Source organism: Schistosoma mansoni, chromosome 7 (genome assembly GCF_000237925.1).
Source record: "Schistosoma mansoni strain Puerto Rico chromosome 7, complete genome".
Classification (NCBI taxonomy): Eukaryota; Metazoa; Platyhelminthes; class Trematoda; order Strigeidida; family Schistosomatidae; genus Schistosoma; species Schistosoma mansoni.
The window spans coordinates 5,367,703-5,511,881 of record NC_031501.1 but is presented as its reverse complement, the minus strand read 5'-3'; the positions used below and the strand labels follow the sequence as shown (position 1 = coordinate 5,511,881).

The window sequence follows — 144,179 nt, the reverse complement described above, 5'->3', positions numbered from 1 at the left end:
AGTGAATTGTTTTTTTTAAGAAAAAAAACCCCAAAAAATCAAACTATTTATTTCATAAAAATTTAATTCAAGTGGATACATTGTATCTGGGGGGGGGAGGCATTTATTATTCTATCGTATATTTAGAATGGGAAATCATGATTGTAGACAAGTTTTCTTTTTATATTTTTTATTCTGTGAATGGAATGATTTTGTTTATTAAGGGAAAAAAAGTTACTTGGAACAGAACAGCTTTTTTACTTTAATTGAAAATTTCCGTGTAAATTAGTTGAAACATTTAAAGTTTATGGTAAAAAGTCAAAAAAAAGAAAAGATGCAAGAATATGATAATAGTGCATAGTTTCTATTTTGTTTAGTTGCATTATCTTCACAGTTGGATTCGTAGGTCGATTTAAGCTAGACCATCATTGAAAACTTGGAAGAAATGGATGGCCGTTTCATCCTGGCATAGGACTCCTTAATAGTATAAATCCATGATCCTGTATGCGAGACTCGAACGCAAGACCTTAGGTCTCATGCATCAATACTTAACCTCTAAACCATTGAGCTTGCATCTAACTTCAATAGGTCCATGATCTTCACAAACCCCATTCAGATAATTGTATTATCGTACAAAAACTTTCAGTTTATTAAAACGTTTAAGATATTGATGTGAACAGAGAAACAAGAAGCCTTGACAAACTATGGAAGCTATATTGGGGGACGTTATTTCATTTAATTCAAAACTTGTAAAATAGTAACATTTCCTCTTATTCATAGTCTATTTTACAGATTATAAGCTTTCGTTTGATGTACGACTCACTGTCATGGCCTTTGCTGTTCCAAAGCTATTGTAATTTAAACGTAATTATTTGTACTCTGTTTTCTACTCAACTCCCCCCAGTTTTGGACATAACCGTATTTTCCTAATTGTTGTACGATGTGGTCTTGTTAGTCATCTATTTATTAATGTATCTTTTTACACTAATCTAAAGTTGGGAACCAGATAGGAATTGGGAATATATCGAGTGGTGTTCCAGTTGACTTATCTTCTCTCTCGTGAGCGTGCTTACCAGCCAATCAGGTGGTAGGATAGTTTTTATCTCCATAACCCCAAGCAGTTTTTCTTCACTTCGAACTGACGCATACTAGTCTCAAGATTAAGCCAGTCAGCATATCCCGTCAGGGTCTAAATCTACATTAGATGTCCTCTGAACGAAAGTAGGTAGACAGATCAAGGACGTAAAAGATATCCGATTTGAAGAGTTCTGTTTAGGTTTGTATTTATCCTTTTGAAAACATATGAATCACGTTGGAAAAATGACCCATAAACCAATCTTCTTTAGATTGGTTTAACTAGATTATATATAATCATATTTTATTTATTACATGCTTTCAACTGATCGATTGGTTATGATCATACGATTTACCGTTCTTGAGTTATTCCCAATCCATCACTTACAGTCTCTTACACTCACAGCCACTTTTGGCCTTATCTTGAATAATTTTTATTTTCTATTATATGGTATGATGCGGCCTGGTCTGCTTGTACATAAGCTACGTCTGTCTAAAATGTATTATTCATACAGTGAGGGCTGAAACTGTGTTCTGGACTCAACAAACAAGGATAGACGAGAAGTTGCTATTTTGGGGACCAGCAAAGTCTCAGAGTTGACGCAAAGTTGCTAGTGCTGGTTGAAGTGCTATTTGTTTAGCTCAGGGGCAAAGTCATATAAGTCGGTATTCTAATTGACCATTTTGTCACATGATAACTGATAGGAACAAGAGATATGACAGAACTTCCTCAAGTTACCAATTGAACAACTAATCAGGTCAGATAGACTTTTTAATGGCGAACTTCAATCTTCAGGTGTATTTTTTATTCACGTATTAGTACTATAGAAAACTACATTTCATCTTAGTAAAACCTGACCAAATTTTAATAAACAACTCATACTACTATTAAGTAGTCTGAAAATCTTCACAAAAGTGTGGTTGAATAAAAGCTAAGATGGATCTCTTCGTAAGTCAAAATCTAGCACTCAGGCTATGAAAACGCATCTACTATTATGAGCGATATAAAACACTGAAAATATCTCCTAAATACAAGTTCATTAAAGGAATCAACTGGAGATCTGAGAAAAGTGATATACTAGGTTGTCATGGAGCAAACATCTAGAAATTAGTCAAATGTGAGAAAATACTCACACTACTTCCAATAATTTAGTTTTCAGGGTGATAACATTAGTAGTTTAGGGGATTGAGCTGATCAAATGTCTTCGTTATGATTATTTAGATAAATTCAAAGATATTGGGGAAACAGTGCATACGCTGGTGACTTTGTCCAGAATGACAAAGAATTGTCTAGATCAGAAAACACTATACTGCTAAAATCAATATTAATGCCGAACAAAGACAGCACTTATGCCGAATTACCTTCCTTGTTACGTAAATTATAGGACATTCAGGAGTGTAAAAGTATGTTAAGGTATTTGTATTTATCATGTTTGCAGTATCACTGAAATTCAATGAGTATTGGACAGCTGTTTCATTCCAGAATGGGAATAGTACTAGAAAACACCATCAATAAAGTAAACAGATTTCCACAAACTCGTCAGTTAGCCAGCCACAACATAGGACTAATGAAATATATGCATCGGTCCAATTTACCTCACCTCATTAGCACAGCAAGGTGAACACCAAATTCAAAGTAGTTACTTTAATGGTAATAGTTTATAAAAGAAAGATTGTGTATAAGGATATAATACAGGAAGAAAGAATTAGTTCATAGAAAGGTATAAAGTAATCTTAGCCTCACAGTTTAAGGAAGGACAAAGAGTGTATACACTTATGCCACTGTGATCGATCCTGAGCCATGCCACCCAGAGTCTCTAACCACTCGTTACGATAGTCGCACGGACCCCAACCAAGTAGTCTGCGCCTATCAGCATGGTTCACACCAGAAATTAGTGACTTTGTGGAGTGATTACGCGCTTCGGTTTGACCGCCCCTAACTTTTTTCAGTCAGTGTCCAACACTAGTCAGCATTGCGCGTCGTGGTAATCGGTGTCCAAGCATCTCAAATCGATGAAAAATTTTCAACCTCATCAACTAATTTGCCGTTATACACTAACCTCACTATTACGTACCCAAGGATCCCAGAAGATGTGAGCAATATCTGCGATCAAATACTAATAACTTGCGAGTATCTTTTACCCTTAATAGCCACGTCTCGCAGCCGTAAAGAAGAACAGAACGAACTGCTGCGCAGTATACTTGTCCTCTTATTGATAGATGGATATCTAGCCTTCGCCATAGGTGACGTAAGTTGACAGAAGTCAAACGAGATTTTTGAATCCGTGTAGACATTTCATCAGACAAACTCATCAGTCAGAACTGTGCCAAGTTACTTAGCTTAATAAGACCAGATTGCAAAATAAGTAGAATCACAACACCAATACAAACTAAACAACATTAGCTGATCAGTGATCGAATAATGTTAGTTAATTTTGTTCTCTATATCCAACCACCTAATATCTTAAAAGATTATTAAACTGGATGATGCCGGTGAGTATCACTTCCCTCAACATTCTACAGGTATACTATGCTAATGAATATTTCTTCGCACTACATCATAATGCTTAGTTCCTTTTTTTTCTAACAGAAAATAAGTCATCTCTTCAACCGATATATTTTCATTCTATGAAGATACAAATTTAAAGGAAAATGATTAAATAAATAAGTTTTTATTATATCACGATATGTCTGTTCTAAACTGGCTCATTATGATTTTGTGTTAAAGGGAATGAGTGAGAAGTAAATAAACGTTTATTGTAATATGCACAGTGGGAAACAAAAACCATACACAACCACACTAATATGTATATATATAAATATTACGCATCCACGTGCATAAATAATAATAGTAATAATAATAATCGTGTTACGAATGATGATCAATGACGAATACGTAAGACGTTACGTAATAACGCGTAGGGTACTCTAAGAGAACAAGAGTAACCAGGTAAATTTCGCATATAATATGAACTGTGAAATAATGACAATAAATTTATCAGAAGGAAAAAAAACAAGAAAAAAAATGAATTGAAAGAATCAAGTGATTATATAACAATCATAGTTTGAGGAAAATATAAATATTCACGGAATGATTAAAGATTAAAATAAATAAACAAATTCAACAATAGAATATACATATATATCGTGGAATTGAGACTCTTCTTGTTTTGGCATACACAACCATTTTGATCATAAATATCTGTAGAGACGGCAGCAAACTGTCATAAATATTATTCATTTGTTCTTATTCATCGACAATGCCAACTTCTTCTAATTTAGCAAGAAATGCAGCAACACGATGATCTGGATCGTTCTAGGAAGAAAAGAAAGAAAACAAACAAACAATTCAAAATGCTTTATATATTGATGAAGTATACAAAGTCTTTTGTATTCTAGGCGTTTTAGAGTAATTAAATATTCTTCTTTTTTGAAGAATTTCTTTACATAATGGTTACATCTCATCGTTAGGAATCGTTTTTACTGTCTAATAGATAAATTGTTTCGCCTAAATGATTGATTTATTTGTTTTAGTAAAATGTTCACAGAGATAAGTTATGCATTCTGTCCAATAAAATGTAACGTTTGTTAAATTTTTTGGCCGAGACTAAAGTTTATGGACGAATCAATGAAATTAAAGATAGCACGTTTTTAATATTGGCGCGAAAACTCCTTCCTCCATGCAGTTATATAGCATTTAAACACTACAGGTGATGTCAGTTCGTGATGAAAACCCTAACTCCGATTGCTAACGTTAGTCACTAACTCTAAATTCTAATCTTAATCCCTCTTTTAACCTTGACAAGGTGGATATTTTCAAGCTCACTTCATCGTCGTTTAAAGGTCGTCCATAAATTATAAACTCACCATATTTTACTCTCAATAATGGAGTTAGATTACAGATTTATAAATGAATGTATTCCAACTAATTGTCCGCTTGACAGATATGAAGAAAAATGAGAAACATAAGTCATAATAACAACTGAATAATAATCATGATTGGCACTAGTATTGATCATAGGTCTATTTAAAAAATCGCACTGGCACCGTGGAACCAAGAGGTGAGTAATACCATGTTTAGATATAGGATTATTTGGCAAACACAGCAAATCGATATTGAGTTTTAGGCACAATATAATTGTCAATCGAATTCAGACGTTATAGTGGTGAATTATCAGATTTCTGATGAAGCTTATACACTACCAGTTCAATGAATATTCACAAAAAAATCCCTACAATAATTGTAGACCGTGATGTTTTGTTTCTTATGAAAAATCCTACTTTTATATTATATCTCGCCTTATACTGATTAAAAGTCAATAGAGAAATTTACACTTGAATAATTGTTTTAACCCTATTGACTGATGGATGCAAGTACATCCAAAATAAGACGAAACGCGCGTTCTAGATTTTTCTGCTAACCACCATCCAGCTCTGTTTATATTGCTTTGAAGGTTAATCATAATCTCGCTTAACTCACCACATGGATATATGAAGCGGAAAATGTGAATTATAAATATATCAATGAATTACATTTTTTCCAGTTTAAAGTTACGGAGTAAAATCAGATAACTGTACATAGAAAAGTATGAATCACAAGATCATTGCTTACTTTCGAAACGAGGTCAATCAAATCAAGCAAATGCTTGATTCCAATACATAAACTGAAATAGAAAACAAAACAAAATTGAGTTCAAATATTAAGGAATAACAAGTAATCGTATTTGCTAAATATTCAGAAATATAGGTTTAAGTTTAAATTAATTATGATGTGATATCAACCTGAAAATAGTTGTATCAACCTAATATCGGTGGTATATAGTATTCATGAATAATTGAAGTGGCAACAAATTGAATGCTATTATGTCAGTGTGTTGATGAACACATTCAACTTAAATTAAAAGATTTTAATGAAGTTCGATTTAACTTGTACCTTGTATTAGTCACAGACTGATCTTAATTGGAGCACGATTGAAAACCATAGAACACTGGACAATTGCTTTATCCTAGTATGGAAATTTTAAGCTACGGGATCATCTACAGACCCACAAGAGGACGAACTGAAGACATTCAGAACTTGTCATGAACACTTAACCTTTAAAATCACTTGGTTAGAGCTAACTATCATGGTTTAGTTGAATGGGTTTTGTGAAGAGCAGCTTACTTACTTCAGAACGTCGAAGAAAATATCATACTAATGAGATCTGGTTATAGACGTAGTTTCTCATTACTTGAAAAAAAATCAATTAGGACCTATAGACTTAAACCAAAGAAGAGAGTTCTAGTGATCTAAGAAGCTTCTAACATACATGTATATCATTTATTTTTAAAATAGAATATAGTACCGACTAATCAGTGAGACACAAATATGGGAATTAAAGCACTCTCATTTCGAAACTCCAATCATAGAAAAATTCATATTATTTTCTAATAACATTTCAAAAGTGGAATGATCCAGAACCAATTTGTTTGACAAAAAGAAATGACTGAAAACTACTTAGATCCAAGTTTGGATTAATGTTAATTTGGTTATTTATTCTCTGAAGAAGTGGCTTACACTGAGTCACGAAATGTTGGAAAGTCCCAACTTAGGTTGAGATAATTTCATGAAGGGAGAAGTAACTAATATGCAGAATTTGAGAACGAATAGAAATCGGATTTTGTTGAAAAACAGAAACTCAAGGTTTCCTAACAAAAAGTAACTGTCTCAAACTTTTAGTAAGTTTTAATAGTGTTACAAATGATGTCACATATAATGAATAGATACCGTTATAAAGCTGATAGAAAATACGAAATATAATGTAAGTAAACACTTAATTTATTTAGCAAATATACACCTGACTTTATATACTTGTCTTTGAGTCATTAAGTTTTGTATCAGGAGATTATTGATATTACCTGGCTTTCTGAACCGTTCACTATATGGAGTAGGGTGGAACGTTTATAGCCTTACTTATTTTAGGCATGCGGTGGAGATAGATTTTTTTGAGTTACTAGCCACACACATGAATTTTGAAACAGAGTCATTTAGGAATTCTTTATCGTTCGCAAAAAAATACAAAAAAACCCACTGCTATGGTTTTAGAGTCGTACATAAAAGTGTCATAATGCAGGATGAATGGTATATCACCATTTTGAGTTGCTTTGACGCGTTTATTGAAACAGAGAATTAAGTTTTGCACTTTTGAGCTAGTATTAAGTGTTAACAGCTCTTCATTAATGGCTTTTAACTTATGCCTCACTTTAATTTAGACAAAAATTTTGATATTTGTGCAACTACCTTGAAATGGTTAGACTTAAAATAACGCTTCTGTAGGCGGCGTCTTAGTTTATTACGATATTTGGCTGGGATAAACAATTCGTAAGGTTTACTAAACCTGCACAATTTAAGAAGTGCGTAGGAATCTAAACAAAGAATAAACAATCAGATAGAATGTGTCAATAGCATCCACAAGACAATTGTATGAGAGGAAGGTATCCCAATCTGAGAACTGATGTGATAGAGTTTACATAAATGTAAGTATATCTTGATATGAGTAAAAGAGAAAAGAATAAGGAACAGGACTATATTGCAAAAACAAAATAACACACAAAGTGTAGCACTTACCGACGACCCGATAAAGATTTTTCAATAATCTGTTGTTCTTTCGATGTAAAACGTCCATCCTCTTCTAACGCAGCAATTAAATGCTCGGGTCTTGAGAGCATAGCAACATGGACGTGCCATGAAAAAGCTTGAGTAAGATTTTGATCTGTTAACGCTTCACGACAACTGGTTGTAGCCAGTACTAACATACGACGACCCTGGAAAAAGCAATGCGAACGCACTTTTCAAGGGAATAAAAACGAAAATATGTAAAAAACATAAAACACAAAAACAAACAACTGATCTGTTGATTAAAAAGACCAACACCACCTTCTAAAAATGATACTACTTAAATGTAAGTATGGGCACATAGAAAAAAACTAGGTAAAAGTAACTAATTATTCAAATAACTAACCGCTTTCAATGGTTGCGAAACCAAATCACGTATTGCTTGAACAATGAAATTCGAAAATCTTGGTCCAACTGGATTGTATTCAATTAAACCTTCAATATTATCAACAATCACAACACTTAATGGTGATTTGGCACCATCATCAAAAATCTACATTTTGTAGTGGGGTAGGGAAAAAGAGAATAACAAAGTAAGCAAATATTAGAATACACTTGTTAATTGTTATCGCAATAATTTAATCTGAAAGGAAAGTAATTGTTTTTAAGTTCAATCCTCCTGGCACTTGAAGTTTGGTAAAATGATGCCTTTATGAACAAAACAGAATAATGAAAGTAATGATTGGTATTTTCACAATTTAATGGTATGAAAGACTGCAGACAACAGGACGAATAGTAATGACAGTATTATAATGGTATAATTATCAATAGCGGTTACAAAAAATAATAAGAATGGCATGATAAGAACAAAACAATTTGAAATATACGATTGGAATCATGAATCAACCAAAGTTAGACAACTTTCCTAAACTAGGAAGAACTGGACAGCTGTTTTGTAATACGAAGTAGCGAGCAATCATAACTCCGATACCCGTGATCCAACCCAGAACCTTCAAGGTTTTGATGCGCAAGCTTAACGTTCAAATTTTTAGGTTACCATTCGAAGGCTTAAATATGTACATGCGTGTCCAATCAATTTTCAATATTGTGCAACTATCTTCTATTGTCTTCAGTGGGTAACTGCCTTACACTCGTGACGGTTGATGTCCAGTTGTCACGGCTTCTGATTAGAACTTCGAAAATTTCCGCTCGAAGTTACTCACTAATAAGCGCATGATAAATATCCGAATTGAGGTTCGTGGAGGTTTAATTACTATAGATTGGAATCTCAGCTACAGTAAACTACCAACGCAATCTAACGACATACACTTTGATCCATTTGCTATTAATTGTAATAAGAATTTGACAATAGAGAGTTAAACGCACTGAAAGCATTGATCAGTATCAACATATCTGAAGTACTATAACAAATAAAAGTCATGTTTTTAAACAGAATATTGAACTTCACAGACAAAACACAAATCTTCATCAAAATTTCTGATATATTCGGCGATCTATTTTGTTTGACTAAAAATGATACCGATAAGCAGAACAGTAATCTCCACACTTATCGCTTAACTGTGTAATGGGTTTAATTTTCAGATGATCGTTCGGTGAGGCAGTGCACCGTGTCTGCTAGATGCCGACTTTTGTTCAAATACAAAACTTGACCTTGTGATAAACAACCAAACAAAAGCACTACTAATAATTATTACCGACACTGTTCACTTACCTTTTTCATTGCAGCGCATTTAGCCATTTCAGTGAATCCAATCATTTTATGTGACGTAACAATTTTGACGAACGGGAATCCAGATAATCGTGCAATCTCAACAGCTAACGCTGTTTTACCAGCTTTCGGTGGACCTTCTAATAACAAAGTTAAGGGTCTGTACGTTTCAACATCTGGTTCCTTTACTGCAGACACAGCTAGTCGACCCATATCTAAGGCATGTGATACCGACTCACCCCACATCATAATACCACGAGGAGCATAACAACTGAGTTCTTCTTCAGAAGCACCAAAAGCCTGAAATAACATTTTTCAAAAAAACTTCATGTAAGAAAATAGTCATAACGTCACGAAAGATTCATACAAAGTAAGCGTAAGAGTTGAATAATATAAACGCAAAAACCCCGAACAACATGTATCGAAGTAGGTAATATTATTTACCAACTTTGAAAGAAGTAGAAACTGTGCAATCGATTGAAAAAAGAATCACAAACAAAGTCATCAGAACGAAATAATATAACAATTGTGGAATAATTGAAAAGTCCACTTCTACATAAAGTAGACATTGAAGAAGTTGTCCTGGATAACAATGATAGCTTTGCAACCAAACCATCTATCTCATAGATTACAACATCGTCAAAGGCACTCTACCTGAGCTGCAAATTTTCATTATAATTTCAGTTGAGAAACTGAGAAAAATTTATACTGAAAGGAGTATACAAACTTACCGGTTTAACATCATGTTCCAATGCGTATAGAAAATCGGAACGTTTTACTAGCAATCGGTCAAATGCATCAGGATCCAACTGAGTTTTCCCAGATGGCTACACAAAAAAAGGGGAAAAAACAAAAAAACAAAACAAAAGTAGATATCATTGTGTTAAACATCACAGTAAATTCACTAAATATAACCAAACTACGATGATATTATGTGTAAAACTACAAACTACCGTTAAGTCACATTCTCAAATTTGACAAAGTTCACAAGAAAGCTATGAAATTGTTATAACATGTGGGTTTGTGGCCCGATTAATATATGACGTGACAATGCCACCAATTAGAGTACAGTAAATTATCGATCGGACCAATGGCGCATAAAATCCCGTACGAGCAGTCTAAAGTCCTTATCGGTCCTGCTTCCCGCCTAGCCAATTAAGTCAAGAACACCAATCTCAGCCTCTGCAGTGTGAATCATGCATTCCAAACATACTGGGTTTATATACCAAACAGACAGACCACATCATACCATAAAATAGGAAACAACATTTGTACAAGATGTAGCCAAATGTGGCTGTGAATAAGGGAAATAGTAATTGATAAACAGGGTATAACTCAAGAATGGTAAATCGTACAATAATAGTTCATAGGTCAAAATAAAGCTCATAATAAGAGTGACATGAATATGAAGTTTAGTTATTTAACAATTATACGATAAAAATATACACATAGTATTGGTCCATAAGTGGATTCCAAAAGTTACCATTCATTATTCTTATCGGGATATAACAGAAATTCAATAAATAGACAAATCGATCAAAGAGAAATATCTCTAATTCATCAACCGTTTACGATATATCCATTACTGGTTAAGGTCTGTTAATAAGATGTATAATTCAGAAGCAATAATCAAAATCTTTGAAAGTTTTATGAAACAACTATATTCAGAAAGAAAGGAATTTCCAAACACGTAAATGTTATAAAACAGTAAGTAGATAAACTATGAAATCATTCAAGATGACTAAAGACAACCAAATTTCATGAAGCCATGACCATGAAGTGTATGTTTTACAGGAATTTTAATCACTATTAATAGTGTATCACAAAACATTGTCGATTAATGTGTTAAGTTTGGCAATGAAACTTTAAAAAAAACTTTGACTTAAGAAAGAAAACTTTGTTTAGGTACCTGAACCTTATTTTTGACATATTTTTGTTATTATTCAATCTATATACACATATACTCATTATATTACATACAGTAACATATTTCTTCATTACCTAAAATAGAATCTACAGAAATTTATCATTTGTAGTGAGTCGTGGTTCTGTTTTATTTTACATATACAATCATGAGAGTCATGACTTAATCATTTAGTCTTACAAATGTAAGAATATCAGAGTTTCCAATGGCCTATCGATGGTATGACAAATACAGAGGCAGGGTCAGTCGATCGATTTGCTAATGACATTGACAAAAGCTTTGAAACTCTAAATCGAAACAGTTAAGAGAACATCAGAAAATCTCTAGAAGCATAGCATTTAGATAAGTCTGCAATAATTAGGTATATCGATATGGACACAATTTACTAATCAATAGGGAAATGATCAGTCAATAACGTGCCCAGAGGTCGATCGAACGAAACGGTCAACAAGAATAATGACAACTGGTGACAAAACCATTGACGGCAACGATTCTGATAAGTCTTGCTACCGACACACTTAAACTACTTTCCTAGCTGGTCGCCATATCTGCAACCACTACACGTCAACTGAAACATAAAAGAGAAGGCACCTATTGCAAGAGAAAACTTTTCTCCAAGGTTAGTTTATGTACAGAAAACCTTCGGTATTTACAAACGTACACAGGATCTTGAGCTTCTGGAAATATCTGGAACCATACTAGATGCAGCAGCAGTATAGTCAAATATTCAATCAAGACTGTGGCACGTGATATAGCATTTTCTAAGTGTTTCCGAGATAATCCAATTCAGTGTCGACTTGATAAAACGTTTTCTAGCGTCTCTGAGACTTCGACAAGGGACATTTTTGGAATCCTCCAACACATTCACAGGTCATCAGGACAGTCTAACTTAGAGCCTGTGGTGTATTTAAAAACACTCATATGTGAAATCAGCGCTGACAACCCTGTCCAGAACTAAAATGAAAGCTTCGTCATTATAAAATATTCGGCTCGGATAACAAAATGCAATTGGAGGCATCCATCACTCAGTCTACAAATCTCCTCTATTATTTTGTTAAAAAGAAATAATACATAATGCACTGAACTAGTTCGTAATAGAAAACTAGCAATAAACTTACACTTATTAATTGATACATTGAGGTGAATGCTGCAGCACGACATAAGCCTTCAATTTCAGCACCGCTGAAATTTTTTGTTTTAGCCGCTAATTCTTTCAAATCAACATCACGTGCCAATTTACCAGCCTGTTGCATTTTCGATGTATGTATATTTAAGATTTGCAATCGACCATCTTCATCTGGTAAAGAGATTTCCATTTGCATCTTAAATTGAAAACAATGTTATAGGTGAATAGTAAAAAGTAAATAATTAATGATAAAAACTTGCTTATAATAAAAGTAATTTATCGATCACGTGTATATTTTTTATGTACTCCACGTTGAACTAAATTAATAATTTAGATGATGAAATTTAAATATCATTGCAATCATAACCACCACCTGGAAACACCAGACATCTGTTTCATCCCGGTATGGAACTGCTCAACAGTTCGCATGGACGATCCCGCAAGAGGGATTCCAAACTAGAGTTTTCGGTCTCCCGCTCAAACCCTTAACTTCTAGATCACTGAGCGGAGATTTAACGGTTTCATCTTCCAACTTAGGGATTATAACGAGCTTGTAGATTGAGAATATCTTTTCTAATAAAAAAATGCAGGTTTTGAATACAACGATAAGTTTATGAAATTAAGTTATCCTTACATTAGTTTTGATTTTTTTAAAAAGACGACCACATTTATTTTGTACAAAGATGTATATCATTCACAAGAATAATAAGTTCTAATAGTTGTGTAGTTTAGCTGCTCAATGGTTGAAGAACACGATCATAAATTCAAACGTTGTTTCAGTCACGTCAGTTGTTAGTAACTGATGGGTATCATTGGCATTCATTTACATAAAAATAAGTCTTAAAATTCAAAGCTTTATTTACTGAATTGTATCATTATGAGTAGAGTTCAGTGGAGGAAACTGGTGAGTGGCCTATGCTCCTCTATGACGGGTAACAGGGATAAGTAAGCAATCATTTTGAGTGTGTTTTTGAATAAATTGAGCATTGGGTAGATTTTTATAAATAAATAATATATTTGTAATATCCCAATGAGTAGAAAAATTAGATTTTCTGAAGTTTCGTGACTCTTATATTTAGAACAATGAAGTAGGAAATTATGATCATATGCAATGTGTGTTTGGCAATTCTGTGTTTAAAAATAATTAAAAAGGATCACAAACAATATTCAATTTTGATTGAAATCATTAGTCGATCAATGTTAGACCTCCATTGAGAACTCAGAAGCACTAGACAGCCGTTTCGTCCTAGTACGGGACTCCGTAGCAGTCAGGGTCTCAATAAAAACTCAAACAATCTCCGCAACCCTATACGGATAATATTCAATTTGATTGATTTCAATGTGCACTTTTAAATTGTAGTTACGTCTGAGCAACTGAAGGCAAAAGATGCTGACAGTATAAATGACTTACTTCGATTTTACATACTCATCCCTTCTTCAAATAGAATTTATTGAAAACCTTATAAAAATGTAAGTTGTAATTTATGGCTAATTTATGTTGACAAGTCAATCAGTCTTTTCTAAGGTTAGAGATAATATTCAAACTTCGAAATTTTTTCACACAGAATACTGTTAGAAAATGAATACGTGAGTTCACTTAGAAAACCCTCAGGATAAGCAAAAGAGCTAAAATTCATTTAGTATTGTTAGTTTGAAAAGAGCTAAAAGGCTCGACTAACAAGAATATACAAAAACTTAAGTTTACTTCAGTGCATGATCTTTATGAATAAAACAGCTAGTATAGAAATGATCAATACATTACTCGTTGATGATCGCAGGTTACAGAAACTATCTCTTAAAAATGAAATCACAGAAAAGACTAAGCAACAGTTGATATAACTATTAAATGGATTGAAACAAACAAGTTCAATATTTCAAGACTTATACGTGACACTCCGATTCAATGATACTGTGACACCTAGACTCTATGGGGTCCCCTTATAGTAAATAAAACTAGTTTATCTTTTCACTCAACCCTAGACAAGGTTAATTCACCCTACTACTTGACTCCAGAATGGCCAACAGAACTTCTAAACACATTATGCAAAGAAGTCTTAAAGAACAGTGCAAGAGATAACTTTGGCTTTGTCGATAGAATAAGATATTTGGAAAGGGATAGTAAATTCATAACTTATGCGTCATCTTGATTCACGAACGTGCCTTTTAGGGAGACAGTAGATTTCATATATAATGAGGTACAAAATCGAGGAGTGGAAATCGGTATCTCCATTTCTCCATTAAAAAATGATCCCCACATTAATGATTAATCCTCAGAAGGGAGTTCGATACACAACATGACGGTATTTTAAGGGGTTACCACTAGGTTTAATCCCAGCAGATTTCCTTTTGGCAAAATTATAAAACGATCCATTAGACCTATACGATTATCGTTGCTATATGAATGATACCTTTACAGTTCTGGAAAACAAGACACAAGCTCAGAACCTATTAGAAGCGTTTAACAGAGTTCGCCAAGTAGTCACTTTCATAAAAGAAAAAACTGCGATACCATCCCCAGTCTCTAGAAGTCTCATTAACGAGAAGACTTAACAGGAAAGATGTTTGTCCTAAACCGATTACACAGCCAATAAACATATTTTTAAGTTATTTTCCGTATCCAAGTATATTCCAATTCAATAGGCTTGTGAAGTTCTCAGCCCTTTACTTCTATTGAGCACAGTAGAAGTTAGCAGTATATGAAGTGCTTTAACTAAACGTTTTTCTTTATAATTAGAGAAACTATTATGAATTATATGGTTATCGGGTTAATAGTTGAAGAATATAACATGTAATATTATTACTCATTAGATTCGTAGATTCTCCAGTCCTAAAGAACCATTTAGCATTTTGTATAGCTTGCATGATCTTTAGGAGACATCAACATATTTCAGTTAGTTGATCAGTAGTCCCGTTTTCTAAAATTTGTGTTTGGAACTCAAGGATCAGTCCCATGAGCGAACTAATAGTATGGTCACATCAAATCCTTTCAGTTGCCATAACAATAAATAAACAGGAAATATATACAAACGACAGTGTAGCTCTATTGATCATGCATTTCTTCTACTTATAAGGAGCAGTAGCAACGAAAATGTTTACACTTTTCGAAAAAAACATACTTCAAAACGTCCAGGTCTTAAAAGTGCTTCATCAATCATATCTCGTCGATTAGTCATTCCAATGACAAGAATATTATTTAACTGATTCACTCCATCCATGTTAGTTAGTAGTTGGTTGACTACTGTGTCATGTACACCAGCACCTCCACCCTGAAAGAGAGAAAAAGTACCATATAAATATATACTGTTGAAATACCCGTTCCAATGAGTTATGGAGTCTTTATAAATGCTGATGTCACAGTAAGAAATTCCCAGCATCGATAGCGTCTAACATTGACACTGTAATTATTCAAAAAAAAATTTATAAATGTTTTCTCAATACCCAATAACCTGTTGCTCATCTAAAATGAAGAATGGTTTCTGTTTATCCAGGCGCTACAAATATTCTTTCCATCCATCAAATGTTGAAATTATGAACCGAAATATATTCGTCTTTCTAGTTTTCATTTTCAAAGGGTGGACAAAGAAGATCATATACACCAAAAATGGTAGTGTTTTAGTTCAACATCGTGAAATGAAAATTACTATGAAAAACAGACAATTGAGTTAAGAGATATTTATCATTGCATCACATACAGAACGATGGCTAAGTAGTAGAAATACCAGAATTTCAACCACTAGTTTAAACTACTCTCTATTTCGCAGTTTAGACGCATATGTACCTGGTGCCCTTTTGTACCAATATATATGTGTTTAAATAAATAAATAAATATCACAGTTTAGACAGTTGTGAGCCGGATACTTCAATGGTAACTTATCTGACTGCGAAGCTGAGTGAAATGAGGTCGAATTCTTCAGGGAGTATTGCTTCCTTCAAGATTACAAGTACACCTTCCCAACAAGTGTCAAATAATGGCATGAAACCTAGGTCCGAAGTTTCTTGTCGACAACCTCCAACCACCACCTCACAACTTAACATAATGCACTTGATGTTAAATCACTTACACTAGTGGCCACATTGCAACTTGATCAACACTAAGAAGGACTTAACATACATGACATTGGTCACTGCTCAGTGACCAATCAATTGTAAGTGTAACTAGCTCTCATGAATAAAATGGTGTCTTGAACCCGACTGTACATAAGTCTGGATTTTGTTAAACAAGTTTTCAATCATTATTATGCTTCATAAATGATGAAAACGTAAGTAAAAAGTTTTAAAAGTGATTTATTGTATTATAAAGCAAAAATACAATAATGACAACTGCTTACTGTAGATCCACGTGATTTACAAATGGCATCAATTTCATCAAATATAATAATATGCAATGCAGATTTCGCACCCATGCGTTTTTCTTCCTCTTCAGCATCAGCGAATAATTTACGGATATTCGCTTCAGATTCACCAACATATTTATCTAATATACTTGGACCATTGACAATTTTAGGTTCACGTGCATTAAGCATTTTACCAATTTGTCGTGCCATTAGTGTTTTACCAGTACCAGGTGGACCGTATAACAGAATACCACGGACATGTTTTAAACCTGAACAGGAAAACGATTCAAAATCATCGGGTTTTTTTAAGAAAAGAAAACAAACAGCAGATGTACCTTACAGGTTAAAAATAAACAAGAAAACTTTGACTACCAAACAATCGATTTGATAAATTTATTGGAATGATCTGAAGTGACCGAATCGACAGTTTTGTTTATGAAATCGATTGTTAAATTTCAATCGAATGAACTTTTAAAGGAAAAACTGACTGTCAATTTTCTCTCCTTGAGTATCCGATGCTAGATGGTGAGGCATTGAGTATAAGTATATTCACTATTTAACATTTATTTTGGGTGCATATAGTCAATAGCCAAGTAGCATAACATTTCATATCTGTAGAAAAACCTATATCTTTATAAACTTGTTTTCAGTAAATCCGTTTTTTATGATTTTGTACTAATTATACATTTTTATAAATGTCATTTTGCGTATCCACCTAATTGTGTATATCTGCTTCAATGAAACAGCTTTGTCTGAAGTTCGTTAGTTCAGATGAACAACGAGACGATCACCTTGTCTTAGTTAGGTTTTTTCTCTACAGACAGCATATACACTATTAGAAGGGTCCAAAATATGACCATCAGATATCAGGACCAGAAAAACACCTTTTTACATGAAGGTGTAAAAAAAGTTTTTTTTTGTATACAGATAGATATTCTCAACGACTTATGTGCAAATAGATTTTCTCTGAGTAGAAGATACTTACTACTCAAAGAAATCCCAGCCCAATATATATGACTTGATGCAAGTGAGAATATTAACGAATAAATGTATATTTGTAAGACTAGGTAAAAAAAGATAGATAATACATGAAGAAGTATCATGCCTTCATAAATCTATTTTACAGGAATAGCTGACCAGATACAGTTAAATTTTGACTAAACGATACTCACTACTGATAACTTAGTTAAATTCTGGTATGAAGTCCCTTTCCATACAGTCAAATGTTATAACCAAAAACAATGATTGTTAAACTTGATAAGATAACTTTTTGACTTCAGTTAGTTTTCAATATAGTACAGTATAACTTATACCTTAATGTTAACAACCATAATAATCTCAATATAGTTTTACCTAATGGAACATGATTTACTGAACTGAAACTTCGTAAAAAAAATAGTCACTACTGGTCATACAATTAATTTTAAACTATATAAAAACACCATTTAAACCATTCTAATAGAAAAAATCCTTTGTATATGAAATGATTATCATTAATTGTAAGCAAAGATGGATAGTGGCTAGCAGTGGTTATCAGGACTCAGTGGTCGAATGGATAACGCGATGGCGTTTGAAGCGAAAGGTACTGGGTTCGAGTCCCAGAGTGAACATCAACTCTGAGATGTAGGTACATCCAGCTGACGAGTCCCGAATAGGACGAAACGCGTGTCCTGTCCTGGATTCCACTACTAGCCACTATCCATCTTTGCTTACAATGCTTGTGAATTAAGGCTATATCGAGGCAATACGCACAGTATGCACATATGTCAATTAGAGACTGACCAGTTGCAGTTCTAACACATCGATGGGAAGATTCAAACAAACAATACTAAATGGTTATCATTAATATTTTTTCAATAGACCTATTTTGATGTATAATTGAGAGAGATAATTAATAAATAAAAGTAGATTCAAATTTAATAAAATACAAGTTATTAAAGGATAAAGTAACCAGTAACCTGGAGAAAATCAGTGAACTGTAAAGATTAATAATTAAATATAGATTACAATGAATAACATATTTAAAGTATTTTTGTAATCAAGGACTGACTTTTGTATCAGTCTTTCAGAAAATAGGCTAGAAGAAAGTTAAAAGTGGTCAAACCAAGACATAACATCTCCTTATACAGTCAGTGATCGTTGGTCAAAAACCATGTTGGTAAACGCAGTCAGCAAGATAACGGTGACCAATAGTTGAGGAAATCGAATGAAATAGATCAGTATCGGTCACACTGAAGTGGATGTATTGACCCTTAATTCTTTTTGGCTCATTATTTCTAATATTCCCTTAGGTATACGTTTTTATTTCATCTTCTTAAACCATATCCTTAATGTTTAATCTTTTTCATTATTATTGTTACTATAATTCGTTTGATTCATTTGCTATTTAACTCTTCAATCTTATAAGATCCTACATTTATTATGACTGATTACAACTTTGAAGATTATGTCTTGAGTTTAAGAGGTAAGTGACGTTACTCGAATGTCCAAACAAAGCCCTGTAAAGTAGCATAAGTTAAATGCTTTAATCATTAATCTTCACAGCGACAGTGATTTGTTTTCGTAACACCCGGTAATAAAATGAACAAACTTAATTCTGCACAATTCATTTTTGTATTGTTTGTTTAAATCTTCCCATTGTTGTTTAGGACTGCAACTGATCAGTCTCTTATTGGGATATGTGCATCCTGTGTGGATTGCCTCGATATTACCTCACGTAGCAAGCATAATAAGCATAGATGGATGGTGGCTAGCAGTGGAATCCAGGGCACGCGCTACGTCCTACTTGGAACCCGTCAGCTGGATGTACCTGCTTTACCCTAATGCACAAGCTAGTGGCTATTTGGACTCAGTAGCTAAGTGGATAAGGCGATGACGTTTGGATTGAACGGTGTGGACATCAACTGAGGTACAGGTAGATTCAGCTGACGAATCCCAAATAAGATGACAGGCGCGTCCTGTAATTACATTTCATAAGGTTTGTATTTATTTGAACACAACCATTGGTACAGATGGGTACCAAAACATATATGCGCCACAAAACATTTGTGTGAAGGTTGGTGTTAAAAACAAAGCAGGTATTTTTCTTAGGGAACCAGTCCCCGAGCCTTTGACCTAGTCCACAAGGTAGCGGGGCAACGGTAAGATATGTAGTCTCATAGTAACCGGTGACCAAGGTTTGCACACCATTTGTTCCATCAAGATCCTGGATCCCATGTGCACGATTAGTTGGGAATCAGGGTTTTCCAACTCCTCTATGTTGATCCTTAGTACCCACCAACCCAGTCTAAGCGCCGGACATTTATCTTTCGTCCTCTCAATTTCATAAACAACGACTCTGTCGTGAGAAAGAAGAGAGCAGGACTTCTCTGGGAGTGGCTATATATGAGGACATTTTAAAGGGGAAGGCGGGCTCCTCCACCCTCAGCCGTGCTGGGGCATTTAAGGGCTACAATCAAAGTTAACCACCTTGGAGTTAGTTCTAAGGACACGTCGATATAAACATCAAAAAAATATCCGAAAACACGATTGGAGTTCAAGGGCATTTACTTATCCTATTTTTCCAAACAATAAACTTGAACACTTCAAATAAAAGACCAAGAGAAGTATAAAGAGCATTTTAGCTTGTAAATCAATGTCCCTTACTTTAGTGATACTGACATTCACAACTATAATCAACTTATGATAAAAACAGAAATTCATCATTTTAAAACGTATATGGTACTAAGGTCATGTGTCCTATATGAGAAAGAAAATATTTCATCAGTAGTTAGCGTAACAATTTTTAATATCAATAATTTGAGTACAAAGAATTATACAAACCTAATTGTTTTGCAACTGCTGGAGGAAACATTCGTGATGCAAATGTTCGTCGGAATATAGCTGAAAATTCTTTATCCAATCCACCGATACCCATTTGATTAAAATCCCAATTTGGATTGATGATGCTATGATAGCCACCACCACCTCCAATAGAACTAGCGCCATCGTCATCCAATGCAGCTTTACCAATCAACAATAATTTAGAATCTGGTTGAGGCATCCAACGAATTACTGTATTCCCAGTTAACATGCCAATCTGTTGATGGTAGTAGTAAGAATAATGCGGACAACAGTATAATCAATCCGTCCAAAAAATATCGATAAAAAGAGATCATAAGAAACATTAGAATACCCCTTATGAATTACACTTTTAATAAACATTAGACAGTGACTGAACCTTCTGTCAATCAAGAGTAGGGAGAGTACGCTCTCCCTCTCCAAATGCTCTCATGTGGCCACGCGTATATAGCCTCTGTCAGGGAAGTCCTACTCACTGCCTTCTCGTGACATTACTGTTGTTTACGAAAGTGAGAGGACGAAAAGCGAATGTCCGGCGCTTTAACCGGATTGGTGGATATAGAGGATCCACCTAGGGGAGTTGGAAAACCCTGATTCCAAAACAATGGTGCACATGGGCTCCAGAATCCTGATGGAACGAATGGCGTATGAGCCAATTGTTGGTCACCGGCTACCATGGGACTGCATCTCCTCACGATGCTCCACTGCCTTGTGGGTTAGACCTTTAGGTCAAAGGCTCAGGGTGTGGTCCCTAAGAAAACCACCTGCTTCGGTTTGGGCACCCGAGTAGTATCACAGCCCTCACACAAAGTGTGGCGCATATGCATCTGGTGCCCTTTGTACCAATATGTATGTGATTAAATAAATAAATAAAAACACCCCTAAAGACTCAAAAAGGTAAAGGCAACCCATCCTCCTAAATTATTTGCCAGGATCTTGTCAAACACCAACAAACCAGAGTTAATAAAGCTGCTAAGAAAAATGAGGTACCTTTCTCGCTTGGGAACAAACCATTCCATGTATTTAACAATAAGTAATTTATGAAGTTGATTTGGAAATAAAAGAGCATTTGTTGTTCGAATAACCTTAAAACTGGTTGACGAAATTCAATCCCTACCCTATTAAGTGTAACATCCTAAAATTATTTCTGAAAACAAGTAGTTCCATTACGATATTATACAAAAAACATTGTGCAAGTAGACTTACTTTACTATTGTCAACATCTCCGCCATCCATTGACAAAGCTTCAAAATAAACACAATAGCATTTAGTATAAATATAATTCAAATAAGAGTTATATAAGGAAGAAATTATCACTTCATAACAATTAATCTGATCTTGAGACAATTTTCATAGGCTGAATAAAAAGATAAAACAATTAGCGATTGATTTAATTTATTTCTGATTATTTTTCAACTAATCACAATCTGTGAAGATAATCGTGATCAATCAATGTAAATATCTCAACCCTACAGGGGACGATAACGTCTCGCATAGCTCAGTGGTAACGTGTCTCAGAGTGAGAAGCTAGATAACACAGGTTCACATTCCACAAAGACTAACAGTTTTCCTGGAAGTAAAAGTACGCCTAGCTGACGAGCCCTAATTAGGACGAAATTTAGGTTAAGCATGGTTTCCTACCACCGACTCTTTCCAACTAACTAACAAGAAGTAAACTACACAAAGATAGTTAACCACTTAACCTAAGTTTAGTGCATTATATAAACTGATCTTTGATAAACCAATCATCACTAATAAAGTAGTTAGAAAATATGATCTTGATTACCTCTATAGTGATTAATGAACTTTTATTGCTCCTTTATTTAATTTCATTATTTCTCTTACTTAGTTTTCTTTTCCTCATTTTACTACAGAACAAACTGTGTCAACCTAATCAACTATTGTATGAGATTTTATGTTATTCTGTTTATCCTAATGATAAGCGCTGGTTGGTTGACATTTTCTATCGTTAGTCAGCGCACATACAATGAAATAAAAAGTACGGACGCTCATACTAGAGGTTGCGCGGTTAGTCAGTCAGTCACAACGTAGAGCCTGGTAAGTATGTATATAGGTCCAAGTTGTCATACCTCGTTAGCATAGAGAGGTTGTCAGACCAAATCTCAGAATAGTAAAGATAGTAACAGTATCAATGGTGATTGAAAAGATTAGGCATCAAAGATACGATTCGAGAAAATAGTGAAATAAAAAATGAGGAATTTAGAGAAAGACAAGGAATGGATGTAACTGCGCCACAGATAACGATTTTGAGCCATTTCATTCAAAGTCGCTGATCATTGGTTACGGTAATCAGGAGGACCCGAATTAGGTAAGGCACTTTAAAAAGGATAAAAATTGGAAGATGGTTTGAAACCTTTTACGAAACAAACGTTCGCTCGTGACTGTACAAATCTTCAGCGAAAACTAGACGTTAGAACTACTCCAGCTTGTATGAAATAATCACTTACAAGGTAGTATTCACATATTACAAAATCTAAGAGATCGACCATAAAAACTTTACTTATAAACAAACATTGCAGGAGTTTTGTATGTTACTACTTACTTGACAATTTCTTAACCTCAACAAGGAGAGTCATTTTGTTAAACCGATAAAGAATATGCTGACCAACGGTCAATGGTGTATCTGCGAATTGCATGCTGAATTCTAGAGCCATTCGATCTGAATCCAATGGCTCATTGATCGACCTAGGAGATTGAAAACGAAAATTGTTGGAATGTCAAAAAATTGAGAGAGAGAGAGAGAGAAGTGACTATTACGTCACGAATAATGTATACAATATTGAAACAACGGAATAAGCTTCAACAGCCAACTTTCCTCCATTTATAAATGCAAGTAAACAGACAAAAATGATTTGTATGAAGAAAGTCGTATACTTCATGGTACGTTAGATAGATAATAGTATCGCTTGGCTACCAAAACAAAAGTGAGCAAGAACTAAGAATTTGTTGAACGAGATTTACGTAATGTATTTCCAAGGAAACGTACAGAAACGCAGTACCGTGTAAATTACAGTGAGTATCCCTTGTGTGTAGAGTGAATTGATAAGTTTTGAAAGCCTAACCAAAAACCTTCAAATCTAATGGGTCAAAATACAATACACTAGAGGCGATTCGACCACATACACATCACTTTTACTTAAGCTAATTATTTAGGATTGACAGGAATTAAAAGTGGTTTCATTATTAAGACCAACTCTACACTAATATACCCTACGAGATTTTTTCAAAAAGCATGTGGTCATATAATTGAGTGATACCATCGGTTTCCAACCAAGATATGAAAGTTATTAACTGTGAAGTGAAATTCTATAGTGATATTCACTTGTATCTTTATCACAGATACACTGCGACAACTCTCCAATAAAGTTGCAGTTTGTATTGATCCTTAAAAAGTGAGGTGGTTTGGTGGCTAAAGCATTCACTTTTGAATCAGTAAGATTATTACTGATTGTTATCGATTGCTTTCAGTAGAAAATGAAAGTGGATTTTATGTATTTAATAAGTCATCAGTCCACTTTTCGCCTTTCAGATTCTCTGACATACTAAACCTAACATTATTCCAGTACATAAGGTACCTTTAGGCTAGACAGAAAGCTGAAAGTTATGCATAGTTCAAAACTCGTAGAGGAGAAGATAACTCTTAATTTCATGTATTACATTTCTATGTATAAACAATGAAGTTGACAAATTCAAACGAAATTTACACCAGGATTTTAACAGAATACTTTTTTTTTAAAAAAAACTCTATTTTAGCAACACTCACATTTTTTTATTATTAAAATCCACAGCCAAAACTGCAGAAGCTAGACATTCACGAGCCAAATTAAATGTGTATGGTTGAACATCTAAAGGTTCATCTACTGAAATATTGCCCCATTTACGCTGTGAATAATTTGAGAATGATAATAACAAAATTACTTATACAGGATATACGACCAAATAGTTTTACAAAACAAATTACAAGCTATCAGTTGCAGTTCGATTATGTAATGATAAAGGCACCAGGTCTAATTACAAATAGTTAATACTTTTATGAGCATTGGTTCTTATGAGTTTCTGTTTTAAAAAAAAATTCATATATACATCAGCTGCTGTCCATCACTCTATCGTCCAAACCTATGGTATATGGTTAATTTCATACAACAAGCTAGATGACGTACCATTTCAAAAGGAAATAAATTAAGAAAGATATCTACTTAAGCTAACAGAAAAAAGATAGATAATGACTGCCATTAAATGATCAGGTTAATTATTTATTCAAGAGTCTTAAGAATAATAAAATTTCTCAACATAATTGTACAAGTCACTGTAAGAACACTTTTCACACAGACTAAAATGGCTAACTGATAAATAAATAGAGTATTCTGCCCACTTTTATTCCTTCATGGCTACAGAACAAGAGGAAGTATGTGTGAAATGCATGTAGTTGACTATAGATGTGTTATAAGTACTGCTCATTTATAAGAGACTGTAGTGTCTAGTATTATGTCAAGTCTACATGGGTTATTCTAGATTTATTTGAGGCATTCCGACCCTGTCAATTGTTCGCTCACTAACCTTGACTGTTTTTATATGCACGTGTTTGCGTGTATCGCTAACCCTATTCATCACATGCCTTTGGCTTATTTTTATCAGACTACAAATATTGAGTCATTCTTGATCAAATTGAGTTGGCGCACTTGCCATCGCTTCATTTTCCTGCTTTTTGTTCGTAATGTCCACCTAGGTTAACGAGTGCCTGAAATAAATTCATCAAACTTAATCTATATTTGCCTTCTTATTGCCGCTATCGCACAAACAGATTTGAATTAGGTGTAATATACGGAGTTCAATATAAGATTTGCATTCATGGCATATTCATTTGTTCTTTCAAATAGAAGTCATACCATGGGCCACAAAAATATCTTTAAGTGAGTGCTTATATTGAAATCAAAAAACCTCTAACTGAAGGTGTTAAACCAGTTGATGAAAACGTGAAAATTCAGTTGATCAAGTTGGTTGAAATACAAGTTACACACAACAAGCTCCTTCCTATCTTAGAGTATAATGGCGATTTGTAACCATTATAATAAACATATAAAATAGAGCACACCAATACATATTACTGAATTTTTTTCGAACACAAAACTTGATACATAAACTTCTTTAAGAGATATCTTGGTTTATATATGAGTGTACAGCTAACTCCCTAAATTGATATTCGATTTATTTTAGAAATGCTAAAGGGTGAATATATATACTACTTGATAAAGTAATCAGGATCACAGAAGCAAATGTAGATAGGATGATTTATAAGTTTGAATATTTACAAAGACTTTGAGAGTACGCGTAGAGGATGAGAAGAAAAATCATGTATTGATTTTTTCAGATAACTATTTTCTCGATAATTGGAAATATTATACAAGGGACAGAAGAATAGGATTAAGGACAGACATATCATTTTTGTATGTCTACGTTATATCAGGTAGTTTAGATAAGTACAGAGAAATAATAGAGTACAAGGTGAGATAATTTTGAATGAAATAAATTACAATCCAAGTAAGCAATGATCTCGGACCGAATAAAACAAGATCCAGTGAATTTGGACAATATCGAAAGTGAGACAATCCCACTTTACGATAAAAGATTACTGTCGTTTTATATCGCGAGCGGACTGAATACGAACCACTGAATTCTGACTTACTGGTATACGAGACCTAAAGGCTCTGTTGATAAACCTCATACTAAGACAGACAAATGACTAAAACTCCCTGTATTTGCAGAGGTTATTCAACTGGGGGTCAACTTATGATAAAAGTCACCACTGAATAAAACAAGTATTATTACAGTCAGTCAGTCACAACGTAGAACTTCGTACGTACGTACATCAGTTCGAGTTGCCATACCACATTAGCACATAGATGCAGTTGTCGATTCAAATCCCATAGTGGTAAGAGTTTAAGCAGTAATTCAAAAGATTAGGGTTTGAAGACGTTATTCAAGGAGTATAATCCAGTGAAATAAATTTGGAAAGAGAAAAAAGATAGAGACATGAAGAATTCAGAAGATTAGAATTCGGGAGAACACAAAGAGTGGATGAACCTTCGCCATTGCAAACGATTTTCAGCCATGTCATTCAAGGTCTCTAACCATCGGTTGTTATCATTTCGCGAATCACAACCAGGTAGTCTACACCTACCAACATGGCTCACTCCACTTGTCAATGACTTCATGGATTTGTGCTACGTTCTGGTCTGGCCGTCCCTAGCTTTCTTCCAACCTACTCCTACACCATAAAACATTATACGTCGGGGCAGTCGGCGGTTGGGCATACGTAACACGTATCCCAGCCATCTCAAATGATGAAGTTTCACTACTTCATCAATCGATTTGCCATCCTTACCTAGCACACGTTTCCTAACAACTGCATTACTTACTCGGTGGTCCCAGGATATACGAGCAATGTTTCGAAGACCCCTATGATCGAATACTAGTAGCCTATGAATATCCTCTACTCTTATCGGCCATGTTTCACTGCCAAAAAGTAGGACGGAACGAACTGCTGCACAGTAAACACGTCCTTTGGTTGCTAGATGGATATCTCGTCTACGCCATAAATGATGCAAGTTGGCGAAAGCTAGACGAGCCCTCTCTATCCGTGCTAAGATTTCGTCACACACCAGACTACAAGGGCTGACGAGACTACCAAGATAAGTGAAGCGGTCAACAAGCTCAACTACTTCACTCCCTATCATTAGTTCAGGTGTCGATGCAACCGAATCCTGAAGTACCACGCTTAATACTTGTAGTGTGTATAAGCCTGTAGTTAGAGTTAATTTTATAATGCACCTTTTTATTCACATGCCGTTCCATCAAATTTTCCTGTTCTCTTCTTTATGCTTTATTAACTTATTTCAGTGTAACTAAGTCTAAGTTTCTATAATCGACTTTTAACCACACAATTTTTCCATAAGGTCTAACAATACTCTTCAGTTATGCAAGCTGAAGTAGATGGTGAGTTTCTAACCTATTTGAAAGTCGTGCGCTTCAACCAACAGATCACAGTCTCAATGTCAGTTTATTACCACATTTACTGAACACTTAATTTATTGAGCCTTTTTTTTATTTGATACAGATCAGTCAATTTCTGATTCTCAAACATATAAAACACTTTAAAAGACTGACAAAAACCTATGAGTGTTGCTGAGTATTATTGAGATACTATAGTCGCTCAAAAGTGTTACTCTGGAATTTAATAAATTTGTAAAACAATCATAGTGAGCATATTAAAAGTGTACACACTATCACTTTAGGGTTCACCAGGCCATGTAGAGTTTAAAACAATTGATATAGACGTATAACAAGACCGATATTACCGCAGAAATAATACATCCTTTATACTGAAAACATATAAACGAGTCAAGTTCAATCCCTTATCTCTATGACTATGGCAGTCAATTAATCTAACATGACTACAAGAGGTGTTACGTTAAAATCCATCCACTTAATTAGAAATCTTGAATACTAAATAACTAAGGTTTAAATTACATGTTTTGTTTTCATAATGATATAATACTATAAAGCACTGCAATAAAGTGCAGATTTACCCAGACGACTTCCTTTATAACTAGAACCAATAAGTAGACCTGTAATTCTTTTGTTGTACCTTGCTTCTATACATGAGACTAATGCATTTTGAACGAACAAGTCGCATATGGATACTGTGCTCAGTAACGGCAATTTAGGTGAAATATATGCTAAAAGCATACTATACTGACGACCGTCAGTGAACAGATCAACATTAAGACAGTGGCTCATGAACTTATTTGTGCGAAATATGAGGAAAAAGAAAGATAGTATGTTACCAGGATCTAATTTCAAAATCGGCAGAATTTGGTTACTGAAATTGTAGTGTCGGTTGCTATGCTAAACACACACAGCTTATTCTAGCTTCCGTACAGGCTAATTTATTCATCCTTCTCAAGTCACATTTCGACCTTGTTAATTATTCGCTTATCAACCTTAACTGTTTTCATATAAGCGTACGCGTGTGCACTTCCTATTTTGTTCATCACATGTCTATAACGTATTCTTATCTGACTATAGATATTGATTAACGCTTGATTACACCGAATTGGCTCACTCGCCTTCCCTATTGCGCGTCATTTTGTTTTGCACCACTTTCCGATCAACGATTGTATGGAATACACGTATTTGAAATCCACTCTCGTATTTGACTTATTTAATTCCGTTATCCACTAACGCGATTTAAGTCGTTGATTATGTACGAGGATAGCCAGGATGTATATTTTGACAGCAATAATTCGATAACAATCAAAAACGATCAAGCTGGAGTCAGATTTATGGCCACTAAAAATATGTGAAAGCGGTAAAAAGAATACGTATTATCCAACCAGTGGACATGACGTAGTGTTGAAGCTAAATTGTAAGAAATGACCTCTAACGCAGACTGTATATTCTAGTATTTGATGTGACTCAAAATGTATTCAAGTGTTTATGTAGTTATATAGTACTCTTTCACGTTAATTCTTAACAACCCCAACATTAACTTTCTTAAGTTTATAAATAAGAGAGTGGTAAGGCATCATTGAAAAATAACTAGTGTCAGTTGGTGCTGTCAGCCTTAATCCTAATTTTTGATACCAACCCATAACTCTAGCTTAATTCCTAAAAACTAGCTTTGACCTTTCTTCATCAAAGTTGATGTTAATTGGTGGCAAAATCCCTATGGATACCCAACACTACCCAGACTGCTAATAAGCGAACTTACCCTTCTCACTTTACTCTAATGAATGTTTCAACACGAAACAGTCAGTTAGTCATGTCAAAACTATTATTTTACCACAATTTTTTTGCTTTTTCTTGTCAATTGTTTTGGAACTAAACACTACTGATTTATAATTGACTGGTTGCTGAGTAGCAACCACTCATGTTTGTCAAGTTCCACTTATAATAGGACCACATTCCTGATCAAATACTGCCGACTGATTTGCGACTTGCCATCAGATTAAGTGACTCGTAATCATCTGCTCCCAAATGCCCTGGTACGGCCAAGAGTGGGGAGAGTACGCTCTCCCTCTCCAAATGCTCTCATGTGGCCACACGTATATAGCCTCTGTCAGGGAAGTCCTACTCACTGCCTTCTCGTGTCAGGAGTGTTGTTTACGAAGCTGAGAGGACGAAAAGCGAATGTCCGACGCTTTAATCGAGTTGGTGGACACGGAAAGTTAACCTAGGGGAGTTGGAAAACCCTGATTCCAAATCAATGGTGCATATGGTCTCCAGTATCCTGAGGGAACAAATGACGTATGAATTAATCGTTGGTTACCGGCTACCATGGGACTGCATTTCCTCACGATGCTCCACTGCCTTGTGGATCAGACCTGTAGGTCAAAGGCTCCGGGTGTGGCCCCCTAAAAGAACCACCTGTTTCAGTTTGAGCACCTGGGCAGTATCACAGCCCTCACACAGATCAAACGAGATTTGTGCGGCGCATATATATCCCCTTGTGCCAACACTTATGTGTTTAAATAATAATAATAATAATAATAATAACGAGGTGCAAGCTTGATGGACTTACTTCAGAGAAAAAGGGTTTTATATAAATGACTCTGGCTGATACTCAGTGACTCATCAAAAGTATATCTAGGTTTTGCAGGGGTTTAGTCGCTGTCCGAATAGCTCAGTGGTGGCGTCTTAACATACAAACTTGGGTGAAACGCGATCGAATTCGGTTGCTGACAAGTACCAGATGATATAAAACCTAAGTTCAGGGTTTCCTAGTGACTACATTTAACCACTATCTTGCTTGTTTAGTTGAGTGATGGATTTTTCAAGGTCATCAGTATGATGAACTACCTATGATTTTACATCCGTTTAACGACCTGTCAACCTGAAAGTTCCGTTGCAAACATACGAAAAGACCCGTGTGAAAAAAACAAGAGCTAACCTGAGCCAAACCAAACGCAACCTTTCCTTGAGGGACATGATCGTGTGAACCCCCACGAAATACATATTTATCAGCCGCAGTGTGTATGGCTACACAACTAAGGAAAATGTTTGCAAATATCATATAAAACATACCTAAGCTTTTCATTAAAATCTTTCGGATTGAAAAACACCCTATTAGTCAGTGAAACCTCTTCATTTGGTGCTTTCGCAGCGAAGAACTTCATTTTGGAAACAATTGTATCACGACCTAGAAAAACGAACTATGCGCCTTAAATGTACAACCAAAAAACATTGCCTGCTTAAAAAACTGAAAGATTCTTCAAGAATAGAAGGCGAAGAGGTTGCGCTTGCTTTTTTCTTGCATGCATACGTGCTTGGTAAGTCTTTTACAGAACGGCCTGACGAATATAAGAGGTGCCTGATATAAGGTTTTAATGAACCTGATATTAGTTAGACATAGAAGTCAGTTGTATGGTACGAAAACTCTCTCTGTAGTAGACGTCTAAAGACTACGATGGAGCATGCTTTAGCACACTCTATATCTGAACCCACAAATTTTTGTTCAATTCATGGATCTTTTTTAAACCTAGTAATCACTCACGTGACTGAGGATATTGCCTAACCAAGTAATCTCCCACTTTCTGCAAATGGAGATCGTACTGTTTGGTCATTCACATTAAGGGCTCTTTGCATAGTATTTATTCAGATCAAGCCATGTCCAAATATCTGGGGAGCGAAAGTAACAACCATACAGGGCTGGTCAGGAAATACTAGCTAAGTTGTAGAAGCATGAGCTATGTTTAAAGGTATAGTTAATCTAGTTACATCCCCATGTACACCATGCTCAACATCACGTTAACCTCGCATTTGCCCTCTACAACTACCTATGAATGGAGACCAAAATGAACAAGGGTCACTCTTGACAATCTTATGATGGGTCCCCATTACTTTCGGTATAAGAAAACCGTTTGATATTAGCAAGAAATGACGTTAAGAAAGGTGGAACTCCATTGGAGCGCTTAAGTGTCTTCTATCGAACATGGTGTAGGATCAGCAATTAATTGTGATAAGTGAGGCTTGTTGATGGATTCTATGGTTATTGGGAAGAGAGCTGTCTTATGATTATATTTCAGGCGAGATAAGTCCAGTGGTTTCTACGATGTTCATCCTAAAATTATAAAGGCTATATAGGATGTAGTTTTCGGACCTTTGGCAAAAAAGTGTGGTGTGTCTTTGAGGCAGTAAAAACTGCCAAGAAACTGGAAAGATGTAATTATCTGTACAGCCTAAAAAGCGGGCGGGGACAGCTAACTAGTTAGTAACAATCGACCCATTAGTCTAACTAGTGTAGCCGTTAAACTGATGGGCAACACTGTTTGAATGGCCATTCTAAACTATGTGGAAGGAAATGATCTTTTAGGTATGGAACAACACTGTTTTATAAGGGCTTGTCATGCTCGACAAGTCAGCCTGTCGCAACAGAAGACTGGGCTTTAGCGAAAAATAATAATATTTAAGCGGTTGTATGTTCCGTAGATCTAAGTACAGCCCTTGACAACATCTCTTATCTGGGTCTTAAATTACAACCCGAAAGTTTTGAGATCCATTATGAAATCACAGGCTGGGTAAGTAACTTTCTCAATGATTGGTGGTTACAGATAAGTGAGGCTCCATCAGTGTGGAATTCCTCATGGTACAGTCCTCGGTTCCTTTTTGTTTACTTTACTTAAATGACTTACTAACCACAGCGAAGTCATCTGTTTTACTCTCTTCGGATAACACAAAGATTTGAAGACCCATACGTTGCAGGTTGGGTAGATAAATATTACAGGATGACCTGACTTCACTGGTTGGATGGATGAATAGGTGGTCATCAGAAGTCAATTCTGACAAGAGTGTGATGGTGCAAATAAATAACTTCTATTTTTTATATCATTACACGGAATAAGGAGTTGTGTTATCTGAAGTAATGAACTATGAAGATCTAAGAGTCATAATAGACCACGACCTCGAAACAAAGAGTACCTACAAAGTTATTGATGTCAAAGATTTCACGGTTTTTTGTTGTATTGTAAGTCACTTCAGTACTTAGACAAAAAAGCGTTTTCGATATCACACCCGACTTTGTGAGGTTCTATTTGAAATATGGGAGTCAAGAAGTGAGTCCTTGTTTCAAGTATGAGGTGTATATGCTAAGACGAGTTCGATGGATCGAGACCAAAATGGATAAGGATCGCTCTTGACAATCTTATGAAAATAAACTGTGACCTCTCAACTTATTTCTGCCATAGTACCACAGGTTAGAGGTGGATGATTTAACACTGGCTTATCGTATACTGAACGGTGATCTTGGTACTAATATGTCGTGTCTTTTCCTTTCATATAGGACTGACCAACTGAGGGGACATTCAAAGAAAGTTCAAAAGCTGAGATCAAACATTTACGTCTGGAGTTCCCTTTTTAGCACTGAGTAAATAAATCTTGGAATTCTGTTAAAGCACGTAATGTTAGCATATTCTGATGGTACATTCGAAGCGAAATGAAGTCTTCATAGTTTTGCAAATACACTGTATTCTTGTTCTGTGTTCATAAACACGCTTATTAAACTAATGACGTGTTTCGCGTTTCTTTTATTTCTATTTCCTTAGTTTCTTCCTTTCCTTCCTTAAAATCAATTTAATATCCTTCTCAATTACACAGAACCTGATTTGTCATCATTATTCTATCACTCATATTCTCTTTTCTTTTTTCTTCTTTCTTTTCTCTTTTTCAAATATGGCAAAACAATGCTAACATTATTGAAACTTGTGTATTATAGCATTTTTGAAGAATCCCGGAATAGTTTCTTCACAACACTTATGTACCCACAAGATGCCTGTGAATAATAATAATTAAATTCTAGTCACGCCAAATGTTTTGTGCGACCCAATGTACTTATTCTCTTGATTTACCTGGTTTATCTCAGAGTCATTTTTATGCAATCGTTTATTGTGTTTTTGGAGATGTGAGTTTGTTAGGTTGTAGAATTATAGTCTACTTTATTATCGGTACTATTTTTAATAATCATAGACCTAATCCTAAAATTATAGATATGTCATGATGTGACTGCCCACTGTATAAGCTTTTACGTGGAAGTCACATCATTGCCTACACTGACACATCGTATCGTTACAACTAACAATATGATGTCTGGAGTTTAAAAACACATTTGGGCTAAAGATAGAATAACATATTTAATGTGAGTAAAGACAAGTTATACAGAAGGACCACGCCTGCAAGGCTGGGTCATGCTATCCGATTTATTGAGTTGAATGTTTCTGCGTTCGCAATTGTTAACTTTCTCTTCGTGTCAATTTTCGGCTTCAAAGCTCGTGTGGTGACGATCAAATGTCATTACAAGATTTGAGTCTATATGCTCTCGTTCTATGGTGAAGTCGCCTGGAAACCTCTGGAAGTTCTGCTGTAACTTCTTTCACAAGAAGTGGGGCGCAAAATAATCTTGATCTGAACTTATAAGTGTTTCATCATTCAGTAAAGGAAAGTAATGAAGACTCATGGATAATTGTTGCTGTACATTTGACACTTGATACTAATGTATTTTTAATATCGAAGTATCTGATGTGGAGTACTTAGAGACAATCGACATCTACCACATACCTTTACAGCATGTCATCTCCTGTTACGTTTGCACGCATATTCTCACCACAATTATATCAAGTGACTTTTTGTACCTTTCCTCTATATGACAATGAGAGGCAGTAAGAAATTGAAGATAAACCAAGCAAGAATATCTAAGGAAGTATAGTTAGCCGACTACCTAACACCATAACAGGGAAGCACGCTTTTCACGTTCTTTATGAAGCTACTAGTTGTACACTCACCTATCTCTTAAACCATCAGGAAACAAAATAATATTGAAAATGTACTTCATAGAGGAAATGAATAATTACTTGAGGAAACCTGATGAGTTACCTCATTGATCTTACAGAGTAATCAGATGCGAAAGAATTTACAGTTGAATATGTCGAAAGGTCCGTTTTTAAACAGGTGTTTGATATCAGAAACATACTGGCGAGTTAGAAGGAAATCAACAGGGTGCAAATATTTTGAGAACAAAGATTTATCGTAGTAGTTTGTCATTTAACAAACAACATTATGATAAACACTTTAGAAGGTAGATTTTTCACTGAACTGTCAAGTGTTGTACAGCGAGTTCATATGGTGGCTACGTTTTTCAACCTGTTCCTAAACAACGGACGAAATTGTGTCCACTGACTAAGAACAAAATATAATATGTGTTAACTAATCTATGTAAAGGCTACCTAATGTCATGGCATATACATAAAAGAAACCAGCGCTCAAATTACTGCAAGTGATTGTTGCAACATGGTCTTCAGCCTTCAATAATAGAGGTAGTAGGTCGGTGGACCTGTATTTATCCCTAAAATTGTTTTCTAGTGAAGCCCCAGATTCACTGATGGAGCTGATATCAATTGTTTGAGTACATCATTGCAGTTATTGACCACTCGGTGAGGAAATCGGAACCCTACCGAAAGTTCATTAGATCGCAGTTTTTTAACCTTCCTGCTACGGTCTCGAAGAATATTAATGCTGGAATGAGCAAAAAGATAAGACATATTAACACACACGAAGTCCCAACATAGGGTCATCTCGCGTTCTGTATTATGACTAGTTCCTAAGCCCTAACATTGGTTCTATCCAACTAATTCTTCCAGTTCAGCTTGGAGGTCAAGATGACCAGTCTCGCTTCTTATCATTTTCCGAATTTCGACGTCATCTATAAACATTAATATCAATGACTTTATCAATCGCGGTTATTCACTGATAGGAAGTTTCTTATCTTTTCCTGTACAACACCTGTTATTCCGAAGTTTTAGGGCTTCTGAATAAGAATTAAGCGAAAAACTTTATCAAATGGCTTGCGAAAGTCCATGAATATCACGTTGACAGACAGATCATCATCTCGAACTAACCATGAATGCTGAATTCCATATCCGTATTGCTTGAGAGTTAACAGATCGTGTGATTCCATGTGACTTGTTTACTGATTTATTTTTTCAAGTAACTTATGCCGACAGGTTGATAGGTGAACACCATCTATCTCTGACCATTACTAAATATAGAACTAACTAAAGCATCTTGCCACTCAGGGAGTTGGGTGTAGGAAAGGGGCATGTTGAATGGCATCTGGAGTGGCGCTGAAATAATGTCCACGAGAGATGACAACAACCATGTATGCAGCCCATCAAGACCCGGTATCTTACTAGGTCCGAGGTCATGATCAGTTTAAGAACATTTACAGGTCCTATGGCTGATATCTCAGTGATGTGGTTGTGACAAATACTGTTAACAATGGCCGTGAAGTAGACTTAGGTGAAATATTTTGATGAAGTCTCAGCTATGGCCAGATTCGATTTAGCTAGTATATCCGAACTTCCGTTCAGCAGTAATGAAGAAATACCATCACTCCGTTTTGTTTTTCGTTTAATGTACAAAAACAATCGTTTTGAGCAGGTACGGTTATCATATGTCAACTGTCTTTCGCAAATGGTAGGGTATCTAGATATGATCCTTATACACATATTTCGGCATTCACACTTAAATGATTCATGACTCGTTGTCAAGAATAAGACCCAGTAGTTTCCTGAGCATCAATAGCTTTCTGGTTTCCTTGTTGACCGGTGGACAGCAGTGCTATAGCCTACCTGCTGACCATGGGATGTACGGTAGTTTTAAGAACTAGTGTATGGTTTTAAACTTATCCTGTTCGTCTGCGATCGATCCATCTGCATTGAGTGACCAGTCGTTTGAGATAGTACGTCTTCTGATTTCGGGAAAGTTGGTGTTAGTGGGACATAGATTGGATTAAAGCATGTTTTATGCATGATGGTGTTGCTGCGCGCTGATTGGTTAATTCTAAACCGATCAGCCCGGGCATATTATTGGAGAAAAATCTATAAGCTTCTTATGTACATACTATAAATATATGAAAGTTATTTAAACTAGTGATTGCTGTTCACATACCATTATTATTTTGAATACAATTTAATTCCTGTTCAATGTGTTCTGATTTTGGGGTCTTGTCGAGTGTCATTGTGTAAGAATACTAAGCAATAGGAATAGCTGGGTCGTTTATTAGTAAAATACAGTTATAACAGTTGGCTTGCCAAACAATGGGACAAAATGGAGCAGATAAATGCTGTACACTGTGTCCGAAACCCAACGTAAAGTACAACGCTATCACTATTTGCTGTTGGGGAAAGGTGCTGAATGTAATTCATATCATCACAGTGGTGTGTAAATACAAGGTCCAGCAATGGAACTCCATGTTCTGATTCAATATGTGTCAGCTTTGTGATGTATTGTACAAGTGAACACCGAATAATGGTTGACAAAAGTTGCTGTCAAAACATCCACCGGAAGCTGTTAGCTCTATCCAGCCGAGAGGCGGGGTTTTAGAGTGTCCAACAACGTGACAATATTAGACTTCACTCCAATAACATATGTGACTTAAAGCATAGTCATCAGCAAGACTACATGGACTAAGGTACGTTCCTGCTACAGTAACTAGCCAGTGTCTAGATTAAGTTGCACAACAAGCTACCTCACACGTACCACTGTTATGCATCTCTGATGTGTTCGAGTGCACACGAAAATGATCTGTAACATCTAGTATCATGCCTCCCTCCTTGTGATTTACGATTCTATCACTTGTAACATAGATGCAGTATCGGCTTTCAACACTTGACTACTCGAAAACCCTGAATCTTAAGGTTTGTTTCACTATTTCGCTCCGGAGTTTTTAACTCATCCAGGTCAGTCTTCTACCTCATTTTACTGGATTCCAATATTCCAGTTACTAGTTGTGTAAACGTTATATGGTATGACAGCTCATTGGACATAACTTCCGTGTACTAACTTTAAGATCCTTCATGGTGGGCCTGGCTAGAAAACAAAATTTTAAACGTGTATTAATTTGATTTCTGTTATTTATTTACTCTGAGGAAATGGATCACATTAAGTCACGGAACGTCAGAAACACAATTTTCCAAGTTATTGAGACATATCATAAGTATATTTATTGTGAACTTCCTACTCAATGCTCAATTTATTTGAAACTATTGATTCCAATCTTGTTATTGGTACATATAAAATAAAGGCAAAGTTGGTCAAGTATGCTTTCGACGCAATAAATAAACAATAGCAGAGTTAATTCACAACAAGTACGAAACCGCTGCTCTTAATAGAAATTCAGAGTGTATATAAACAGACTAGTTTACATACATATCATGTATCTGTACAAAAGCTAAGTGACATTAGACTCTACGAATTAAAATATACTCATCTGCTTCGCATTCTTAGGTTGGGCTGAAAGTAGATTAAGTATTGGGTGACAGGCCTTCCGGTAATTTATGAGCTTTTACTTAAACACTTTCATAATGGAAAAAAACTGGATTTACATCTACTTTCCGTTAACGTAACTTGTGATATGTAAAACTCACTCATGTGATCATCAGAAGTAAGGCAATTGGTAGTTGTCGTCATTTTGATAAAGTTTTTTTCTCTTATGAGAGTGACATTAGTTTCTACATACTTTTTCAGATGTCCGTACATACCTGCCCTCCCAGTAAGGCAACGTATTTAAGGAGATAGACGTAACTGAGTGTTTTCCAGCATGTAATTATGTCTTCAATCTTTTTATTCGACAACATTGTTTCATGCAACTCTCAAGACCGTTGAGAAAAGGCTGTCATGGGCTTTGATCCGTTCTAGGAGTAATACTTTTAAATTTGGCTAGAACTTTGATAGACACATAATAATTGATAAAGTTTAATCATCTTAGCAAGACGAAGTATGAGTGTTCTGAGACACTTTACATCAACATAGTCAAATTTACGTTGTGAATGTTAGGTTTTCCTCTGTGTTGAAAATATGATATGTTCAAAAACATTATACCTGGCAGGAAACGTTTAATACCAACGGCGAAGTTCAATTTTTTTAACATTGTTAGTAACAGTTCAAAGGTTTCCGACGTTGTAATATTAAGCGTATACACATTCACCATTTTAGTATGGTTTTGTTCGCTCGTTGATCTTTTGGTCTCTATTGAGTGGACAATGTAAGTTCTAAGTTTCAAGAATCTAAATCATTCCTTATCACATAAAAACCACCTAATCAAACTGAAAACATCAACATATTCATAGAATAAAAATCACCAGTGCATGAAATAAATTCGGCTTCACTGGTTTTATATTTGCCACTTGTCGATTGGTCATCCGAATTATCAGATTTTTTCGAGAGTATTGTAGATCTTCCGTTCAGTTATATTCAGATAATGTAATTTCCGAGATTATAATGGCCATAAATGGGATGACCACCCGCCTAACTGTGTTATTGCTAGAATGAATGATATATTTTGTCATTGCTTTTTCACACTGGGATTCTTACTATTTGTGTGAGAACGGCTGGAGCGACCTCAGCCCTCTTGTAAGTTGGTTTTCCACTCGTTCGAATGATGGACATTCTCATTTTGTCAATTGCCTATACATCCTTTCTCAAGGCCTTAGGAACAGAAGTATGGTAATGAATCCAGACTTATTGATTAAGCGATATCAGAATCCTCCTGCGGTACGTTTGAAGTTTGCGTTACGATCACACGGTATTTATTACAAAGTGCTTATATATCGTTAAACTCTAGTTTAATAATCAATAATAACATTCAGTTAACCCTTGAAGAAAAATGGTTCGACTGACACAAAAACGAGCTCGAAAAAGTCCTAGTTCTTCAGATGTCAACTCTGGTCTTACCTATACCCCATGCTCTGCAACTCCTGTTGCACCAGATAATAGTGGGAGTGGACTTATTCCACACATGTTGCTGGATGACTCTATGTCTAACTTAATAATGAGTTCTAACTCACGAACAGATGGTATCGATCTTATTAAGAGCGAATTAGCCGCTGTCTATAAGCAATTAAGTGATATGCGTTCTAAAGTGGAGTCACTTGCGGGCTCTTTATTAAAGCATGATGATCTTAAACTAGAACTAAAGACACTGTCACCCCTTCGACTGCTGTTGTCAAAGGATATAGTTCCTTCTGAACTCGAAGACAGGATCAAAGTAGAATCCGTTATTGACTCGATAGCTAGCGAAGTCACCAAGCGAATAATCTCACGAAATAACGTGATTATATATAATATACCTGACAAGGTTGCCATTAAAACTGTAAGAAACTCGATACTAAAGGCAGCTAACCTCCAGGACAGTCCATGCCAATGTATCCGACTTAACAAAAAGCATCAAAAATACTCGTGCCCTATCCTGTTTAGATTCGATTCCCATTTATTAGCGGAACGTTTGATAGAATCTGAACAGCTAGTCTGTGCGCATACGAAGTTTAAAAACGCTCGTATAGTCTCAGACAAAACCACCAATCAAAGATTAACACAAAAGCGTACCATAAAGGAAAATAACATTGATGAGGTCACAAAAAATGTGATTGCGCCAGCAGCTGAACCCACAGGTGCAGCTAATTTATCTCATGTTAGTCAGTGTACTGATATACCAATGCAGTGTGTTAGTTTGCCTCTCATACCCCTAGTGGCCCTAGATAACCAGGACATATCCGATGGAGACTCTAATGTCATTCTTTCCAGTGTAATATCGGAAGCCAAGGATCGTACACCTGATTCTATTGTGAAGGCTCATAAAAACACTGCTAAACCTAAAAAGAATATACCAATTAAAAAGAAAGTAAATAAAAAACCTAGTTCTAAACCGATTACCAAAAATATTTCAACGGCTTTACCAAACAAAAGTATAATTTCTGAAAATGTTAGTCAGTGTACTGATATACCAATGCAGAGGTTATAAGGACACATTTCCTAGTGGCCCTAGATAACCAGGCCACTACAACCATCATGGAAGCAGGCCTACTATTAGACAGACGGTAATAAACCAACGTGCCCCATGGTTTCCCCCATATGTAATAAATAATAAACCTGCAAGATGTAACTCTTATCATCACTCTCGCAGTGGGGAAGATGGTATACTAGGTTATGCACCATCAACGCAACCCCAACATGTAGGCACCTGTCTTAATTGTCCACCAAAACAAGTACAACAAATTATTCAACCTTACCAAAATAAGGATTTTTTTCGGCCTCCAGAGATCCCTTGTTCCACTAGCACTACAATTCGCTCATGCTATAGCCCATGCGATCCGGCAAACACATTGAACCATAGTCCAGGCATAGCTAGAACTCATACCTTCGATAAGGATGCTCTCGGTTTCTTTACACTACACACTCCCTTTTTAAACTTATTACTTATTAACGCACGTTCACTTCTGAACAAAATTTCAGCCTTGAGAACCTTAGCCTTCCTAGCCAAGCCTTCTTTTATACTTATCACTGAAACGTGGTGTAATCCAGCAGTGGCCGATTCCGAATTAAATATCCAAAACTATCGACTCTATCGTTGTGACAGAGAAACTAAGCGAGGAGGCGGTTGTCTTATATTTGCTTTGGATACCTTAACAACTAATAAAGTTGAAGATAGTATCTTGAATAGTTTACCAGAATCGATCTGGATATCAATCAATACCCTAAACCATAGTCTACTCCTAGGTTGTATATATAGAGCTCCTGATAGTACTGATAATTTGAATGATTGTATTATCAATGCATTTATACACGCATCTACTCTAAACTTCAGTGCTAAGATTATCACTGGCGATTTTAATTATCCTGGGATTAACTGGAGTACCGGTAGTTGTCAGCCAAGCAATGATGAATTTTTATCAATCCTTAATCTGTACTGCTGGTCACAGTGGGTTCGTACCCCAACAAGGGGTGATAATACACTTGATCTAATATTTAGTAGAGATGTCATTCCCCTATCTGTACAAGTATACAACGAGTTTGAAAGCAGTGATCATAGGATAGTAACTTGTGCTCTCCCCATCTATCCCTCCTACAACCGACCAATTCAAAGAACCTGCAATTATAGAGACTATAAGCATACAGACTGGGACCTCTTGCGCTCACTGATCAAACTCTCAGACTGGGATGAAGTCTTCTCATGTAATAGTCTGACAGATGCCATCAATATATTCTATTTCATTGTTAACTCTTGTCTAGACTCCTGTGCACCAATTGAGACTTACAGGATTAGTAAACATTACGAATTATATACACCAGCTAAATATCGTAATAAACTAAGATGCCTAAAGAAACGTTATTTTAAATCTAACGACTTCACGGCAGTCACACAAATAACAATAATTTTTAACCAAATTAAAGAGAAACATAGGTTAAAAGCCATCAATGAAGAGCTATTAGCACTACGTACTAGCTCAAAAGTGCAAAACCTAATCCACCTTTACAATAAACGTGCTAAATCAACTCAAAAGGTTGATATACCATGCATCCTGCATAATAATAGTTTTATATATGACCCAAAAACTATAGCAGACCTTTTCAGTGGTAATTTTGCAAATGACAAAGAATCCATAAATGGCTCTGTTTCTAGAGTTATATGCTTGACTGGTAACTCAATAACATCTATCTCCTTCACATGTCTGAAAATTAGTAAGGTTATAAATAAGCTCAAGGTTTCGAAAGGTCACGGAGCAGACGGGATTTCATCATTTCTCTACAAATATGGTGGTCCAGATATCCAACTTCTTCTCCTTAAACTGTTTACCCTCTCTATGGAATCAGGCTCTTATCCTGACCGTTGGAAAACCGCGTACATCATACCACGTTACAAATCCGGAGATAAGACTGACATGAACAACTATCGGCCAATAAATATTACTCCAGTTATCTCTAGGATTATGGAAAAAATTATTAGTGATGAACTATCCAACTATTTATTGACTGAACAATTTATTGATGATTCGCAACATGGATTTCTTAAAAATCGATCCTGTATGACATGTCATTTTGACTTCTTTAATTTAGTCTATTCGCTTCGTAGCCAAGGATATCTAGTATTAGTGCTATACCTGGACATTTCTAAGGCCTTCGACATGGTCAACCACCAACTTCTCATAGGTAAACTCGCATCTTATGGGGTCGAAAACCCGTTACTAGCCTGGTTTGATTCCTTCCTCAGCAATCGACATCAAATAGTTAAAATCAACTCTTCATTGTCGAACGCAGTCCCTGTTAGAAGTGGGGTAATTCAGGGTAGTGTCTTAGGTCCTTTGCTCTTTTTAGTTTTCATTAATGATATTTGTGAGTGTTTTAGTGTGGGTAAGTCCTTTTTGTTTGCAGACGATCTTAAGGTGGTGTACTCATTTTCTCCACATGAGCTGAGCAATATTCAAAATTGTATCAGCACGGAGCTTAACAAGGTAGCACAGTGGTGCTCAAAATGGCAGCTGGAGCTCAATACAGCTAAATGTGGTTGGCTATGCTTCGGTGATATATCACTCAACCTTAATCTTACCATAAATGGGGAAATGTTATCTAGGTTACACACAGTAGTAGACCTAGGACTTAGGTACTCCGATGACTTGTCGTTTACTGAACAGGTAATGAAACAAACGTCCAAGTCTCAACGCCTTATAGGTTTCATAACTCGAAACCTTCATAACAGCGAATCTCGTATTCTAATGTACAAAGTCTGTGTTCGACCACTCCTCGAATACTGCGCGTTTCTCCTTAGTAGCACGCGCATAAAGGACAAATTAAGACTGGAATCAGTACAGAGACGATTTACATTTCGTACTCTTGGACCTGATAGTGTCTTGACATATAATTCGAGGTGTAGTAAACTAGGGCTTGACCCTTTATGGAAGAGGAGACTTAAACTTAACCTTATCTTCTTTTTCAAAATACTTAACAAACTCTCCTTCACATCCAGTCAGGCGATTCAATATGCTAAGGCTTCACATTACGACATTCGTAACTGCTTGTCTTTAGCGAAACAAACATATTCTAGATCTTCTCTCTATATGAATTACTTTACCTGTAAGTTTTCTAGGCTCTGGAATAATTTACCCCAAACTATCCGTATGTTAAACTCTCTCCCATTGTTTGTTCGCTCAATTAATGCTTTTTGCTCCTCTGAAAATGCATTAAATGCTCTAGCGCCTGCAAGTGTATCTTGCTCCACAAGTGAGATTATCGGAACTATAAATGTTTAACCTCTTACTTGCTATCGTTGTTTTGTTGTTCCGTGCTCTTTGCTTTAATCTTACTTTCTCTAGTTGTAGATAATTAATAATAACTCGCTCTGGCACTGGTAATAACCTTACAGAACAATGTTGGTCAATCATCAGGCTATCCACTTGATGAAAAAATGACAAGTTCCCTGGTGTTGCATTGGCTTGCCGTGATATATGCCATATTTAAACTGTTTATCAATTACTAAACCAGCAAACATAAAACTTTCTTATAATTCATGTTTGTTCTCTACATTAAATGTTGATTTTTATAACAATCTGATCATGCCTGTAAACTGGTGTGAATTCTGTAAATATTATTTTCAGAATATATTATTATTATTATTATTATAGAAGCTTGTGCAAGAGGACTAACTAGTGTTCCGGCATGGCCGCACTATCGCCCGAGACTTTAAGAGCTACAGGCCACCTATATAAGATCCAAACCTAAATTCCAATAGGTCTGGATGTGGTTGAATAACTATAGTAAAGGTTTAGTAACTCGTTTCAATCGAAATCAGAACAAGGTGTTTTGGAGTAATAACGGTTCCAAATTTCATCATATATACAAATGTACAAATTTACCTAAACAAATATTACCACCCAGTTATTCAACCAACAATTGATACCAAAATATTCAATCTAAATTACAATGAATAGCAAAGGGGTAAGAAATATATGAAAATTACCAAAAACACCAAAAGATGAGTGTTATTCTATCCCTTCTGGATAGGTCAAGTAAGATTCCGTTTGAGCGGCTGTTTTATAACACAAAGTGTTCCAATATCTGGAAAGTGCTCCAAATTACAACCAAAAATGCACGATCCCAGTCAAAATCAAACCTCACAATCAAAGAGCGAGCAGTCAATATGGCAGTCGCCAGAATAATAACAATTCAAACAAACTAAATACAGTTCAGTAAGGAACATAGGGACTCAATAAAAACGACAAGAAAACCAAGAAAATTAAACGTTACAGACTTAATTGGCATCAAAAAAGTTAACAATATATACAAATAAAGAAACCACAAGGAAGAAATCACAAATGTATGCATGGAGGGATTTTCACTTTCAAAATGGATCTAACACCGGCCCCCAAAATCTCTCCATACTGCACAAGCTATTCTGATGCCCTTTTTACCATGGTTCACGTAATCGCATATTCTACACTAAAAGAACGGGTAGGACTTATAACAGTATGCCTACCTGTCCTGCCCACATTGTTATAACAAGTAATTAATTGGAACCTTCTTAGCCAAGCTACTGCCCTAACTAATTTTAACCAGTCTGAGTAATAAGAAATAGCAGGAAACTTGTCATAATTCACTCTACTCAAATTAACCACAGAAGTTTTTCTGAACTCAATATTGTCAGGAATGGTTTGGTGACAGTCGGCAATAGCTTTACTGAAATCGGCACGCAGTAAAGTAGGGCATTTAATCCACAATTCAAGATCGGCCAATTTTTGTATGCCTCTCGACGTCCAATCAGCTGGGTTCTCCGAAGATTTGACATAAGTCCATTGCCCAACTTTTGTATACTGATGTAAGATAGCGAGACGATTAGAAATATAGGTACTATATCAGTTTTCTGTATTTTGGATGTAATACAACACTATCATAGAATCAGTATGAAAATTCACTTCGCGGAAGAAATTGGGTAAGCTTCTTTGTAGGAGTTGGAATGATCCTGAAAGCTTATGGGATTTAGATCTAGAATTATTATTAGTGTACTCATCTGTTGCCCTAGACAAACAATCCTAGTACAATGCTGTCAACTCGCCGCGATGTACCGCCTAATCTATACGATCTTGAATCCAACTCACATCGTTGTCTATAATGACACGCTCTACCATGGTAGTCGGCAGAACTGTTTGTAGGGACCCCTGAAGAATACAATTAAGCTTACCTATGGCACAATGTATGTAAGGAAGTATATATAGTGTTCGCTTCCACATGGCTGTTACTTAGTCCCAAGAATCTTGCCATACTGACCCTCTTGATACTCACTGTTATGAATTTTCCAGTGGATACAGGTGCTGTGCTTAGAATAAAACTGAAATAAGAAAAAAATCTTCCTCAGGTACAGTTCAAACTCCCAATTAAATGCGGATCACGACTTTTGGGCAAACAACTTCAACACAAGATATTCAGTTTTGGAGACAATTCCTCCGAATACTTACTGTGGTAGACTTAGATCTGACAGTACTTGGAATATATTTCTTGGAAAGATACATGTACCTAGTCGACTCCATGAACTACCATTGTGATTGCAGAGCAATCAACCTCTAAACGGTACCCGGTAGGTACCCAGATCCGCACGTCCATGACCTAATAAATGGCCTACAAAGTACGAATGAATGGAAGCGAAACCCAACAGTTTGACCTAAATTACAAAAGACGTTAGTTATGCATTGAGGTGTAAAGGATAATCAGTGGTCATCGTCATATAAACCTTACAGCATATTACACTGAGATAAATAAGTATAGCATACACAAACTCTTACCTAACTTGAACACCAGAAACAAAAGACAAAATGTTCGTTGAGTATTGATGGAACTTCTCATATACGAAAGTGACATAAAAGTGCAACACAGTAGACAAAAATGGTCTTCTACGAATCACCTGGTTCAAAACGTTAAATAAATGTAGATAAATCTCAACTGCTCACTAATTTCGATACTTCTGAAAAAAGAATATCTAAATATGCTTACAACTCCGGATTTATTTGTTGACAGATAGCGCTTAGAGACCAGACACTATTCAATATTTTAACTCGCTTTGCACTGGAAACTCTAGAATCTATTTGTTCTGAAAGCTCCAATTAACTGTAACATCAGGAGTGTGAACATTTACTTCCAAAAAAATTACCTGGCCTCCGAACTATTAAATTGCTAGAATTTGAAGACACTCTACTGCAGAGTCAGTTAAGTTACTCTAAGTCTGTCGAAAGATGATGTAAGTTGTTTTAATACATCGAAAATAAAATCTTTTAGGCTTGAGAAAAACGCTCTATTTTGAGTGTTATTACATGAACAGACCAAGAGGTTATCGATTTCCTAAGACACACATCCGTGACTTAGCACTAGTTTTGATTCCGGAGCATGGTGTTCTGAGGTTATGTCCGAAGGCCCAACTGAATAAGGAAAGGAAGGATACGAAATTATGTCTTTCTGGGAGACTAAAACATCAATCGTTAGAGAAAATTTTGGAAGGAGCCAAAATATCAGTCAACGAAGTCCTCAAATATGAGTTAAAAGTATAGCCTAGCTCGCTTTGTTCATTTTTAAAGGACAGTGAACTTTCAGTTGATAGAAAATACCATCGTACTTATTTGATTAGACCTGGTTTATCGGCCAAAAGGTTCCTCGTTCAGTGGATACGTCAGTTAAACGAAGACGAGCTTATTAGACTTTTTGGAAAGAGTGAGTGCATTATTTGTATAGTTTTACAGTTTCAGTGATTTTAATCATACGGTTTATAAACCACACACTCAGTATATTTGCTTTAAACAACCACACAATCAGAATCAAATTTATTGGTTTCCAAACTAGCGTAAAAAGACGTTCGTAACTACGTTACGGGACATAAAACTGCGACCCTGTTTATATTATTTTGAGGAATATATTATTTGAAGAAACATGATTTTTGGGTTTGCGATGTAATTTTCTCACAACAAAAACATTGAAGTTTCGTCAGACTTTGTTGGCTGGATTTTGATTCGACCTCAACAACTTTAAGAAAAACATTTTAATCCTTTGATTACAATTTATGTAATGAAGGTTTCGAAAGACTAAACACCGTTTACTGTTTCTTCATCGATAGACCCATTTCAGTTTCATGATACAGCCATTTTAGAGATCCGTTCATAACATGAGCGAGCAAAAAGATAATCGGCTCTAGGTAAATAACTGCCTAAACTAATAGTTCAAACTGAAGTATGTAAGTATTAGACTACTCGTTAAAAATCAGATACTAAATGGTCAAAGAAATGGAAAACAATAAGGCTGTGTGTTTATGACTTCCCGTATAATCTCTGATAAGGATCCATGAAATGTACGCCAGTTTTCCTGTATGATATATAAATGTATAGGAATTCGTGTTTTTAATATTAACAAAAATTTCACAGACACTTCTTGCTTGACGACTCTGTTATCCGTAACGTCTTTTTAACCGAGTATCACGAAGCCAGTCAAAACAAATGTCAGAAATAAAGGGATTTAAAGATGTAATTGAAGTACGGTCGATGCGTTGAGAAGTATTTGACCTTAGCTGACTATTTTTCGTAAATTATACCTAGCACTCCTTACCCAGTACTGATATGGTGCTGATGTCTGACTAAGCACCCCCAGCTAGGGATGCGTCCAGTAAAACTAATGAGGCTAGCATCGATTTCTAAGACCTACAGAACTATTTATCTTTGAGATTTATTTAAAGCTATAAGCAATACAATACTACAGCGATTGCAATTTATAAATCGGTCGGTTAAAGTTTTTAAAGGAAATAAAAACACAAAATTTTTCTAAAAACGTGTGTTGTTCTTTGAAACATTAGAAGCGGATGCTCTTCAAAGAAATACAAAGAAGTAGAGTTATATTCAGTTAATAAAACACCTGTTGAGTATTTTTAGATGTTTAAAAATTGAAGGATATTTTTCGTCGAGATATTTCTTATGATATGATAGGAATGCTATTTGTTAAAAATAACTCTCTGAATCTGTCTATGCGTTTAAAGATCCATGTCAAATTGTACGTAAATACAATAGTACGTGTATTTTCTTACGACAACTAGCATTTCCATGCGAAAAATGGAGATCACTAAATCTATTACTGGCTCTGCTTTATTACATTTGGAGATAATTTTAAGTAACGCAATTATGGGTTTAACGTTTATTGACCCAATAAGATCTGAAGTAGTTTTCAGAAAGTAATCACTGCCCTGGTTGTTTAACAGAAACTTCCAACCATCTAACAACTAAATATCTATTTTAAAAGGAAGTACACACATTTATCTGAAAGGCTAATTTTCATCTTAAGCAATTTTATTCCTTATTTTGGAGGTTGACAAGAAATAAAACCTCACCAAAATATGTAAATTAAACAACCCGCCTTTACTAATCGCTTTACTCACAATTATTTGGAAAGCCTGTTGATCTAAATCAGCAGGTATTGGGCTAAAGAATGACGAAACTTAGTGCTATGTAAAGATTTTTGTAAGTCTCGCTTATAAATATTAGATAAGCGTTCATCTATGTTTTGCTTATGGCTGAAATAATTTATTACATTGCTTTCGATGACTCATTGTTATTATTCATGAAGTTATAAGTCTTTAGAAAGCATGTTTTTCATAGCAAATATACGTTGTCTGTGCTAATTACTAAATGATAAAAATATATAAATAACGCAGAGAGAAGGATAATAAGTATCAAAGTAGGGAATACCATGACCTCCTTCCTGTGAACTGCCTTTATTGTATACTGATTTTTATCCTGAAAAATCTACAATCGGCCTCACTAACATGGTTACCTAATAAATAAAAGAAGCTTTATTCTTAGGTCTAATAATTTGTGGAACTAACTAGATTTTATAGACCCAAATTAAGGTTTTTTACTACATGATTTACAGTCATAAATATAGTTAAAAATTCAAACACAACTGAGTATTGAACAGTCCATTAAATTAAAAACAATATCATTATTTGTACATTCATGTGCTTTTTTAAAAAAGGAAATTGATCAGTTATCTTATGATTGTTAAAGCATTTTTCTGCTTTTCTGATCATACCTACCACTACGATGAAGCGATTGTTAATTGCTTTATCACAAATATACATTAACTGCTAACCTAACTTATTTTCCCTTCTACTTCTTATTAAAGACTAAAGGAATCCATTGCACACACAAGGCTAGTTGTTGTTTGTGCGTTTTAAGTCATTCAACGGTCAGCTGTTGAAGTGAGGTTAACATTTGTTTGTGTTGCTGTAACACTAAATGCACTTCACTTATGAAATCAGTCAATCAATAATGTTACCTGCAATATATTCATTCTGCAATGAGATTTTATGAATAAAATTGCGTTGTGATGAAACCATAATAAGTATAAGCATATTTTTAGTCAATCTATAAGGAAAGAAATATAAATGGAAGTGCTTTATGTGTCATTTTTTTGAGTGCTGAAAAAAAGAATCTCATGTTTATTTATTGTTTGAAACAGAATTCTTTTGACTGACATAGATGACAGAACTGCATAATGTATCGACCTTATAAAACGCTATTTTAGACTGTGTAAATACTCTAAGTAGTTCTGAGTATGTTATAATTGACTAGTGTAAAGTTTAGTAACTAGCCATTAGTCCTTTTTTCGATAAACCTAACTAGTGTATACAAACTAATGGGCCTAAACGTTTAGCGTACATCCAAAACATCCTATAATAAACGGCTTTTTAAGTAGACTAGAAGTAGTTTTTTGAGTCTTGACATATTTGTAGAGTCCCGAATCACCTGTCTAAAAGAGTCAATCTGGATTTAAACAGATGAATCTCTACTATCGTTATCAATACAACTGACAGCAGTGTGTGAAGAGAAAATATTGATGGGATGTTAAAGGTTTAGACTGGGACGAAAAATTGATTACGGCCGTAATTTTGTAGTTGATTAGAAAACAAACCAACCAGTATTTCAAACCAACTATACCTAATGCATAGTGTTTCATGAAGCCTTCAATAACTGCTAATTATTTTTTCAATCGCACTTCTGCACAGCTAGTTTCACTGCCCAAGATACAAAGTAGATTTGCAATTATGAAATATTTCACCATGGTTAATACAGCTTTTTAATGTAATATACTATTTTATCCTCTTAACCTGAGACCTTCATTTTAATGATGACATCAACAAAACTGCAATCTTTTAAATATAATAGTGGCTGAACACCGATAATATTTTGGTTCCATTCAAATTAACTCTTTACTCCCATAACCAAATTGTAAAAAGGGTTAGACTCGATTATGTCCATCTTTTAGATTTATCGTACTTTAAAATATGGCCTTATTATCACAATTAAGTTTTAGTAAAACGTTTCTTGAAAATTTAAAGGAGGCCCGTAAATGGATGAAATATTCTGTACTGTTCACTTAATTAAAATGAAATTATTTGATAAGTGAGAAAAGACCAATCGATCCTTCTTATCATATTTTGTCAGAACTATTAGTGCTTAAAAGTACAGAAGTTTTAAGATCATATAGCATAAATTTCGGGATATCAGAATTTTAAGTAAAAGCCTAAAATGAGATTGATTTTGTTTTATGTACTTAAAATATCTTTTTGTGTTCTAGCTTGAGTATACTTACTACTACACCGAAATACTCATCAGTATATAGTGTATGATTACGGAGTGTCTATGAAACTATTACCGGCTTTTGTTGAAGGGATTAACTCAAGCTGTAGACTGTTCCATTGAAATCATGAACCGATCAATGTTAGGTCACCATTGAAATCTGGGAGTGGTGGACGGCCGTCTTTTATTAGTATGAAACTCCTCAGTAATGCTAAACCACTACCCCGCACACGGGAATCTAACCCATTACTTTCTATCCTATGCACGAACGTTTAACCTCTAGGCCATTGATTCGGGACTCAACGGTGCTTATGTCTTACTTCAATCAACCCACGACATTACACAGCCATCTCCCATTGTCTCCCTCACACCCGGACTGTTCCCTGAAAACCCTAAATTTTAGATGAAATTCATTACTACTGATGTCATTGGGTCAACTTGACCTCAACTTTCGTCTGAAAATACCAATCTTGTGACTGTGAATTAATGGCAGATTTGTTGAAATGCTTCTAGATCTTAGTATCACTATCCGCTTGTGGTAAACGACAAAAGAAGAGCCTACCCTCAATTTATCATCCTAAAGTAAACCTTGAAGATAGAAGGGTCATTTTATGTCTAACTTCTCTTCAAATGAAAACAATTATGATTTACAATTTTTGGTAATGGAATTGAAGAACGCTAAACGCATCAATAAAAATGGATTATAGATCTTATCAAACATCATTTAACTAACAAAAACAGTTTATTACGTTCCCGAAATCCCAGTTGTTTTTGAAATTATGGTATAAACCTTCTTTTTATTATTACTTGTCTTTTAGTAACATAACTTATATAAAGATCATATATATGTGTTAAAATGGAAAAAATGTGTAAAAATAAGTCAAATGTACCTTTCACCTAAACACAATATAGTTTCGAATGTAAATGTCTTTTATAATGATTATTGTGGTTGATAATTACATAACCTCGTACACTGATAAGTGATTTTAGTCTTAAGTATTTCGTCGGCGTTCCAGTCAAACAGATGAAGTAGATTAGAGTAACAGTACGTCTCAACAAACTGAATATGGTATCACATGAATTAGCTAGTGGTTACACATCAAACTGATGATCAAAATCTATTCAGAACTAAGAATTAGATAAACACCATATTAGTTACTACTCACTGGTCCGTTAATTTACATTAGAATGTGTATCTGTAATGTTAAAGCTCATATGAAAATGTTGGACAGTCCTTCCATATTGTGAGGAAGGATAGTGTTGTGAACGAGGACTTAGGTGGTAAGATCTGTTATTGTTATTGTGTCTTGGCAAAATATGAAAACCATACATTCAATACTTCGTTTACACTTCTACCATCAATTGTCACTTGTGATCTTCATCGTTCCTTCATTCATGCTGTCATTACAATTACTTTCTGTTTAGATTCCTGTTCATTTAGTTGTCACGGCATCTACGTTCTATGGTCAACAGATTTTTTAGATCATTCGGGAATCGAACAAATAGTTGGTTGCCATTAATTTTTGTTCATGTGAATAAATCGTTTTCAAGAAAAGATATTTAACTATTTACTTCTTAAAAATATTCACAGGAACTGATTGTAATTTTTTCGTCCATTCGTTTCGTTTTACCTGATAGAAGATTCAATTCAACGAAGACCATTGTCTTCGTTTCTAAATTATGGTCATTTGGAAGATGTGGATTTCACCCTTGATGAAGATATTAAGAGTGGACTTAAATTACGTCGTTCACTAAGTGTTCCAGCAGAAATCTGGTTTACCGAATCTGGTGAAACAGGTATAAAATATTTCTTGCAAAGAAGTAAAAAAACTAACCTGATGTATTTATTATTCGGTATAGCAAACAGTTAAATTTGTAATTGTGAGAGAAGTTTGTTAGTTTTTTAATCTTGTAAAGAATTCGTATAACCCCAAAGAAATTTCTTATAACAAATAGATGTTAGAAAGAGAATGAAGCAATACTGTACATCTGTTTAGTCCTAGTTTGGTTGTGGATGTTCTCTCTAAGAAAACACTGAAGTAGTTAGAGTCAGCTATCCAATCCTTCTTCGTTTCTCATGATTTCACAACTGGCATCAATTCTTGCTATAAATTACTCCTAAAAAAGCTCAATCTAGATAGCTGTATGAGCGTTTTTCATAATATATACGTACATGTATATCCAACAGTTAAAAGTTAAATAAATTTGAAAGTGTACAGAAATCGCAACATGAGTATACGAACTAATTCTGTGCCCATAAATATAACGTAATTGTTTTTATCAGTATAAGGTTGTGGCAATTGTTGAGTTTTAATTGAGATCATGAACCGATCAATGTTAGACCACCGCCGAGAGGTCTCATAGTAGGAAGCAACGGTCATCCAGTGATTCCAGGTTTTCAATGGTGGTTTAACATTGATCGGTTCATGAGCTCAATTAATTGTCTTATTATTATCTTTATTACTTGCATATTACGCAAGCGTTCTCTCCCTGTCTCTTTCTCTGTCTCATAAAAATGGCAAATGATGGAGTTGATCAGAAGAAATTTACCGAATTCTGAAATGATATTTATCAAGTTATTTATTTGTACGATCTTAATTCGCATTCTTTTCCAGTTTAGACAAGAGATTTGTTTTCTAATTTACTGATCAGTATATTGAAAAGAAATCAATGAAATTATTCTGATATCCAAGTACTTTTTCAATTGATGATAGACAAATCAATAGGGTATTTAAATTCATCTTCACTAAACAAAATTACCAAGTAACATATAGTCAAGTTGAAGTGATATAATTCATTTTCTTATACTCTAAGCCATATGAGTGCATCTGTAATCTATATATGACTTACTGTGTGAAAGCACTTTTGATTATGTATAAACGCTCAGTGGATACAATATATATACTGTTTGGCCAAAAGATATGATAAATAGAAATTTGAGTTCTTGGTTTATAATCAACCATGTTGAACAGTGTTTCTTGTGACTAAATTCAGTATTCTGTCTTCGAACTTCGTTTTCACTATTTATTTACTGTAGATAATCTGAGATTAGTATGTAATATAAACCATTTTTAAATTATATGGAATATCCACAATTCATCTTAATAGATAAAAACTTTAGTGTAAATTCCTCGAAATAATAGAAAATAACCGTGGCTTGTGAGATCAACAATTTTAAGAATGAGGTATTAATTCATAAATGGTGATGAAAAAGAGATTTCATTTTATCATATATGTTGTCTGAAGTTAAAAATGTAGAAAAATGGATGCCAGCTGAGTGGTTAAACAAAAGTTTGCTTATTGGGAGATCAATGGTCCTACTGTTCAACAGCATGTAAAGTTGTGAGTCCACACTAATGTAGTGTGTCGAAATAGGACGCAATCGCTATTAATTCGACCTTGATTTTTAATAAATCTCTGGTTGGAAACACTTTTTCGTAAATATTACCTTATAATTACAAGAAATCTTCACAAAATTGCACAATCTAAAAAACTACCTGTCATGTTTATTCTTTCTTAATGATATATATTCTGAAAATAGTTACAAATTACACACTGATTATGTAAAATAAATAAGGGTACATTATTTGAAAAGACGTAATTAATGAACTGCTTTGACTGAACACTTTTTACAAAGATTTTTTATTATTTATTTGAACACATAAATATTGGTACAAAGAGGCACCTAATACATATGCGCCACACAAATCTCATTTGATTTGTGTGTGAGGGCTGTGATACTGCCCGGGTGTCCAAACTGAAGTAGGTAGTTTTCTTAGGGGGACACACCCGGAGCCTTTGACCTAAAGGTCTGATCTACAAGACAGTGGAGCATCGTGAGGAGATGCAGTCCCATGTTAGCCGGTAACCAACGATTAATTCATACGCCATTTGTTCCCTCAGGATCATGGAGCCAGCCCATGTGCACCATTGGTTTGGAATCAGGGTTTTCCAACTCCCCTTGGGTTAACTTTCCGTGTCCACCAACTCGATTAAAGCGTCGGACATTCGCTTTTCGTCCTCTCAGCTTCGTAAACAACACTCCTGACACGAGAAGGCAGTGAGTAGGACTTCCCTGGCAGATGCTATATACGTGTGGCCACATGAGAGCATTTGGAGAGGAAGAGCGGACTCTCCCCACTCTCGGCCGTACCAGGGCATTTGGGGTGTGAATGCTTAATCAGAAATTCTATCATGTTAGAGCACGGCATCGTTATTAAAGTGTGGACTACAACAGTCATGATATTTGTCACTAAAGAGCATTGTCTTTACAAAACGGTAAAAAAGTACAGTATGTTACGAAGAAAGGTATGAATATGACATCATGGACTTTTTAAAATGCTAAGTGCCGTTCAGGACGCACAAGTTAAGACTCAGCATTTTCTTACTTGAAAGGCTGACAATTCGTATTCACGAATGAACAGTTCTGCGAAAGATCACAGAATACACACAATTATCTACAACTAAGTAGAAGAAAACGTAATCAGAGAGCGCAGAACAACAAAAATTTCGTGATAGGCTTATCGTCGTATATGTGCTTGATGTTTTCATAGCATATTAATTTACGTAAATCTCTATACATCTTTGAAATAAATTAAATGATATCAATAGGGTAAAATTGTAGATCATACAAATTTACCGTAAGGGATTAGAAAAATGAGTTCGTAATAAAGTCAAAATAGCAAGTGTTAGCATGAAGTGGAGTGTAATATGTATACTGTACATATTTAAAGTCCCTGTAATTTCGCTAGCGGGGTGAGATAGGATGTCTTGTGTAGCCACTTCAAAGACAGCGTCGTGCAAACAATAGCATTGAATTTGTTTCATGGATAAATTGTAACAAACTGTCACAGATTTTCGGAAATCTATTTGTAAAGTAGTTCTCTCAGAGAGTAGATCCATGATGAAAAACCTTCACATTTGATTTAAATTAATAAGTGGTGCGACCTTGAAATTCTGAAAGCTGAATTTCATTGATGAATGTAAAAGATAATAATCCTGAAGAAAAGTTGTTATTATAGAGGATTCACGGAGATTGTACAGTTTTCAAAGTTAAAATCACAAACTAATCTTAGCATGATTATTGTTGAAAATCTAGGGAAACAGACAGCCGTTTCGTTTTGGTATGAGACCCCTCAGAATTGTGCATCCTCGATCCCTCCACTAGGGGTCGAACCCTGGACCTTCAGTCTTTCACGCAAACGCCTGACCTCAGGATCACTGAGCCGAGGTGCAGCTGTGTACATGTCTAACTTCAGTCTATTCACGACATTGTAAAACTTTCATCCATCGCCTGAGGTGGATAGCTATGAGAAGCCGTGACTAGTGGAGTTTAATCCGTGTCGGGTGTGAGACAGTTATCTGTCACATGCAATAGGTTAAATAGTACCGTGAATCGGTTAAAGTTAGACGATAATACCACTGGATCCCGGCTCAATAGTCTTCAGTTTAAGTGTTCGCACCCGATACTAAAGGGCCTGGGTTTCGTTCGCACGTACTAGGTCGTAGATACACACCCCGATACTAGTTCAAAACGGCCGTTCAATGCTTCCAGGTTTTCAGTGGTGGCCTAGCTAAGATCAGCTTACGATTCAAGATTTGAGAAACATCATGTTTATTTTAAGCCATAGTTTAAACGAAAGATCACGTCCTGACTTAGTCGATCTGGATATGTAGTCTAAGGTTTGATTACTCCCAAATATATGAAGTATAAAGCACCAATCGACATATTGACATATCCACAGTGTGAACACTACACTAAGTAAAAGTATGATGTTGTAGTACTGTTGAATAGGTACTTCTTACAATAAAATACAGGATTCCATTCCGGAGGTCGGCTAGACTTATATGCTTGATCTACTCTAAAAAAAGATGAGCTATTGCATTATCTGAACAAATAATCTATTACGGAATGAAACCCGAATAACTCCTTGCCATTTAAGATGACTAAACTATACCCACAATTAAAACTTCCACTCAAGGGAAAACAGAGTAAAGATTTTGAGTTAAATTATACATATAATCATACGCCCTTTCGTTGTGAATTCATAGATTTTAAAAGGTACTCTGATTTATTAAAGTATCATTACGATCTTCAAGTCATAAAATTGAACTTCAAATATAAAGTAAATAGATTTATAGGTTTAAAAATTGCACAATTTGTATTTAAATTAGTAATATCCTATTTAGTGTTCTGATTAACAACATTATGTTTCTTACAAATATTAGATGATACAGAAGATGTTCCCCCTGAGGATTTATTCGAGTCTGTTGTCCCACCGAACAGTACACAACCTACTGATTATTCATTTTGTATGGAACCACAAAACACTAGATACGAGACAACTCATTCTCTTGATGCGCTGATTAGTGATGTAAATGAAAATGAACTGATGGAATTCAGGTGAGTTAAGTGACCAAGTTTAGATACTGTCCTACTGGTACTTGCGTTATTTCGTGAATCGCTTGAATTTGAAGATATGAATAATCTAATTTAGTGATTTAAGGATAACAGGCTTGAATTATTTAGTTTCGGATTTCGGTGAAAGTGAATGAGCACTTCTGAGGAGTAGCAAACTAAAATGAAACAATTATACAATGCTTTTATCCAGATCCGCCTGTAGCTCCTCCTGGGGCTACTGCCGGTCCCAAACCCGGATAAATGAGGAGGGTTGGGCATGGGGTTAGCGACCCCATCCTGTAGAAAATTAACTCGCTAAGAAAACGCTAACCAGAAGAAATGCTTCTATCCAATTTTTAAATACATTTCTCTACTTGATCATACAGTTGGAATAAGTTTTGTTTACTTTACCATTCATATTAATTTGGTAAGATATGTAATTTTTACGATTCAAAGCCTAATCTCTCATAAAATAAATTTGAATAATTTCTGTTGAAAGTTTCAATAAGGGTCCTAAGATTTCTGTTTTTTGACAAATCTTTTATAGATTGAAAATCTATATTCCTCTCTAATTCACTTTGCTCTTCCATGATTAGCTGCTTAATATTTTGCATTAGTTGTATGATGTTTTTGACTTCTGAGAAGATAATAAAAGCTCTCTTGTTACAGATTTATCATTTTACTTTCTTTTATTAAAGTATATTGAAGGTAAAGTGTTGAGTGCATAATTTCTATAAAAACCATACAACTCTTAATGTAAAAAGTAAGAACCAAACGGAAGTTACATCTTCATAAGTATAAATTAACTGGTTTTCTTTTGATTACAGTTAAACAATTTTTTGTTTTCAATCCCGATTTCATTATTCAGTTCTTATGATCCAGATCAATTTATTCAAACACATAATCCTGATAACAATGATACATTTGAAAATGAGAAACACATTGTTTTAAATACAACTGAACAGAATCAAGAAAATTCAGTAGTAAATATAGATAAGGATGAAGTGATCATTTCAGAGATAAGAGATGAAATCCAATGTTCAAATGATAACATTGTCAACGAAATTCCTACAACAATAATTAAAGTAGGTTTATTGCGGAAGAAAATGCTTACAAGTATCCCTTTATCTTTTTATCTACCTATTATTTGTGACCATGGAGTTGTTTAATTTTCAATAAAAGCATAAATGAAATTTTAAAATTAGATTCATTTGGTATTGTTTGTTTGAATCTTCTCATCTATGTGTTAGGACTGCAACTGGTCAGTCTCTAATTGGCATATGTGCATACTGTGCGTATTGCCTCGATATAGCCTAAATTCACAAGCATGGTAAGCAAAGAATCCCAGAGTGAACATCAACTCTGAGATGCAGGTACATCCAGCTGACGAGTCCCAAATAGGACGAAACGCACGTCCTGGATTCCACTGCTAGCCACTATCCATCTTTGCTTTAGAATTAGATGTTTTTTTTACAAAATTCAATTCAGTTGATGAATGAAACTTCAATAAGTTAGTTATAAAGCAGTGACCAACACCAATAATAGCATCCATATGAGCTACAAATTTTCACCTTCACTTCACTGATCATATGTTGACATTTTAAGAAAGATTCGAAAAAGAATTAAAATATTTTGGTAATAGACAAGATATAAATAGCTCTGCAATAAATTACTGTATATGGGACTCCATAAGAAAAGGATCTGTATTGAAATCAAGAATTGACCAATGGTAGGTTACCACTGAAAACCTGGAAGCGATGGACGGCCGTTTCGTCCTAGTATGGAACTTCTCAGCCGTGCTAGTCCATGGTCCTGCACTCAGGAATCGAAACCTGGTTCTTCAGTCTTGGGCCCTAATACTTAACCTCCAGACCACTCAGCCAGGATCCAGCGTTATTAATGTTTAGCTACAGTCAGTCCATGATATTTCCCAATTATCTGCAAACTTACTGAAATAATTGTTAGCTGAATAATTTGTCCCAAATTATGATCCATGTGCGTTTTGAGTCACTCTTTTTGTCTCAAAGGAACTTAAAATAGCAATCCTTTACATAACATTTGGAAAAATGACAAGTCTTCAATCATAATTTCGTATCCAGAAGTTCTACAATACATTTTCGGCATGCAATATTGTTTAAGTCACTTTTTAAACTAGTTCATCTAGGGTACGAATAAAATTAGGAAAATACTAAACATTTGTTTCATCATTGTATGACATTTCACAGTAGTGCGTACTCAAGATTATGTTCTTAATCAACCCGGGAATTAAACAGTAACTTACCAATAGCATTGCAAGAGGATCTCTCTATGTCACCAAAACTGACTAAAGATTTCACACACACATTACTGACGAGGTCCAATCAACCCAAAATTCAAGTTCCATTGTAGTCGCCGATTAACTCCAACCACCAGACATCAATTCTCAAATATATTAGAGCATTTCGGATTTTGTTTATCAGTTAAATGATAAAAACATTTAAAATCAAGTGTTTTCAGCCAATTAACTGGGTTTTCTCATCAGTTGTTGCAGTTGACTTTCAGAACTAATTGTATTGGTCAACTAATGATCACTTTTATCAGTTATTATCTGGTACCGGTTTGTTGAAGGTGTTCGTTTAAATACTTACTGGTTTTCCTGTGCATTTTGTGCTCGTGTTCAGAGTAATTTGGATGGTATCAATGAGTCAACCTTGTTTGATGATGATGTATTCTTAAATGGATCCAATGATGATGATGATGCAAACCATAAAATTCGAATAGAACATGATGATTATCAATATGAAACGGAGAGAAATCAAAATGAATTGATCAAACAAGAAGAAAATATTCCTTTTATTATGAATGAAGAAGGAAATGGTGATCATATTCCACCTAGAAGAAAATACACACTAACATCATTCGAATTATCTGTTTCCCCTCCAAATGTTTCAATTCCAAAACTTCCAGGTTCATCAAGAAATAAAACGTTACCGATTATAAAAAGAAAACCTAAGTGAGTGTATAAATAACTTTCTTCATAAGTATTTTACTGAATAAATACAAAATAAGTAGTATATAGTAGAGTTTCAAATATTCATAGTGTATTAATGAGCTGCGAATGAGGTAGGTGGTCAGTATTTTCTTTTCAATTTTGTACTAAATTATTCAATAAAGTTTTTAGTGGTCAAATGAAAACGTGTTGAACTAATCAACATAGTTTCAAAATAGACAAATATGAGTTTGCCGATTAACTAGTATATGGATAAAATGAAACACTTGCAAAATATTCCTTTAGCATCCTAATCACTATGCTTGATTATTTTAAGTCTTTTAAGTATGTTAAGAAGTGTTAATATGTGTTGTTGTTGTTGTGTTTATCTGCATATTTTGTGTTGATTAGTATTTCCGTTAGATTGTTTGAAAATATCAATCAACACATTTAATAGTATTGCTTAAACGTTGTTTAAAATACCAGTAGTAGTCTGGCTTTACCGTTTATCAACTAGAACGGATGATTTAAATCTGTAAAATCATTTATAAAAATTTTAACTTCTAGAAAATAATGATCTACATGAAACAAAGAAACTCAGTGAAACCCAGAAAACTTAAGGTAACCTGGGAATAATCATTTGTTCAAGATTACTTAATTGTGATTAACTTTAAAATATCCTAAAATATCTCAGGCTTCAACCTAGAAATGCAATTCATTTGCACTGAACCACTATAAAACACAGACTAAATGATTAATCGCTAAACTTGTGACAGAAGTTAAAACTGATGAATTGATTGATCGTACCAGATCAAACTCAACCAACTAACAACAAGTGCATTGTACCGTGATGAATGGTCACTAAAACTGGTAGCCACATTGCAACCTGATCAATGGAACTGAATCGGCACTATAGACTAGTCAAGTAAATATCTGTTGATACTGATTGGTCAATGAATGTATTTGCCTCATTCTTATAGGAGCTCAGTAACAGTTGGAATCACTAATTGGAAACATCTGTTTTGACAGTAATACTAGGGAATAAGAGTTTTTTTATCTCATGGTACGCATTATGTTTCAAAATATTTCATAAACAACTTGCTGATGAGTGTCGACTATTATGAAACCTATAAAGAGTACTTCCTGTCTATTGGCTTCAACGTCACTGTGATTTAAAATCTATCGAATCAAGTTTACATGGATCATGGTACTTTGGAAATGTTCAAGACACGATACCATTGTTATTTGACCTTAAATGGTTGAAATTAAGCGATAACAAGTAAATAGTCAAGTAATATTAAATAAAATCAGAATACAATTTAAAATATTCTTCAATATAACTATAATTTACTTTCTTTAAAAGCAATATGTATGCGATCTTCGAACATAAGTGTGTCTGAATTTATTTCTTGTATTTGTTAGAAAAACATCTAGTTTTAATCCGAATCAAGTTCATGTACGTGGAAAGCGATTTAAATCGGACAATGATTATTCAATATTCGAAGAATCCACACTGAAATTGCCACCTATCATTTCCAAAAATCCAAATGAACAATCATTTGTTCAAATTAATGAAAATGACGAGAAAGGAAACAACAAATTAAAACAAAGTTCTAACGCTAATAATAATATGAACAATAATGATGTTGATAATGACGAAGATAATGAAAGTGAAGAAAATGTAATCGCTGGTATTGAACATAGTCTATCGTTTAATACACCAGTCAAATGTTCAATGGAATCCGTGGACAAATTACCATTTATTACTGGTGATTTGTATACATTTATTATCAATGTTCTTTTCGATTTTGTTCCTAATGTTCTATATTTCTAGTAAAATCGATAAGCTGTACAACTTCTTATGTTCCCAAGTCTTCAATATGAACATGAGCTGGTCAAATAAAGGATTGGAAATATCTTTTGTTTAAACCCATGTGATTACAAAAATAAATTGCGTGAGCACAAGCACTACTCCTAATGAGTACATTTTTACACAAACCTAAGTAACAGATTTGTAGGTGACTTTATTTATTTAGACTGTGATTTACATATCGTTAAAGACATGTCAACAATTAATGGATAGACAGGAGTTTATGAAAATGTCGTAAAACAACCATGTGCAAGGGTTGTTTGGTTTTCCTACTGTTGATATTCATAACTTCAATTGATCAGTCTCTTTTGGTATATTTGGATCATGAGTGAATTACCTTGATATAGCCAATTATTCACAAGTTTTTATTCATGCTGGATGGTGGTTGCTAGTAGAATTTAGGATGTACATTTCATCCTATACAGGGATCGTGAGAGGGATTCATCTGTCTTTCGCTTGAAACCCTAACTCGTTGTCCACTGAACTACCTAGTCTAGATAGTCCCTAAAGTGAAAGTTACTGAGTTCAGTGTTAATATCACAAGAATTCATTAATCTCATATTTTTACTACAACAACTAATGTTCTTAATTGATAAATTTTGTGATTACTCAATGATTAAATTGTTACAGTAGTAACGAAGTAATTGCACCGAGTAATATAAATTGGAAACCAAAACTGATTATTTTGTTTTGGCACCTTGTATCCTATTAGGTTATATGAATATGAACTGATTCATGAAGTACAAGAATTTCTACTCAATAATTCAGTATGTTTGAGACAACATGATATAACTGAGAGTGTACTTTAAATAAATAAAACAGTAGTAATTATTTGTTAACTTCTGTTTCGAATTGAATCTACCTTAGAATGAGGAAATGTAATTGTACTTTCTTACCATGTCATTTTTGCTATATGGTGAGAGAAGAGCATTTTCTCATCAGTTCTAAACGATTTAAGCTCTAATTGAAGCTAAACTTTACAAAGCGTTTTACAAGATGAATACCTACTGTCATTACTTTTGAATTTTTTCCTGAAAATTCCGACATCACTTTTCTGATGTTTACAATCACACTCCAATAATATTTTAAAAGGCGAACAATAATAAATAACAATACCAACTTCCATAGTCACATCCAGAATAAATACTTCCTAAATCCCATTGTAATTTTTGTTTGCATCTACAAATAAAAGTGTAATGTGAAAGTTGCGTAACAAAGTATTAGTAGATTTATAGTTGCCTTGAAAAAAAATTGTAGTTCCAAAGAAATAATAATCTGATAACATGAAATCCAGAAACCAATCATAAGCCAATTGAGGTGTAAAACGCTACCTATTTGACACTGAATTATAAGCTATAAAATAATACACGATAGACTTCTTTAATCATCCTCTGCTAACAACAAATACATATTGCTCATATTCAACCACAGTCTACTAGTACGTGTGGCGACGGCTAATTAAGTAGCAGGTTGGAATCAGTCTCAGAACACTAAAGCTGTGACATGGCATAAGTATATATGAAGTCATGTCAAGTCATGTATACTCTCTGGTTAATTTTTGTATGACAACCATCATATACTGTTAATGACCTTATAAGTCATGATTGAAAATAAATTATCGTTATGCAGATGCTTTCTGTTCTCTTTTTCTTAATTTTTGATTTCTCATGACCTCATACTATATTCATTTCTTTTCGAACTACATTTTCTATGTTTACTCCTTTACTATAATTGATAATTCTATTAATTTGACTCGTTTACTTCTTTACTTGTTAATCTGCATACGAATATAAAATGTAATAACTTCAACCAATACACGTTGATTTCAGTTTAAACCTCGGATACAAATAACTGTTTAACATGAACAACTAAAACTCGAGACTAGTTTGTTGTCTACTTTAAAGTATCCAACATTGAGTATAGCACGTTATTATTGAGTCGTTTCATTTTCGGTACCTAAATCAAAGGGACTGATATTTACAGCTAAGTCGTTGAAATCTCTCTAAGGATTAGCTATCAACTTGGTGTTAAAATATACACATTTAAATCGATCCTTTTTTTCTTCATATATTAAGAACTGGCTACGTAAGGTTGTATGTTATACCATATATATGTACATATGTATAGTGTCATTATTATGACAATGTGATTCACAACTAGCACTTTTTCTCCCTTTACAGATTCTAATGAAAATAAAGTTACAATGTCAACATTAAATATTGTTAATCATGACGTGTATTCCGATGATCATACCTGTCTTGATGGCGATTTCAACGGACCATTGACAAATGACGATGATAGCATTTTATTAAAAGTAGATAATTCTACGAATGATAAACGACACAGTATTATTATTAATCTTGAACCAATCCTCCCAATAATTGAAACCAATAATAATAATTCAATGGTGTTTGAAACATTCAGAAAAAATTCTATCCCACTGTCATTTTCTAAACCGAAGGGTTATTGGCCTAATAAAACGGCGCGTATTGACAAAGATGTACAGTTTGCTTTTGTTCCAATCAATCAATCTGATGCATCACTATATTCAGCAAATGAACCAACTGGAAGAAGACCGATTGAGTTGAAATGTATGTATTCATTATTCATATGTACGTATATAATACTTAGATTTACTAAAATGTTCTCTATTTACCACCATCATGTCCTGCAGATCGGTTGGAGGCAGTCGGCAAATTAGTTGTAGCCCAATTGAGCCGGTGGTGGTGACTCTGGTCATGACGCTTGATGGGTCTCATTTATTATACTTAAAATTACAAATTTCTTCCTGATGAGCGTCAGCTAGTACGAAGTCTAAATGTAGGACATTTTATAGATTTCCTTAAGCCGTCTAACATTAGTCAAAGTAAACTACGATATGAATTTTCTAAGACTTTTAGACACATGAAAAATTGACTGGAAGAATTCAATCAGCATGAAGCCCTGAGCTTTAAAAGCGATTACTACTACTTGATAGGATAGGTAGCGGTTGCAGATAGTCGACAGGAAACCCTAAACCATGATTTCGTGCTATTTGTCACTCGTCAACAAGGTGTACGTATATTCTTGAGAGAACTGAATGCTCTCTATCAGATTCGGCCCAGCTTCGCAAACAGAGACGTTACTACTGATCCATACGAGACACGACTGACTTCTTGTAGGACTAAAATGTATTTACAATTGATTGATCAATGTTGTGTATGTCAGGTCCTTCTTAGTGCAGATCGACTATCTCCAACCAACTACCTACCACCACCTCACATCTCAACCTATTGTACGCGATGCCGAGCCATCTAGACAAGTGACCACATTGCAAATTGGTCGATAGAATTCGGTCTGCAGTAACAAGGAACTGACATACATAATATTGGTCACTACCCAGTGACCAACCAATTGCAAATATTTGAAAGGTAATTTGTCACATAACATGTAAACTTCTCTTTTTAAACTTTCAGCTGAACGTTCAACTATCAGAAAGCAACCGATTGGTCAAATTTCACAAACAAATTCCGATAGTTTGGAATTAGCAGTGATAGATTCATTAAAAAAAGTACAAAAAGCTGTTAAAGACAATGTTCTAACTCACAACCCACCAATAAAGAGACGTAATTATTGTTTAAATGTATTTTTCTAAATGTTTATTCCTTGTATACAGAATCAATCATATGATATTCTTACAGATATTATTTGTATAAAATGAGTTACGTATTCACGCAAATATTTGTGCTGACCAAATAGTAAGCACTTGCTTCTTAAAATTAGTACACTGTGGATTTACATTGCTCAATTACTTCACTTAGTAGGGCAATGAATATCAGGAAGCAGTTTTCTTGGGATAGTGACTACTGTTGACATTATTGTCTGTCGACAATATGATCTAAATGTTAAAGATGCTGGAGTTTACCCATGGAATAAAATGGAATCCTATAAAAAACTTGAGATAAAAATTCTTGGCTAAACTTTCTATTGCTGATTTCATAGTGACTTATAGACATAGAAAGATTATTAAAAAGTTTTGATTGTTTGCGATAATAAATATTTATAATGACGTCGAACTACTTATAGTTACATTTCATTTTACTACAAACTATTTAGTAGTATATAAAATCTTCATCATGTGTTCTATGTAATAAAAGCGATTAGCCTTATCAGTTTGCACTACGATTTCGACGTTTAAACACATTCTTTTAATTTCATGTGTAATTTTACCATCCTTACTCACTTTATTTATGTACTCTGCATGAACAATTCACTTTCGTTTGAATCTCAGCGGTCATAATTTGTTTTCTAGTTTATAGAGCTCACTGTCATATTTTGTATTCACCTTTGAACAAGGTTTGATATCCTGTTAATGATTCTAACTTACACATGCAAACCTGAACATTAAGATCACTTGGTACTGTTTACTTGAATCTTCCCATTGATGTCCAGGGCTGAAATCGATCAATCTCTTATTGCCATATATGCATACTGTTCATATTGCCTTGATATTACCTTAATTCACAAGCATTATAAAGGAAGATGGATAGTGGCTAGCAGTGGAATCCAGGACGCGCGTTTCTTCCTAACCGGGACTCGTGAACTGGATGCACCTGCACCCCAGAATTGATGTTCACTCCAGGACTACTGGGTCCTGATATCCACTTGCTTGTGCAATGGCTGAAGTTTAAATCCACTTGGTATTGTTTGTTTGAATCTTCCCATTGATGTCTAGGATTGCAATTGATCAGTCTCTTATTGGAATATGTTCATACTATGCGTATCCCGTCGATGGCGTTTGAAGTGAACGGTACTAGGTTCGAGTCCCGGAGTGAACATCAACTCCGGAATACAGGTACATCCAGCTGACGAGTCCTAAATAGGACGAAAGGCGTATCCTGGATTCCACCACTAGCGACTATCCATCTTTGTTAACCATTAAGAGTTGTAAATTTCCGGTGAAAATTGCAAATATGCCTATGGAATACCACAGCAGTTATTTTTCGTAAGGCAATGTTACTAATAAAGAAATTTAATTTAATTAGTGGACTAAACTTAATTTGACACCCATTACAAACGAGCTAACATTGGACAGCTATTCCCCTACTAGGTTATAAATAAGCGCCCATGAACCTGGTAGAAATGTTGCTGGGAGTCCCTTATTTTTAGACCACTGGATCGGGATCTAGTGGTGTACATCTATATTCTCAACCAGCTAGGGATACGATTGCTTGTAATGTGAAGCCATGATTTATGGCAGGCTATGTAATGAAAGAATAAACCTTAGTGTTCGTAGAAGTTGACCAAATTTTTAAGATATCAGTTAACGTGGTTCAGTAAAAATGGTTTACGAGCATTGCAAACAAAAATATTTTTTCTCCATGTCAAGAATTACTTCAAGTTGGAAATGTGCACTAATGGATTCAAAGTCACTGGTCCAAAGCTAAAATTCTGGCTACAAGTTCTAGGGTTTTGGGTTCGATTCCCAGAAATTCCGACTTATATTATTCTTTGCAATTTTTAGTACTAGAAAGATTCAATCTCGCTTTGAATGTGTCTACAGAAGGTGCTGATATTATGTGTTCTGGTACAGAATTACAGTAAGTCAATACTCGGTGCAAGAAACGGAATTCTAAACGGGATTGATATGATCTCGGTTTTCGAACTTTCTTAGAATGTCTACTCAGATGACCACTCTTAAATGGAAAGAAAACATAAGACATTATTACCAAGTTCATCGTTTTGTATGCTGATCATTAATCTCAGTCTCATTGAACCTATAACCTTATTCAAGTTAATACGTCACATTCATCATCTCAATACTAATAATTTTGTTATTTGACTAAGAATAATGAATTCACATGCTACAATTGTTAACGATGTATTTTGTTTTAAACCAGGCCATTTTATTTGGATTATCTTACTACCAACTTGTATGAATTCCACTGGTCATGATTTTTGATATGATATTCATAAAGCTATTCTGTAGTTAATCAACAATAAACTGACCATATAACTTGAATGGGGTAGTTATGTGGATATGATTTTACTTCAGTTACTAGTAAAACGCTAATAAACTGTTAAATAGTCATCCATTCACTTGAAAATCTTTTATGAACGAACGCCAAATATGCAACATCATATTTATGCTTAGTTCAATAGTTCAGTAGAATTCCTATTAGTTGTACTTATTCTTTTCTTTTTTTAGCCATAAAACCACGGCCTAATCCTGATGATTTTTGTATGACGATGTGGAGTTATCAAGAAGTAAAACAAGAAGAAGGTAATTAATTTCACTTAAAAATCAACATACATTTAAGGTTATTTTTTTCCTCTAAAAGTTGCATAGATAATGAAATACTGACCAATTGTTTTTAAAATGAATCCATAAGAAAGTAGGAGTTTCTTGAAAAATGCAAATATCCATTCCCAATGTTGTATCTACTCATTTCCGTAACTATTTGATTAGTCATCCTGGTCTCCTACATTGTTCAGACATTCCATGTACCTATATTAATTGTTGCTCTGATTGTTAGAAGGAGCATCGGTCTTGTGACTTTTGAAGAATATCGGCTTTCACTATGAGGCGTCATAGTTCTCCTGAATGAGTATCCTTGAACTCCCAGGACAGAGTTTAAATGGTTTAAGTTGTTTATTTCCGTTGGCGTTTTTTTAGCAAGGTTGTTTTCTGCATGATGTGGTTGCTGACCCCATACCCAACCCACCTCCTTTATCTGGTCTTGAAACCGACAGTAACCTCAGAAGAGCTACAGATGGAGTTCATTTTCCCCCCTAAATAGAAAGTTATTATCATTGACAAATAGACTAAAAAACAACAACTCTTATGCAAATATAATTTTATTTAGTCATGAAGATATAACCTCGAGAAGCAGTGACTAGTGAAGTTAATTATATCTTAAGTAATGTGAATCGAAGTAGAACAGTTAAGAAACCTATGTATTTTCAAATATTTCATATGTTGAATAAATGTCTTTCTTCTTGATTTACAGTTCCACTTCCTGAACTACTCAAAATTCTGCTATCAGGGAAACCAGATTTAATTTCAAAAAGAGTTTTTGGTGAAATCCAACCACATCGTAATTTAGCGCAAGAATTAAGAGTAAGTCAGTTTTATTTAACATGTTTTACTAACAAACATTGGGTCGTACTTCGCGTTAACCACAAACAATTGATGTGTTTATGAAGTTTACAGTTTTTAGAAAGTAAATATTCAGAAAAAAAGCAGTTTAAATTACAAACTATTACTAGTCATTTACTAAGGCTAGTTGTGAAAAAATTTGAGTAGCTTAATGAAAGGTTTGATCACATACAACCTAGGGTCAGTGGATCAGTGTTCCTGTCCTAATTTGGCATTTCACAACAAAGTACGCTGACGAGCCAACATAGGATGTAGTTTAGGACCTTCGGGTCTCATAGGGAGTACAATATCTTTAAAACAGATAAGAATACACGCAAAACTTTGGTATAATTAGAAATTAGTTGTACTTTAAGCTGTCCACTAGTTCATGATTGAAGTTTTATATAATGAAACCTAAGATCTCAACATTCATATTGTTACATCTCATCAAACAATGAAACAAGGTAAGAAGACATCATTTATTTATCAGGTTCAATTTCAAATTCTACCTTCAAATATTATCAGTGTTGATGATAGTATAATTTATTGAATGTGTTCATTACACCCTGATCTCATTTTATAAAATTTCTTGATTTTACTTACTTATATTGTATTTCTAGACTGCTATCGAGACAATTTATCGTGTCTTGCCAAAATCGCATGCATTCGGTAGTATAGCTAATTTAATTGGAATACGACCAGGTTACAAACTAGAAACACAAATATTAAAACATGGTCATACACAAAAAGAGTACAAAAATATACTTATTAAAACACTTAGAGATGCATGTAAGTATTGTAATATATATATATCACTTGAATAATAAAAATTTACTGAAGAGAAAATATATTATAGCAACCATCCTGACAATCAAGTAGAAATGCAAATGAAGTTGTCAGTTTTCGTAACAAGAGCAATCACAATGTGTAGATCATTGAAAGATAATTTGTGAATAAACTGACAGCTGTTTTTAATAGTTGGTAATGCTGATTATTGAATTTGAAAGATAGTCAAATGTTTCGATTATGGTTCATTTTGGTTAAGCCTTTTTATTAACTTACTAAACAGACATCGTCATTTGGACAATAACAATTTGTATATTCTTTGTACTGTTATGACCACTGGAGCACATGACACTCTAACCGAAATGTTGATTGCTTAAGTATCATTCGATGACTCATACTTCTCCTCATATAAGTATGCACGCAAATCCTATTATCAGCTTTTGTTTTGGTTTGCTGTGCCCTTATTAAATTTGACTATAAATTGCCTATGTAATTGCTTGCTGCTCGCTGCTGGCTGCTCGCTGACATTCGCTCAGGTGCTGGTAGCTTTCTGGCCTGAGTTATTTTACAATGATCTGTAGTTGCTGCTTCTATTTGCCTTCTGATTTTATGCACCGTTAAGATTGGAATTATAATGATTATCAAGGTGAACGATTAACGAAGCACTGCACTACAATATAATTTTTTCGTATCAACGTCATGAACGACTCCCTTCGTAATAAATTTAAGCGAATCACAAGTATAGAGACATTCTATTGATTTCCGTTATGCACTATTTGTAACGTATACACTAAGTGAAAATATGTATGTGGCACATTATTCTCCATTTTCTTTTCTGACAAAAATCCAATAAGATATATCATCATTCCAACGGCGTCATGTTTCGTTGTTGAAAGTTAAATAAGAAAACCGTTCATATCAGAAATTACTTTGAATTCTATTAAGAACTTTGATCGAATGAATCAGTGTTTTAATAAACCTTTCATTTAGTGATATAAAAACAAGCTAACAAACATTTAATTCAATTGGACTGTAATCTAAAAGTCAGTTTAATGTTGAGTGAAGAAGAAAAACGTATTTTAACAACGCAGACTTTTTTTTTACCAAGTATAGGTTTGTGTACATGTCTTAATGTTGGTTTACTGATAGAAAAGTTACTGATACAATCGATTTGTGCAGACGGAAGTGAGTAAAGTGAGGTTTCAACCTGTGGAAGTTAAATGTCCCCTTCTATTTTAATGCATGATAGATTATTTAAAAAATTCTTTTTCCTATGCTCATTTTATCATTGGGATTTTAATTTTATTAGTTAAACATAGTACAATGCAACAAGTGATATCGAATCAACAAAATCATGATTTAGAAAAACTCATTATACAAATTGCTGATGTATGCAGTATAGTAGCAACAGAATTAATTGGATCAGACACAGCAAAACCTGGTAAACATTTTACAGGTAAATTATAAAATCACTATTTATCCTAATGGTTTCGATTGATTCAGTTTTTAATTATATAAAGTTATCTTTTGTTAGAAAATATTCCTCCATCTGAAATCACCTATCATTTAATGTGTTCTTCTTAAAACTATTATTGTAATTAAGTTGCTTGATTAGATTAAGAAGAATAAACGTGTAGAACTGTTAAATCGTTTAATTTATACATTCTAATAGTCTAATTTTCAAATTATCATTATCATCAGAAGAAGTTTTAGTAATTTTATAGTTGAATTCATGAGTCATTTGATGCTAGACCACCATAGAAAACCTGTAAGCAATGGACGGCCTTTTACGTTCAATTGTGGGACTCCTCAACAGTGCGCATTTACGATCCTGGAGTTCTAGTGGGAAACAGTCACCAGTGGAGTTCAACCGGGTCTGTTTTGAGATAGTAACTCACTGAAGACAATGGTGGACGGTTGATCGATTTCGTTGATTGGTTGAAGTTGGACATTAACACCGTTGGTTGCCGGCTCAGTGGTCTATCGGTTAAGTGCTCTGGCGCGAGACTGGTAGGTCCTTGGTTCAAATCTCACGAGGCAGGATCGTGGATGCGCACTGTTGAGAAGTCCTCAAATAGGACGAAACGGCCGTCTAGTGCTTTCAGGTTTTCCATGATGGTCTAGCTTCAATTGATTCATGATCTCAACTATTAAAATTATTATTATCAATCAAATTTAAACGTTCAACCTACGACGTGCTTACCAAGCTACATGTCTAATCTTTATGATACACTTTATTTTAGATTAGACGTCTGAAAGTTATTAGCAGTGAAGCTATTTACACTTAGGTTTCGTCATTGAACACCATCTTTAGCGTATTCTGTCAGCGAAATTGAACAGGTTGATGTCCTCCGTTGCATTCAAACTCTCATTCTGATACTGCCTCTGAATATGACTGGAAGATATGCCACGATTCTACAAAACATATCAAAATAGTCAACCCGTTCTAGTCTCTGATGATAAGCTTATTCAAAAAATGAGTCTATTTTTGTACCGATTTTGAAAGAAACTATACTTCAATAAAGCATTGTGTGGTGAGAATTTCCCTTTAGGAAACATAATCTGTAAAGATCTATTGTAATTAATTTGTTCTGCAGAGCTCTAAACGCTTACTAATTCACTGGACAAATCCTACTTTTGAAAATCATAAAACCGGGAGAGACTTAGTCGATATTTTATCATGGGGATCTAAATATTCTAAATAACCTACATCAAATTACTGAAATCGAACTATTGTGAGATTAATCACAAGATTCCAATATTTTACATTACATACAGTTATTACTAATTGTGTTGTGAGTAGTTTATTATATACAACAACTTTTTATATTAGGTGTAAACTTGGAAACACTAATCATGAATCTGGTCAAAGGTGCTGTTTATGACACTCCACTTGCTAATCGTGGCGTTTTAAGTGGACTATTAGCTGCAGCTGGAGGTGGAATTGAAGCTTTAATGGGTTTGATTGGATCGGTTGGTGGAGGTGTTGAAGGATTAGCTAGACTACTAGCTTCAGGTGCTAATCCATCTGAAGCTTTAGGTGAACTATTAAAAGGTCTCGATGATGATCCAGTTAAAGCTTTAAAACAACTTGCCAACGCTATGGGCGGAGGTGTAGATGGAATTAAAAATATATTGAATGCATTAGGTGGTGATAAACAAACAGCTTTGAAAGAACTAATCAAACAAGTTGGCGGTGGCGCTGAAGGACTTAAAAATCTATTCGAAGCTGCTGGTAGTATCAAAGAATTAATGGAAAGTTTGTTTGGTGAAGGTTCAGAAGGATTGGCTGGATTAATAGCAGCTGCTGGAGGTGAATTAGAAGGTTTAAAAAATTTGATACAAGCTGCTGGTGGTGGAGTTGAAGGAATTAGAAACCTAATAGGATTAGGCGGTGACCATGTAACTGGTTTGAAAAATCTTTTAACTGCTATCGGTGGAGATAATGTAGGTTAGTTATTGTAAAATTAATTATGTTTATATTACCATTAATTATAGTGAATTTTATTTTTATTCATATATCTGTTCTAAAATTATCGAATATCTGACAGATGTTCTATTCACAAGCCCATATCATTTGATGTAATAATTGAATGCAGTACTTTCTTAATTATAGATTCTTCAATGTGGCTGTTATTTAACTTTTCTCTTAACTTAAACTGCGCTCTTCTTTGTATATCTTACCGATATAAATCAATCCTTATATAAATGAACAGAGCAAGTATTTTTAAATAGTACTCATTTCTTGATATGCTGTAATCGCAATGCATTGAAATCTTTAAAATAAATGAATAATCTAACATTATCGATGATAAATACCTAACCGAATATTCATGGATTGTAAAACATTCTGAGACTTTATTATTCATTATTCATGACTAATTCATCCATATTCAACCTGGATTATTAGATAGCTTTTATGTTTTACTCAAGGGAAAGTTTTCCTATTAACTCTCTTTATCTACGAACGTTTTCTGTTATCCAAACTTGGAATTCCCTGATACTGGTTTTAATCATTTATTGATTCTAAACGATATCAGTTTCATTGGTAATTTGATGCAAATATAACTAGGGAGCTACCGATGTGTTAATTCTGTGATCTGAAATTTTAAGTTGAAAAGAAGTCTTATGATTTACTTTAAATTTAATTTCAATAACTCAATGGTCACATATCTAAGTTGTTGGTTCCCAAAAATCTTATGAATAATGAATTACCTATTGGGACAAAGAATGAACAATTTTTACGTGAGATAAATGTTTTACAGATTTCTTGAAATAGAATAACTCAGTAAGAACGCTATATATTCATAACGATCTGTTATTTTGAACATTTTTCAAGTAACTAAGTATTAGATTCAGCCAACTTATCTGGAATGGAAACAGAAGATTACTGGTACAATATATTTGTTAAATGTAGATGTTCGTAATAATGTGGTGTTTAAAAGTAGTGATAGTTCACAGGTTACCAGTATTGAATCATTTGTGTCTTCGAAGAACCGCTTACGTAATTTAAAATTCCTGAGCGGGCGCTGTTAAGTTTAAACTCAGAGTACTAGATAAATATAGCGAATTTGTTGGTATATTTATGAATATTCATCATTTGAGTTGACTGCCAAATGTATTAGGTATCCCAAACAACCGACCACCTCATCTCACAGTGTAGGAGTATATTAGAAGAAAGCTTAGCCAAAGAACGAAATCGTGTCATCAGTGCATGCAATCATTGAATAGTATTCTAGGTGCAGACTACCTGATCAGGGCTCAAGTTATCATCGTGACTATTGGAGACGTTGGACAAAATGATTCAAAATCAGTTGCAACAACACACTTGGTTAATTATTAAATCTGAGTCTCAAAATTACTTGATACTTTTTATTCTGTAAGTCTATTCTTTCTTCCTGGTTCATTTTTAATACTAGAGCCATCTCTAATATATAGGTACTCAGCTTACTGTACTGAGGCATTATGGAAGCTTCAGTCAAGAGGCATTTTTGACAGATTCTACGTCCCCTATGACCAACTGACTTATTGTTTATGGTGATATAGAATCTGAAAATAAGTGATATAGGTGGCATGCAGTTTGCTTCATTGTATACTACATGTAAATATTCCTAGTTCTTAATTATCGTACATACCCTACTTGATTTAAGAACTAGTGTTGTCAATGTGTCTAGTTCAGACTGACTGTCTTCCATCTATTGAATCAAGCTATCTATGAAAATACTTAATAGTTATTTCATTAGGTAATAAAATGGACGGTTTGCTTTGGCTCACAATTATCAATCCATGCATTAATTGAATGCGTTAAAAAATTTAAATACAATCCACAAGCCTTTCACTGAGTACATTTCCTGTTACCTTCACTTTGTCTTTCTAGCTGATGCCTTGTCAACTCTCATAAAAGCTGCCGGTGGTGTAAAAGATGGATTATCTGCTTTATTGCAAGAATCTGGCGGTGGTCTCAAAGGTTTGGAGAATTTACTCGAAGCTGTTGGTGGTGGTGTTGAAGGGTTGAAGAATTTATTGAAAGCAACGGGTGATGATCCATCTGAAGCATTGGCTAACATTTTGGCTGCCGCCGGTGGTGGAGTAGAAGGTTTAAAGAATCTATTGGAAGCTGTAGGTGGTGGTGCTGAGGGATTGAAAAATTTGTTGAACGCAATGGGCGACAATCCAAACGAAGCTTTAGCTAATATTTTAAAAGCTTCTGGTGGAGGTAGTGAAGCCCTAAAAAATTTACTTGAGTCGATCGGGGGAGGGGCTGAAGGCTTACAAACACTTTTACAGGCATTAGGAGGTGATCCTGCACAAGCTCTAGCTAGTTTAATCGCTTCTGTTGGTGGAGGAGAAGAAGGTTTGAGGAATTTTATTGAAGCAGTTGGTGGCGGTGCTTCTGGACTGACTAATCTTTTAAAATCTTTAGGTGGTTCTACTAAAGAAGCTTTAGAAGCTTTGCTTACTGCTTCAGGTGGAGGGATAGAAGGTTTGAAAAACTTAGTGTCTGCAGCTGGTGGAGGAGCGGAAGGTTTGAAAAATATCATTGAAGCTGCTGGAGGTGGTTTAGAAGGATTAAAAAACCTATTATCTTCACTTGGAGATGAACCTGTTGAGTCGTTGAAATCACTATTGACAAGTATTGGAGGCGGTAAGCTAACAGTGTGATTGTAAAGCATTTTGACATGAATAACGTATTTATTATTGTTTTTCATAATGGACTACAAATGTATTCCTCAATACATTATGACTTCCATTTTTGTTAAACTAGTAACTCACGATGAAGTTTATCTCTCCAAGATAATTCTCTTTTTGTTAACAGCAGTTAGATAAAGAAATACATTTAAGTTAGAGTACGATGAAGTTTAAATTCAGGTCTCTATCATGTTGAGCTCACATACATAATACGGCTAGTGATTTTGTAAGAACACTCATTGTACATTATGATAACTAACTATTTAACAAGTAAATCAATCTTCTGTTAGTATGGTCACCTGGATATATTTTAGCTACCATCTCGTTACGAACTTTTAACCACCTATTCATAAGAAAAGAAAAGTAACCATAGCTTCATGAGAAAATTTATTGCCTTAACCTGAACCATGATGTTCACAGCGTTTCAATATATCTCTATATCTGAACTGATTGAAACAGTTTAATGTGCTCGATGCCGTTGACCAATTGAATAATTCACTTAAGTTAAAGTGGACCACCGAAATGCCTGTGAATACTATTTGACTTTGAGACAAGACGTCAAGTAATCTGTCAGATTTATTGAATAAATCATTTTATTATGATACATATATCGAGGTTTTTCTATTTCTATTTAAACACTGTTCTTTTCATAATGGTTTTTTTGATGAATAAAAAAATCTAGGTGTTGCAAATCTAATTACAGCTTCTGGAGGTGGTGCTTCTGGTCTAAAAAATCTGTTTGATGCAGTTGGTGGAGGTGTACAAGGTTTGACCAATTTATTGAGTGCACTAAGTAGTGATATGAATGAAGCACTAATTAACCTACTTAATGTAACTGGTAACCAAGAAGAAGATTTCAAGAATTTAATTGAAGCATTAGGTGGTGGTGTTGAAGGTCTTGAGAATTTATTCAAAGTCATCGGTGACAAAGTTGGCATTGAAGGTTTATTAAAAACACTAGGTGGTGGAGCTAAAGGTTTAGCAACTTTGTTAAATTCATTTGGTGAAAATGGCAATAAAGAAGAAATAATAAGAAAGTTAATAGAAATCTCTGGTGGAGGTGTAGAAGGATTAGCTGCTTTATTAAAATCTGCTGGTGGCAGTATAGACTCTATTAAAGAAATCTTGAATGCATTTGGTGGTGGACATGAAGCATTAGCTAAATTACTGGCATCATGTGGTGATAATCCAGCAGAAGCATTAAAAGTCTTGTTAGAAATGTTAGGTGGTGATGAAAATGCATTACGAAATCTATTATTAGCCAGTGGACTTGATCCAAACGATCCAAATGCTTTGAAATTACTTTTTGAATCATTAGGTGGAGCTGATGTAGGTCTAACAATTTTAGTTAATGCTATGGGTGGTGGTGAAGAAGGAATGAAGAGATTGTTGAAAACACTTGGTGACGATGGACTTGCTAATCTCATTACAGCAGCTGGTGGTGGAGAAAATGGAATGGAAGCTTTAATTAAAGCTATAGGTGGTAAAGGTGTTGAGGGTTTGACAGCGTTAATTAATCTATTAGGTGGAAAGGAAAATGGTCTTGCTACTTTAATTGCTGCTGCTGGTGGTGGACAGGTTGGATTAGCTGCATTACTTAAAGCTGCTGGAAAGTTTGCTGAAGATGGAGATGGTTTAGCGGCACTGATTGCAGCAGCTGGTGGTGGTGCTGAAGGTCTAGAAGCATTAATAAATGCGGCTGGTGGTGATGAAGAAGGATTGAATAACTTATTACAAGCAGCTGGTGCAACGGACTCTAATTCAAAAGCTAATATTTTAAAAACTTTGATTAATGCAGGAGGTGGAGGTCAAGAAGGTTTCAATAATCTTCTAAAAATACTTACGCGAGGTAAACACGAAAGACCAATAGATGGATTGGCGAATTTATTAAAAGTACTCGGAAATAATCCAGATACATTAGGAATTCTTTTAGAAGCGATCGGTGGTAATTCAGATGGATTAGCGGATATATTGGCAGCGGCTGGTGGGGGTGCAGAAGCTTTACAACTCTTGATTAATGCAGCAGGTGGTGGTGCTGAAGGTTTAGTTAATTTATTAGCTGCAGCTAAACTTGACAATCTACAACAATTAGCAGATGTTCTAGCTGCCGCAGGTCTTAGTGATGATCTTGTTTCAGCTGCTAGATCGGGTAATTTATCGGAATTTTCAGGTATGTTAATCTGAACAGTTAATGGTAAACTATGCTACTGATGAATTAAAATTTTTAAGTTTGGTAAATTACCAATTTTGTAACAAACATGTTAAATGTAGGTTACCTGAACAAGTGAGCTTCAAGCTTTCCATTAACAGTACTTTGTACGCAATAAAAACAGATATCATCGTGTACTATTAACTAGGGAACACTAGAAATTTCTTTTATCTTAATTAGCACTCCTCTGAAATATGTACTCATCAATTTACACGGGATGGGATTCAAAACATTTATTTTTATGTTAGGCAGGAATAAATCAAGCCATTGAGTCAGTATCAAATGTCTCATGTTGAATGTTTTAAGTTGACCCCCTACTTTATCCGCTATCCTTACGTGATGGTCAATTTAGCCAATTAAAACAACTCAATTGAACTACATTGACTGGAATAAAGGTTCCTTGATGTTCTACTATGACAGGCGGCTTAATTGCAGGAGGGTAAATTCGATACAGAAAACTTAAGGTCCAAGAGCGAAGCCATGTATTGTCAACTATCTTGAAGGGTAATAACAGGTTTTTCGCACGATTAGTCAGTATCCTCAATGATTTTGCCTTCGCAAACCGGAAAAGTAGTCAGGTAATTCTAATCATAAATATAGCACACGTTACCTTGTTAAACGGATACCCAGTATCAGCGGTTTACCTGAAATGTTCAAAACTAGCATATCGAAAACTATTAAAAAAAGAGTGTGTAATAGGTCTTAATCACCTAGCCTTCGGTCTCTTCAATCGCACTCTCAGGTAGTCAAAACCAATAGTAACTCAGTTTTCTTTCAAGAGTCCCTCAACGTGAAATATTTTCCAAAAATGTGGACAACCAGGAAATGAAAACTGATCTTTTGTCCTTTTTAAATTACGTTTATCGTTGCTTTGGATAATTACTAACTTTCACTCTCTTCGAATTATTTGACTTAGTGTTTATGACGGATAATATTTACTTACTCAGCCCTGAAAGTAATCTGATGTTCTGTCATGATAACTCAAAAACCCTAAATATCAAAAAATCCTAAGCAAACTACAGAATGATTTTCATAGTTAAATATCACATACACAGGAAACAACAAATTACCATCTGCCTTTGAGGGTTGGTTTCTGCCTTGTCGATATAATTTGTGATTCAGTTTCCAAATTATAATCACAGTTAGTTAGTGGCTAGCATTGGAATTCAGGAAGTACTATATGGGACTCGTCAGCTGGATGTAACTTCATCTCAGGATTGATGTTCACTCCGGGACTCGAACTCAGTACCGTTTGCTTGAAACGTCCTCATGTTATCCATTTAGCCACTGAGATGTTGGTAGATCCAACTATCAAGTCCCAACTAGAACGAAGCTTCATATAAGCTTAAATTGTTCAGTTTTCATTGTAAAATCTCTTTAATGCAAATCTTTAATCTAATGTGATATCCATGCAATTTTTTATGATCTAATTAGCTATCTAATGTAATTCCTAACTAATGGAAGTTTTAAAAAGTTGTTATCACTAAAATGTTTTCAGATTTAGTAGCCCGTAATGCAGCAGAAGAGAATTATATAAGAACAAGAAGTGGTAAACGTGAGTTATTTAACTAAAAAAAGACATTACATTTATTACACTAGAATGTACTGAATATATATCATTAAAAAAGGGAATCTTTTCGTTTTAAAATTAAAAGGAGCAATATATAAACTTTAGTTGTCTTGTATAATATATTTTTAGTAAATTCTAATCAATAAATCAGTATAGTCCAGGTAGTTGATGATTAAACATTTAATGGTTTAACTCCGCTCCATCTATGATAATATTAGCAGCTGCCTTCAAACAAACGGTTTGATTGACAGACAACTGTACAAACGTGTAGTTAATGTATGGGTTACTAGTTTTGTCATAATTCTTATATCCTTTCAATAGTTCTGGCCAAACTATTATGATACTATGAATTTGCTTAACATGTGATTCCAGATAGGTTGCGAAAGAATTAAAACATTAAATGAAAGATTAGTTTTAATAATCGATATAAAATTTTTAACGTTCACATGATTTTCTGTTAGACCAGGTACGGAGAACAACACTCTAAATAAGACTCGCTGAGAAACCTGGCATTTACTAAAGACTATTAAAAGCAAATGAATCCCGATGAAGAACAACAGAATCTGAGATTTTTGATCATCAGATATCTAGTCATTGATTCAAAAGTATCGTGCACTTTATAAAAGAATCTGGAGATTTCGGACTTCAAGTCATTATGAGTCATCAGTATAAGCCATTAGGAAGTCCTAAAACTAGACGGAACATGTGTTTTGTTGTCTCTGCTTTTCAATGTTTACCACAGATGACACTTTTCAGTGGAGAAAATATTTCCAGAATGTAAAATGTTTGATAAAAAGATGAAACATTGTATATATGAACTATACAACTGTGGACCATGTCACAATTTTACTCATCTCGGTAACGACGATTCCACAAACTTGCTTGATTTACAGTTTAATAACTAACTAAGTTTAATTTCTGAAAGTCAAAAGTATCGAAATACCATAAACCTGTTATCTAAGAAATACAAACTAGAAATATGTGTATTAATTATCTGCTCCTGACATTCCTTTCCCGAAGTATATTTATTTAAAGTTTAATGATCATTGTATATTCGTTCTTAATAGACACTGTTGTATCAACTCACGTTTGTGTTCCAAAAATCAGAACGATCGTTTTGTTATCCATTTGTTACATTTAGTAAACTAAGACGAATAAAATCGAGATAACACTAAATTATTTGAACTTTATTATGAGTTAACATTTCAGTAATTTAAACTTAAATATGTGATGTTTCGTCATTACCTATGTAAAATTACCAGATACTGACTGGTATATTAGATAATGAATTTTTAAAGTCATGTTAATTTTATAATTATATATTAAGTTGGTGTCAAGTTGGAACGAAACCATTGTTGAAAATGTTTTAGGCCTCGGCTGGTAGATTTCAACATATTTTTATTATCAGTTATAGAAAGCTAATTGTTCTAAGTAGAACGAATGGACTTCAGCTACCGATGGAGTCCAGAACATGAATGTCATCCTATTTGAGAGCCACCAGCTGCATTTACCTGAATCTCAGTGTCGGTATTCACACTGGGACTCAAACCCTGTAAATTTTGCCTTCGACGTCAGAGTGTTGTCCACTGAAGTGCTGAGTATAGATTAGCATAAACTCATCCAATAGGTATGATATTTACGCTATTTTTAATTTTGATTTCTTTTTATGAAAGAGAAACTCTTAATAAGAATCAATTTATTTGTTAAATACTTTTTTCTAACCAAAAACTCTAGCGAAAGAACTGTGTAGAGAAGAAAAAGAATGGCTTCGTACACGTCCAACTGGTCCTATCAGTAAGTTATGGTGATACATAAAAGTAATCACTGCTTCAAACTATTACATATTTTTCACCCTCAGCTTAAGTGTAAAACCTCATGAACCGTTTTTAGACATCTATTAGAGTTATGTACATCTAGATACATATTAGGGAGGTCTTACTTACTTACTTACTTTCGCCTGTTACTCTCAATGGAGCATAGGCCGCCGACCAGCTTTCTCCAACCCACTCTGCCCTGGGCTTTCTTTTCTAGTTCTATCCAGTTTTTGTTCATTCTTCTCATGTCTGTCTCTATTTCTCGGCGTAATGTGTTCTTTGGTCTTCCTCTTCTCCTTTGACCTTCAGGATTCCATGTGAGGGCTTGTCTTGTGACACAATCAGGTGATTTCCTCAAGGTGTGCCCAATCCACTTCCAGCGCTTCTTCCTGATTTCTTCCTCCGCTGGAATCTGGTTTGTTACCTCCCACAGTAACATTTTGCTCATAGTGTCTGGCCATCGGATCCGAAGTATTTTGCGTAGACAGCTGTTAATAAACACTTGTATCTTCTGGATAATGGCTTTCGTAGTTCTCCACGTCTCCGCCCCATACAGTAGAACTGTCTTGACATTTGTATTGAAAATTCTAACCTTGGTGTTGGTTGACAATTGTTTTGAGCTCCAGATGTTCCTCAGTTGTAGATATGCTGCTCTTGCCTTGCCTATCCGCGCCCTCACATCTGCATCTGATCCACCTTGTTCATCAATGATGCTGCCCAGATATGTAAATGTTTTCACATCTTCCAAAGCTTCTCCGTCAAGTGTAATTTGATTGGTGCATATTGTATTGTATCGGAGAGTCTTGCTTTTCCCTTTGTTTATATTGAGACCTACTGCTGCTGAGGCTACTGCTACACCGGTCGTTTTTTCCTGCATTTGTTGTTGCGTTTGTGATAGAAGAGCCAGATCATCCGCGAAGTCTAGATCGTCAAGCTGCATCCTGCCTGTCCACTGTATCCCGTGATTTCCTCCAGATGTTGACGTCTTCATGATCCAGTCGATCACCAGGAGAAAGAGAAACGGTGAGAATAAGATATTAGGGAGGTCACTATCCGCTAATTCCTTATATTGAGTTTAGATTGTGTCATGTATGTTTTGGCCTCTACTTTTTTATTTGATGCTGTTCTCTGGTTTGAACCTACCCTTCTCTAACTAAGTGAAATCTTTTTTGAAAAATAAATTATAAGCTATGAATTATCAGAATATTTAAATATCAGTTGTGTGATATAATTGACAACCAAACGTAGGTGAAAATAAGACAATTTGTAGCTTGAAATTCATACATCAGTTGATAAACCAAAAAATGTCTTAACTGAGAAGTGTAAAGGTTATTTCATTAAGTCATCATTTCAAAAAGCGGGAAACCATAAAACATGGCAATGCAAATTCAGCTTCCCATTTACTTAGGGAGAAAATTATGGGCTCGCACCCAACTATACTGATCGGAAAAATCAACTGATGGGATGAATTATTCAAAATGATTATTTGTACATATCTTAATAAGGCCAGAACAAATTTTACCTACAGTAGGGTTGATCAAAATTTAAGCCGTGGAATTGTTTAATACGTCCAGTTTTTCTGAAGTACTATAATAAACACATTTCTACAAATATCTGTCTAACTGAACTATTGGTTTTCGATAAAGTTCGTTGATATCAGAAGTAATAAGACATTCCCAACTGGACTTCAAAGCTTATTAATTGAGTACTCAGTATTATCATATGTTATACTTTAAACTCAATGACAAAATATGGAAATAAATTTTGTTTCCTTCCTTGTCAGTGTTTTAACTATACGCTTTTCTTAAAAATGTCTTCTTCACCGAGAACCTAAATGACATGCAAACAATTGTCAAATCCCACTGTGTTTATAAATTTGAATGTGTATTTGGCCGCATATACGTATGACGGAGTATTCGTGTTTTCAAAACTAGGATGTCTGAATATGTACCTAAATGATTGCAAAAACAAATGAAATCAAATGACCTGATAAGCGTAGATGATAAACATCCATAGTCCTTTATTGACAAATACATAGTTGAAACAGATCATATATGTGTGATTAGATTGTTCAAAATGTATTGCCCTAAAATATCACAAAGTTCTGGAAATCTTTGTTTTATCATTACACTACTCAAGTTTATCAAGAGAAATAATTGTTTTAAAAATGTCTTCTCGTTGAAATATTCACATCATGGTTTGAATGCAAATTATCATAAGTAAGTGTGTGTGATGATATATCTCTATCAAAAAGTTGACCAATTTGATTCACGTTTACTTTTTAAATTTGTATGTCGAAAGACAACTTCTTCATTCATCAATAAATCAGTTGTTTGGTCGTTTGAATAATGCTTCCAATGATTAAGTCACAGATGAGCCAAATAAAAAAACCCAATTTTAAATACTTATTTCTAATGTTGAAGAACTTCTTAGTCAGCTGAAAGAATTTGTCACTATGCTATATGGTTCAAAGTTTCCAATCGACATGATTAACAAAGAAATCTCTTCAGCTTAGAACCAAAGTTTTGTTAAATCAATACTCAGTTCTTTGATCAAGCAATATGTTTAAATTATTAAAAAAAAAAACATTTACAATTGTATCAATTATGTCTTTCTCTTTTAATACATAGATTTCATTCGTAAACTTACAACTATAAAACAAAATTATAGAAAATGGAAAAAAGTAAGCATGTTAATTGCATTTCCAATTTGAACATATCTAAAGTACAAAACTAAACACTTTAGTATCCCCGTATGTACAACAAATTTCAGCTTAGATATTTTGGTGAAATATAGAATTTGAGCACTATTTAGTAGTCAATTCGTATAAACATCTCATTTGTACGAAAATTTAATCATTAGCTGAATCATTCAATGAAGATATGTCTACTAGCAGAACAGTGTGATAGTTATCCTTTTAGTGAGCTTCTCAGTACCGATCAAGCATTGAGGCATCTAATAGCTATGTCACACAATACAGATCTTAGTATTGTAACATAAAAATATTAGTTGAATTGAGAAAACTATACTATCTACTACAAAATATAATTTGAACTATATATATAGATTGAATTTCATATAGAGTGAGATTACCTTAGGTTCCCTGCCCTCATAGATGTAATAGTGATAAAACGAAAAAGAACCTCATAAATATTTTTATTCACTTAAACATTCATGAAAATTCTATTTCCTGTATGTCTTGCATTTACACATATATATGATTCAAATGAAGCAGGAAGTTCTATTGTCAATCATAGACACATAAACCTATTTGTGAGAAAGAAACCTTCCAATTATCTCCAAGTATATCATATCAAATATATGATATGACAACAGAATACTATCATCTCAATAAATTTAATCAAGAATTAAGCATAAGACACTAACAATTATCCAAATGCTTTATTGTGTCGCCTAGTTAATTTCAAAATGATCTTCGATTAACAATTTTTTTTACTAATAAATAGCTCTTATTCATACTTTCCTAGAAGAATATATATACGTATATATATAGATAGTTGACCAATAGTTCCGTCATCAAAATTGTGCTGTGTTTGAACTTGAGGATTGTTTCTCTGTAGGCGAATTCTCATTTAACTAACAATCTCAGTTATATCAATATTTCATTGAATTTATTGTATACTGAAAAAAAACTAATTGAAATTAAAAAAATTAACGAATATTTGCTTGATCATGTTGATCATTTCCAGTACGGGGATTTGTAGAGATTGTAGTATTTTCACAGTTGGATTCACAGGCCGATCTTAGCTAGACAACTTTTGAAAACCTGGAAGTCCTGCGTGCAGGATCGTGGATACACACTGGTGAACAGTCCGTTATTAGGACAAAGCGGCCGTTCAGTGTTTCCAGATCTTCAATGATGGTCCAGCTTAGATGAACACGTGAATCCAACTGAGAATGAATCGATCATACTAGTCCAACAACTACACGTTATTCTGAAGATTCAACCAAAGGTGTTAAGATCTCTGAATAAATAGATCGTCACCATACTTGAATTTGCATATATATAAATATTCTCAAAACCATTTTCAAGTTAGCTTACATGCTCATACAAAACAGTTCATATAGTAACTAATAAACAATAGATTATATAAATTTTGTTACGTGAGTCATAGTTGAAAGGCTTCATTTCAAAAATTCCTTATGTCATAGAATCTCTCAACAATATTTTAATTTCTCTTATTTTCTTTTAGTTAACTGAAAGGGCCTCTGCAGCACAGAAAGAATTAGATTTGACTGTTTTACCGGAATTTTCTCAGTCAGTATGTAACCTTATCATGTTTTTGTATTTAAAAAGTTTTAGTTTGATTTCATTTTTATTCACTGACTCCATTTATTTGGAAAGAAATCATTTGATCAATTTTAACTTAAACATGTTAATCAATAGTGTGACTAATTTGTGATGAATTGGTGTGATCGAGTGGATTTTGTACGATAACAGGGACAGTTCTTTTGCTGATAGTTCATCTGACAATAAATAAAGCTTCTATGTATATGAATCTTATAAATCACTAAGAGCTAGTACACCAAAATATGAAGCCTAATATGTAGCTAAGAAGAATTAAAACGGAACCTAAAATTATAATGAGAAATTAATTGAATGACTTGCACTGGTCAGTTCAACAGGAGAATATATTGTCTCGTAATGTTATCCTGACCATGCCGCAGCATGAATTAAAATCTGGAGTGAAATAAACTCCACTTCAGGAAGGAATAGCTCATAATTTTAATTTTTAACTAAACCTTTGTCCCATAAAGACACATAGACTATCAATTAAAATGTGTTACGTAGTAATTGCCTACCGCTATATATGATCATTTAAAAAATTCTCAGACACTTCAGTGATAATTAACATTAGTGCAGCAAAACTAATTTTTCATAGTTTATTTTGTGGATAGAGTAGATTTGTTAAGGTTGCAGAGATGATTTTCGTAATGAACAACTAAACAAAATTAGTAAGCACTGGACAGTTGTTTCGTTGTAGTTTAAGACTCCTGAGCAGTACTTAACATTAGTCAACTCTAAGCTTCACTTCTAACAAAAAACAATATTTTCGGCACCATTGAGTCTTCATCATTTATCCACAGTTTATTCAAATGATTTCCATAATAATATCCGTCGGTCATTCAGTTTTAAACGCACCGCTTAATAACGACTAGGTTAATACAATAAAATGATGCAAAGCTACTTAGTAGCAATGATAATGAGAAAAATTAAAGCTTGGAACCTGTTGTTAAGAGTTATCTTGAATTCGTTGAGTTTGTTAGTATCTCGAAGGAAGGCTCTATTGAACCTTTGTAGTGCTGTTCCCCCAGTTGTCCAGTGTTTCTTTAGCTTCAGTTTCATCTTGGCCACAACCAGGTGGTGATGTGAAGCTATGTCAGCTCCTCTCCTGGTTCTCACGTCTTCCATTGTCCTTCGGAATTTTTTGTTGATACGAATATGATCTAACTGGTTCTCTGTTATGTGGTCCGGTAAGATCCATGTATCTTTGTGTATGCGTTTGTGTGCGAATATTGTGTTGCCTATAATCAATTTGTTGAATGCACATAGGTTTGCAAATCTTTCCTCATTTTCGTTTTTATCCCCTAATCCATGTAGTCTCATAACTGTTATTGTCCATTCTGACATTGGCGTTTAAGTCTCCTATAAGGAATGTTAGGTCCTTTCTTAGGTACTTCGCTATGATTGATTGCAGCTTCGAGTAGAAATGATCTTTAATGTCATCGTTGCTATTATTGGTTGGTGTATAAAATTGGATAACATTCATTGTGATCCCCTCCTTTGTTTTGAATGATTCTTTGATTATCCTGGACCCGTGAGATCCTCATCCTATCAGTGCACTACGTTCTTTGGATAGCACTAGAGCAACTCCCTGAGTGTGTAGAGCGTTTTCCTCTTCGTGACCGGAGTACAAAAGCATCAGCGTTTGCTGTCCAGCTCGGGTGCGATGGGTTTCACTGATTCCAAGTACTGCCAATTTGTATCTCCTTATTTACGTTGCTATTTGACTCGTCATCCTGGTCCCCCACATTTTTAAGACGTTCCATGTACTTATAAAAATTGTTGCCCCAATTTTTAGAAGGAGCATCGGTCTTGTGACTTTTAAAAATTATAGGCTCTCACCATGAGGCGTCATAATTCTTCTGAATGAAGATCCTTGAATTTCCAAGACAAAAATTAAATGGTTTAAATTATTCATTGTCGTTAGCGATTTTTTAGCACGGTTTTTTCTATAGGGTTTGGTTGCTGACCCCACACCCAACCCTCATTCTTTACCGGGGTGTTGAATCCGACAATAGCCCTAGAAGAGCTCAAGGTGGAGTTTTAAACGCAAATAACCTAATGGAAAATACATAAAGTTGTCTTATTACTACACCAATTATGAAAAGTCAATTAGAGAATGCTAGTTTTTTTATGTCCTTAACTATAGTCATTGATCACCTAATTGTAACTGTTTTCTTAGTGTCTAGTTTTCAAAGTCAATTGAATTTCATGGATGAAGTTGCAGAGAGATATTCAGTTGTTTAAACTAGTGACCGAATTCCGGGTCAATCCATAGAATTTGGTCAGTGATATGAACTGAAAAATCATAAAATCAATAACTGCCAAAGTCTCAGCTAGCCTTTATTTATGCTTGCCATTCCAAACAAAACCTCCTGTAGTCTATCTCTGAAATAACTACACATCTTAATACGTTTTTAGTTATTTTGATGGTTTGTCGTAAAAAATTAAAAAAATACCTAATTTGTATTTACAATTCAAACAAAAAATTTACAATTACATTTTAGACTATTGAATCATCGCTACTCAATCTTCACCCATATCAACAATGTAATCAAGAGCGGTTAAACAAATTTGCAACTCAATTAAATTCTAATATTCTAAAGTCTCTTAAAGCACAAATGACACGGTTAGATAAAGAAATTGATTTTGATTTAAAAGAAACAGATTTACTCGACGAAAATCTTTGTCTTGAAGAACAACGTCTTAGGCAAGAAAAAGAAGAAGACGAAAATCAAACATTTGACTTGTCAAAAAGTCAATTATTTAGTGAAGAAGAACGTCGAAAAGAAGAAGAGTTGTTATTGGAAAGCAAACGATTAATAGAAGCATTCGATAATCACGTTATTATGCGTAAAAAGCTCAGAGATGAAGAAATCATAGCAAAATATAAAAGTTCGTTCACAGTGATTTTAAGTCCCTTTTTTATTATATGTTGTCTGATAATTTGATCTGACAAAAATACTATTCATCTCTAGTTCTGTTAGTGTGATAGATAGTTCAGGAAATAATATCGTACAACTTATGTATATCATTAAGTTAAGAAAATAAACAGAAGCCATGAAAACTGATGTAATCTTGTGTATATTGAAGTTTGTCTTGATAAATATGTAGGGATATGTGAAATAACTAGAGAAATAAATGTGATTATCAGACTAATAATGTGGTTCCTTGAGCTTTTTATCAGAAAAGAAATAACTTATCAATGATTAAAACAAGTTATCGGCCTTTCAGAGGTACTGTTTTTTTTATTTGTTCAAAAACGTTTCTTGATCTGAAAGCTTTGGAATATCTCTTATTTATCTATATCGTAGCTTCATTGCATTTAATAAATACAGTTTCAAGAAAAGGGTAAGGTCAATATGATATAGAATAGATGGGATGTGGTTAATACTGGAATTCGGGACTCGTCATCTAAATTCACCTTCATCCCAGAGTTGATGTTCAAGAAACGCGCGTACAGGTTTTTACTGCTAAACACATTACATCTATCCTATAAAAACTTTTGTTATAAAGGTTTTATCGAGGCAATCGGCGCAGGATCCACATATGCCAACCAAGATTGATCGAATTTTAGTCAAAGATATCAACGACGAGATAATTCAAACCAAAACAAGTTGGTACAAATATAATGGAAAAAAAGATAAAGCTAGAACACTGAAATCGCAATAATTTTGCAGTTGAATTCACGAGTCGATCTAATCTAGATTACCATATAAAACCTGAAAGCACTGGATGGCCATTTAGTCCTATTATGGGACTTCCCGACAATGCATGTCCACAACACTTCATGCAGGACTCGAACACAGGACCTTCAATCTCGCGCCCGAATTACTAACCTTTAGACCAGTCATCCGGCATCCAACGGTGTTAATGTCTATTCTTAATCGATCCATGATCTTAGACAACCCTTCATCCACTAATTGAGGTGGATAACTGTCCCACACCCAACACTGCACACTGCTGAACAGTCCCAGACTAGAACAGAACGGCCATTCATGATTTTCGTACTACAACAGTCGGTTTAAAATATTCGAATAAAAATGTTTTCATTAAAATGGATTAGTGTTTGACTCAGTAAAATAGTGCATTTCACGTTAATTACAGTTTAATAATTACCAAAAAAACTTCTGATTCATAAATTTATAGAAACAAACGGATAGATGTAAAATGAACACTGAAAAATGATGAATAGTAACCACTAAATTAAGATTACTTTGAAATAGTACAATATGAAATGTAATAGGGCATCATATACTGCTTTACGATCTGAATACTAAGATTACATATGATTGGATTATTTTGTTCAGTAATATTAACTGTACTACTCTACGAACTCGATTGACTAACTTAAATAGCAACGAAAATTGTACATTGTGAAGTTAATAATGACGACAAGGTATTTGATAAGGAAATCATGATTAACATACATTTTTTACTGAAATACTTAGTTTAATCTTTTTTCATCTACATTTATTCTTATTTTTCTTTATTATGAATCTGTATTGTATCTTTGGCTTATAATGATGATAATATCATCGAAAGTAGCAGATCAGGATGAGTTAGTTATTCCCGAACTAGAAGGCTTTCAACATACTGCTGAAAATGTTGATCTTCATGAAGTAGAGTACGTTTTCACTTTATCAATATAACAATCGTTTTGATACTTTTAAACAGTTACTTCTACGTTAGACAAGTTTTGTTTGGATACTTCAACATAACATTATCTCTTAAATTCTGAGCTTTTCATATAAATCGTCTGGGAGTCATTCGCGCATTGATATAACCTTAGCTTTGTATGGTATATAAATAGTTTTCCTTACAAAGTGAAATCTCAAGCTGTTGCTCGTTGGAAACGTGACAACATTCTTGTTGTGGATGCTAGATCCCCAGAAATCACTCGATAAACGTCTCATTTTTAGAATTTTATTTTCAAATGTTTGAATTTCACATTTTTGTGCCAAAGGCGCTCACTTTTACCTTCACTTTGCATATACCATTTGGAAAGACCTTAAATACCATTGGTTCATTGTCTCTTTTAGTACTCTATTTTGTGACGTTTTTTAAAGACATTTTCGTTCTGTATATATATATATATATATATATATATATATATATATATATGCTTGAGTTGCGAGCTTGTTTGTTCGTGCTTCCGGGCTGCTTATGAAATATACATTTCCCTCGGCTGAATCTGGTCTTCTCCCTCTAGTTATCAGGGCTAGAGCTCATTGGAATAATTTGGCTTGTCCTGTTGTTGTATCACTGGTTTCGTTCAGTTCGCCGGTTAGGTGATATCGTAATCTCTTCATACTAAGTAGTCCTAGAGCTAACTTGTTCTGGTTCCATATTCCTCTGAAATCGCAACATAAGCATGATCTCATTTAACACTTGAATTAATTTTATACTTTGAGGAATCTCCAAGTTCTGAAAGCAAGCAGTAATCTATGAAGCCTATTCAGCTAAATGTAGGATAGCAGCTCATTAGTACATTTACATACTAAATAATTCGGTTAACTAACTGATTGAAAACTAATTTTAATATAATTCTTTTACAATTATAAAATAACTAACTGACCTTGGATACTATTTAACTTTAATCCATAATTAAAACAGCCATCAAACTCTAGATAACATTAGCGGCTTTTTAATAAGATTTCAATTCTGTATAGTAGATCAGCTAAAGGTGTTAAATAGGAGGTGCATTAATCAATATAGAGTAACACAAATAAGCGAACGGTATTATCTGCTTATGCATATGTTGTTCGAACTCTTACATTTGAAATTCTTGATATTTTAAAATATAAGATGCATTATTTAATCACTTCACTTACACATTATGCTTATGTGAACCACTATTGAAATGCTAGTTCAATTCGTTCAATCAGCAAGATCGTCATTAAATCTTTGTTATCAATTGTAGATCAACATGTAAAATACCATATTTCAGATAGGCATGTTAATGTTATAATTAATGCCTTGATAGAATAATCAAAATTAAATGTTATTTTCCGAGTGAATATCAGGAAATATATTTTAAATTTTTAAGGTAACTATGATCAATCTATTTCTTAATAAAACGAAGTTATACTGGTAGGCTACTGATTACATAACTGACACATTTAAGAAAGTAATATTAAAAAGGTTAACTTTCTTATCATTTGATCACCTTGAAAGTTTTTTTTAATTTGAATTACACACTATCAGATACATAAATGATATAATTTTCAATGTGAACCACTTTGTAAACTTACTACTGGAATTTATTCCATTGACTCGCAAGGTTGAGATTCATAAACACTTATCTTGTTGAATACTATATTTTTCTTCACCCTCAGATGTGTAACATAAAAAGTGCATAAGCTTTTTCTAAATAGTTCCTTAATGTTACAATGAAATCACTTACTTTTAGGAATATTCATCTACTAAGTCCGTGAAGGGAATAATGTTGCTTAATCTAATATCCTATTGTAGTGAAATTGTACACTATAAACTACTGTGATACACCTATGAAAAGCATGTTGTTAGTCCCTTGTTCTTCCTTTAGTTTATATCAGTTTGTCATGAAAAGTGCTCTATCTTCAATTAAGTGGATTTTCATCACACACCTTGATAATCACTATATATTATTTCTATCATTCGAACGGATATGCAATTTAGATGAACATTAAGTAATTCATGAATCAAAATTAGGTATTTGTCATTGTTACGTCCTTGATCTATCTACCCACTAATATACAGAAGATAACTTGTCTCAATCTAGATTAAGACCTTGGCACGATAAGCTGACTGGTCTCACCTTGAGGCTAGTATGCATGAGTTCGAAGTGAGACTAACTGCTTAGGGTAGAGAGACGAAAACTATTCTATCACCTGACTAGCTGATAGGCACGCAAGAGAGAGAAGACTAGTTAACTAAAACGCTACTCAATTTACCCCCAATTCCTATTCACACTCCTATCTGGTTCCTGATTTCAGATTAGTTTAAAAAGATACATGAATAAATAAATGACTAACAAGACCACAACGCACAAACAATAAGGAAAACACGATTATGTCCAAAACTGGGGATTAGGGTAGCACAATAGAGTACAGAAAGATTACGCTTAAATTATAATAGCTCTGGAACAGATAAGGCTATGGCAGTGAATCATACATCAAACAATAGCTTCTGGTCTGTAGAATAAATTAGTGTTTTACAAGCTTTGAATTAAATGAAATAATGTCCCCAAAAATAGCTTCCGTAGTTTATCATAGCTTCTTGTTTCTCTGTTCAAATCAGTTATAGAGATTAGCTATTTCAATAAATTAACGATAATATGTCTATGATTTTTTATTGTTTTTATGTTATTTTTCTGAATTGAAAAAAGACTTGGGGAAGTATTGACTGAAGTTACAGATGAAGAAGAAGAAGAAGAAGACAAAGAATTGGAAGAAACACATGAAGACTTACGCAAATCAACAAGAGTGAAATCACGACTTCTCATAGTACATGACTTATTACGTGAGAGTATAGGTCTGGAACGAAATTTAAAGGTAATAATTATTATTTGATTTACTAAACTGCAATTCGACCATTTTTTTTCAACAAGTATCAACAACAAAAAAAAGCAGTCAGCGCGAAAGCTTTTGTGTGGTAGCCTATTACGTCTCATTTGATAAAGTCGATGTTCAAAGATAACTTAGTTTATCAAAAACGATATCCACCAGACTCTAAACTCATGCCGCCCGAAGTTTGAAACACTAACAAATTTTTTCAATTAAGTTAACCGAGTTTATTGACAACTGAACAGGGAAAATCGTTAAATACCTCCTTGTCGAAGAAAAGTTATTTCATATACATAGAACACAATAATACAGTGGAGCAGGTCGTAATTTCATTTCTAAAAGCTCTAGCATTTATGTATACTTTTTAATCAGAGTCACGTATGTGAACTGTGAGGGGAAGAAGTTAAAACAGTTTTATCTATCTAAGTAAACTAGCATAAACAGAAGGACCCACTAACAACACTTGACTAAACTAGAAAAAGTGGAAGCTACATTACAAGATGCACTTTATGCACTGATAATGTTTGCCTTCATTTATTATTATTGAAGCATTTAATGAACCATGAATGCATTAATCGGAATATTTGGTAATCTTTTTGTTTATTCTCACTCAGATTACTCCTGCTTTCGTGTGGTCATACTTTGAGTTACTAAGAAAAATGGATAATAAACTTCAACTATCAGTTTCTGCTGATCCAGGAGACGATGATAGAATGAATTCATCACTGGATGTTATTGTTTGATTATACACTATCTCTATGTTTTGTATTTATCAAAATATTTTGATTTCTATTTCGTTCGAATAATTAATTATTACACTTGTGTAACTATTGTGTTTTTAAGTTAAGGTTGATTATTGAGTGCTGTAAAAACGCTTCGATAGGTTGAGAATCTTTTAAACACCTAATAAGGAACAGAAATAGTATCAACTTGTGTATACTTTGACATCCAATGAAATAATCAATTATCTTTTTATTTAATAGAAAGGTGTTATCAAAAGGATGTCTAATTATATGGGTTACAGTAAAATAAAACTGGATGATAACATCCATCATGGTACTAAACGACTTCACAGGTGCGTGATAATAACAAATTCTTAATATATTTGGAAATACATTTTATTCTATCCTGTCATTTAAAAATAAGCTGTTTGTTAAAGTAACTAAAAATCCACCGAAATCATGAAACGTTTGTAAACAGTTCAATACGTTTGGTGCATGATTAGCATGGAGTAAAACTATTATTGTTGAAAATACATAGGCTCTAGCATTTCCCAAATCCTCTTACTTAGATGTCGTGGTACTAACATCAATTTTGATTTTTAAGTTGATCAACACATCGATTTGTATAGAGGACTTCAATGTGGCAACACGTAAATGAATCTAATCAATCTTCAACAGATGTTTGTAAGGTTACAATGCTGTATGGTTCCAACTAATTGTTTGAATATTTGACGAAAATTTAGGAAGGAGAGTTGCTGTGAGTTCCGTAATTGGACCTTCTGAAGGTCCGAATTCACTGACTGCGTTGCTATTGAATGATATGGATATGATTTAAATGTTTTAAATAACTTCGTCGAGAAGCGGCTGAAAGTTCTTTCGCTGTTTAAATCAATGTTACTAAAGGCTTGTTTGTAATTTTTCAGTTGGTTGAGTCCCTTATTTTAAGGTAAAAAGGTTTTCTAGTGATTGTACAGTTTCAGTAATTGAATAATGAAAATGCATGTTGTGACGTTCCTGACCAATGAGCAGTAACAACAGGAACAAGGACAAAGGGTCGACAGTATTGAGCCTCAAAATATTTAAACTACACGGTAATGGTGTTTAACCAAAAATTTATTAGTTAAACACTAAGAGATAAACGTGTATCGATATTTATGAATTTAGATGTGTGGTTCATGCTAATAATGTGTGCATTTTTTTAACAACCATCTAAGGTAATATCAATAGCAATCTACTCCGACAGATGGCAAGCCGCTTGGGGAGTAAATTTTACAAAAGCCAATGTGAGTTGAAATAACGCGGAAACCATTAGAATGAACCATAAGGCAAGCCCCAACGTACAATTTTTGATTCAAGAGTGTGTAAAGGATAATTCTAATATATAACTCCAAAATTTGTTATTCCGTTAACTGGGTATTTTAGTAGGTCAATTCTCTTAATATCTCTAGGGATGTTTTGAGAGTATTAGGAAGCCGGAGCACCAGTTGTTAGGAAACTATTTGTCGCTAATAATTGATAGAACCCACAAAATGCAATTGGCAAGCTCACCGGAAAATGAGTGAGTAAAAAGTGGAGTTTAAGTGTATTTTATGAATGTTAATCGATACGTGGATAAATCTACTGATTGTTTGAGTTTGCAACTGAGAGGATAGACATAGATTGGGTGCAGACGTGGATTCAATCAGACCTACACAAATGTCAAAATGACGGAGGAGCGCTATTTGAGAATGATGGGTAATTAATTCACCTATCGCGCAATTAAATGTTTTATGTTGGGTTTTGATATGTCATAACTCCGCCTGTAGCTCCTCCAGGGGCTACTGCCGGTCCCAAGCCCGGGTAAAGGAGGAGGGTTGGGTATGGGGTTAGCGACCCCATCCCGTAGAAAATCAACTCGCTAAAAAAACGCTAACCAGAAAAAATCATTCAAACTCTGCCCTGGGAGTAGAAGGAAAAATGACGTCTCATGATGAAAGCCGAGTTCCTTCGGAAGTCATGAGGCCTATGCACCTTCTTACAACCAGAGCGACAATTTTTATAGGTACATGGAATGTCCGGACAATGTGGGAGACCGACAGAGTCTTCCAAATTTCTGCGGAAATGAGGAAATACAACCTGGAAGTGCTTGGAATCAGTGAAACACATTGGACGCAGGTTGGACAACAACGACTGTCTTCAGGGGAACTTCTGTTATACTCCGGTCATGAAGAAGAAAATGCCCCACATACACAAGGAGTGGGACTGATGCTGTCTAGAAAAGCACAAAATGCACTTATAGGATGGGAATCTCATGGACCGAGGATCATCAAAGCCTCCTTCAAAACAAAGAGAGAGGGCATTACAATGAACATCATCCAATGCTATGCGCCGACCAACGACTACGATGAAGACGCTAAAAACCAATTCTACGATAGGCTGCAGTCAATCTTCGAGAAGTGCCCAACCAAGGACCTGACCATTCTAATGGGAGATTTCAATGCCAAGGTTGGAAAGGACAACACTGGATACGAAGACGTCATGGGACAACATGGACTGGGAGGAAGGAACGAAAATGGTGAGAGATTTGCAAACCTATGTGCCTTCAATAAACTGGTCATAGGTGGCACCATATTCCCACACAAAAACATACACAAAGCCACTTGGATTTCACCGGATCACACTACACAAAATCAAATCGACCATGTCTGCATCAACAAAAAGTTCAGGAGGACGATGGAGGATGTGAGAACCAGAAGAGGAGCTGATATAGCATCCGATCACCATTTGCTGGTCGCCAAGATGAAACTAAAACTCAAGAAGCACTGGACAATGGCGCGGACAACATCACAAAAGTTTAACACGGCCTTTCTTCGAGATGCTGATAAACTCAACGAATTTAACATAGCCCTCAGCAACAGGTTCGAGGCCTTTCATGACCTACTCAATGGAGAGGGAACCACCATAGAGAGCAGCTGGAAAGGTATCAAGGAGGCAATCGTTTCAACATGTCAAGAGGTTCTGGGCCAAAAGAAGCACCATCACAAGGAATGGATCACTGTTGGTACACTGGATAAAATTGAAGCAAGGAGGAACAAGAAGGCAGCAATCAATATCAGCCGAACAAGAGCAGAAAAAGCCAAGGCACAAGCCGAATACACAGAGGCAAACAAGCAAGTGAAGAGGAGCATCAGGACCGACAAACGTAAATATGTGGAAGATTTAGTGATGACAGCGGAAAAGGCTGCAAGAGAGGGAAACATGAGACAACTGTATGATACAACAAAGAAACTTGCTGGAAATTACCGTCAACCAGAAAGACCAGTGAAAAACAAGGAAGGCAAAGTAATCAACGATATTGAAGAACGACGAAACAGATGGGTAGAACACTTCAAGGAACTCTTGAATCGACCAGCTCCACTGAACCCACCCAACATCGAAGCAGCACCCACAGACCTCCCAATCGATATTGGCCCACCAACAATTGAAGAGATCAGCATGGCCATTAGACAAATCAAGAGTGGCAAAGCAGCGGGACCAGACAACATCCCGGCAGAGGCACTGAAAGCAAATGTAACAGCAACTGCCAAGATACTCCACATCCTCTTCAGTAAGATTTGGGACGAAGAACATGTACCAACAGACTGGAAAGAAGGACTTCTCATCAAGATACCAAAGAAAGGCGATCTGAGCAAGTGCGACAACTACAGGGGCATCACTCTCCTCTCAATACCAGGAAAAGTCTTCAACAGAGTATTGTTAAACAGGATGAAGGATTCCGTGGACGCTCAACTTCGAGATCAACAAGCTGGATTTCGTAAGGATAGATCGTGCACAGATCAAATCGCAACTCTACGTATCATTGTGGAACAATCAATCGAATGGAATTCATCACTGTACATCAACTTCATCGACTACGAGAAGGCATTTGATAGCGTGGACAGGACGACACTATGGAAGCTTCTTTGACACTACGGCGTGCCTGAGAAGATAGTCAACATCATACGGAACTCCTATGATGGACTAAACTGCCAAATCGTCCACTGAGGACAACTCACCGACTCGTTCGAGGTAAAGACCGGTGTTAGGCAAGGTTGCCTACTCTCACCCTTTCTCTTTCTCCTGGTGATCGACTGGATCATGAAGATGTCAACATCTGGAGGAATGCACGGGATACAGTGGACAGGCAGGATGCAGCTTGACGATTTAGACTTCGCGGATGATCTGGCTCTTCTATCACAAACGCAACAACAAATGCAGGAGAAAACGACCAGTGTAGCAGCAGCCTCAGCAGCAGTAGGTCTCAATATAAACAAAGGGAAAAGCAAGACTCTCCGATACAATACAATATGCACCAATCCAATTACACTTGACGGAGAAGCTTTGGAGGATGTGGAAATCTTTACATTTCTGGGCAGCGTCATTGATGAACACGGTGGATCAGATGCAGATGTGAGGGCGCGGATCGGCAAAGCAAGAGCAGCATACCTACAGCTGAAAAACATCTGGAGCTCAAAACAATTGTCAACCAACACCAAGGTTAGAATTTTCAATACAAATGTGAAGACAGTTCTACTGTATGGGGCGGAGACGTGGAGAACTACGAAAGCCATTATCCAGAAGATACAAGTGTTTATCAACAGCTGTCTACGCAAAATACTTCGGATCCGATGGCCAGACACTATCAGCAACAAGTTACTGTGGGAGACAACAAACCAGATTCCAGCGGAGGAAGAAATCAGGAAGAAGCGCTGGAAGTGGATTGGGCACACCTTGAGGAAATCACCTGATTGTGTCACAAGACAAGCCCTCACGTGGAATCCTGAAGGTCGAAGGAGAAGAGGAAGACCAAAGAACACATTACGCCGAGAAATAGAGACAGACATGAGAAGAATGAACAAAAACTGGATAGAACTAGAAAAGAAAGCCCAGGACAGAGTGGGTTGGAGAAAGCTGGTCGGCGGCCTATGCTCCATTGGGAGTAACAAGCGTAAGTAAGTAAGTAAGTTTGATATGTCATGATAATACAATATAACCTACTTCGGTCTACTTCAAATTCGACTTCTTGATTGCGTCTTCTAAATGTCCTGGCCTCTCTCAAATTAGTAGTAATTCGTTGTACAATTTCAAATTCATATTAATTTGAAGACAAAGTACTTGGAGTTAGAACTGTTCTAACTCACACTCATATGGTCACTTTCTAAAACAAGCTAGCCTTAAGAAAGGGTGCGTTACTGATTTTGTTAAAAATTGCTACGTGTTGAGTATCTGTAAGTCTGAAACACCGCTTGAAACAGCTTTGGTATTCCTCATATGCTGATGTAATCAATTTTCTTAAATGATAAGAGTTTTAACTATGTTTCACTAGAGTTGAATGGTGGCTAGCGGTCGAATTCAAGATGTGTCCTTCGTCCTAATTATGACTCGTCAGCTGGATGTATCTACATTTCAGAGACGATATTCACTTGACGATACAAGTACATCAGGCTAATTAGTTCCGTATAGTAGGGAACACACATCCTGAATCTTACTAACAGCCACCATACAATCCTGCTTATAATGCTTGTGCCTCACTCGAAACACTGAAACCATCCTCACGTGAGACACTAACATCAAGAGAGATAGATCGATTCCAGTCACAAACACCAGTAGAAAGAAACAAGCAATCACCAAAAATGAGTTATGTTTCGCCAGGTTTCTATAAAAAATATGATATGAATTCACTTGAAAAACCATTATAGTATCGAAAGTTCTGTTTTCTAACTGCATCAACGTCTTTACACAGTGTCGTTATTTTTCCTTGTAGAGTTCGAATAGGAAGATGTGATAGAAAGAATTCAGTCTAATGAACTTTTCGCTTTTTTATAACGACAAAATAGTTTCAGAATGGAAAGAAGGACTATATTGTGCCAATCACAATGACTTTACAAAAAGGAAGGGTATTTAGCTAAAGTTCATGCCTTGGAATAAAAACGTTCCCGAAAATACCCAGAAATCAGTTGACTGAAGCTGATAAAAAGTAAATACATCAACAACATTCAATCTAAGCAGGCTTTTATAGTTTAATCACCTGAGAAAATCCGTGAGTCATCAGTGTGATTACAGTAATTCGGCGTGTAAATTCGCTTTCTACACAATCGTTTTTGTGGTCCTTGTAGAGAATAATGAATACTTCGCGTGCTTATCCACCCTTGATATTGAAATGGAGAAATAGAATACCTTCAGGTATGTAAAACATTATTCAAGAAAGCTAAAAAACCAATCAAATACTAGACCTAAATTTGCAGTTTGGCAAAAGTTACTTAAAACAGGCTTCAATTCAGGTAGTATGGAGATAATCTTTCACTGTTCGTCACACTGCAACCAGATACACTATTCTAAGTATATTAATAGTCTCTCAAGCTCTCTAGGGAACACAGGCGGCTAAATTAGAACATACCTAGGCATTTTACTAAGTATCGTTGTGGATATGGTTAAAATAAATTCCATATGTAAATAGTGACTGTTACTATTTATGGTTTTTCGCAATTCCATTCAATTTATAAAAACACTGTGTTGACTAAAGAACTTTGTTGAAGTCGATTTTGGTATTTCTGTGCATCATTCGCACGTAATACTGATTACCGTTCTAAAATACACACGTCCACATGTACATTCCGTTCTGACACTGTTAACTGCCGTTTTCTAAATGTTTACTAATAATCCTGTTGCACACGATTTAACTAATATTATACAGCATATTCTCTGTTAATTATTCACTAACATTTTGAATTTATGTCTGCTATTCCTTGGAAATACATTTCCTACATTATCACAATTGTAGGTATAATTTATTTGGACCTATGGACACGCACATTTCTCAAAATAACAAGTCTCTCTCTCCCTCTATGTATATATACTGATGAAAACAACAACGACGTATTAGGTTCCCACCATTTCCTATGACTATCCAAACCTACTGTCACAACCATGTGTTCAACATCTGAGTTAAGAATACCTTCAGACGGTGCAGATAATTTTAAAATTTTGTATGCTGAAGTAAAAGCTTTTTTCTTGTCTGCAAAATACACTCACAGGCTATCGCGTATGTACATGTTGTCAGCATAATGTTCACAGAAATTTCGGCGAAGGTTGCCGACTTTTAGACCAAGTCTCAGAAGATTCACCATACGATAAAATCAAAGCCACATTCATACAAATTACGTCGGTCGCCGACATAAAAAGATTACAGCAGTTATCGACAGCTTATGATCTTAGCAATATAAAATCAACCCTATTTTAGCAGCGCAATAATCAGTTGGTCAGAATCTACAAGCTAGACGGGGAGGTTGTAAAACAAATGTGCTTACGGAGAATACCGCTTATTGTCCTACAAATTGTCGGTTCATCAAGCAGGTCAATTACTCTTGAAGTCCCAACTGACATGGCTGACTAGATGATGAATGTATATTCTAAATATCATGTAGTACGTTCGATACAAGCTTCAGTTGCAACAAACAGTGGTGAAATGGAAGCTCTACAACAGAAGATTCTGAACCTAACTAGCAAGTTCATGCACTTACAAGAGGTAGTATCAAATATTCATGTTCGAGATGCAAGATCATCTTCCGTTAGGTAAACATTTTACAGATCCCGAAGCATATTACCAAAATTAACGGCACCACAAGAAGTATAGTTCCAAAGCATAGAACTTTGCTAGACCATGCGGTTTTATGTCATTGGATCAAGAAACTTTAGGAAACGTGTCGGCCAGACATAAATAACAGAGACTATTTCTGTCCATAAAACTAACATTCTTCTCCATGTCCGGGTACCATCTCTGGTACCGCATTTCTAATTGACACCACTGAAGAAGTTAACATAATCGCATGGACCCTCTCCAAATGAAACCTTTACAGCCAGCGAAGTACCTTTAGAAGCGGCAGACAAGTATCACATTTCTCTATTCAGCAAACAATTAATTATATTACACTTTGATCTACCACATCGTCCTGCATGCATTGTCATGTAAAATAGCTTATTTTGTGGACCAGTTTCATAATTTTCTTCAACATATTTTTAACATCGACAACAAGAAACCGATAGATGCGAACACATGACTTCAGTTTAATTTCTAACTAAGTAATCTGTGGTATTGAATTACCAAAGTCGAGAAATAGTATATTCAACGATATTTTAATTAAATGTGACAGCTTTACAAGAGCTGACTAGTAAGCTTGTTACACGTATCATCACATAAGGTACTGCATCGCACTAATGACCAACTGCCAAATACAAAGCCACAAACATTGTGTCGGAATCCGGTTCCAAAGAACGACTGTCAATGGCACTGGTGTGGCAACAATTGACGTCTATATATTAACACTATACTAGATAAATATCTTATTTCTCATATGCATTGTTCTTCATGACCCTACACGTTAAGAAATTTTCCTAAATTGGACTTAGTCAGAGCGTAAAATCTATCGTCAGTTCCATCCGAAGATATGGAAAAAAAGGCTTACATTACACGTTTTAGTCTGTCTGAATCTTTAAGAGTGCTATTCGGACAAAACAATGAAGCCTAAACACTTCAGGGATTTATGGCTTATTTGACTCGAGGACTGAATTTCGTATTCGTTTATATTTACGACTTTTTAATTGCCGACATCTTCACTAATGAACATGCGCAATGTCTACACTTTTTATTTTCCTGTTTTATAAGTTATTGGGTCGTAATAAACCTGTGGAAGAGCACATTTTGTGTTTCTGCTTTGAACATTCTTGTACACCATATTCAACGAACAAAATATTGAACCATATAGTGAGAATGTCAACGTTATCTCCTGAAGGATAAAGTGAGTAACAGAAGAATGTCCTATAAGAAAGAGCGCCTCAGTTTTCAGCCTAACGCAAAAGATTTTCCAGAACTTTGTGATTCAATGCCATTTCACTATCATATTGAATTCCTAACCCTACAACTAAACTTATACTATACTCCGGCGCTTCGTAAACTGCGTTAACAGCTATTGATGACATGGTCATCAATGACGCACTTAGGCTTCTTATTGCAAGGAAAGTGATTCACAGTAGAGAAATCATAAATCTGTGTATTATTCCCTTAGTATGTCATATGATTGGCATTCACTTTAGGAAACACGACAGCTGGACTATATCTCGCCACAGATATACGATAGATTGAAAGAAATTCAGGTGTCATAGCTGACGCAATATCCCGAAACTGTGTGTTCTTTAATCCATGGGCGAAAAATGGCTTCGGTAGACACAGTAAAGCTAAAGATAGCTGATATTGAATCAAAAGTATGCATAAAACCTACCCTTAACAGGTCCCATTTCCATCATTTGACTCCATTGTAATTTGTCATGTTTTCAAAGATACCAGCCATTCTTTCGCATCTGGAATGTGTTGAAAAAAAGGCGCCACAAAACTTATACTCTCTATCACACCCTGCAATTTCGCGCGAACACCACACGTATAACTGCATGCTTTGTCTAGCATGGTTTAAACGCAGATATTAGTATGTGGATAATGACTTGAATAAAATGACAACGCAACAAAGTTCAACAACGCATAGGCAGTACACGCGTTACACTTCACTTGAAGTCAACAAGCAGATTATATGTGTTGTAGAAATTTTCACCCAACATAGGATACCGAACATACACTACTATAAATACCCAGTATTAACAACGCCCGATTCCTCAACTCAAAACAAGCAGTTACTCGTCAAATATTTCCATGTTGGTTTTATTTGCAGCACTCCAACAAATACTTACTACCCTTATTTATTGGTCGCCGAGCTAATGTAACGGATGTATTGCAGAATTTGCTTCCCGTATATACCATAAACTATGAACCCAATGTCTTAACCGGTACACAGAAAAGGTGGCTGAAAGATCGATAAGTAGAAATATCGCCACTACTGTCTGTTCTCTTCGCTTTTTTTTTCAGTTAGAGAGACCTAAATGTTTACAAGTTGCCACGCATTATTCTGTTTTTTTTTATGTATCTGCGGAGCCAACAACATATAGCTGTTGCGTTTCCCGGCAACTGTGAAAACATCCGCCCCCCGGCTGGCCTGCTGGGCTACGTGCAGACTTGTAGAAGCCATAGTCTGTAATGCTTACAATTTCGACGTGATGTTTGCTAATTTGACAGCATAGTGAGAATGCTACTTTGCTGTTTCTGCAACGAAAGCGAAATTAAATTAGTTCGTTCGAGTATTTAGTACTTCAATGTTGAGAAATCACATGGTGAACTTCTCATTTTCGCAATTTAATAGCTGAATATAATGTTATTGTAGTTATTTAGACTCGGGGCGCAGTAGATAGATTCCCTAAATCATAAGGTTGGATGGAAGTACAGAAAGCTTGTTTAGACAGCATTGCAGCCAAATTTTGTTTTCAGAAACTCACTATCGATTTTATAATGTCAGGTCAACGGTATGTAGTGTTATTGATACTAACCACACGAACCTCGAAGGTGAACATGAGATAACTAGTAAACTAGATATTCAGCTATGAACATGGAGAGGAGGCCAACACTGGGGAACGCGGGAATAACCACGCATCCAATCGGATGGCATGATTCAGCCTCGCGAACGTGGTCCCTCTGTACAACTTGCCATTATTCACATCATGTTTACTATTCTATCTCCAGCGTAAATGTGTTCTTCAAAGGTTTTGATTATCATATTGCTAATTGTTACGATACGATGAGTCATTGTAGATACTAATGGGATTTTTACGTAAGATCTTATAGATTAGGCAGTTACATTATGATATGTCTACAATTTTAGGATTAGGTCTATAATTATAATAGTACTAAGAACGATGTAGACCATACTTCTAAATGCATGATCTGGCTTTATAATTGACGCTTTGACTTGTCGCCCACCTAGCTCTCATGTGATAATTGCTGCGACGTTTCGCATCTTATTCTGAAGTTCACCAAATAGTAACCAGTTTTTACTGACCATTCGCTTCCTATGCAAGAACACCGTTTATAAAACTGAATAAATCAGACAGTATTTTGCCCTCAGAATTACGCGCTTAGAGATATAATTAGCCGATTTAAATGGACCTTAACTTTTGTAAACCAACTTGTGAATTTATTCTACTAAATGACAGCACACTCAGCAAGTTTAGGGCATGTAACTACCCTAAATCGTTACCCTGTTTAATGCCTTCAGATTCAGACAAATACACTAAGAATCGGCCAAACAATCAATTCTAACAAGAAAAAATGCGGAAATGATTGTGAATGCATTCAGAATAATGGTTTCGAAGAAAAGTGTCGAGCCCATTCGATTTGTGGTGGCCCCCGAAAAAGGATATACTCATAATGTAGTACTACGCAAAATTAATAATATACCAAAATAAACATTATAATATAAATGATTCAGGAAAACAGTCCCACATAGTACAGAGTGGTTTGAAAGGATGTCACAAATCTTTGACAATTTTCAGTCGCAGGCTGTGACCAATAAACCAAAAGAATAGTCAATGGAGACGAAATTTATTTGATTACCACAGGAGCGTGTGCAAAAAGCATAAAGACGACCAGACGTTGCTAAACATAGCAAGCTATCAGAAGAGTACTTAACAACGACAAACTCGTTTGGTTTAAACTTCTGGCTGGCTACGTCGTAGGGGTATCACCACCTCACTAGGGGGGAGTGATGTGTAGCTGTAAATAATTCCTCAAAATCAATAGCTCTGTAAGTGTTCGACAGTGGATGCTGACCACATTAGTCTTAGTGGACTCATTTAGCTGAAGGCGCTTGGTCATGCATCTGCACAAGATCACGTTACAGAACGGCGTGGGAAACATCTCCTACGATCATTAGCCAGACTAGATCAGTCACTGCTCGATGTATTGATAACCCATAAAATGTATTTTCCAACCTCCTTGCTTCTGACTTCTGATTTTAACTAGGTAAGCGTGATTCGATTATAGGTGTTACTGGTAAAGAGTTGCCAAACTACAATACTGGTGGTATCTTCCGAGCAAATGTCCATCTACTAGCGATATGGATAAATGGTACATATTGAGTGAAAATGTGGCTACACATCAAGTGTCACAAGTTAAAATAAAAAAATTGTCTTTATTTCGTCGTTACGAAAATTGAGGAATGTAAATGTTACTATAAACGTACTGCATTAATAAACTGCGAAACGTTCGGATGAAGTGAACTTGACAATAAACATAAAGTTTTTGAGATTTTGATTTACCAAATCAAAACTGTTTATTCCGTCAATTATTGAAACGAAGATTATTTTATGAATAATGAGTATTGAATATCATCATGAACTTTTTACGAGGGTTATTTGGAAGGCTAATGTTCCGTAATTTGTTTGCGCTAGTTTCACTTTGAACTAGTTTTGTGATAATAGTCTGTGTGAATGTATGCTTATACAATGTATGTGTTATTTTTAATTACGAGATTCCAACTGACATGATCCTAAAACTTTGAGAAGAAAGGTCCAAAACGTTTCACAATATCCAAAACAAACAAAAAAGAGGGTAAAAGTAAACATTACTTCAAAAGAAATAAAGAAACAAAGTGGGAACGGATAAGAAAGTCTCTGATGTCGTTTAATATAGGAAAATAGTGGACATATCATCTTTTTCTGCCTGAATATCATGTAGCCACTAAAATTCTCCAGGATGAGGGATTTTAAGTTTATAGATCTATATTAATCCTTGCAGTTTGTTACATTGTATAGTTTTAATATCGCCATGACAACAGACTGCTGATATTTCGTTTTTTGGAGGAAGCTTTCAGTAATTTACTACTATGTGCGAGTAACGGAACTTTAGACGTAAATGACTTGGTTTCAGTTTATGAACTTTCCTAGAATATCCTCTCGGATGATCATCCCTAAATGTCAGGAGAAGATAAAACATATTAATTTCAATATCGTTGGTCAGTATACGATAGGCCTCCCAACCTGTGGTACGATAGCGGAAATAAGATGAGAGGTCAGTTTTTTCATAAGATTATCCAAAGAGACCTTTCTCCACTTTGGTCTACCTTCGTCGCACTCGTTTCAGCACATTCCCCTCATATTTAAAACAGGAACTTACTTCTTGAATCCCATATTCCAAAAGGGGCCTCACGAAGTCGGGTGTTTCACCCTAGACATTTCTTTATTTAGCTATTGAAATGACTTTGACGTAGACAGCGTTGTAGGTACTCTTTGTTTCGAGGTCATTCCTTATTATGACTCCTATGTCTTTATAGTCCATCACTTCACCTAACACAACTCCATATGTTGATCGTCGCATTTATTTATTTGCGTCACCACATTCTTGTTAGAGTTAACTTCTAATGATCACCTATCCATCCATTCAACCAGTGGAGTTAGGTCATCCTGTAATATTTATCGGTTTGACCTACTTTTTATGAGTCTCCAGGTGTTTATGTCATCTGAAAAGAGTAAAATAGATGACTTTGCTGCCGTCAGTAAATCATTTTTATAAAGTAAACAAAAAGGGACTGAGGATTGTACCTTGTGGAACTTCACACTGGTTGGGTCCCATTTGCCCGTACCCGTTTTCCCCTATCGTTGAGAGAGTCAGTTATCCAGTTTATGGTTTCATGATGGATCCCAAAACTTTCCAGTTTTGACTTAAGACTCAGATGAGAGACCTTGTCAAGGGCTTTACTTAGATCCATAAAAATTGTATCTAGAATATTTCTATCCTACTCTGCGGCCCAGTGATTTCTTCCAATGAGCAGATTTGTTGAGCACGATAAATCTTTATGAAACCATTTTATTCCCTGGATTAAAGATCATATCCTTTCACCATTGAAAGCAAATGATGATAATTAAAGCCATTAAAATACTTGTCCATCATCTTGCGTTGGTTAGTTTCATAAAATCTCCCTTTTTACTTAGGAATCTTTTAGAAAAAAGCAATTTGGTCCCTATTGAGTAGTTGTACGGGAAAGACGAATGATTTGACCTTCCATATTTTCTTCCTTAATTAGCAAAACAATGTTTAGCACTACTTTTTTCATTAACCGGCTAGGACTGCTGCTCATAGTGTTTATTTTTACGTTTCTCTAGGTGCTGTTTTTGAGTGGGCACTTATTATTTCTCCGTTTTGCAACCTCTTATAGACAGTGTTATTATTAAGAGCATACTCGTTTTACGATGAGCTGACTAAATATCTCTAGCCCTAATTTTAGAAGGACCTAAGATTTCGAACGTTATTATCACAGATGGCTAACAATGAAGCCGAAAATGGAGGATTACAGAAAAGAAGACATCCTGCACAACTGTTTCGACAAATGGGACAAGATGAAGTCGCTTTCCCGTGGGTACATTTTTGTATTGATAAGATTTGCGTATATTGAATAAGTTTTATATTTATTCTTTTCACGAACTTTCATATTAAACTTGTAACTACCTGGAATTTATTCGTCAAATTTGCGAAACAAGTATAACACGATGGTTTCTATGAGAAAAAACATGACTTTTGTAATGCTTACGAGCTTATGAAAAACTGCTTTGTAACCCCCTAACTATTTTGCCGATTCACGACCGAAGTAATTTCATAGCAGGACTGATGAAGTCATAAAACATGAGCTTTGACGAAAGAACTGTTAGCTTTGCGTTGTTCGCCAGTACTTGTTGCAGAAAAGCTACGAAGTCACATTGCTATGTGTTGCTTATTTCTTGTAACGTAAAAGACGCTATTCACATCGTTTTAAAGAATTAGGTTCTAATTTTTTTTAATTACAGTTCCTGTTATTACAAGCTCTTTATGGACTGATTCTACAAAGGCATGTAAATAAAATCAAAATTGACACCATAAAGTACTACGTATTGAAAAGAAACGTTTTAAATATTGAGGCCCACCACATCAGTTGAGGGTTTTCAGATTATTGGAGGTAGGCAGCTACCTATTCAAGTTTGATACTTGTACTTGCTCATATCTTTTTCAATTAAATGCTTTACTGTTTTTTTACCGTTACTGAAATATAGACAGACTTCTTGCAGTGAGAGAGAAGAGTGTAACCTGAAAGTTCCTGTGTCTACCAATCACAGCCATCTTACAACAAAACCAGACAGCCATGCACCAAGCGATGTACAAACAGTTACCGAATCCATTGACAAGCCTATTTCTCATTCACCAGTAGCAGCTGTCAAGCCACACTATGGTAACCACCCTCATTTCCCACCACCTCAAGATAGCCGAGCTAGCAGTAGTACTGGTAGTGCGACAACGGGGGGTACCAGTGTAGATAGTAAAAGCAGTGGTGGTAAGAATGGTAGCAGTGGTAGTGATAAATCTAGGCTGGCTTGTTCAAGTGCATTTAATAAAGGGACCATATGTGGTAGCAGTGCTTCGTCATCGACTGAAGAAACTGAAGCACGTGAAAAACGCTTTGGTAGTGTAGATTTACATCCTTTGCCTAGCGTCGCATTAACGGCCATAATGAATCAGGCAATACGTCGTAGTTTATATGCTGAATCTTCAGTTCAAAATGCTGAACAACTTCAGTATGCTACATTACTAGCAGCTCATAAAAATTATGGAGACTCTTCAGTTCCAAATGATGTAAAAATGAACACAACACCTGTTCCAACACCTAAAAATGACTTCGTTAATCTCTTATCACGAACACCAGCACATGCCAATATAAACTCTGTGCCACCTTCTGTTCTCAGTACGTCTATTAAGACCGATTTATCCAATTTTAGTCAAAATTTGCCATTGCAGATTATCCCTCATAATTTATGGCCACGTAAGTCTGTGAGATGTCGGCATGTTACTACTATGTATTTTCAGTTGAAATGATGTAGTTTTTTTTTCACCTTGTAGACTAATAAGTGTATGATATATATATATATAGTTGTACATTTTTATACATGAAACGCTTTCTTCCTATTTTTATTTTGATGATCAACTTTTATTTAGATTCCACCCTTTCGTATCTATTTTATTCCAATCTTTTTCACATTTTTCTCCTCGACACCAACATCATTATCGTCCTTTCAAATTCATCCCCATCATTCTCCTTTTTCTACATTTCCTTTTACATTATGATTACTAGTTGATTGGTTTATTTAAAAAACCATGTTATAAATATTTAGTATAGGATTGTAGAGATTGTTGAGTTTTAATTAAGATCATAAACCGATCCCGAAGGTCCTGGCATATTGAGTTCCCACTGCTGAGGAGACCCATAGTAGGATGGAACTGCCATCTAGTGCTCCCAGATTTTCAATAGTGGTCTAACATTGATCTATTTATGATATCGATTATGTTGTAAAGTCGAGAATGTATATATTTACGAACATGATAAGTGGGAATATTGACCTACTTATGACTAATATATTAATTCATAACTTCCTCATTTAAATATCTGAAACGTTTGGATTTAGGTTCAATGTAGTAATTTAATTTTCTAATCATATAAAATATCTATCAGCCGAAATCAAGTTAGAAGATATCATTACGTTTCATGGGGATTTCGTATAACTTATAGTTAACTTTGATCATGAATTATCGTGAACGTTTGTGTGCGCTAATGAGTGGTCCCGAGCTATGGGGAAACGATTCTTAGATCCGCTCTAATTTTTCATGGTTCTCCAACTGATATCAATCGACAATTAAAACTATTCATAATTTCTTATTAATGATTGGAGAATTTTGCGAGTATTTCTGAAGTTTTGTTCATCATGCACGCCAATTGGTTAACTAATTTTCGTTATTTGTTAAAACTCGTATCTCTCCATTGTTGATTTCGAAGACTTTATTACGCCTATCTCTCCTGGCATATGTTCAAGCCTTGCAATTCTTACCCTCTGATCAAGCCAGTAGCTTAGTGAATGGGTTGAAGTTTGAAGGAATAGATACTGGGTTCGGGTATCAGAGTGGGGATTAACAGAGTAATCTAGGTGGATTCATTTCATGAGTTCTAAGTAGGATGAAACAGTTCCCATAGATCTCACTGCTAGTCACAATCTGATAATATACTTACACTCATTAACCCTGACATATGGAAATTTATAGCTTAGGGAAAAACTTTTCTGGTGTCATTTGTCCTAGGCCAAACAGTTTAATTCCTCAGCTTTAACTGCCATACTGGACAACATCTCCTGCGCCTACTTCGAATAAAAATGAGCTTATCAAGAATTTTCCACAACCTCCTAATCAGATTATTCTATTAAAACTTATTTTTACTGGTTGTCTCTGCACGTTCCCCATGTTCATATTTGTTGACTGTTTCTTTCTGTTGACGTCTGTTAATGTAACTAATTGAAAGTTTCCGTAGTAATTGATAAACTGAGTTTGTATTAATAATTTCAGATTAAGTTGGAAAAATTGACCTGGAAATTCTACGGGATTCTCAAAATTGAATCATAACTTGAAATTTGTATGTCTAATAAAGCGAAGTAGACCAAAAGTGGCTACAGTGGTTTAAACGTATTTTTAAGAGAGGGGTGAATATATACAAATGAAAAGTAAATCTAGTTTGATGCTCAAATGATGTCTTGTTTAAGAATAAATTGCAATGCAATTATAAGTGGAAGATTAAATTGTGTGAAAAATTGGTAAGACGTAACAAAGAGGGACCAATGCAAAGTGAATGAAATATGTCTAGGGGAGATTAATAATGTTGTTTAACCAATAATAATAATAATACAGAGATTTGTGAATAAAGATACGAGAGACAATTACATTTGGCTACGAAAGGTCGTAAGTACATAGTCAAATTAGGTTAAAATGATTAAACCAGTGGGAACCCACCTGCCAAGATTGTATGGATTACCAAAGGTACACAAACCGGGGATCCCATTACGACCTATTTTGGATATGTATAACTCTCCTCATCATACTATAGCTAAATGGTTGGTAACTTTATCCACGAAAAGCTGGTAAAACATAGTGTTAAGGATGTATTTCAATTTGTTGATAAAGTCAAAAATGCTAATACTTTGGGACTAAAGATGATGTCTTTGGATGTAACATCACTATTCACAAATGTCGCACTCATAGAGACCGTAGAATATATAGGGGAACAACTGATTGGAAATGAAATTGAAACTACAGTTCCTATTAATGTCGTGAAAGAGTTATTACTGAAATGCACCATGAATGTGGATTTCAAATTCAACGGAGAAATATTTAGACAAACAGATGGTGTTGCAATGGGTTCACCTCTGGGCCCTATACTAGCTGATATATTTCTAGCCAGACTAGAGAACGGTCCACTAAAAAAGATTATTCAAAAATTCAAATTTTACTGTTGATATATGAATGACACATTCGTCCTGTGTAAATATAATATATCACAGCAAGACGTGCTTAGGCAGTTTAACGAAGTGCATCCAGCCATTCTGTTTACATGGGAGAATGAGAGTGATGGCCGAATAGTCTATTTGAACGTCCTCTTAACTAAGAGAGCAGATGGATCGTTAAAATGAAATATAAACAGAAAAAGTACTTGAACTGGGCAGTATACACATTTCCTTGGCTTTGTACCTCTACAGTACAAACGAAACCTGATCAAAACCCTTAGCTACTGAATACGCACTATATGTTCAGCAGATGTAGTTGAAGATGAGCTAAACACCTTGCATAATGCTCTGAGGGAGAACGGATACCCCAGAAAGTATATAATTAAATATATGATCATGAAAGTGAAAATAGGCGGAATTCAAACGGTCAAGAAGAAGTCCTTGTTCATGCTACAATTCAGAGGTGATGCAGGTAGCGAAATACTAACTCAGAGATCAAGCAGATCAACCCAATAATCTTTCAACGCCGGTGAACTACGTTTAGTATTTTCTACGCGCCCAATGGTGACACCGAGGCTAAAAGATGAATTACCTAGAATGACCACCTCATTTTGTATTTATCAGTTCGACTGCTCCTGTGGAGCAAGTTATGTTGGTCGAAATTCTAGGAATTTACATTTTCGTGCTCGTGAACACCTCCCAGCGTGGCTAAGTACAGGTCTGGTGAAGAAAGTAAACAGCTCGATATTGGCCCATTTAGTACAAACTGGTCATAGTGCCAGTATAAACCAATCCTTTTCAATTATTTATAGGGTCAGTAATTTTTGGCCAAAGCTTGTCAGGCTTGAAGTCCTTCAAACGGCGGAGGCAGTAGCCATTAGGATGAAGAAACCGGAGCTATGTGTACAGAAGAAATATTTCCAACCCCTGTTCCTCCCTTGGTCAACCACAAGGCCAATTAATCAATAGTAATCTTAGCTATTGGATGGCCTAATTTGACTATGTACTTACGACCTTTCGTAGCCAAATGTAATTGTCTCTCTTATCTTTATTCACAAATCTTTGTATTTTATTATTATTATTATTATGACAATTGGTTAAACATCACTATTAATCTCCCCTATACATGATCCATTCACTTCACATTGATCCCTCCTTGTTACGTCTTACTAATTTTTCACACAATTTAATCTTCCACTTGATCGAATTGTAATTGCACTATCATATCTCTCTCACCCTATCTGACCCATATTTATTCTGATCACAGATCTTAAATTTTCACTTAACATATATACAGATTCAAATAAATTATAAGTTAGGTTTCAATTTATTTAACCAATGTGTTCTTTTTTAATGAACAGGACTGATCTGTCCAATTCATGGTGATAATTTATTGGCTCAATTTTCTCAAACTTTATGCAAAAGAAAAAATGGTGAGTAGTTCACGGAACGTTTGTTTCAAAATATACCTTTATTCTCTCAACTGTACCCCTTTTATTAAATTAATAAAATTATTTCGACAAAATTCAACAGTAATAGGACCATTTGATACTTGATTTTCTGTCATATAAACATCATATTACGGTATTTACCTGATTATATTGAATGAACTAGTGTTATACATGAATGAAAATGAGTAGATCTAGATTTTGAAAGAATAAAATAATAAATAAATCAAAAAGAAAAAAATAAAATATTGAAGATCGTTTTAAAAGTACCTGAGAAATCAAAAATCAAACGGGTTATTATAATATGAATACTCTTATCTTTATTCTTGTTATCTTGTTCCTGAATTCTTTTATCTTCTTTCTTACGAAATACATTTAAGGAGTTGTCTCTATCAATACAGATCCTATCTTCGTTAAGAAAGATTTTCGGTTTTATAATGATCACTTTTAAAATGTTCAAAAGATAAGAAAAGAGTCATTAAAGTGTTTAATAGTCTGAATACTCCATTTTTTTCACGTCTAAGTTTCAACTGATCTGGTAGAGAATACAACTAAATATAAAGACAACTGACCTTTTTATAATATGATGAGTAAAGATCTGGAAGTTTTAACCCAAAATTTTATTTGTACAAAATTTCTGTTTCTTATACGCTCAGTCATTATCTTCTTTTTGATAGATATCAGTGAAACAGACAGTGAACAACAAATGTCGAATTTTCCAGTTCTATCTACAAAAAATGAACAATCACTCATGAATATCACATCTTCATCAACCTTAGAAGAGTCTAAACAAGATTACAATAATAATCACAGTTCAAAACAAGCAATAAATGCGACAATAACTGCGCCGGTGCCCGGAACAAGTGTTTATGGGATGCCAACAATTGGGTATTCTAATAACGTATCTGAATCAAATAACAATAACACTGTTCAGCCGAATGGTCCTCAACGTATCGGTCCATATTATTTAGGTCCCACACTTGGTCGAGGTAATTTTGCTGTGGTGAAATTAGGCAAACATTCTCAATTATCTGTAAAGGTAACTTTATTTAAATCAAACTGAAACTGTATTTTATTGTAACTGATTGAGTAGAAATTAAATTTTGCTCAAAATTCTATTTGTACTCAACACTGCACCGTTTCACTTGTAAATTGCACAATTGCTGCATTCTCTGAAGATTAGTGAATGAGCAATTTGACTAACGTATTTAGAGATAGATTTTCAATAGTTTATCAACGGCTATGAGTTACATGAGACTGAAGCTAAAGAAACACTGGACAACTGGACAAACAGCACTATAAAGGTTCAATACAGCCTTCCTTCGAGATATTGACAAGCTCAATGAATTCAAGATAACTCAACAACAGGTTCCAAGCTCTACAAGATCTACTGAAAGAACAAGAAACTACTTTGGAGGACAACTGGAAAGGGATAAAAGAAGCACTAACTTCAACGTGTCAGGAGGTTCTTGGTCCTAAGAAGCATCATCACAAGAAATGGATCTCTATGGGAACCCTGGACAAAATTCAAAAAAGGAAGGACAAGAAACTAGCAATTAACAACAGTCGAACACGAGCAGAGAAAGTCAAAGCACAAGCAAACTACGCAGAAGCAAATAGGGAAGTAAAGAAAAGCATTAAAGCCGACAAGCAGAAATACATGGGAGAACTAGCAACGACGGCGGAAAAAGCTGCAAGAGAAGGGAATATGAGACAACTATATGATACAACGAAGAAATTGGCAGGAAGATATAGCAAACCAGAGAGACCAGTCAAGGACAAAGAAGGAAAGACAATCACTGAGATTCAAGAACAGAGGAAAAGATAGGCAGAATAATTCGAAGAACTGCTGAATAGACCGGCCCCATTGAATCCACCGAACATCGAAGCAGCACACACTGACCCTCCTATAGATGTCACTCCACCAACGATCGAAGAAGTCAAGATGGCCATCAGACAAATCAAAAGTGGGAAGGCGGCAGGACCTGACAATATACCAGCAGAAGCACTGAAGTCAGACATTGGAGTAACTGCAAACATGCTTCACCTTCTATTCAAGAAGATTTGGGAAGAGGAACAAGTGCCAATGGACTGGAAAGAAGGATATCTCATCAAGATACCAAAGAAAGGAGATCTGAGCAAATGTGAGAACTACAGAGGCATCAGTTTGTTATTAGTACCAGGAAAAGTTTTCAACAGAGTGCTGCTGAATCGGATGAAAGACGCAGTAGACGCCGAACATGGGGATCAACAGGTTGGATTCCGTAAGGATAGGTCGTGCACAGACCAGATTACGACACTATCGATCATCGTTGAACAATCAGTTGAGTGGAACTCATCACTATACGTCAACTTCATTGACTATGAGAAGGCGTTTGACAGCGTGGACAGGAGAACATTATGGAAACTTCTTCGACACTATGGAGTTCCTGAAAAGGTTGTCAACATTATCCAAAACTCATACGATGGACTACAGAGCAAAGTGGTGCATGGAGGACAGCTGACAGATGCATTTCCAGTAAGGACCGGAGTCAGACAAGGCTGTCTACTCTCCCCATTCTTCTTCCTTCTAGTGATTGACTGGATTATGAAGAATTCGACATCTGAAGGGAAATACGGAATACAATGGACTTCTCAGAATCAATTAGATGATTTGGACTTCGCAGATGACCTAGCCCTCCTTTCTCATGCACACGAACAAATGCAGATGAAGACAGCAAATGTAGCAGCAGCCTCCGCATCGATAGGCCTCCACATTCAAAAAGGAAAAAGCAAGACTCTCAAATGCAACACGGAGAACACCAACCTAATCACACTTGATGGCGAAACTCTGGAAGAGGTGGAAACATTCAAGTACCTGGGGAGCATCGTTGATAAACAAGGAGGATCGGATGCAGATGTAAAGGCGAGGATTGACAAAGCAAGGGCAGCATTTCTACAATTGAAGAACATATGGAACTCAAAACAACTGTCAACTAATTTCAAAGTGAGAATCTTCAATACGAACGTCAAGACAGTCCTACTGTATGGAGCTGAAACGTGGAGAACTACTACGACCATCATCAGGAAGATACAAGTATTTATAAACAGTTGTCTACGCAAAATACTCAACATCCATTGGCCGGATACTATCAGCAACAGCGTTTTATGGGAGAGGACAAACCAGCTTCCAGTTGAAGAGGAAATTAGGAAAAGACGTTGGAAGTGGATCGGACATACATTAAGGAAATCACCAATGTACATTACAAGGCAAGCCCTAACTTGGAATCCGGAAGGGAAGCGGAAAAGAGGAAGGCCAAAGAACACACTACACCGGGAAATAGAAGCAGATATGAAAAGGATGAATAACAACTGGAAAGAACTGGAAAGGAAGGCTCAGGACAGAGTTGGATGGAGAATGCTGTTTTGGGGCCTATGCTCCTCGATGAGGGGTAACAGGCGTAAGTAAGTAATTAAGTATGAGTTACATATTTGAGGAAGGATTCAATTCTGATTTATTATCAAGGATATTGTGAAAATTTTATCATCAATAACCAGGTCTGTTGGGAGATATCAACTCACTGAAGACATTCGTGAATGGTTGCTCAACTTCGTGGATCAGTTGAAGTTAGATATTAACACCGTTGAATGCCGGCTCACTGGTCTAATGGTTAGGCGCTCGCGCGCGAGACTGATAAGTCCTAGGTTCGACTCTCGTGAGGCGCAATCGCGAATGCGCACTGCCGAGGAGTCCCACAATAGGACGAAACGGTCGTCCAGGGCTTCCAGGTTTTCGATGGTGGTCTAGCTTCAATTGACTCATGACTTCAACTATATAAAAAAGTATCAATACATTTCTTATAAGACAGGATTTCATGAATATTTCAAGTAATTATTTAAGAATTTTCATTATATTTAGAGGATAGGTACATGAATAAAGAATATTCTTTTTCATTCCGTTCTCACTGAATTCTACAACTATCAATTCAAATTTATGTTAATTATCAGAAGGGGTTTTGTGGAGATTTAGTATTTTTCATAGTTTTAAACTGATAACTACTTTCAAAGTGAATACGTCATTCGGTGCTGAAATTTATGAATTTAGGATTGTTGGGAAAATAAAATAAAAGATATTTAATATTGAAATGACTAGCATGTAGAGTTTACTTCAAGGAATTCTTAAATTTTGCCCTCAAATGCCCTATACGGCTGGGTGTGGGGAGAGTCAGCTGTCCTCGAAATGTTCTCACATGATCACGCGTATACATCAACTAATAGGGATATCCTACACACTGCCTTCTCGTGGCGGGGATGCTGTCTATGAAATTGAGAGAACGAAAAGCGAACGTCCAATGCTTCAACCGGGTTGATGGATTTCTAGGATTCATCTAGGGGAGTTGGGAAACCAGGCTCCAGGATCCTGAGCAAATAAATGGCCTATAAACCTATTGTTGGTCACTGGCTAATATGGGACTGCATCTCTTAACGTTGCTCTACCGCCCTATGGATTAGACATTTAGGTCAAAGCGTCGGGTGTTGGCCTCCTAAGAAAAGAACATTCTTCAGTTTGCGCGCCCGGGCATTATTCCCGTCCCCGCACAAATAAAAGGATTTGTGTGGCACATCTATATTTGGTACCTCTCCGTACCAATGTTTATAAGTTTAAATGAATAAATAAACTCTCAAATTTAGAATTCTGTTTTTCTTCGTGTAAAGAGCATTCAACATGTCAAATGAAATGTAACATAATAAGTTTAAACTTTGTTTATGATCTGGCATTTATTCATTTTCATCATTTTAATTATTCAAAGTAAAATAGGTTCAATCTGCGTAACATTATATAGTCATCATTTTACAGTCGTTTAATTGTCATTTTCTAAACATCTGAATGTGATGTATTAGCGAAGACATTTTAACAGATAAATTTTAAACTCTTATCAGAGCTTTCAAAAGTGGAATATATAGACTTGTTAAACTATATGAAGTGATCTAGCCAGTGTCGGAAAGTATTGTGCTTTATTATTTACAGTCTTTTTTTGTTACACTCTTTTGTTGCTACTTGCTGATCATATCACTTGACCCTTTTTGATGTAATTTCAGTTAATAGTTAGGTTTTAGTTATCCGACAGTACAAAATATGAGAAGTTACATTCTCACAATAAGCGATGATCAATACAGACTTTACTTACTTCCTTAATATTTTACGTTTGCTGTGGGTCATTCACGCGCTCACATACCACTTTACGTCATTCTGATCTAAGCAGCTTAGTATTATCTTGAGAGAATATGCAACAAATTTACTCGATAGTCCTTCTTATAAGTTCGCATTTGATCAGTCATCTACTGAGTTTTTTTCTTTACTTTATGTGTACTGTATGTACGCTAAAATTAATACCATACGAGATGGTTTCAAATTGAAAGAATCATTTTTTATACATTTGTAGCGAATCACTTACAAAACAGTGTAGGAGAAAGAGAAGTTTCAATTCTTTTAAAGATCAAAAATGTGTTTTTCCTGAATGAATTCAACTAAGCGACAATTTGAATACATTTTTTTCCATCGCTTCTTACTTTCTTTTATTTTTATCTTTCTAGGTTGCCATCAAAATTATGAACAAAGATTTGATTGGTTCTAAAAATCTTGGTAAAGTCTCTCGAGAACTTGAAGCTATGAAACGTTGTCAACATCCACATATTATCCGTCTATATCATGTTATGGAAACAGAATCAAATATTTTTATGGTTACTGAATATGCCAGTAAAGGAGAGGTATTCGGTGAGCTTACTTTTGTTCATCTGTCAGATCATTACTTTTGATGTTACTGAAAAAGACACCACACAAAGTGACTCTATCTCAATGGGAAACTATGTTACTTCAAATGCTCACAAATCTTATTTCGACGATTATACTTTTACCTTGCATAAGATTTAAAAAGAATTAACTAAACGTTGCTTCTGAATAAAATTGATTCGGCTTCTTGAAACTAAAGTTCCTCTACATATTTTTCTATATAACGTTTTCATAGGCTTCAATCTATCTTCTGAACAGTAAATTTCGTTTTTGTTGTTACGTGATCGACATTCACATTCTAAGCCTGCTTAACACCGATTACTATTGTGCTACATTCATTCTTAAGAAGTCTGTGAACTTTAGTTGTCTTTGATTCAATCAGATATCAGTATTCTTCAGAGATGGTACTCTTTGTGAATATTAATTTACTGATATGATTTTTCACATTGATTCTCATGATACACATACAATGGTTCATTAGTTAACTGACACTAAACAGAAAATCTGACATTGAAATGATCAGACTTTAAAACTAAAACAATGATATGAAGATAGAAAAGTGTAAAAGATAAAGAACATAAGGTTATTGATTAATATGATGCTATCTGTCCAACATACATTTAAGCACCAACTATTTCAGGTTTATTCATACTGATACTCAATGGACAGTAATATAATATACTTCACAGATAAAATCGTCAAAATGTTATTGTGTAATAAGCATTTATAAAGTAAAGAGGTTATTATGGATTTTATGAATACATATATGAGTTAAAGATTATTTTTGGCAAAAATTATGAAGCACTAAACGACTGTTCGACAAGCAATGCATGACTTAGTGGTGCATACCCATGATACCACAAGGGTTGAGTCTAGAAACCCCAGTTCTAACGACAAGCGTGATAACTTTATAATACTTGGTTGAAACCATTTGTTAACAACTTCAACACTGGTGAATTTGTGATAATGGGCGATACTTGGTCAATATCACTGGTCAGGTAGTGTTTTCCGGTTTCTTATTTAACCAATCACAGATCACTGACACAGAACTTTTAAAAATCTTGCTCAGATATAATTATTACCACCCGTAATATTTTATGGACTGATTTGTATAGCTTAAATATTACTATAAACATACATACTAATTACATACTATAGTCATTTGTCAATTTAATTTATTTTATGTTCCATTCTACCAGATCACATCAGTCTATCTCATGCATTTACGGAGAAAGAAGCTAGGGAATTATTTTGGCAAATTGTTTGTGCAATCGAATTCTGTCATGCTTCAGGTATTGTACATCGAGATTTAAAAGCAGAAAATCTTTTATTAGACGCTGATTTCAAAATTAAAGTTGCCGGTAAGCTACATTCGCACATATGGCTCAAAGATTTAAAAGTAACTGATGATTTGTTCAATTTGAAATTGAGTGTTAATCTTGGAAAATCAAAAATGACTGGTTAATAGTTCCATTCTTATTTGGAACTTTTTAACAGCGCACATCTATACTTTTCAACTTCAGTCATTTATTGTGATTATTATTTCGTGAAATCAGCGGAAATTTGTTTCACATCTTACAAAACTGCATCTACAGACTGTTTTGACCTTATTACTGTATAGGATCATGTTTGAGAAGTGTAACCGTTGCACAAAATATGAAATTAGTCATCTTGTGTGGTGGTTTCGGGAGATTGCTCCCGAACTAGTTAAAGTTCTAAAGTGTTAGTGATTCAAATTATTTTGTTATATGTAGGTAAAAGTAAGAGGTTGTCTAAGAAATTGATCAAAATTAGATCAGACGAGTTGTACCAATAGCCCATATTCAAACAATAAAGCTTAAATCCGTGCATATGAAACGCACACTTGGGAAATGGATTGAATTTTACAATTTATTCCAAGAACTATTTCTGCACTAAAATTTATTATCATCAATAGAGCTATTATTACTATTATTATTATCATTATTATGAATCTTATCAATATTTTACTAAAAGCCTCCTTAATCTATTCAACGCTAGCCGTTGTTATGCGAGTTTTTTTCTATGGTCGGTTATTTTATAATCATAAAATATAGTCACTAAAACGTTGATTCAAAAGCTTAAAAAGTGGTCAGCTTATAAGTATATGCTGCTGTTAATATAAACTTTATACCAACCAACAGAATGGATCCCTTCTGTTAAACAAATCAGAATTATTCATTGCATTACTAGCTATTTTTCATAAATAACGTTAAATTTCCTGTCAAATATATGGGAAATTACATCCCCCCGTTCATGATTTCAATGAAATTCAATTATTTCCACAACCCCTATACTGATAATTATCATGTGCTCACTAGTGACTAGCTTCGAGAAAGAATTCAGTTCTTATGAGAATCCATGAACAGTGGAGTTCAACTGTATTGGGTGTGAGGCAGTTACTCACCTAAGAAAATGAAAGATGGTGGGGCAATAACGTGGATTGATTGAAGTCAGACAATAACACCGTCGGATTCCGGCTCAGTGATCTAGAGGTTCAGCGTTCGCGTGCGAGACTGGAGGTTCTGAATTTGATTCCATTGTGCGGGATCGTGGATGTACACTAATGAGGAGACCTATTCTCAAACGAAACAGATGTCCATGGCTCCCAGATTTTCAATGGTTTTCTAACACTGAACGGATCACGGTTTCGACGAAATTCAACAATCTCTACAACCCTATACTAATAATTATTTAATAAGTTTTTTCGAAGTACTTTTATTACAGTTATTCTTTTGTGTTCTACAAATTCCAAGTGATAAAAATATTTTTTTCATATCCATTATCACATCATGCAGGAGATTTAATTGAAGTCCAACTACCTTTCATAGTTGAATCTCTAGTTCAAGAGATGATTATTGTGTTATCAAATCACATAAATAGTTATAACTTATCCTAGGTTTTAAATAAATCCTCTCATTACATGTCAAAAAAGCACACCGATCATCAAAGTTTCTTCTCAAAATAGGAACTATTAAGCTAAAGATCACGTAATTTTTGTTCGAACAAAATAACTTACCAGTATATTTTAGCTAATCTCTTTCCAATTTAATGATAGATTTTGGATTTTGCAATTTTTTTCAAAACGATCAATTATTATCTACACATTGTGGAAGTCCTCAATATGCTGCACCGGAATTATTTAAAGGTGAACCATACGATGGAACATTGGCCGATGTATGGGTACGTTGCGAATTTCATAATACGTAGAATATTTGTCTTATATGGCTTATCAAAGATTATCAATTCAATATTCATGAATATGTAATAAATTATTTCACTGAACATCATTTCCATCGACTGAGGTGGTTCCAATGGGTTGTTTATGCTTAAACAAAGTCTAGCTTGGCACCTAATCTAACTGATATATGTGCATGTTGAAAAACATCGAAGCGTGGTCGCACAAAAACGAGACATAAACTATCAGTAATTAACTGTTGACCTGAGCTGTTTGCATTATCAAAGGTCCTTTTCGGAACCTGCGCAGTGGTTGTAATCTATGATTGAAGACTATGAGAGATATGACCTGAAGTTTACGTTAAGACGTAATTCCATTCATTCCTTATCTTCCTTGAGATGTTATGTTCAGTATCATTCTGTTCATTGTAGTCTTCCACATCAATTCCCAATTTTGAACTACATCCTGTATACAAGACATTCTACCAAATTCGACGTTAATTTCTCTTCCCTAATGTTCATTTCACTGATTTACTTTCACATTAACGGGAATCGATGACTATCATTGACTATATGAAACAAATGTTTTTGGAAAACATTTATTTTAGTGGTAAATAGTTATTTCCCAGTATCTTAAGCAAAACATTTTAAACGTCCTCGTCTATCTATAATTTCACTCAGACAAGCGTTTAAATAGGCAAAATGAACTCTGCCAACATATATTGTTTGTACTATGTTAATACATAATTAAATTAACAGGAAGCAAAAGAATTCGAATTGAAATAATGAAATGGATACAATGAATGCAACTCAATAATATAAATGACAAATGAAAAGGTTAATAATTGGGTAACTAATTTCTTCTTTTAAAAAATCTACTATGAAGAAGTGATGACCTCCTTGCTAGTTTTGTTTTCTTTTGCTCCTAATCGCTGACTCCTTTTTATCTAGAAAACATTGGCAGTAAATCAACTTGTTATTCCTTTTTTAGTGTTTATAATTTTCAAATTGATCGTGCAGTAAAATTTAACTTATTAATCTTGAACGATTTGACTGTACATTATCACAAAGAAATATGTCAAGTGTTGGAATTTCACAAAACACGAACAACTACCTACCATCCAGAAAGCAACGGATTTGTTAAGAGAACCATTTGGACTCCTAGAACGCTACTGAAAGTATTTGTTAATCTGGAGGAAGCTAGATCGCGAGACCTAGCTGTAAACAAATGTTCACTGGCATATCACGGTAGAGTTCACACGTCGACTGTACATCTTTACAAAGATTTCCACCTTGTAAATTTGACACAATAAATTAAAAATTGTCTATACAGTGCTGATTGGTTCATCTGTCCAATGTAACTTCATTTGAATTTTCGTGAATACAATCAATTCGAAATATTTTTACTGAAAATTGTTTATGAACCCTTGACAATTATAATCTATGTATAGAAAACATTTCTGATGAAATATCGATTATGAAAAATAATGTCATTTACATTAATTTTTTTCTATGTTTTAGAGCTTAGGTGTTATTTTATATATTCTTGTTTGTGGTTCATTTCCATTTCCCGGTGAATCCCTTGGTGATATTCGTACACAAGTACTTCGTGGTCTTGTACGTTTTCCATTTTATTTATCAACTTCTTGTGAACAAGTTATACGATGTATGTTGCAAGTGGATCCTATTCGACGATACAAATTAAGACAGGTGAGTATAAATACATTATCAATTTAAGTCAAATGGGATTGTTCTCTCTCATGAACAGAAATAAAAGTTGAATTAAGTTTTCTATTTTTCTTCTCTTCCGATCGGTACACATAATAAAAAAAGAGCCACTGTAAGCATAAATTGATCTATGAAGGACTACTTTCTATACAATCATAAATAATTAATCTTATTTGACATTAAACAAATTATTGTAGATTGAATGACTGTTTTGTATAGTTAATGGCTGTAGATAAACTATTAAGAAGTTCTGAAATTAAATTCAGAATATTATATTTAAAGATGTGCGTATTATACTGTCTCATACATAGCTTAGTGCACAGCAACCAATAAATTGTGAAAATAATAAATCTTAGATTTTAACCCAGAAAAAAACAACATTTTTTGTAGATAATATGTAACTAAGGTCATAAAAGACATCAATAATATTTCCAAGATTTATGTCCTATGCATGTTACTACTCACAGTACCTGGTAACATAAGTTTGAATATCATGGGGAGCATCGGTCACTACAGAATTTTAGATACTCCACATCTTCCCTGAACGTCTGGGCTACAATTCTTCCGACTGATCGGATTGTGTTTTTAAGAAGTAGTCCACAGTTCCAAATAATTTGATCTATTTAGAAATATAATTTCGAAGTTGTCGACAGACTATTATTGTGACTGTTACCACTGTTATTTTTATTATGAACAACTCTATTTTCATGTAACAACTAGTAGAACAGAATAGATGTTACCTCTTTCCCAGTGATTTTGTAACTCATGATAAAAGCTGTTTATTGACAAGCCTAATGTTTACGGAAATTACTTTGTCAAATTGTACACTGCAAAATTTATTTAGTATCATCATATTTAACCCATTTTAAATTATTTAGGTGTGAATGATATTCTGTTATTATTAATTTGTATCGCAGGTTACCACCACGGCATGGATGCAAGAGTCTCCAAATGTGGAACATTACAAATCACTTATGAACAAATATCAAAAACAAGCAAAAGAACGCCAATTTGAAGTTTTATTTCGTCATCAACATCCGGAACATAGTAAAATAGCTAAAGAGGAAGTTCTAGAAAGGGTTGAACGTAAACTTGATATTGGTGTTGTGAAAGCATTGTCTAGAGAGGCAGGTTTAGATGAAGAACAAGTATGTTATCAAGTGATTACGTTTTTCCTAGTCAATATTACTCCACATTTATTTTTAATCCAGATAGACTAAACAGTTCTTGAATAATGAATAATTCCCAATTACTTATGCTTTATTTAGATATTTGAAAAAGTCAATGAATAGACTTTTTTAAAAAATAAATTCACATGTAGTTCTGAGTCTAAATAAGTAATCAAACTGAAAATGAGTTTTGAACTTAACTAAATAAACTTCATAGTTTAGATCATGGACTGACTGTACATAGATAGCCATTGAAAAGCCGGAAGCACTGGTCAATTATTAAACCATATTATTGGAATTCTCTGCAGTACGCATCCACAACTGAATCTTCAAACCGTTAAGTTTGCATCCAATACATTACATTCAATAAATTCACCAGCCGTAGATTGAAAATGCTAGGAAATACCATAGTTGGACGTAATAGCTCTCCAATACTTCCTTAGATTCAATGGTTGTCTAGAAGCTACTTGTTAACACGAGTTCTCTGTGTAAACATGAATTAGATTGTAGTTCAGATGAGACTACGAGATCGATGATCGGCGTAAAAAAGGTAACGTAGAACGAGTGAAATAATCCCATTAGTGACCATATCAAATGTTCGATTGAAGATTACCTAATCTGGGAAATAAGTGATAGTAAAGTATGATGAGTGCTGAATATACTGTTAATTATGATAGAAAAGATACTTTTAAAATAATCAAAGAATATAGTAAAAATACTGGTGACTGAATCAGACGAGACATAAATTTACAGAAACATAGAAAGAGATCTATGTATTAAGCCACATAACAATTTAGATAAATTTTACCTTACTAGGTCTGTGGCTGACCAATGTAGAAAAAGTAACTAGACATTATTCCTCTGAATGCATAGTAACAAAATTTTATTTATGAGTTTTACTTCTAATGTATGAAAGATACCTAATCTGACCATTTTTGGCAGGCTAATGTCAACATGACAGACTGGTGATTACCACTGAACAACCATAGATGTATGCCCTCTTTGATCTGGATAGAGTAAGATAATGCTATTTACAGCATTAACTACACGTTTCCGTGCTCATTCTGTAGTATGTTCGTTAATGAGTCTCGTAAACATAAATAGACTAGCCTGATGTTAGTCGGCTGTAGCCTGATTTTCAAGTTTTACTTACATCTTTTAGATTCGCCAGTCCACAATTCAAAGGAAATATGACCGGTATCATGCAGCTTATGAATTATTAAAAGAAAAAATTAAAATATTTTATCATAATCCTATTCTACGAAATTTCGTTAATGATGAAGCCAAAAAACAAGCAGGGAAATTTTCCAAACTAACTACAACTCAAAGACCTGCATGGCAGCCAACCTCTGATGTTCTTGGTGGATGTGATATGTCTGAAGAACAAGTCAATACAAATGTTTTAAGTATAACCACATCAACAACACAACCAACTGCAATGCTTAGTGCATTGGATGAAACAATGTTAGAAGAGCAAACTCCTCCGAGCGATATTATCATGTCCAGTGATTCCAGTGATGTATCAGATGTAATGATGAAGGATACTTCTTTGTCTTGTTCTAGTGTTCATACAACTACTTCTACAACAATGAGCACTGTTTTTATCACGTCGTCCAATCTTGAAAAAACTGAAAATTCTTGTACTTATAATAAGCAGAATACAACTGACTCAACTACCAAGGAAGATTTCAGTGAAAGTAGTTTAAGAGAATGGAAATGTGCTACACAGGTATGTACAATGCAAGAGATTGTTGAGCATAGACATATTATAAGCAAATATGTGTTTAAAACTATCCTATAGAGTGAGTTGCTGAATTATCTGTGCAAATATAATGGATAGAAGTACAAAATCATAAAACTATTCATTGTTTTCATAGATTGAATAAATGTATACCATGTGATACCAGATTGTTATTTTTTGGATGTTAGGATTATTCAGTAATAAGTGTTTTGTAAACCGATGTAATTTCATTTGCTTTTTATATAACTGGTGATATTGTTCACTACTCAATGATCAATCCATGTAAATATCTTAACGTTAGGAAATCCATTCCCATGAAAGATGGTGACCGACAACAGATTCTTACGCCATTTATTCCCTCAGGATTGCGTTTAATCAATTTATTATGATTGATTGCCGTTCTTATTGAATTTTTCAATATGCATCAAAATCGTTAAAATGTAAGCAATAATTAATTGTTGAACATTAACTAGTATAAGATTAATTACTATATCTGACAGTTTGACGTTAATTATCTAAATTGTACAACTCTAGTCAAGACTATAATATCAGTCATGTAAGGTTTTGAAACACTGTAGTCCCCATAATGTTCACAAAAAAAGATAAGTTCACTTTGAATCAATTATCTAGTTAACTTTTATTGATTTTTAACGAATAAAATATAGATAAAAATATTCTTGTTTCTTTCTCTCTTATTTTTTTAGCCAAAAAATACTGAACTGAATGCTGCCATATGTATATTAAAAGTAAGTTTAATTCACTTGTGACATGTTTCAATGAATTTTTCTAATCAAATTGAATACCACAAAAGGAAATAACATTCGAAATGAAATTATAAGCAATGATGGATAGTGGCTAGCAGTAGAATCCAGGACGCGCGTTTCATCCTATTTGGGACTCGTCAGCTGGATGTACCTGCATCTCAGAGTTGATGTTCACTGTGGGACTCGAACCCAGTACCTCTCGCTTCAAACACCATTGCGTTATCCACTCAGCTACTGAGTCCTGATAGCCACATCAATGGGAAGATTTAAACAAAGAATACCAAGTGAATTCAAAATAAAAGTTTCACAGAATTCATTAATTTTTTAATTTAAATTTATCTTTGAATAAATAATATTAACATTTGTGTTTATTCTAATCATTCAATTCAAGTGTTTATAACTTAAAACAGTTATTGATAAATGGATAACATATCAACAATCATGTTATTATTGTTCCATTAAAATTATGAACGGATCTATGTTAGATCACCATTGAAAAACTGGAAGCACTGAACTGTTTTCAATAATAGTCTAACATTGATCAGTTCATAATTTCTATGAACGATAACCAATATCTACGACCCTATACTGAAGATTATTATTATTATTAGACCATCGATTTATCGTCGTATCTTTATCCACAAAATTATTTATCTACTCTACTAATATTTATTTCAATAAAATAATTCAATTTAAGGGGAAGTCAGTTTTCCGCTTCTTAGAAAAAAAAATCACTGTTCCAACTAGTACAATTTACATCAATCGAATCATATTGTTTGCAATTACTGCTACATAAACACCTTAATTATGAATCTTTGGAGTAAAAGAAAAACCCTCCACAATAAATTTGCACGTATCTGTGTTTTGTTAAAGAACATTTTCGTTGATGTTCCTGGTATACTTACTTTATAGCTATCAAGAAGAATAAGACGATCAGGATAATCTCATGTTACATATTTAAAATAAAGAGGAATTTCATGAATTTATATTCTTAGATTGACCAATTAAGTATTGTCATAAGGATGTAAATATTAGTTTAAAAGTCAATTATAGGCAACTGTTCTATTTCAAATGAAATCATTAAGAAGTATACATCAGTTTCTGATGATCAAACTTACTTTACCGAATGATTGACCGTGAATGTTTCTACTTTTCTTTAAGGCTGATGAAGATGAAATTCTCTCAAATTTCGGTATTGATCCAGGGTCAATAAATAAATCATTTTCTAATTCAATACGACGTCATACACTACAATTTACTACATCATTATTTCGTAAACCATCCAATCAACGTGATAATCCTGATAATATTTTAACAAATAATGATGATAATGATGATGTAAACAATCATCAATCAGATACATCTTTTACTACCATCAACAGTATGTCCATAAAAAATTCCAATGCAAAAGCTAAACAATCTCATGAATTAACTGATGTGAATAACAACAACAAAAGTTCTTCACCTGATGACAATAATTGTAGTAATAGTAAGACAAATGGTAATAGTGTTAAACGAACTACAGTACGTCGGTTTCCCCGTCAAATTACTCAACCACATTCCAATCGTTTACAATATAGTCAAACTAGTCCGGATAATTCAGATCAAATGTTACTTGTAAGTTACTTGAATGTTGACTGGCCCTATATAAAACATCTTTTGACAATTTTTTTTTACCTTATTGTAATGATTTTAAATAAAACACTCCGATTCATTATAATTATGTTTTACTGGGACTGATGATGGTCAGATCAATCATCGGTTAAATGCTTAATTAATAACTATATGGAAATAAATAGTTACTAAACAATAGCAAAGAACAATAAATGTTAGCGTTTTTCTAACATGTGACCGTGCAACTTTTCATATTTTTGGTCGTTTACGGGATTTAAGCTGGAAAACTTAAGCGTCCATCCTCAGGATCTGTTTATTTTATCACTAATAATGAAATTCAGGAATTAAAATCTAACAAGCTTTATATATTTGTATCATTTTACTATCTTAATGTGAAATTATCAATGAGTTCCATCTACGATTTGAATTGTCATAATTCTATGTATATCGTAGTAGTTAATCTTAATAAAAATACAAATTTCTATCAGCTGTTGTCTCTGTCAACAAATTTATAATCTAATCATTTTTTTAGAACAACAGTGATGAAACCCGTTAATTGTTCTGGTTACAACAGGACCACGTAACCATAAATATATAGTCATTTTCTAAATGAACCTATGGCTGTTTGAATATTGGTTTAACAACAGAAATCAAAATGAATAACCTGTGCAAAGTTTAAAGAGATCGAGATATTATATAGTTTGCCCTGTTGTATATATTATACCTTAGTCCGGTTGAACTCCAATTGTACGAGTCCCTGAAAAGCTTCGTATACCTCCGCATACACCTATCGTTAAATTGACTGCTACCGACAACAAAATATCAGAGATCCAGATGCAAAGTTTTGAGGAATAACTCATTAAAAATCAAATTAAATTCGAAACTGACAGAAAAATGTTATACATATATTCTATTCACATGATGAATATAGAATACATTATACAACCTTTCGGTTAAATGTCCGAGCGTAGACGAAATAAAACTATAATATAGAGAAAAGTTGAGAAGTGGTTTATATAGCTTCATTAGTGTCCACAGTTCAATAGAATGTCTAAAATTTACAAAATGAGGCCACTATAACACCACTGTCCGACTTTAGCTGAGACGACCATTGAAAACAATGAAGCACTGGGGAGTTGTTTCATTCTTCTTAGTTTCGGATGGCTGTCTTGCTAAAGTTAGTTGTTGTCTGGGGCTACGACCAATTTATTGGTTCCGATTGTCACAATATATAAAACTCCTTAACACTAAACAATATTGATAAAGTAATGGAATTTAATCGAAAAATAACTAGAACTTCTACTGTATCTATGTTTTCAATTTTAATTTTTGTCCGTATTATTGTCAATCAGACTCCTTATACATGTCTCTCTTTACATTAAAGGTTCAAAAGACTGATTTATCACGTCATTGAAGCTATTTTAAAAGTCTAAATGTATCGAATAATTGGTCCCATACATGAATACCTCGTAATTTTAGACCAAACTAAGCTACCTGTTTTCTGTTCCAGAAAATATTGTTGGTAGATAGAACGCATACAATACATTTTCATAAAACATAATGTTTCATACTGGTTCCTAACCTCATAGTTTGACTAACCCTAGTTACATAATCCTCTAGACATGATGTCAAATTCTTGAACACAATCTCTCCGCTAAGAAGTGACTATGTAGTGAACAAAGACCCAAGTACGGTAATGCAGTTTATTCTTTTATGCAAAATCACACAGTGTCTCTGTAAAATATGAATATCATACATTAATGACATCATTTGCACATCTTTCAGTTGCCTTTTACATACTCCATCATTCTTTTAGCTCTGATGTTATTCCTACTGCTCCCCGTTTTCTCTCCTGTTCTCTTCATTTCAATTTTCTGATGGTAGGCATTCCACTTCCTATTCCCTCTACATACTACTTATATCTGTTCATATGAGAAACGCACATCACAACTAAATAACATTAGTTTTACATAATCAGTGATTAGAAAAACCTACTGTTTTCTATCTCTTCAAATTTTATAGATTACATCTTGGTTCTTTATCATAGCATAAATCCCAGGTATTATAGCCCCGTGAGTACCAACAAACACATGAGTTTAAAATTAAAATAATACAGGGGATATTTAACACGTAAAGTGGATCTAATCTAAGCTCTATATGTATCAAATTTGATTGTTTAGTGAGCGTCTTCGTAATCAGTTACGGTAATCCATCTGATCCTTCTTTTATCTGTTTGTTTCAATGATTATTCATTGGAAACTAGTTCATATACTCACTGAAACAACAGTTAATAACAATCCAGACTCGTTCTCAGTAACAAATCTCTGTCTACAATGTTGACATTTTCTCTGGTGTGTTATATTTTCTGATATATTTACCTAAACAACTGATTTTTTCTGAATATTCAAATTACTATAGGTTGAACTTTAACTTACACAGTGGTAATAATAATATCGGAAACCAGCCTGGTTTTCTCTAGTCTGCTCTGCACGAGTTTGGTTAGGCGTCCAAGTATTATTGAAGCTAATATTTTAGACACTATATTAGTCAAACTGATTCCTCTGTGATTGTCACAAAAAGACGGGAGACAACCCAATCGAGCTATCAGAAATCCCATTTACTACAATCATCAAGACCATATTTAAATAAGATTAATAAACAAAATGAACAAACATTAACGTCACTTGAATTAGGACAAGAAGCAGCTACCACAAAGTTACCATCAATGAAAAGGGATACAAACACCATAGAGGCAACCACAGGTGATGATGAAGAAGAAGGAGAGCAAGATGATGTTTCAATTCTTATTGATCAGGAAAACATCTTGTCAGAAGAAATATCACAGTCTATCCAATTAACAGAAGATATCCCATCAGTTGCTGATTATAATGTGACAGTAATGGATAAACCAAATATGGTGTCTGGAAGAAGTGATATGTTTCTATTAAAAGCAGAATGTCTCAATGCAGGTGAAAATTGATTGTTTGTTCTTTCTTGCTTACTTTCGGTTTTTATTATCTAATACTGTTGAGAATCGGTTTTGGTTTGGGTCTACAATGCATTTTTATTTTGCATAATCCAGAACTTTCTATTCTTATTAATAGAAGATATTATAGGCAGAACGTATTGCTTCGGATTATTAAGAATTAGGATTTCTGGTCATCCTATGTTATTCGGTTATTGGGTAATTAAAATATCATTAACGTTTCCTGTAAAAGCGAATGTGTAATTAGTGAACTTGATAACCTCGTGATCCTGTTGGGTGGACATATTTTAAAGGATGAATTTCATAACACTTGCGGACTGTTATTCACGAACTAAAAAGCTTAACTACTACAATAGACAACACGAGGAACATTAGTTCCACTAGGACCACAAATACACTTTACTAACGAATAACAACTATCACAAAATTCAGATCGAGCGATTCTTGACAATTGGATGGAAACACCAAAACTTACACTTTTGTACTGACAATCACATTACAACTTGGTTGATTTATTTCAATAGGCATTAAGGATCAACACGTATGATGAATGCACTGCACTGAGATTTGACTGGCACTTGAATTTTTTATTTATTACATTTTTTGTGTATCCCAATGAGTAGAAAGTTGTATTTCTGATTTAATGTAAGCCACTTCTTCAGTTAAAAGTAGTAGATCACAGAAATAACACAAGTTTAAATACATCAAAGGAAACAAAGCAGAATATTTTCAGTGCAACCAAAATCATAATGGGTTTGACCATGTCGATATCATTTTATTTTTCGTGAAGGTGATTTTATGTGAGACATCACTGTGCTTATTTGTGCATATTATGGTAGGAATAAAAAATCCACAGTTTGTAATATGACGATTTACAGTTAAAATTTTTAGTGAGTGTGTGTAAACTGTGCAGAAAACAATCAAGTCACATGTGGTTGTTTAAAGAAACAGTCCAAGTTGGACGAACAGTCAGGGCTTTTTTGTATTTAGGATAGGGGGATTCAGCATTATATGAGACGCTTCGGCTGCTCACTTCACTTTATAGTTGGAAAAGCGTTTCTAAATTATTTTGATATTTTTTAATATTATTTCGGTGGCTTTTGAAAATAGCATGTACTGCTATTGCCGATTGAATTAGTAGATTTTCCTGCTCTACAGGATCATTAGGTCTTTTTGTGTAATGATCTTGTTAGCTCTTCTGAAAAGGGTCAGGAGAAGTTTTGCACAGAATGAATGTGCAGAGTTAAAATCACTATACTGACTTGATTGTGTCGGTTTTCGATATATCGTTTGACTAAGATTTCCATTAGAATTTGTTTTAACTAAATAGTCTAAGAAGATTTTCATCTTCCTTTTTGCAAGAGAATTTCATGTGATTTTAGAAACTTAATCAGCCTAAAGGAATTTATAAGCGGACTTTTTTTAATGATGACAAGTGTGTCATCCGCATATCTGAACCAAATGCGTGGTCTGATGGTACTGATAAAAATAAGTGACTCAATATAGAACATAAATAAATTAGCAACAACAAGCGAAACCCGATATTCCATGGTTACTCCATTCATTTGTTTATACATAGTCCCTTTAAAATTGAACAGCGTTGATTTCGTGACTGAATTAATGCCTAATGGATATCTGCTATATAGAGTATTATCATGGTTTGAATGATTTTTTTCTGGTTAGCGTTTTTTTAGCGAGTGAGAAGAATGAACAAGAACTGGATAGAACTAGAAAAGAAGGCCCAGGACAGAGTGGGTTGGAGAAAGCTGGTCGGCGGCCTATGCTCCATTGGGAGTAACAGGCGTAAGTAAGTAAGAGTATTATCATCCTGCAGCAAAGCATGAATACAGCCCATACATCTTTCATTTGAAAAACTAGTGTATGAAGATACCACATCAAAACTTACCATTGTTTCATTCCTTTTGATAAATAACTCCAAGATCTTTGACTTAAATTCATATGAATTCTGTACGACATCATTTAGGTTATGTTGGAGTGACTCCAGTATATTGCCTAGATATTTAGATAAAGCATATTTGGGGGGTATTCATGTTAAATAGATATGAATCAAAGCTGTGACTTACAGCTGAGTTTTAAGTTTGGATAAAATGACTGACTTAGGTTTTCTGATTCTTTGTCGTTTTAGTATACATTTGAAAGAAACAATAAGTCGATCTAATTTCAGATTATTTTGCAAATAATACGTTAATACTTCTATCTGTTTTCATAATAATTTTCGTTTGGATTTCCAGTTGAATGCCCATATGAATCTACATCGAAAAGTCAACTGATTCCTTCACAATATACTAATCCACAAACACCACTATGTGATCCTTTGCAGTTAGATCGTATTCCAGAACAAATTTCAATAGATATGAACACAGAGACTAATGAAAAAGTGAATGTAAGTGTTCGTAGTGTTTTTTTACATTCAGAATTCCAAAAAAATATACATATCAGTTGTGTATATAAACTGAAAAATTTTCTAGTACAATACTCACTTAAAATATTTATTTGTTATGAATAACAAAAGTTTGATAAAACTCACTATTTGACAAGATTTGCCAATATAAATTGATAAAACATCAATAAACACTGACAGAGCGAACACCTTTACTGTTGTTTAATCTTATGTTGGGACTATTTAATATGCCCCGAAATACCCTGGTACGGCCGAGAGTGGAGAGAGTCCGCTCTCCCTCTCGAAATACTCTCACATGGTCATGTATATATAGCCTCTGCCAGGGAAGTTCTACTCACTACCTTCTCTCAAAAAGGGGTGTTGTTTACGAAATTGAGAGGACGAAAAGCGAATGTCCGGCACTACAACCAGGTTGGTGGACACGGAAAGTCCACCCACGGTAGTTGGAAAACTCTGATTTTAAACCAATGATGCACATGGGCTCCAGTATCCTGAAGGAACAAATGGCGTATGAATCAGTCGTTGGTCACCGGCTACCATGGGACTGCATCTCCTTACGATGCTACACTGCCTTTTGGATCAGATCTTTAGGTCAAAGGCTCCGGGTGTGACCCCCTAAGGAAACCACCTGCTTCGGTTTGGGCACCTGGGCAGTATCCAAGCCCTCACACAAATGAAATGATTTGTGCGGCGCATATGTATCTTATCCATAGGTGATAAGTTTAAAATAAACTTAAAATAAAAAATTAACCGCTCTGTCAAAATAATCATGAACGAGAAAGATATTCTTTTCAAAAACCTGGAATTATGCGTACATAGTCTTAACTATCACAAGTAAAAGCCTTCGATTTAGAATTTCCTATCAATTCCCAAAACCCACCTAAAATAAAACGGATACTGAAGAATGGTTTCGATTAAAGCTATTTTACTCAAATCATAAAGCGATAATGTATTATCTGCTTATGGAAAATACCTTTAATTTTTCTTTTCCAGTGTTCACTTTACACAGTATTCCCAATTCATTTGTCTAGAATATTTTTTCTTAAATTTCTTAGAATACGACTCATGTCTCAATTGAAAAACCAACCTTACTAGAAGATCCTTGCTGGTCCACTGTTCGTATTTCAGGTGGAGTGGATGAAGATGAAGATGATAATTCATGTGATCCAACAGTTGGAGTACTGCGTACACTACTTCCACAACTTAACTTACCGGCTAACTTACCAGCTATGATTCATCAACCTGTAGCTTGTTTTACTGTTAAAGATCCAAATTTACTTGCTCCGCCAGAGTTTATGACTCCATGTATGTTTTACAAGTGCTTATTTTATCTAACCTACGACTATGTATTTTATCATACATGGATATGATATCCTCAAGTGCCATTGTGCCTTTGTTAATCCTTAAACCGTTAAACTGTTTGGTGACATTGCTAACCTCACTTTGAAGACAGTATTCATCCAGACTTGATATCAGCTAGAGAAACACTGGCAACCATGTAGCACTTGTCAGCTGTTTTTTATGGTTTGAATGTAAGCATGCATAATAACATATATAATCTGTCAGATATAACACCTTCACATTTTGTGACAACATCGTTACCTTAAGAAAATATGATCATCTACAGTTAATTAGCGATACAGTACAATGGTCTTTCAATGCTTTTGACGACGATTGTTCTACTCCCCATATATCTGAACGCCAGAAGTCACCTCTTCAAGCCAGAACTTTAGGAATTGGTCTTGTTAACTGGTCGCAGAAACTAAGGTGATGGTTGAAGGTAGTTGACTGGAAACCTACAACCTAAATAAAGTGTTGTTTGGCACTTTTCGGCAATATCTACCTGTAATTTCAAAGAAACTGATGCTTCATTGCTCATTCGACTTAGTGTCACCCAGCTTCGTAGTCAGAGACGCTTAGCAGCGACTGACCTCCAGCAGGATAGAGATAAATTTACAGTTTACTTATCACCCAGTAGTGACAAATGTCATGTATGTCAATTCCTTTATATTCCTGATCAAATTTCATAGATCAAGCTGGAATTTGACCACTAGTCTAAGTGACTTGATATCACATACACTGTGTTCAGATATAATTGGACGTTGATAGAATTTGATCAGCACCAAGAATGACTTCACATACATGAAGATAATCACTGGTAAGTGGCCAATCAGTTGTAGATACCAGAACGTGATGATCAGAAACTATTTTCAGACTAAATAAGGTTTCATATAAGGTGGAGAAGTATTCCGTTTTCCTCAATTTTATAACTTTAAATTGCTCCACGAAAATTACTGCACATCATTCTCTTTGTAAATTATTTTTGAATCCAAGTTGTTTACGTTACGGACTGATATTAATTAGACTACCGATGAAAACCAGAAAACTTTGGACAGCCGTTTCGCTCTAGTTCAGGATTCCTCAGTAGTACACATCCACTACCCTGAACTCTTGACCTTCAGTATTTTGGCAAGTGCTTAACCTCTAGACCACCGAATCTTTCACCAAATTGTATAAAATTCTAATTTCATTCACTCCGCGATATTGTTTGACCGTCTTTAATTAAATTATTAAGTTGTTACAAGTAATTTATCGGTTTCAAAGACATCAGTTTTGTGTATTTTGTTAAAGTACTAACATAAATGCGTTTTTCTTTTACACTACGTTTAAATTGAATTCTTTCTCTTATTTTCGTACCCTTCTTTCGCATGTTTTTTAATAGATAGTTCTAGCTTTCCTCGTAGATCATCTGATGGTGCGGCTGATCTACAGCCACTTCATCGACCTGTAATCACGGTAGGGGGTAGTTATCCGGAACAAGCGAATTACCGTAAAGAGGTACTTACACTGAATCATTTTTGTTTTAGTTATTTCAAAGTTTTTGTTAGATTTAACCACTTTACTCCACATTGTACACACTCTCGACAAGTTACTGTTTTTAGTATGTGGGAATTGTGGAGATTGTAGTATTATCACAGTTGAAATCACTAGTCTGTCTAAGCTAGACCACCATTGAAAACCTGGAAGGACTGAGCGGCCGTTTCTTCCTAGTATGGAACTGCTAAGTGGTCTATAAGTTAAGCGTCCGTGCACAAGACCGAAGGTGCTGGGCTCAATTCCCGCGTCCGGGATCTTGAATGTGTACTTCTGAACAGTTTCATACTATTGTGAAATGGCTGTCCAGCGCTTCCAGGCCTTCAGCGATGATCCATCTTGGATCGAATCTTGATTTTAATCCTTTAAAAATAGATACTGTTTGTTTAAACTAAATACTAACCAAGTATTGATAAACCTTTGGAACTTTATCCTTAAAATGGAGTAATAGTTATACATGATCCATTCTAAAAATTCTACACCTCCCTACAAATCGATTTAAAAATGTAGATTACTGGATTCCATATCGTTTGTCTAAGAGTATAGTGCTCGTAGAGAGATATGAACGTGTTAGTCGTGTATTCGAATCAGACTGTAGGTCAAGTGGATTTATAAAAACAATAATAGGGGTAAACATGACTGATGTAGGATGAAAGAATCATTAATAAAATAATTAATCATCGTGGAAACTCGAACTGATGTACGTACGTACGAAGTTCTACGTCGTGACTGACTGACTGACTGAATCATCAAAACTAATAATTATTCAGGGGTATCATTCGATTGAATCGATTTATTGTATAGATTTATATTATAAGCAAATACTTTTTAGGGTCTAGTTAGTCTTCGTATGTTGGGTCAGTGATAATTGTCATCATTTTTTGTGCATTACAGCGCTTTTAAGTTAATAGGATAAAAGTACAGTGTCTATTGTGTATTTTTATGATCTGATATGTGCATAGGATTCTGGTGCTGGGAGTGAAAATTCATCTTTAGCTGTAATCAACACTGTTCATAATCCAAAACCAAGTCCCATAGAAGGAACCACAACATCTGTGAAGAATTCTGATTGGGTTCAAACATCTCGGCCAAAACATGATGATAGTGAAAATTCAAAACCGTTATCCTCTTCATCTAGCGTACAGCCTCAACAAAGCTGCCAACAACAGCAACTCCCGGAATCTCGTTCTCGATCATTAGCTGCTCAACAACGTTCATTATTCTCTGCTTTACATTCTCAAAGAAGACGTCTTCCTTTAGGATTGTGGTGGAAACTTACACATAAAAAATTTAATCAAACTGGTGAAAATTTAAAAAGTGAATTATGGGATAGACAATTTATTCGACATCAAAAGCGTTTTAGTTTACCTGTGAATTGTGGACCAGTAAGACAACAATCAGGTACATCTACGAGAATTGTTTTTTATTATATAATTTCACGAACGAATTATTATTTCACTGATTTGATTATTATAGCAATTAAAAACTGATAAGTAGTCGAGTTGTTTATGTAAGAGATGCATATAGTAAAGAACGGGTTACGACTAAGAACACTAGAAACTAAACTTGTAAGTTAGAATAACAATTACATACTACTTAAATGGTCCAAATAGTTTCATGGGCTAAATTAAATTGACAATTATATCTGAATTGATATTGAACGCGAGCTATGTACAGTATTAAATTATGAAGAAATCCAATATGAATACATTTATTTCCTTTTTTAAAAGACAAACATCAGTTGATTAAAATGTCAATTTTATTAAATACTTATCGTGCTACCGCAATTTTAGGCACCGTCAAAACTGAACTACAATGTAGGTGTCATCAACCATTAACGTCCGAATTATTACAAGAAATTCAACAAAAGTTACATGATACTTCATGGATTCAAAAACTTCCGTCTCTTCAGACCTCAAATGTGCAATGTATAACTAGTGAAAATAAATTTAATATTGAAGAGATACCAGAAATTTATCGTCGTGGAAGTGAAGCTAGTCAAATGTCAGCATGGGAGCAACGTTTAAGACAAGTAGGTCACTTGTATGTAGAAATTCGTTTTTCAAACAACGTATTCAACTCTTTGCAATCATTACTGTATATTCAAAGTTTTTTAGACCAAACATTTTACATAGATCTACTTTTCTTGAAAGATAACTCAACACTTACCTACTTACTTGCGCCTGTTACTCCTCGTAGTGGAACATGGGCCGTCCACCAACACTCTCCATCCAACCCTGTCCTGGGCAATCCTTTCCAGTTGCTACTCATCATTTTGATGTCTGCTTCCAATTCTCGGCGCAGTGTGTTCTTTGGCCATCTTTTTTTCCGTTACCTTTTAAGATTCCAAGTTAGGGCTTGCTTTGTGATGCAGTTTGGTGATTTCCGTAATTTATGTCTGATCCACTTCCAACGTCCTAATTTCTTCTTCAGCTGGAATCCGATTTGTTTTCTTCCATAGAAGGCTGTTGCTGATGGTAACCGGCCAGTGAATTTTGAGTATTCTGCGTAAACAACTGTTTATAAATACTTGTACCTTCTTGATGATGGTTGTAGTAGTTCTCGAAGTTTCAGCTCCGTACAGTTGAACTGTCTTGACGTCCGTATTAAAAATTCTCACTTTGAGGTTAGTTGACAGTTGTTTAAGTTCCATATGTTCTTCAACTGTAGAAATGCTGTTCTTTATTTGCCGATCCTCGCCCTTACGTCTGCATCAGATCTTCCTTGTTCATCAATGATGCTTCCCAGGTACGTGAATGTTTCCACCTCTTCCAGAGTTTCGCCATCAAGTGTGATTTGGTTGGTGTTATCTGTGTTGTATTTGAGAATCTTGCTTTTTTCTTTGTGTATGTTGAGGCATATTGATGCAGAGGATGCTGCTACATTAGTTGTCTTCGTCTGTATTTGTTCGTGTGTATGAGATAGGTGGGTGGGTCATCTGAAAAGTCTAAATTGTCTAGCTGCATCCAACCTGTCCATTTCTATTCCATGCTTTCCCTCAGATATCGAGGTCTTCATAATCCAGTTGACCACCAGAAGAAAGAGGAAGGGGGAGAGTAGACAACATTGTCTGACTCCTGTCCTTACTGGAAATGCATCAGTCAGCTGTCCTCCATGCACCACTTTGCTCTGTAGTCCGTCGTATGAGTTCTGGATAATGTTGACAAACTTCTCAGGAACTCCATAGTGTCGAAGAAGTTTCCATAATGTTCTCCTGTCCACACTGTCAAACGCCTTCTCATATTCAAGGAAGTGGATATATGGTGATGAGTTCCATTCAAATGCTTGTTCAACGATAATCCGTAGTGTCTCAATTTGATCTGTACACGACCGATCCCCACGGAATCCAGCCTGTTGATCTCGAAGTTGGGCGTTTACTGAATCTTTCACCCGGTTAAGCAACACTTTGTTGAAAACTTTCCTGCTACTGACAGTAGTGTGATGCCTCTGTGGTTCTCACATTTGCTCAGATCTCCTTTCTTTGGTATCTTGATGAGGTTCCCTTCTTTCCAGTCCATCGGCACATGTTCCTCTTCCCAAATCTTCTTGAATAGAAAGTGAAGCATGTTTGCAGTTATTTCGATGTCTGACTTCAGTGCTTCAGCTGGTATATTGTCAGGTCCTTCTGCTTTTTCAGTCTTGATTTGTCTGATGACCATTCTGGCTTCTTCGACCGTTGATGGAATGACATCTATAGGAAGGTTTGTAGATGCTTTCTCGATATCCAGTGGATTCAGTGCAGCTGGTCTATTCAACAGTTCCTCGAATTATTCTGCCTATCTTTTCCTCTGTTCTTGAATCTCTGTGATGGTTCTTCCTTCTTTGTTCTTGACTGGTCTCTCTGGTTTACTATTTCTCTCTGCTGGTTTCTTCGTTGTATCATACAGTTGTTTCATATTTCATTCTCTTACAGTTTTTTCCGTTGTCGTTACTAGGTCTTCGAAGTAGTTCTGCTTGTCAGCTCAAGTGCTCTTCTTCACTTGTTTGTTTGCTTCCGTGTACTCAGCTTGTGCCTTGAATTTCTCTACTCATGTTTGACTGTTGTTAATCACTCTCCTCGTCTACCTCCTTCCTTGAATCTTTTCCAGAGTTTCTATAGAGATCCATTCTCTATGGTGATGCTTCCTACGGACTAGAACCTCTTGATAGATTGAAGTTAGTGCTTCTTTTATCCGTTTCCAGTTGTCTCCCATAGCAGTTTCATCTTCTTTGACTAGATTCTTGTAAGGCTTGAAGCCTGCTATTGAGAGTTATCTTGAATTCGTTGTACAGATATATACATAATTCAATCAATAGATTAAGTTTGATAGTTATTGTTTTTGTTTAAATAAATACCTCACCTTCAACTTTCAGAGAGATCGAAAGTTTCGAATTTCAACGATGTTTATCATCCAATAACACGTGTTACAAATATTTTTTCAAATTTATTTTTATTTATATTGTCTCACCTGTGTACATCAAGTCAAATGAAAAATTTCTTTGAAAACTCATGAACAATGATTTACGAAGGATAACATAGATTCATCCCATATGGTTAATTTCTCATGAATCCATGTTAGTCTGTTTAAGTTAATAAACCGAATTATGTACGCATGAAAAATCTATCTGTAAAACAAACTTTCTTATCAAATACAGTTTATTTATTTTCCATCGGGGAATGACATTATTTAAATAACTAATGAAAGTGCCTCAGTTTTTTTCCTGATTGCTGATTTAACACTTGATCGAAACTATGAGTCTTCAGCTCCAACAACAATTGTACGTAAACTGATCAAAATTATATAATAAGTTATGTAACTCATAGTGTTTTAATTTCATCACTGAAACTAAGCTTGTATAACACTGATACACCATTTAAAACGGTTTTCGTCTGTTACAAAACAAACTATTTTTACTTATGTGTCTTATAGTGCTTCATTTGTATCTTTAGAAGAAAAATAATGTCATAAAATGACATAAATCAAATAGGTTTAGAAAATATGAATTATTTGATTGTGGTTCTGTGATTTCAACGCTTCACAATCTTCAAGATACTGTCTTGATTTTTATTGCGACCCTATATTAAGGGTATTGAACATATATTTGTAAGAGAGAATAATCCACGTCCAATATCTACATCAAATATTGGTTGCATCTACAGCTCATTTTCTGTGCTGCTTCATTTAATTTATTGAAATAAACTAAGTCAACTAAATAAATAATATATTTGTAATATCCCAATGAGTAGAAAAATTAGAATTTCTGACGTTTCGTTATTTATTTGTTCTCTGAAGAAGTGGCTTACACTGAGTCAGGAAACGTCAGAAAATCTAATTTTTCTACTGACTGGGATATTACAAATATATTATTTCTTTATAACAATGATACCTATGAGTCAGCTTAGATATGTTATTCATCTAACTTATTTAGATCGTAGTGTGTTAACTGTAGGAGGTGATGAAACCGTACTCCAATAACATCAATGTAAAACACTCGTTAATCAACTTATGGATTATCTGTGTCCAGACTAATAGACTTGTTGATTAAGGTTTATGTGATACGAAACATTTTATGACTTTTTCCCCTGTCAATTATCACATGAAAGAACCACTAATCAGAATACCGGCTTATATTACCTTGTTTCTGTGCCAAA

General features: G+C 34.8%; 4 protein-coding genes and 1 non-coding gene across 5 annotated transcripts; 4 read left to right on the top strand and 1 right to left on the bottom strand.

Moving 5' to 3' along the window:
* Positions 1-3,652: 3,652 nt before the first annotated feature.
* Smp_057320 (putative vesicular-fusion protein nsf) lies at positions 3,653-30,844 on the bottom strand. The gene is made up of 15 exons (XM_018798687.1): positions 30,706-30,844; positions 30,572-30,668; positions 24,386-24,504; positions 23,165-23,307; positions 21,808-21,845; positions 20,584-20,839; positions 16,756-17,030; positions 15,544-15,693; positions 12,420-12,623; positions 10,109-10,204; positions 9,381-9,677; positions 8,055-8,201; positions 7,661-7,857; positions 5,666-5,717; positions 3,653-4,369 (listed from the first exon to the last, which is right to left on the bottom strand). Exons 1-15 carry the CDS (start codon positions 30,795-30,797, stop codon positions 4,301-4,303), a joined length of 2,232 nt encoding a protein of 743 aa, XP_018653604.1. The 5' UTR covers positions 30,798-30,844; the 3' UTR covers positions 3,653-4,300.
* Smp_tRNA_00614_Pseudo_TTG.1.1 lies at positions 18,303-18,369 on the top strand. Its single transcript has one exon. It is a non-coding gene (tRNA).
* A 15,955-nt stretch (positions 30,845-46,799) lies between the features above and the next one.
* Smp_152910 (hypothetical protein) lies at positions 46,800-95,257 on the top strand (the record flags this gene model as incomplete). The annotated part of the gene is made up of 24 exons (XM_018798685.1): positions 46,800-47,027; positions 47,061-47,193; positions 52,740-52,898; positions 57,330-57,504; positions 58,370-58,586; positions 60,162-60,493; positions 61,892-62,238; positions 64,520-64,930; positions 65,795-65,944; positions 68,527-68,601; positions 69,329-69,438; positions 70,077-70,245; positions 71,552-71,698; positions 73,076-73,693; positions 75,620-76,387; positions 77,114-78,601; positions 80,139-80,195; positions 81,945-82,004; positions 84,655-84,707; positions 86,239-86,307; positions 88,838-89,225; positions 90,876-90,952; positions 94,492-94,608; positions 95,204-95,257. 24 exons carry the CDS (start codon positions 46,800-46,802, stop codon positions 95,255-95,257), a joined length of 6,402 nt encoding a protein of 2,133 aa, XP_018653603.1.
* Positions 95,258-102,082: 6,825 nt separating this feature from the next.
* Positions 102,083-104,696, top strand: Smp_152920 (hypothetical protein; the record flags this gene model as incomplete). Its single annotated transcript, XM_018798684.1, has 2 exons — positions 102,083-102,189; positions 104,594-104,696. The coding sequence occupies 2 exons, from the start codon at positions 102,083-102,085 to the stop codon at positions 104,694-104,696; spliced, it is 210 nt and encodes a 69-aa protein (XP_018653602.1).
* Positions 104,697-114,867: 10,171 nt separating this feature from the next.
* Smp_057360 (serine/threonine kinase) lies at positions 114,868-126,269 on the top strand (the record flags this gene model as incomplete). The annotated part of the gene is made up of 7 exons (XM_018798683.1): positions 114,868-115,323; positions 119,859-120,039; positions 121,254-121,415; positions 123,131-123,255; positions 124,771-124,959; positions 125,895-126,125; positions 126,246-126,269. 7 exons carry the CDS (start codon positions 114,868-114,870, stop codon positions 126,267-126,269), a joined length of 1,368 nt encoding a protein of 455 aa, XP_018653601.1.
* Between the last annotated feature and the right edge of the window lie 17,910 nt (positions 126,270-144,179).

Coding starts and splice junctions, on each gene's coding strand:
- Smp_057320 (XM_018798687.1), bottom strand. CDS start 30,797: ATGAAGTTCTTCGCTGCGAAAGCACCAAATGAAGAGGTTTCACTGACT. Junction 21,846..23,164: donor TGAGGTTAAGAAATTGTCAA/GTAAGTAGTAAC, acceptor TTTATTTTGAAG/CTTTGTCAATGGATGGCGGA. Junction 7,858..8,054: donor TTTCGCAACCATTGAAAGCG/GTTAGTTATTTG, acceptor TGCTTTTTCCAG/GGTCGTCGTATGTTAGTACT.